We start from the raw sequence: 143,018 nt of genomic DNA, 5'->3' as shown, positions 1-143,018 counted from the left end.
CCCAGACCCTCCTATCCTCCGTCCTGTTACCTGGACTGACCCTGCTTTTCCTGTTTATTTGAATGATACTTCTCTTTTTGGCTTCCCTTCCTCCACTCATATTACCCCTCAAACTGCCAATTACTCTTATTTTGCCCAAGCTGCTTCTCCCCCTATGTGTTTTTATGCGTCGAAAGTATGGGACCAACTTGCTCTCAGTATTCGCATTCCCTTCTTACCTATTCTCCCCTCTACCAATGGTCCCTTTTGCTTCGAATTAGGAATGAAGCATCTCACCACATTTGAAGGCCCTTCTGCCCTCCTTAAGGGCGAAACCTCTTTCTATGCTAGGGACTGGCTTCTCACCTATCTTGGTATCAAACAGTCATGGAATTCTTCCTCTCCTGATTTCCCGTCTATTCCCCGCTCTCGCTGTCATGTTGTTAACTCCTCTTTTGACCCCTCTCCCCCCTGGAAACTCTGCTACCCTAAACAACGCACTGCCCTTACCTATACCCTTTCTAGTGGTTTCACTCTTTATGATTGGTCTCTCCCCGCACCGCTCTCTACCTCCTTTGATCGGTACCAGTCCCCTGGTGGCTGGGCCACTCCTATTTTTTCTACCTCCTCTGGCCGCACCTATACGTCTCTCTGGCGTCTTTTTACTGCTCTTACCCCTAGTTATTGGAAGGCCGGTACCCGCAGTGCTTCTTACCCCTCTCGTTCCCAACATTATGTTCAAGCCTGTGTTGCTTCTCCTTACGCCTTGCTTTATGGTCATATTAACATTTCCGTCTCTTCTGGTCACTACCATATTTCTTGCCCTTCTTGCACTCTTACCAACTGCATTGATTCCTCTATTTTTCCTACCCATACTATTCTCGTTGTTCATCAACCCCCTTATGTTATGCTTCCTGTTAATGTTTCTGGCCCCTGGTATGATGAATATAGCCTGCAAATTTTACATGACATCCGCGATTTAATTGTCCGCCCCAAACGTTTTCTGGGTATTCTTATTGCTAGTATTTTGACTATTGTTAGTGTTGTGGCCACGGCTGCCACAGCAGCTGTAAGTTTAGCTCACAGTATTCAAGCTGCCACATTTGTTAACCATCTAGCCCATAATGTTTCTGTTTCTTTGGGTACTCAAATTGACATTGATTCTAAATTGGAGGCTAAGCTTAATGCTTTAGAACAAACTGTTACTGTTTTGGGTGACAAGGTTCATAATCTTCAGTCTCGTCTCCGTTTCCGTTGTCATGCTGATTATAATTCCATTTGTGTTACTAGTGCTCCTTATAATGACTCAGAATGGGACTGGCCTCTGGTCCGTGCCCATCTACAAGGCATTTGGAGTCACAACAATCTGTCTTTAGACATTTTTCGCTTACAGCGTCAAATTCATGCTATTGACTTTTCTCGCAGACAGCTGCCGCAGGATGCCACTATTGCCCGCGACATTGTGGACACGTTGTCCTCTTGGACTCGTGGTTTTCATTTACCTTCCCTTTCTACCTTAATTGGCATTGGAGGTTTTCTCCTTGTACTCATCATTCTCTTGCCGTTCCTCTTCCGCCTTGTGTTCTCCTCCCTCCAGCACCTTCAGCTCAAACTTTTTGAGCTGCATTTAAAAACAAAAAAAGAGGGAATTGTGGGGAACACTCCCGTGTGAGACCCCTAAAAGGCGTGAGTCTCACTAGACGGTGAGTTTGATCCCAAACACAGTTTCCTACTGGAGGCAGTCGAGCTATCTGGAATATAGGAACTGAAAGATGAATGATCAGTTTCTAATATCAACCACAATATCCTTTGGGCCTAAAACTATGCATTGCTGCTAGACCGAGTTACCCCCTGCCGGCAACCGGTTCCTGCTTTTAACCTTTTTATGACTTTAAGTATAATCCTTAAACCTTACTTACCAGACTGCCTTGCACCTTAGATAATGGTTTAACTGTCAATATTTGCAAAGCAAAATGCCACCATAAGGGATGGCTTTGATTCCTGACTCAGAGATTCCTGAATGGGGAAATTGAGTTGAGTTAGGAGTAGATAAAGGACAATCCGGATAAAAGATATTCTGATAAGCAAAACCAGAGACACCTGCAGCCAGGAGGAATAATGTCTGGATGTAAACAAGCTTTGTGATCACAGGAAATTCTGTTACTTTTTACAACCACTGATTGTGTATCTGACTTTTCAATTGTATAGGCCATGTAAGGTATACATTTACATTTCGTCTTGCAACCATTGTGTATTTGACTTCTCTATTGTATAGGCCATGTGAGGCATACATTTACATTCCTCTTACTATGACGTAAACCAGAGCCAAGAAAGTGTATTTATTCCTGGCCTTTGAAAAATAAAATTTGCTGTTTAGGCACAGCCTATCAGCCCTCCAGACGCCTCGCTTTCTCTCTCTCTGTCTTTATTATTTTCTCAGGCGCACTCCCTCTTCCAGGTATTGGGACCCTCTTGCAGGTCAAGAGACCCCCGGGCAGACGTGCCTACCCGTCCGGACGGTCCACGACACACCAGGGTTGAAATGAAGGAGAAAATGCTAAGGGCAGCCAGAGAGAAAGGTCGGGTTACCCACAAAGGGAAGCCCATCAGACTCACAGCAGATCTCTCAGCAGAAACCCTACAAGCCAGAAGACAGTGGGGGCCAATATTCAGCATCCTTAAAGAAAAGAACTTTCAACCTAGAATTTTATATCCAGCTAAACTAAGCTTCATAAGTGAAGAAAAAATAAAATCCTTTGAGAACAGGCAAGTACTCAGAGATTTCATCACCACCAGGCCTGCCTTACAAGAGCTCCTGAAGGAGGCACTGAACATAGAAAGGAGCAACCAGTACCAGCCACTCCAAAAACATACCAAAGGGTAAAGAGCATCAACACAATGAAGAATCTGCATCAACTAACAGGCAAAACAGCCAGCTAGCATCAAAATGGCAGGATCAAATTCACACATAACAATATTAACCCTAAATGTAAATGGGCTAAATGCTCCAATCAAAAGACACAGACTGGTAAATTGGATAAAAAGCCAAAACCCATTGGTTTGCTGTATCCAGGAAACCAATCTCACATGCAAGGATACACAAAGTCTCAAAATAAAGAGACGGTAGAATATTTACCAAGCAAATGGAGAGAAAAAAAAAAAAAAAAAAAGCAGGAGTTGCAATTCTCATCTCTGATAAAATAGACTTTAAACCAACAAAGATCAAAAGAGATAAAGAAGAACATTACATAATGGTAAAAGGATCAATGCAACAAGAAGAGCTAATGATCCTAAATATATATGCACCCAATACAGGAGCACCCAGATACATAAGGCAAGTTGTTAATGACTTACAAAGAGACTTAGACTTCCACGCTATAATAGTGCGAGACTTTAAGACCCCATTGTCAATATTAGACAGATCAACGAGACAGAAAATTAATAAGGATATCCAGGACTTGAACTCAGACCTGGACCAAGCAAACCTAATAGACATTTACAGAATGCTCCAACCCAAATCCAAAAACATACATTCTTCTCAGTACCACATTGCACCTACTCTAAAAGTGACCACATAATTGGAAGTAAATCACCCTCAGCAAATGCAAAAGAATGGAAATCATAACAAACAGCTTCTCAGATCACAGTACAATCAAGTTAGAACCCAGAATGCAGAAACTAACAGAACCGCACAGCTTCATGGAAACTGAACAACTGGCTCTTGAATGTTGACTGGATAAACAACGAAATGAAGGCAGAAATAAAGATGTTCTTTGAAACCAATGAGAACAAAGACACAACATACCAGAATCTCTGGGACACATTTAAAGCAGTCTCTAGAGGAAAATATATAGCAATAAGTGCCCCCATGAGAAGCCAGGAGAGATCTAAAATCGACACCCTATAGTCAAAATTGAAAAAGCTAGAGGAGCAAGCTAAAAAAAACCTCAAAACCTAGCAGAAGACAAGAAATAACTAAGATCAGAGCAGAACCAAAGGAGATAGAGACACAAAAAACCCTTCATAAAATCAACAAATCTAGGAGTTGGTTTTCAAAAACATCAACAAAATAGACTACTAGCCAGATTAATAAAAAAGAAAAGAGAGAATAATCAAATAAATTCAATAAAAAACGATAAAGGGGATATTAACACAGATTCCACAGAAATACAAACCATCATCAGAGATTATTACAAACAACTCTATGCACAAAAACTAGTAAACCTGGAAGAAATGGATAAATTCCTGGACACTTGCATCCTCTCAAGCCTAAAGCAAGAAGAAGTCAAAACCCTGAAGAGATCAATAACAAGATCTGAAGTTGAAGCAGCAATTAAGAGCCTACAACCCAAAAAAAGTCCAGGTCCAGATGGATTCACAGCCGAATTCTATCAGACATACAAAGAGGAGCTGGTATCATTCCTTCTGAAACTATTCCAAGCTACTCAAAAAGAGAGAATCCTTCCCAAATCATTTTATGAGACCAACATCATCCTGATACCAAAACCCGGCAGAGACTCAGCAAGAAAAGAAAACTTCATGTAATCCCAGCACTTTGGGAGTCCAAGGCGGGTGGATCACGAGGTCAAGAGATCAAGACCATCCTGGTCAACATGGTGAAATCCCGTCTCTACTAAAAATACAAAAAAATTAGCTGGGCATGGTGGCACATGCCTGTAATCCCAGCCACTCAGGAGGCTGAGGCAGGAGAATTGCCTGAACCCAGTAGGCAGAGGTTGCGGTGAGCTGAGATCGCACCATTGCACTCCAGCCTGGGTAACAAGAGCAAAACTCCGTCTCAAAAAAAAGAAAGAAAGAAAGAAAGAAAGAAAACTTCAGGCCAATATCCATGATGAACATAGATGCAAAAATCTTCAATAAAATACTGGCAAACCGATTGCAACAGCACATCAAAAAGCTTAACTACTGCGATCAAGTAGTATTCATCCCGGGGATGCAAGGATGGTTCAACATATGCAAGTCTATAAACATAATTTACCACATAAACAGAACCAAAGACAAAAACCACATGATTATCTCAATTGATGCAGAAAAGGCCTTTAACAAAATTCAACAGGCCTTTATGTTAAAAACTCTGAATAAACTAGGTATTGATGGAATGTATCTCAAAATAATAAAAGCTATTTATGACAAACCAACAGCCAATATTATACTGAATGGGCAAAAACTGGAATCATTCCCTTTGAAATCTGGCACTAGACAAGGATGCCCTCTCTCACTACTCCTAGTCAATATAGTATTGGAAGTTCTAGCCAGAGCAATCAGGCAAGAAGAAATAAAGGGTATTCAAATAGAAAAAGAGGAAGTCAAATTGTCTCTATTTGCAGATGACATGATTGTATATCTAGAAGACCCCATCGTCTCAGCCCAAAATCTCCGGAAACTGATAAGCAACTTCAGCAAAATCTCAGGATACAAAATCAATGTGCATAAATCACAAGCATTCCTATACACCAATAACAGACTGAAAGAGAGCCACATCAAGAATGAACTGCCATTCACAATTGCTACAAAGAAAATAAAATACCTAGGAATACAACTAACAAGGAAAGTAAAGGACCTCTTCAAGGAGAACTACAAGCCATTGCTCAACGAAATAAGAGAGGACACACACAGATGGAGAAACATTCCATGCTCATGGTTAGGAAGAATCAATATCATGGAAATGGCCATACTGCCCAAAGTAATCTACATATTCAATGTTATTCCCATCAAGCTACCAATGACCTTCTTCACAGAACTGGAAAAAGGCACCTTAAACTTCATATGGAACCAAAAGAGAGCTCGATAGCCAAGTCAATTCTAAGCAAAAAGAACAAAGCAGGAGGCATCACAGTACCGGACTTCAAACTATATTACAAGGCTACAGTAATCAAAACAGCATGGTACTGGTACCAAAACAGAGATATAGAACAATGGGACAGAACAGAGGCCTCGGAGGCAACACAACCTATCTACAACCATCTGATCTTTGACAAACCTGACAAAAACAAGCAATGGGGAAAAGATTCCCTGTTTAATAAATGGTGTTGGGAAAAATGGCTAGCCATGTTCAGAAAGCAGAAACTGGACCCCTTCCTGACACCTTACAATAAAATTAACTCCAGATGGATTAAAGACTTAAACAGAAGACCTAATACCATAAAAACCCTAGAAGAAAATCTAGGCAAAACCATTCAGGACATAGGCATAGGCAAGGACTTCATGACTAAAATACCAAAAGCATTGGCAACAAAAGCCAAAACAGATAAATGGGACCTAATCAAACTCCACAGCTTCTGCATGGCAAAAGAAACAGCCATTAGAGTGAATCAGCAACCAATAGAATGGGAAAAATTTTTGCAGTCTACCCATCTGACAAAGGGCTAATATCCAGAATCTACAAAGAACTAAAACAGATTTACAAGAAGAAAACAAACAAGCCCATTCAAAAGTGGGCAAAGGATATGAACAGATACTTTACAAAAGAAGACATACCTAAGGTCAACAAACATATGAAAAAATGCTCATCATCACTGGTCATCAGAGAAATGCAAATCAAAACTACATTGAGATACCATCTCACGCCAGTTAGAACAGTGATCATTAAAAAATCTGGAGACAACAGGTGCTGGAGAGGATGTGGAGAAATAGGAACACTTTTACACTGTTGGTGGGAGTGTAAATTAGTTCAACCATTGTGGAAGACAGTGTGGCGATTCCTCAAGGACCTAGACATAGAAATTCCATTTGACCCAGTAATCCCATTACTGGGTATATATCCAAAGGATTATAAATCGTTCTACTATAAGGACACATGCACACGAATGTTCATAGCAGCACTGTTTACAATAGCAAAGACCTGGAACCAACCCAAATGCCCATCGATGATAGACTGGACAGGGAAAATGCGGCACATATACACCATGGAATATTATGCAGCCATCGAAAACAATGAGTTCGTGTCCTTTGTAGGGACATGGATGAACCTGGAAACCATCATTCTCTGCAAACTGACACAAGAGCAGAAAATCAAACACCGCAAGTTCTCACTCATAGGCAGGTGTTGAACAGTGAGAACACATGGACACAGGGAGGGGAGCACTACACACTGGGGTCTGTTGGGGGGAAAGGGGGAGGACAGCATGGGGTGGGGAATTGGGGAGAGATAGCATGGGGAGAAATGCCAGATATAGGTGATAGGGAGGAAGGCAGCAAATCACACTGCCACATGTGTACCTATGCAACAATCTTGCATGTTCTTCACATGTACCCCAAAACCTAAAATGCAATAAAATTTTTTTTTTAATCTGGAGACAACAGATGCTGGAGAGGATGTGGAGAAATAGAAACACTTTTACACTATTGGTGGGAGTGTCAATTAGTTCAACCATTGTGGAAGACAGTGTGGCAATTCCTCAAGGACCTAGAAATAGAAATTTCATTTGATCCAGCAATCCCGTTACCGGGTATATATCCAAAGGATTATAAATCGTTCTACTGTAAGAACACATGCACATGGATGTTCATTGCTGTTTACAATAGCAAAGACCTGGAACCAACCCAAATACCCATCGATGATAGACTGAACAAAGAAAATGTGTCACACATACACCATGGAATACTATGCAGCCATCAAAAAATGATGAGTTCGTGTCCTTTGCAGGGACATGGATGAACCTGGAAAACATAATTCTCAGCAAAGTGACACAAGAACAAAAAATTAAACACCACCTGTTCTCATTCATAGGCAGGTGTTGAACAATGAGAACACATGGACACAGGGAGGGAAGCATCACATACTGGGGTCTGTCAGGGCAAATAGAGGAGGGACAGTGGGGATTGGGGAGTTGGGGGGGATAGCACTGGGAGAAATGCCAGATATAGGTGATGAGGAGGAAGGCAGCAAATCACACTGCCATGTGTGTACCTATGCAACAATCTTGCATGTTCTTCACATGTACCCCAAAACCTACACTGCAATTAAAAAAAGGAAAAAAAATTTCTCTAAAAGTCCTACTAATAATAATGTCTAGTTTGTGGAGTTTATCAAAAAGGGAGACTAAAACATTGGATTCTCATCCACCTTAGAAGAGAAGAGAACTTCTTCAACGTAATACAGAGCATTTTAAAAAACCCTACATCAAACATCATATTTAATGATAAAAAAAATCGTGCCGGGCGCAGTGGCTCAAGCCTGTAATCCCAGCACTTTGGGGGGCCGAGGCGGGTGGATCACGAGGTCGAGAGATCAAGACCATCCTGGTCAACATGGTGAAACCCCATCTCTACTAAAAGTGCAAAAAAATTAGCTGGGCATGGTGGCACGTGCCTGTAATCCCAGCTACTCGGGAGGCTGAGGCAGGAGAATTGCCTGAGCCCAGGAGGCAGAGGTTGCGGTGAGCTGAGATCGCGCCATTGCACTCCAGCCTGGGTAACAAGGGCGAAACTCCGTCTCAAAAAAAAAAAATCGAATGCTTTTCTCTTAATGTCAGAAACAAGACAGGCATTTCCACTGTCACCAGAATTTATAATTATACTGAAGAACTGAAGGTTCCACCTTGTATAATGAGGTCAATCATTCAATAAATAATCTTGGAAATGAAGAAATAAAACATTCTCTTCATAGATGACATGATTTGTACTTGGAAAATACCAAAGACTCTGCAAAAAATTAATGAAACTAGCTGGTGAGTTTAGCAAAGTTTTAGGATGCAAGGTCAATATACAAAAATTAGTTATAGTTCTATATACTATACTACAAAAGTCTGTTCTATAAAATTAATTGTAGCTTTATATACTATAAAATCTGATTTCCAATTGTTCATAATTATTACATTCATAATTAGTATGAGCAATTGGAAATCAAATTTTAACATGAAGCACTATTTACAATAGCACCAAAATATGAAATGCTTAAGTATAAATCAATCAAAACATGTACAAAATCTGTATGCTGAAAACTGCAAAACATTATCAGAAAATATCACAGATAACTAAATAAACAGAAAGATATACTGTGTTCATGAATTGGTGAACTCAATATTCTTAAGATGTCGGTTCTCTCCAATCAATATCTGAGCAAAATTTTTGTAGAAATTTTATCAGCTGATTCCAAAATTAGATGGAAAGACAATAGATTAAGACTAGCCAAAAGAATTTCGAGAAAGAATAATAATAGCAATGTTGAAGAATTCACAATACCCAATTTCAATAGTACTGTATTTAAGATGGTGTACTGCTGATAAAAAAATGCAGACAGATAAATCAGAGACAGTCCAGATGTAGACCCCAAAATTTTAATATAATGAAATGGAGAAAGAATAGGTTTTTTTTTTACAAATACTGCTGGGGTAATTGTAAATCGATATTTTTAAAAAGCTAATCTTGATCCATATATCACACCATATAGAAAGTAATTTGACACTTTCTCATAGACATATACTTACAGTACAACACAGCAATCCAGGTAATTACCCAAACAAATGGAAGATTGTGACAAACACAAAAGACTATATACTGTATTATTTCATTAATACTAAATTCTGGAAAAGGTAAAACCATAGTGACTGAAACTAGTAGATGGTTGCCTAGAACTGGGAATTGGAGGAAGGCACTCACTGCAAAGGGCCATGAGGAACTTCTGGCAATGATCTATATCTTGATTATGGTCATGGATACATGACTGTGTGTAAACTCCAAAGCTTACTAAATGTTACACTTAAAATAGGTAAATTTTATTGCATGTAAATTATTCCTCAATCAAACTAGGGAAAAGTGAATTGGCTAAACTATTCCTCAACCTTCCTTGAATTCAGTTTGACTTACTTGAGTCATTTTTTGACTGAGTCATCCATGTCCACCCTTCTTCATACAGTACTGTTTCCTGTATCATCTACTGTTGTTCAGCCTTTATTAAGAGGGCATCACTATTTTCTCCAGAATTTTCTTCCATGCCTCTAACACCCATTCTACAAGTTTTGATGTAAATGTTCAAGCAATGATGATCATATTACTTCTGCTGCTTACCTGACTATAAGATGCTTTCTGACTTCAGATATATTAAAATGTGAAAAAAATGTACATCTAAGAACGAAAATGTGATAGAAGGAAAGAAGGTTTAAATGCTGGTGAAATGAACTTTTTAATTATTATGTAATAATCTCTTTATCTTTAGTAATGCTTTTTGGTTGTCAGTGTTACCTGATATAAATATAACTAACACGACATTCTTTTAATTTTGTTGGTATATCTTTTCCCCACTTTTTACTTTGAGAGATCAACCTTGCCTTTACAATTAAGGGGCTATAGAGAGCTAGTGCTGGTGTTGAGCAGTGTCTGTGATGTCTGGTGGAGGTAGATATTTGACAGAGCAGTAACAGTACCTTTAAGATAAGACTTATTCATAAGTAAACAAGATACACCTCCAGGGATCCCCAGAAATACTTGAGAAACATTGTAGAAGTAGCTAATGTCATCTGCAAGCACGTGGAGCAAAAGCCACTGACATCTGAGTATTAATGTAATAATGATTCTTGTCTCTGTTCTCAATTGACTTTATTTAGAATACATATACAACATATAAAAATGTACTTAAAAGCCAGGAAAGGCCGGGCACGGTGGCTCAAGCCTGTAATCCCAGCACTTTGGGAGGCCGAGGCGGGTGGATCACAAAGTCAAGAGATCAAGACCATCCTGGTCAACAAGGTGAAACCCCGTCTCTACTAAAAATACAAAAAGTTAGCTGGGCATGGGTACATGCCTGTAATCCCAGCTACTCAGGAGGCTGAGACAGGAGAATTGCCTGAACCCAGGAGGCAGAGGTTGCGGTGAGCCGAGATCGCGCCATTGCACTCCAGCCTGGGTAACAAGAGTGAAACTCCGTCTCAAAAAAAAAAAAAAAAAAAAAAAAAAAAGCCAGGAAAAATGCTACTAACACCTTAGCCTGGATTATCACAAATCATCAACTCTGTATGTTCTATTTCACTGCAAATAACACATATTACCTTTGGAATATTTATAACACCAAAAGTAAAATGAGAGAAATGTAAGATAACCCTTCTAAAATTAATTAAATGATTGGGCAATAGGAAGACTGAAAAAAAAGAGTCTCTAAATTTGGCAAGAGAGAAGTCACTGATAAGCTCAGGAAAGACATTTACATTAAAGTACAAGGACTAGGAGCCATATTAAAGGGAAATGAGTGAAAATCAATTACTCTCAATATGTTTGAGGAATTTGGAGTCAAAGGGTAGTTGCATATTTCTTTTGAATCAGTCCATATCCAAAAATCTAAGGCTTGGGCCTTCCCAACTAAATTGCCTCATGCTGATTTCTTTCTGTATATCACTTTAAATTTTTACCTTGTCATCTCTTTTTATCAGATTGTTTTCACAATCTGATAAAAGGTCAAGAGAGTCCTGTCACACAACATGGTTCAGATACTCACTTTGACACCCACTGACCATGTGGCCTTAACTGCTCTGACCATCCATTTTCCCTGTCCTGCCTCCTGCCACCTCTCCAGCAACCTCAACGCCCAACTCTGAGTTCTTCCAGGAAGAACTATTCAGGCTATTCACTCACTCATTCATTTTTTCAATCAGTGAATATAATTGAGCACCTGCTGTGAACTTGAGGTTGGAAAAACAGCAGTGAACGCTGTATAACATTATCTCTGTTTCTCCTGACAGCATTGCTCAAGCAGTTCCTTGTGTCTGGAATGCTCTTTTCTGGCTAACTCCCACCAACCCTCAGCTACCATCTCTGCCAGGAAGGGCACCTGCCCACCACTATCCCCCAGATATGGCCAATAACTGAAGGCAGAGCTATAGAAGTTTAACTACAGGCCTGTAAGCAAGAAATAACTGCTAGTGTAAGCTGCTGAGAGTTGGAGGGCTATTTGTTACACAGCATCATTGCAGCAAAAGCTGACCAATACAAACAGGCAAATTCTAGCTTCAAGTTTCAGGACTGGGACACTGTGAATCAACACTTAGTGTCTTTAGACAGGGTGGGCCAATGCTAAGCAGATGTTATCAGAAGAGACAACATCTGAGATTGAGAGAAACCTGGGTGTGAGTCTTTGCTTTGTCATGCAGGGGTAGTAAAAAGCCTGTTGATTAAAAAACACATTCTCTGGAATCCAGTTGCTTGAGTGCAAATCCCAGTGCTGCCACTTATAAGCCATGTAACCTGGTACTAGTTTCTTAACTTTTGGGCCTCAGTTTCCTCATCTGTGAAGTGGAAATGATTCAAGTACCAGCCTCGTGGGGGCATTACGTTGATTCAGTGAGCTAATATATGTGATATGCTATGAGTTGCTACTTTTCAGTCATTGTGGGTGAGCTTGGCTTGGCAACTTTACTTCTAGAACCTTGTCATGTATCCAGTGCATTTTATGTTCTTTGGATTATTAGAAACTCTAGCTGGCATGTTGTAGCTTTCTAGGCACCAAAACCTTCTTGTGCTGTCTCCATAGTAACTGCAAGCATAGACTCTGGAGTCGGACACACTCAAGTTCTAATCTGGTGACCTTCAGCAACTGATTTACCTCTCTTTGCTCATAAAATGATAGTAGTAATTTCACACGCCTCTGAGGGTATGGTGAGAATCAAATGCCACTAGTGTATTTTTTACAGAAGTACTTAGCACAGCCCCTGGCTCACAGATGGTGTTATTGGCTCTTCTTGGAGAGGTGACCTATTGGAGAGCCATCTGCTTCTGGGCATCAGCTTGCAGGGAGGGTGTGACCAGAGTAATCCACTCTTGCCAGTAGGACCCTTTGAGTCTTTTTCCTGAGGTTGGCAAGAGCCAGTCACAGAGAATCAGCAGAGCACACCTAGTACCTCCTTCTCCTCTATCTCCTAGCTGTCTGGCTTGATCCAGAAGACTTATGAGGGCCCCCTTCTTGTGAAGAAACTCCTAGTTGGAACCCATCTCTACAATGGCCCCACCCACCAGCACCACAATTCAATCAGCCTGGGGCAGGATGGGAGGCCAAGGCAGGTGGATCTCTTGAGGCCAGGAGTTCAAGACCAGCCAGGTCACTGTGGCTAAGCCCTGTATCTACTAAAAATACTAAAATGAGCTTCGTATGGTGGCACACATCTGTGACTTGGTTTCCCAATTCACAGCTACTTGGGAAACAGAGGCATGAGAATTACTTGAAACTAGGAGGTGGAGGTTGCAGTGAGCTGAAATTGCACCACCGCATTCCATCCTAGGTGATGGAGCAAGACTCCATCAAAAAGAAAGGAAGGAAGGGAGGGAGAGAGGAAGAGAGAGAAAGAGGGAGAGAGAGGAAGGGAAAGAGGAATGAAGGGAAAGGGAAAGAAAGTAAGAAGAGAAAAGTCATAAACATGTACTTGGCCAACCTCTGGAGCAGGGGGTAGGGGTGGGAGTATTGTCCCTGGACTCCGAGTGGGGAGAGCTCCCCTTCTTGTGCTCCTGCTATCTTTCTTGAAAATAGCATTTCCAAATAGAGAAACAGAGGGGACTCCTTCAGCCTACCTCAAGAAAACAAGGAGTCCATCTGACCCAGGACAATCATCCAAGGCAGAGCTGTAGTAGTTAAACCACAGATGTATAAGCAAGAAACAGATGTTGTTGTAAGCTGATGGAATCTGAGGGTTGTTTGTTATGTAGCATCATCACAGCAAAAGCTGACCAATAAAGAGGAAAATTGGACTCAAGTGTAAGGGGGCAGTGAGAGAAACTTGGGTTAGGACAGGATGCTGAGGGCATCCTCTGCCTTTGCCCTGTGCCCTTTGACACATGTTCCCAAACTTACTGTTCCCTGGAGTAGCCCACCAGGCCTGATGACCTGGTTAAAGATGTGCTGAGTGATGTGGGCATCCAAACCCACCAGGGGGTCATCCAGCAGGTACACAGCTGCCTTTCTGTACACAGCCTGGGCGAGGCTCAGCTGCTGCTTCGGGCCCCTGAGAGATTCATGCCCTGTGGCCACAAAAGGGACATCTACAGGGTGAAACTGGGTAGCCCAGGCAGAAGCAGGTTGGGGTGCAACTGCCCATCAGGGTGAGATGTAGCTCCCCATGTCTGTCCCCTGGGGACATGCTCAGCTTCAAAGGTACTCACTCCCAAGCCAGCATTCCCTGCATCCTTACCGGCCTCGCCTCTCCCCTTCCCAGCACACTTCCTGGAGGGGTTACCTGTGCTTCCCAAGCTACTCTGTCTCCTACTCACTCTCTGTATCCATTTGAGTCCAACTTCTGTTCCATTTCTCCACTGAGACTACCTTTAATGAGAACACCATTCATTTCCCTATTCGATGATCCAGTGGTAACTTTTCAGTCCTACTTATTTTTATTTTAAATTTTAATTGATTTCTTTTGGTTTTTATTGATATGTAATAGTTGTACCTATTTGAGGGGCACAGGTGATATTTTGAGACCTGTAGAGCAGTGGTCCCCAACCTTTTTGACACCAGGGATCGGTTTTGTAGAAGACAACTTTTCTATGGGCCTGGGGGCAGGGGGGTGCTCTCAGGATGATTCATTACATTTATTGTGCACTTTACTTCTATTACAAGCACACTACATTTATTGTGCACTTTACTTCTATTATAATAATAATAATAATTATTATTATTATTATTAATTGAGAGGATTTTTGCTCTCATCACCCAGGCTAGAGTGGAATGGCATGATCTGGGCTCACTGCAACCTCTGCCTGCTGAGTTCAAGCAATTCTCCTGCCTCAGCCTCTAAAGTAGCTGGGATTACCGGTGCCTGCCACCACATCTGGCTGATTTTTTGTATTTTCAGTAGAGATGGCATTTTGCATGTTGGCCAGGCTGGTCTGGAACCCCTGACCTCAGATTATCTGCCTGCCTCATCCCCCACAAAGTGCTGGGATGATAGGCATAAGCCATTGTGCCTGGCCTGCTCCTATTACTATTACATTGTAAAATATGACAAAATACTTACACAACTCACCACAATGTAGACTCATCGAGAGCCTCAGCTAGTCTTGCTGAAACTAGATGGTCCCTCTGGGGGCAATGGGAGACTGTGATAGATTATCAGGCATTAGATTTTTATAAGAAGCATGCAGCTGCAGGGCATGGTGGCTCATGCCTGTAATCCCAGCACTTTGGGAGGCCAAAGTGGGTGGATCACGAGGTCAGTAGTTTGATACCAGCCTGGCCAACATGGTGAGACCCTGTCTCTACTAAAAAAATACAAAAATTAGCCATGCGTGGTGGTATGTATCTGTAATCCCAGCTACTCAGGAGACTGATGCAGGAGAATGGCTTGAACCCAAAAAGCAGAGGTTGCAGTGAGCCAAGCATGTGCCACTGTACTCTAGCCTGGCAAAGAGTGAGACCGCATCTCAAAAAAAAAAAAAAGAAGAAGAAGAAGAAGAAGCACGCAGCCGAGATTCCTCACATGTGCTCTTTACACTAGGGTTTGTCCTCTTATGAGAATCTAACACTGCCACTGATCTAGAGGTGGAGCTTAAGTGGTGATGCAAACAATAAGGAGTGGCTGTAAACACAGATGAAGCCTCACACACCTGCCCCCTACTCAACTGCTGTGCTGCCTGACCAGTTCCTAACCGGCCTCAGACTGGTACTGATTCGTGGCCAGAGGGTGTGGGGACCCCTGATGTAAAGAGTATGTAATGATTATATCAGGGTAACTGAGATAGTCTTCACCTCAAATATTTATCTTCTGAATTGAGTACACCACAATCCTTGTCTTCTAGCTATCTTGAAATTTACAAATAAATTCTCATTCACTATGATTTCCCTTGTGTACTATTGATTATTATCACTTATTGCTTCTATCTAGGCCTTCTTGTCTTTCATGCATTACTTTTTAAAATTATTTTTATTTATTTTTGAGACAGAGTCTCGCTCTTCCATGCATGCTGGAGTGCAGTGGCATGATCTCAACTCACTCCAACCTCCACCTCCTGGGTTCAATCGATTCTCCTGCCTTAGCCTCCTGTGTAGCTGGGATTACAGGTGTGCCACCATGCCTGGCCAATTTTTGTATTTTTAGTAGAGATGGCCAGGCTGGTCTTGAACTCCTGACTTCAAGCAATCTGCCCGCCTCAGCCTGCCCAAGTGCTGGGACTACAGGCATGAGCCACTGCACCCAGTCATTCATTCATTCTTTTTTTCTCTCTGTAATCTAGACCCAGATGACACATTCATTCATTCTTACATTAATTTATTCCATTAACTACTGCCTGGTTATCATATCCCTGTCAGGGTTCTAGTCTTTGGGGAAACAGCAGTGAATGAAACAAAGTTTCTGCTATCTGAATGGATCCATCACTCTAATGAGAGGGAGAGAGACAGGCAATCCACAAACAAACCAGTAACACAGACAGCACATTAGGTGGAAAGCGCTATGAAGAATAAATTCTAAAGTAGGTGCAGCCATGTGCGGTGGCTCATGCCTGTAATCTCAGCACCTTGGGAGGCCAAGGTGAGTGGATTGCTTGAGATTAGGAGTTCCAGATCAGCCTGACCAACATGGTGAAACCCCATTTTTACTAAAAGTACAAAAATGGTGGCACCTGCCTTTAATCCTAGCTACTCAGGTGGGAGTATTGCTTGAACTTGAGAGGTGGAGGTTGCAGTGAGCTGAGATTGCACAACTGAACTCCAGCCTGGGGAACACAGCAAGACTCTGTCTCGGAAAGGGAAGGGAAGAAGGGAAGGGAAGGGAAGGAAAGGAAAGGGAAGGGAAGGGAGGAGAAGGGAGGGGAGGGGAGGGGAGGGGAGGGGAAGCAGGTGTGGGTGTAAGGTGTACTAGCATGAGCAGGGTTGCAGTGGTGGTGGTGGATAAGGTAATCTGGGAAGCCTTCTCTCGGAATGTGATAGAAGTGAGGGATGAGTCCTGGGGACTCCTGGGGAGAGATTTCCCACAGTGGGAACAGCAGTTATAAAGGCCCTGGGGACAGAGTGTGCTGCAGGGGACCATGGAACATCACAGATTCTGGAGGCTGGAGTGAAGCCAGGAGATGATGAAGGAAGATGGGGACGACAGATACCAGAGCAAGGTGACAGTGACCTTGCCAGGGATCATCACGACTTGGGTTTTGACTCTGAGGAAAATGGGAAGATGACCTGAGGTCAGGAGTTCGAGATGAGCCTGGCGAACATGGTGAAACACTGTCTCTACTAAAAATGTAAAAATTAGCCAAGCGTGGTGGCATGCGCCTATAATCCCAGCTACTCAGGAAGCTGAGGCAGGAGAATTTCATGTGGGAGGGGGAGGTTGCAGTGAGCCAAGATTGCACCACCCCAGCCTGTGCAACGGAGTGAGACTCCATCACACACACACACACACACACACACACACACACACACAAAAGTGGAGGACTGGATTTGGCCTGGGGGTCACAGTTTGCCAGCTCCTGCCCAAGCCATAGCTCCAGATGCATATATTCTGTGTCTTGGACATCTCTGTCCAGACCCTTTGGTGAGGCCCAGAGAGGGAAAGCAATTAGATCAACGACGTCACCCAGCAAGGCAGGGCAGAGTAAGTCAGGACTCTAGTCATCTCACTCTCAGTTGCCGAACAGACCCTCACAGCCAATCCCTACCACAACTCCTTGAGTCTCTCTTTGTGTCCATTTCTATTTACTGATTAGTGATTATTCATTGAGCACCTAGTATGTGCTTGACCATGAGCTCAGCCCTTCTTCTTCCCCACTTCCCTGACCACTCCCTGCATTTCTCCATCATAGTGCCCATGATGAGTCAGAGACCCAAATGACCCCCAACTGCAATGCCTCCCTGACCCAAAAGACCCTGAGACTCTCACCTTCTCCCTAATTGAAGTGTGGACTCCCCCAGGAAAGCTATCTACATCTGGCCCACAGGGCACAGGCCTCTAGGACTCTCCCCAGCCAGGCTGGGTCCAGCTACTGCCTGAGGCACACTTTCTCCACCACAGAGGTGTTCTGCCCCCAGGCCTCCTGGAGCATGTAGGCCACTGAACACTAAAACACAACTTACTTTGGTCACAGAAGGATGATGGGGAAAGACGTATGACAGGTTTTGAGGAGCAGTGGGAGCTGGGCTCTCGGTGGGTGGGTGGTTGAGAGAATGAAAGTGAGCTTGGCTGAGATGCGGAGGGGTGGAAAGGCAGTGAGGAAGGGGGACTTTCAGGATGATGGGGACATCCTAGCACACAGGCAGGGGGTGACCTTACTTTGATGCTCACAAACCCCTCCACCTTTGACAGCTCCCCAAAGAGGATGGACAGCAGGGAGGACTTCCCTGTCCCCACTGGACTGACTAAAGCCAGGAAACAGCCCTGGGGCATGGTGAGGTTTATTCTTTGAGTGCAAGAAAGGAGACATGACATTGGTTAGGGCCCAGCCCTCATCTTTGAGGAAGGGTGAGCCCCAGATGGAGACGAGCTTTCCTGCTCCAGGACTCTAAGAGCACCTGTGGGGCTGTTCCTTTCCCAGTCCTTGTCTGGCTATTTGAGCAACCATCCTGTGCACATCTGTGCATGTGCACACGCATACACACAAAGTGTGTACACATGCATGCACATTTGCACACTCATACAAGCATGTTAGCATGCACAGCAACACACACAATGTAGGCACACATCCATGCACACACGCACATGCGCATACCCAAGCAATCCATGCTCACATGCATACATGTGTGCACACACTCACACCATGCACACACATGCATGCACATCCACCCACGTGCACACAGAGTTGGCAGTAGCCTGAGGATTTCACCAGCCTTGCCTCCTGCCTTGGCTCCTGCAATAAATAGGCTCTTTCCTCCCCTCCCTGCCCCTGCTCTTGGTCCCGCCCCACTCCTGTCCATTATCCCACAGCCCATCCTCCGCCCCGTGACCGGAGGGATCTGTTAAAACCCAAGTCGGCAGTGGCTCATGCCTGTAATCCCAGCACTTTGGGAGGCTGTGGTGAGTGGATCACTTGAGGTTGGGAGCCTGAGATCAACCTGACCAATATGGAGGAATTTCATCTCTACTAAAAATACAAAAATTAGTTGGGTGTGGTGGTAGATGCCTGCAGTCCCAGCTACTTGGGAGGCTGAGGCAGGAGAATTGCTTGAACCGGGAGGTGGAGGTTGCAGTGAGCTGAGATCACACCACTTCACTCCAGCCTGGCAACAGAGTGAGACTCCATCTCAAAAAACAAACAAATAAACAAGAAACCCAAGTCAGCTCTTAACACTTCCCAGCTAAACCCGTCAGCACTCCCATTTCACTCAGGGTCAAAGCTAAAGTCCTGATGATCATGAACGACATCCCGTCTCCGTCCACTCTGTGCCTCAGCTGCTCTTTCTTGGCCATGCTGACCTCCTTGCTGTTTCTTGAACACAATCAGTCAGTGGTTCTCAACTGCAGATGACGGCATCCCCCAAGAGTCATTTGGCAAGATCTAGATATTTTTGGATGTCAAAACTGGTAGGGGGTGCTGCTGGCATCTAGTGGGTAGAGACTGGGAGTCCACTAAACATCCCGTAATGCACAGGACAGAACCCAACAATGAAGTTTCAGCCCAAAATATCAACCATGCTGAGGTTGGAAAACCCAAGTCCAGGCATAGTCCTGACCCAGGACCTTTGCATATGCCATTCCCACTGCCTAGAAGGCTCTTCTCCCATGCCAGCCATGGCGGCTTATGCCTGTAATCCCAGCACTATGGGAGATGAGGCAGGTGGATCACTTGAAGTTGGGAGTTGGAGACCAGCACAGCCAACATAGTGAAACCCGATCTCTACTAAAAATACAAAAATGAGCTGGGTGTGGTGGGGCACACCTGTAATCCCAGCTACTCGGGAGGCTGAAGCAAGAGAATTGCTTAAACCCCAAAGGTGGAAGTTGCAATGAGCCAAGATCATGCCATTGCACCCCAGCCTGGGTGACAGAGCAAGACTGTTTCCAAAAAAAACCCAAAACTGTTCTCCCAGACAACGGCACAGCTCACTGTCTTTCCTTATGGTCTCAGCTTGAATGCCAAGCCTTCCCTCACTAGGCATGCCATCGTGCTCTATCCCCTTGCCCTGGATTCCTGTTTGGGCCTCACCTCTACCAGCACATCACCCAAGAGAGCAGGGCCCTTGTCTGTTTCTTTCACCCAATCCCCAGTACCTAGAACAGAGCATGGCCCAGAGCTAGTGCTCCATCAATGAAGTGAGTGAGTGACAGCCAATGCAAACACTGCCCAGGACATATTCTCTCCCTTCTTATGGAGTTTCAGACCTGGCTGAGATTTTTTTGGCCACAAAGACCAAGCCATGGAATTGGGGGCAGTAGATGATAATGATCTGGGACTGATATATGTGGCACAGAATTGAGCAAAGCTGATTAAGCAAATGCCATTGTCCTCATCTGCAGGAAGTGCAGGTCTATGCTGTCCAGGTCCCCACTTGCAGGAGGTACAGGAGCATCCTGGGAACCTTCCTGGCAGAGGCCCAGCCCAACCTAACCTACCCTCCCATCCCAGGCTGGAAACCTGCACCACCCCTCAGGTGGAAGTCAGCTGGAGCCCTACACAGCTTCTCCCTAAAAACATGAGGCTGGTTTCCATAAGTATTCTACTGTGCAAAATTGTATTCAGAGAACAAAAAGACAAGAGAGATGTGAGAAGATATTTACAAAACACATAAGTGATTTTAAAACTGGGTAAATATCTGAACAGATACCTAACCAAAGCAAATATACTGATAGTAGGCTGGGCATGGTGGCTCATGCCTGTCATCCCACAACTTTCGAAGCCTTAGATGGGTAAATAATCTGAGGTCAGGAGTTCCAGACCAGCCTGGCCAACATGGTGAAACCCCAACTCTACTAAAAATAAAAAAAATTAGCCAAGCGTGCTGGTGGGCACCTGTAATCCCAGCTACTTGGGAGGCTGAAGCAGGAGAATCACTTAAACATGGGAGGTAGAGGGTGCAATGAGCCAGTATCGTGCCATTGCACTCCAACCTAGGTTACAGAGCAAGAAAGACTCCATCTCAAAAAAAAAAAAAAATTGTTAATAACGTATCTGATACATGTTGATATGCTAATTCGAGGGGAAACTAGTTTGGGTCTACACAGGAAATCTGCATTTTCCTCCCAATTTCAGTGTGAATCTAAAACCAGTTTAAAATAGAACCTTTATTTAAAAATTATAAATTTTTTGAAATATCTGCTTACTTATTTGTACTAATAATAAGTAGTAATTGACACTAACTACTACTTTTCAAAACAAGGGCATTCATGATGCTGCAAAGTAATTTATGCAAACATATATGATTTCAATGAAATGCCTATTTTACAAGATTTATGTTAAAATAACACATCCATGTAAACATATTTATCATATCTTTTTTCTTGTGGTGTGATTCACTCTCTAGGAAATCTGGTCACCTTAGAACCAAGGAAAGAATTCAGATTTTGGAGACTATTTCAATTTACAGCAGGACGTTTTCAAAAGTATAACTTAAAAAAAAAAAATTAAAATAGCAATTGATTGTGACTGAATCACTTATTATAATGAATGCTTGTCTTTGTTTTGTTTCCCAGCATTTCTTTTAGCTACAATACAACAAAAGCAAATATTTGCCACTGGAAAAAATATTCAAAGAAAGACTGTAAAGGGAATTTGTGACCACAATTATTCAATGTTTCATGACGATGCTTTCTATTACTGAAAAGTTTAAAGGGATAGACAAAGTTATTCCCCCAAAGATGCTTTGAAGAAATCGATGAAACTAGAGAAACAAAAGTGGCAGGACAATCAATGTGACTTTAGATGTCACTGTGTCTTGTGAGAAAAAGCAATTTACCTTTAGAGGATCGCTAAGAATTACTGGAAGCCCAGACTCTGGAATGTATCTAAATTGAGTTGTCAATATCACTAGCAATGAATGTGATAAAAAGGGATCTCTGTTTTATTTGTGTAATACAATACCAAGGCAGTATTTAACGCTCCAAGGAAAACAAGTTATACCTGAAATACAGTTGACAATATCAGAATCAAAATAAGCTTCCTGACCAGGCATGGTGGCTCACGCCTGTAATCCCAACACTTTGAGAGGCCAAAGCAGGCGGATCACCAGAGGTCGGGATCTCAAGACCCGCCTGACAAACACGGAGAAACCCCATCTCTACTAAAAATACAAAAATTACCCAGGCTTGGTGGTGCATGCCTGTAATCCCAGCTACTGGGGAGGATGCGGCAAGACAATCGCTTAAACCAGGGAGGAGGTGGATGTGCTGGGCCAAGATCACACCATTCCTCTGCCCTACTCTCTGTGTAAAAATGCAACTTCACTGAACCAAACTAAATTGTATTCAGTGGAAGGCTGATCAAAAAATTCAAAAGAATGCAACTTTTGTTTTATCTACTTCTGACCTAGAACCACCCCCTACCCCGCCTTCCTAGTTCTAGTTGTTCCACCTCACTGAACCAAATGACTTTACATCTTACACATATTGATTGGTGTATCCTGTCGCTCTAAAATATCTAAAAGCATGCTCTACCGTGACCACCTTGGGCCCATGTTGTCAGGACCTCCTGAGGCTGTGTCATGGGCATGTCCTTAACCTTGGCAAAATAAGCTTTCTACTTGACTGAGACCTGACTCAGATATTTTGGGATCACAATCCACAATCACCATGGTGTGACATTTGACTACAGCATTCAGTACAGAGATGAGCTATACAGGTATGGTATGTAGCCTGAAAGCAAGAAGCTATACCATATCACTTATGTGTGAAGGGGGCTACACCATCCAGGTTTTATAAGAACACTCGATGGTGTTTGCACAAAGATGAAATCACTAAGGACACATTTCTCAGACAGTATCCACATTGTTAGGAGATGCTTGAGTGTATTTTAATTGGTTAAAGCCTAACAGGAAAAAAAAGCAACTGAACTCCTGTTATGGTTTAATAACAAAGCTTAATAGAGTTAACATATTTCATCTAATCTAAGATGCTAATTATTAACAAACATTATTTTATGCAACATCACAAATAGGCTGCCAATTAAACCGACTTTCTGAATGACAACAAAAATGTGAACTTACTTTTATTAACGCCAGGAAAATAAAATGAAAATGAATTATGGTTTTGATATGTTAAAGCAAAAAAAGGAGGAAGCCGTTAGCCTGAGGTCTTGCCTAAGCAAACGGAAACCGAACTTCGAGGCGTGCAAACTGACTTAAAAACATGAATAAACCAATTAGTCAATGACAGAAAGCCCAGCTGCCAGCTGGCTGTATGACTATTGACGCTGAGGGAACCATTCCCACAACCGGTGGTCGCCCAGCTGGAGCCCATGAGAAACCTCACTCAGCTGCCACCGCTAAGAGCTCGAAGCCCCAAGCCCTGTTTTCCGTTCTGGTGCTTCAGGTGTGATTCATGCATCATTCCTTCCTTCAAATTTGCCTAAAATTTTTCAAACCCCTGTATCCTAACCCCTAACTGGTAACCCCGAACTCTAACCCTATCCGCTAGCCCTAATCCTCACCCTAAACCCTAACCAGACGTTAGTTTCTACGTTTGCACTGATATGTCCGTGCTGAGTATTGAAACTGCGGTACTGGCAGGGCCGCATGACTAGTGCGGATTTTATAGTAACATGTTTGGACTGAGGCCTTGCATCAGCATTAGGTGTTTCCTACCTGAGCACTGGGCTTATTGTATCCGTATTTCAGAGGCCATCTCTGCCTCAGGAACGTTCCATTTGTCTTCTGAGGCTGCTGGGTGCACCTCACACCGCAGCCGCCTGGCCTTGGGCGGGAGAACCCAGGTGCGCAGGGTTCAGAGGGGCTTTTCGTGTCCAGTTTCCCACACAGAGCTCTTCGTACTAGTCTCTGATCCTCAGCAGTCAGGAATGCAAACAGGAAGGATTTTACTCACTGTGGACACGGCCCAGAGTTGTCCCAAACGGAGGCTGTGCCCACTATGTCTGTGCCGTGGAGAACGCAGCTCCGCAGATTGCCGTGACGCGACGCGCAACGCACGCCGGCGCCGTGAAGCCAACCGAAAAGGCAGGCTAGGGCGCCCCCTGCTGGTGGCCAGGCGGTGCGGCACCCTCTTGCTCATGGTCCTGTGTCTGCACCCCCCTGATGGCAGCTGGGGCCACCGCAAGCCGCTCTTGCAGTAAGAACCCCGCCCCAAGGTCTGTGCTGAGGAGGACGCAGTTCCACCCTCACAATGCCCCCCAGTTCTATACGGAGGAGAACGCAACTCTGCAGACCGCTGTGACACAATGCACCATGGTGGTGTGACACGATGCACCCCGGTGGCAGAGCCTCAGGATTCTGAAAGGCAGGCATGGGCACCCCCTGCTGGGGGCCAGGCAGTGCAGGGCCCTCTTGATCACGATGCTGTGCCCGTGCCCCCTTCTTGTGGCTAGGGCCACTGCAGGGCCCTCTGACAGTGTGGTGACAGGCATCGCCTGCTGGCAGCTGGAGCACTGCAGGGCCCTCTTACAGTGTGGTGACAGGCATCGCCTGCTGGCAGCTGGAGCAGTGCCCTCTTGCAGGGCCCTCTTGCTCACAGTGTAGTGGCAATGTGCCCGCTGCTGGTAACCAGGGCAGTGCTACGTCCTCTTGCTCACAGTGTGGTGCCTGTGCTGCTGGGCACTCTTACTCTCGGTGTCGTGGGGGCATGCCCTCTGCTGGCACCTGGGACACTGTGTGGCCATCTTGCCCATAGTGTCCTGGCAGCACTCCCGTGATGGGAACTAGAGCACTGCCGGGTCCTCTTGCTCATGGTGTGGTATTCGTGTGCCCCCTGTTGGCTGCTCGGCACACTGCAGGACCCTCTGGCTCACAGTGTAGTGGCCCTGCTGGCAGCTGGGATGCTGCAGGGCCATCTTGCTCACAGTGTACTGGCGGCACGCCCCCTGCTGGCTGCCTGGGACACTGCAGGACCCTCTTGCTCACAGTGTACTGGCGGCACGCCCCCTGCTGGCTGCCTGGGACACTGCAGGACCCTCTTGCTCGCAGTGTACTGGCGGCACGCCCCCTGCTGGCTGCCTGGGACACTGCGGGGACCTCCTGCTCACAGTGAACTGGCGGCACGCCCCCTGCTGGCTGCCTGGGACACTGTAGGGACCTCCTGCTCACAGTGTACTGGCGGCACGCCCCCTGCTGGCTGCCTGGGACACTGCAGGACCCTCTTGCTCACAGTGAACTGGCGACACGCCCCCTGCTGGCAGCAGGGGACACTGCAGGGCCATCTTGCGCACAGTGTACTGGCGGCACGCCCCCTGCTTGCTGCCTGGGACACTGCAGGACCCTCTTGCTCACAGTGAACTGGCGACACGCCCCCTGCTGGCTGCCTGGGACACTGCAGGACCCTCTTGCTCACAGTGTACTGGCGGCACGCCCCCTGCTGGCTGCCTGGGACACTGCAGGACCCTCTTGCTCACAGTGTACTGGCGGCACGCCCCCTGCTGGCTGCCTGGGACACTGCAGGACCCTCTTGCTCGCAGTGTACTGGCGGCACGCCCCCTGCTGGCTGCCTGGGACACTGCGGGGACCTCCTGCTCACAGTGAACTGGCGGCACGCCCCCTGCTGGCTGCCTGGGACACTGTAGGGACCTCCTGCTCACAGTGTACTGGCGGCACGCCCCCTGCTGGCTGCCTGGGACACTGCAGGACCCTCTTGCTCACAGTGAACTGGCGGCACGCCCCCTGCTGGCTGCCTGGGACACTGCGGGGACCTCCTGCTCACAGTGAACTGGCGGCACGCCCCCTGCTGGCTGCCTGGGACACTGCAGGGCCCTCTTGCTCACAGTGAACTGGCGGCACGCCCCCTTGCTGGCTGCCTGGGACACTGTAGGGACCCTCTTGCTCACAGTGAACTGGCGGCACGCCCCCTGCTGGCTGCCTGGGACACTGCAGGACCCTCTTGCTCACAGTGTACTGGCGGCACGCCCCCTGCTGGCTGCCTGGGACACTGCAGGACCCCCTTGCTCACAGTGAACTGGCGACACGCCCCCTGCTGGCAGCAGGGGACACTGCAGGGCCATCTTGCGCACAGTGAACTGGCGGCACGCCCCCTGCTGGCTGCCTGGGACACTGCAGGGCCCTCTTGCTCACAGTGAACTGGCGGCACGCCCCCTGCTGGCTGCCTGGGACACTGCAGGACCCTCTTGCTCACAGTGAACTGGCGGCACGCCCCCTGCTGGCTGCCTGGGACACTGCAGGACCCTCTTGCTCACAGTGAACTGGCGGCACGCCCCCTGCTGGCTGCCTGGGACACTGCAGGACCCTCTTGCTCACAGTGTACTGGCGGCACGCCCCCTGCTGGCTGCCTGGGACACTGCAGGGCCCTCTTGCTCACAGTGAACTGGCGGCACGCCCCCTGCTGGCTGCCTGGGACACTGTAGGGACCTCCTGCTCACAGTGTACTGGCGGCACGCCCCCTGCTGGCTGCCTGGGACACTGCAGGGCCCTCTTGCTCACAGTGAACTGGCGACACGCCCCCTGCTGGCAGCAGGGGACACTGCAGGGCCATCTTGCGCACAGTGTACTGGCGGCACGCCCCCTGCTGGCTGCCTGGGACACTGTAGGGCCCTCCTGCGCACAGGGTAGTGGTGGCATGCCCCCTGCTGGCAGCAGGGGACACTGCAGGACCCTCTTGCTTGCTCAGTGTTGTGGCAGCATGTCCCCTGCAGGCAGCGGGGACACCACGGGGCCCTCTTGCTCCCAGTGTGATGGCTGGCGCCCCGTACGGGACTCCTTCTGCAGCACTTGAAGTCAGAAAGCCAGTTTATTCAACACCCACAGTTCTAGAGATTCAAACTGAAACGGAGCTATTACAGGAAAGAGCCGACGTCCCAGTTCTTGTCTAACTGGGAAGAAAGATTTTAATCAAGAGGCCGTACAAAGATGGCAGATAACTTTATTGAAAATAAATACAGTGTAAAGAGCTTCTTATAGAAAATATAAGTCGGCCCCAAGGGAGGAGCGTGCTGACTGTGCAGGAAAACAGCCCAAGAGTCCTGTGCAGGGAATTTTATTATGTACTTCTTCACATTCCTGCCTCCGTCTCAACTCTCCACCTGTTTTGTCTGGTTTTTCTGCTCCTACCTTAGGTCCCCGATGTGCCTCTCTTTGGCTTGTGGGGCCTCCTAACTGTTGGTTAAGGCACATGTGTGGTGATCAATCCAAATCCACTGTTGTGGCTGGCTCCTTCCCGCCTCCCAGGAAGGCCCTACAGCAGTCACGTCTGTACCTCCTGTGCCTGCCTCTTTTGGATGCCCTTCCCTGCCCTAATCTGGGGAGAGAAATCTTCCCCAGGTTTCTCTTAAAATGTCCCCTTTGTCCTTCTTATCAGCACATAGCTAGCAATTTTCTGACATTTTAACTGTAAAGTGAATGAGGATTGGGGCATCCTAAGAGGAGTTCTAGGGTGTTTCTTTCTGCATAGGTATCCTTCTTCCTCCTACCCACAACTGACAAGTGACCATCCACTCCAGCATTAGAGATGCTACAAATATATAAATTGTTGAAGGTCCCTCCAGGTGACCCTTCCCATCATGTTCATGTCTAGCTATCTACCAACTCTAACAGAGCCCACTATCCTGTGTCTTTCCCAAAAGTAGTGAAGGAACGATGCATTGGAAACCATAGAAAATAGAATGTAGATGAAAACTTTACAATTCATACAAATAATCACTCAAAATCATCCTTACACTAAAAATGCAAAACTATACAATTTCTAGAAGAAAACATAAAATAAAAGCTATGTGCCCTTGGGTTCAGCAATGAAATTTAACAACACAAAGTGTCTATACACACAGAACAAATAATTAAGCAGATTTTTAAAATATTAAAAGTGTATACTCCAGAAAAGACCTTGCTAAGAGAATAAAAAGACAAGCCACATATTGAAAGAAAATATTTGCAAAATACAGCTGAGACAGAATTTCTATTCAATATACGAAAAAATCTTAAAACTAAGTAAAACAGCCCAATTAAAGATGCACACATCTCTAAACAGACACCTCACCAAAGGCTTTAAGAGAAACCGGCCATTTCAAAAGACTCCACCACTGATACCAACCAACTGCCTGAAGCTGCCTCTCCTTCTCGCCTGATAAGAGACCACCCATGACAAAGAGGTTCTGGCCAGTATACAGAGGATGCACAGAGCAAGTTTTCATGTCCTCTGCTTCATCTTTTAATGCCAGAGGGCTGAAAACTCCACCCTGGGATTATGCTAACACTGCCATTTTTGGTACATGGGACCCATGAAAGAGTAAGAAACTCAGTTGCATGTGCATGCATTTCTCCTTTCATAAATATTCATGACTCCTCCTAGAGCTTATTACATATGTGTATTTGGCCATGCCACTCACCATAAATTACTATTTATTTTACCTCTCCATTGAAATGTCTGCTTCTGCCTTCTCGCTGGAGGCTATGCTTCCCAGGCTGTCAGGACTAGCATGCAGATTGCAACCCTTCAGAGGAAATAAATTTCTGACTGGGTGCAGTGGCTCATGCCTGTAATCCCAGTAATTTGGGAGGCCAAGGCAAGTGAATCACCTGAGTTCAGGAGTTTGAGACCAGTCTGGCCAACATGGTGAAACCATTTCTACTAAAAATACAAAAAATTAGCTGGCTGTGGTGGTGGGTGTCCATAATCCCAGCTAATTGGGAGTCTGAGGCAGGAGAATCACTTGAACGCAGGAGGTGGAGGTTGCAGTGAGCCAACTTCATGCCATTGCACTCCAGCCTGGGCAACAAGAGTTAAACACCGTCTCAAAAAAATAATTAAATAAAGAAATTGGCCGGGCACGGTGGCTCAAGCCTGTAATCCCAGCACTTTGGGAGGCCGAGGCGGGTGGATCACGAGGTCGAGAGATCGAGACCATCCTGATCAACATGGTGAAACCCCGTCTCTACTAAAAATACAAAAAATTAGCTGGGCATGGTGGCACGTGCCTGTAATCCCAGCTACTCAGGAGGCTGAGGCAGGAGAATTGCCTGAACCCAGGAGGCGGAGGTTGCGGTGAGCTGAGATCGTGCCATTGCACTCCAGCCTGGATAACAAGAGTGAAACTCTGCCTAAAAAAAAAAATAAAAATAAAAATAAAGAAATCTCTCCTTTCCAAATTTATGAACCACATCATTCTTTTTAGTTGATAGTGTTAAAAAGTTCAAAAAGACCTTCCATACTCTCCCACAGAAGCCCTAGAAATTGTCATTTTGCTTATTTTGGATGCCTGAGAACTTGTAATCAAATGGGTAGAAATGTTGAAACTGTGCTTTACCAGCTATGTATCTCTTAATCCAATCAAGCAAATGTCAAAAATTAACCATCAGAACATTCATGCCTGATTCATGAATATGATTGTGTCCTTATCTGAAGGGAAACTTGGACACAGAAACACGCACAGGGAAGGTTTGTGAAGCCTGGTGCTTTGCTGTCATAAGCAAAGAACTACCAGAAGCTGGAGAAAGGCCTCGAGCACATGCCTCCCTTAGGGCCTTCAGAGGGAGCACAGTCCCACCAACACCTTCATTCCAGACTCCGCACTTCAGAATTTGGGAGACAACAAATCTGTGTGGACAAGGAGGGATGGGGCAGGGACAGCCTCCCTGAAGCTGTCCCTGACTCTCCACCCCATTGTACCCAGAGCTGACCCTGAGCCTCCATCCTGCTGTCACTGGAGGCCAGAAAACTCAGGGCTAACCTAAAGCCCACCTCTCACACCTCCCCTGGCTCCTTCTCCAGCTATCCACACTTTGGAACACCCATCATGTCCCTTTAATCTCTAGTGAAGGTGCCTCAAGAAGGCAGAGAGAGGCACAAGATGGTACCTCACCTGTGTCCACTGGACCCAGGCTGGCCCTTTAAGGAGGTGAGGGCATATCCCTCTTCTCAGAGAGGCCAGGGATAAGGCCAGAAAGGGGAGAGGGGGAAGTGTTTGGGGGGGGTGCTGTGGGCAAAGGATGCTGAGGACAGCGGCCCCTCCCCACAGGTGGAAGTGGAGCAGCTGAGGAGGCTTCAGCCTCCCGCTAGACTGGACCTCTAACCATGGCATAGCTGCTACTTCTTGGGAGGTCCAGTCCCAGTCAAAGGTCAGCTCCAGAGATTTTATTTTTCCCAAAATGGACATGATGCAGCTGGCTGAGTCATGTTTCTAGAATTTTCAGGACTGAGCCTGCTCCCTGATGAAAGTGGGCAACATGCCCTGGCAGTTCCTGTAGCCAATACCTAGAAGCACATACAATAAAAAAAGAAAATATAAGCTCTTTGGGAGACTGATCCCAGAATTCCAACATCTAAATAACATTTGTGCTCTGGATAACTGAAAACAAAATATTTCTGCTCCTTAAGACAGCTGAATGTGAGAAAATTACACCAAAACCATCCCTCGCCATCTTCAAAGCCCTATTCTCTTATGTACTTGGAGCTAGCCATTTCTCCATTTGTCCATTCCAATTCCACATTTATTAATGAAAAATAAGGCCTTCTCTACATCTACTGTGAATGTTACATAATCAAGCAATAATACAAATATCTGCTGAAAGTAAATACATGTTAGTAAAGAAAAAACGTTCTTAAGGTTTTGAAAAGAACATATTCAAGAGTTTGAATCCCACACAGGGTGCAGAAGCAATGCTAAGGATAAAATATCCTGACTACCTTATTAACGTAATCTGTGTTTATCAGCTCATTAAAATCTATGTTTCAGATTCCTTGGATTTTTCCCAAGTTCCAGACTGATAAAAGTATTTTTACATACATATATGATTCTTACATTACATACTTAATATCTCTAAACTTGACATTTGTTTTGTACAAGTCTATGGCTTTATTACTTTTCAAAACAAAAGTCACATATTAAAATACAAACTACTCAAAAGTAAATAGTTGTCAAGATTGTGGTTTACGATATAGATCTTACAGATAATACAGACTATATTATGATTTCTCTGTTTGAAAACAGAAAGTAGTATATGATACTGAATTTCTGGTTTAAGGTGCACAGGAAACCTTGCTTACAATCCTTTATTTTCATAAGGTTAACACCAAACTATTTCTCACATATATTACAACCATATTTTTTAAACCAAATTCTGGTTTTAAAATCACAAACTGACAACACATAAATACGAAATGCTAGGAAATGTCTAATATACGAGGGAATTTATAATCTAGCATAAAGGCAAATGCGGTTTTTAAAAAATGCAGTCCATATACAAAATTAGTCAAGCCACCTAACAAATTTTACAGATAACACTCATTTAATATTATGTCCAAAAATTTCCATCTAAGTGTCTACATATTAGTTAAAATAATGCCCACAAGGATCTCAAAACTACAAAGTATTAGCAAGTAAATGTAAATCACACATCTCTCTCTGAAAGAATGAAGCTTGACTATGAGTTAAAAGGCAACAACTATGAACTAACTTTCTTTAAAATGGCTAAAGTTGGCCTGTCTAGAGCAATACACGTTTTCCCAGCTATACATGCAAACTGTATTGTGTAGTAAAAATGACTCAGTTACTTACAAATGCAAAAAAGACCCAAAATAACCAGAGCTCAGCTAAGCTGACAAAACCACAGAGACTCCCAAGAAGCTGAGGATTCAGAGTAAAAATAAAATCTGGATATTTAATCCTACATCAACACTCTGATTTTATGTTTACTGTTAATAATTTATACTACTCTTTTCTTTGGGTAAAAAAAAAAAAAATGTTTTAAAAAGAACCAATGTTTTGGAATAAGCGATGTAACTCTGATCATCCTGCCACATGCCTACCAAAAGGGCCGCTGTACTTTGAGCCCTACCACTTAGTAAGACAGAGCTCTCCACACACAAGGCCCAGAGACAGCCGACCTCACAAGTTAGTGTGAGTTACACCGTTCCCATGCAACACAGCTGCTAAAATACATACATTTGTTCTTATGAAAAATTACAAAACTAACAAATCTTTCTCTCCAGATTTATAAAAGATAGAATCTATGAATCAGTACTCTAATGTGATCACAGAAAAATAGCAAACTGAAGTCAAAAAGCATAGGCTGTCCATAATACAGTCCCGAATCTACTTCCTGCACTCCTAATGCTTTCTACTTGTTCAGAGGATGGGGGGTGTCAACACCTGAAGCTGGGTAAAGAATCATCCCTGCGGTCAGGGCAGATGTCACTTTGCTTACTGCTCACACGAATCATCCCTGCGGTCAGGGCAGACGTCACTTTGCTTACTGCTCACACGAATCATCCCTGCGGTCAGGGCAGATGTCACTTTGCTTACTGCTCACACGCAGGAAAAAACTTCCTTCATTTTCCAGGATATTCTTTTAAGGATTACTTGACAGTGGTTCTTTTAAAGATATCAAAAGAAGGTGTCAAAAAAAAAAAAGATACAAAAAACCTCTTTGGAATTCTCCTGGAATTCCAGAAAGATTACCTGGCTGTTCATTCCTCCACCCCATCAAAATTTTTCCTTTGAAAAATTACACCTGACAACTCGCATAAGATTTAATTAACTTACTTAAAATAAGGGAGGGCTTCTCAATAATGTGTCCCCACTAGCAAACTAACAAGTTCAGTGATACTCTGTGCCAGTAATTAAGTGGCACGTATCATAAAAATTCAAACTTGGACACAGGTGTGTCACACCCGCAAAAGATTGTATACATTTATAAGCTTGTGCTTTCATACTTTATAAGCAACACAAGTTAAGTTTCCACTTCGGTTTTCATTTATCGTGAGTAACATGCATGTTGTATCAGAAATGGTCATCAGTCTCTCTTACGCACACTTTAGGGTTTCATCACAGCTGAAAACAAAACACCCTTCTCTTTTTCTCTATGAAGGTCCTCTCCAATTTGGGAAAGCAGTCTTCTATGCAATGTAGGTCTTGCTGAATTATGCAAAGAAATCATATAAATAAAATTTTAGAGGTCAGTCAGGAACTAGAAAAAAACCATGACATGGATAAGTCCAGCAGTTCCCTTCCCCACAACATTTGCTTCCAGGTACTTCAAACTCAGCAATCTGCTCTTCCTCATTTCCCCCTTTCAAACAGGAGACTTATTTTTCTCTGTAATAAAGCAGGTAGTATTTCAGGGGATCTGGCAGAGGGAGGCTCAGGACCTTCTGGCGTAGAAAGTTCACTGGGGGGTCTGGCTTTGTTTCAGGCAGGGTCTTCTCTTCTTCTTCCCTCCGTTCCTCTTCCAAGTCTTCACAGCTGTTGTCATCTGAGGGGTTGGAGATACGACTGGCAAAGACTTCTTTGTCCAAAAAGACAATCGTTTCCATTCGACGGCGGCGAACTCTCCTTCGCTTAAACCTGGGGGTGTTCTTTAGTCCGTTTCCATTTTTGCTGACACTTTCCTGATGAATAATCTTCTTAATGGTGCCCCGGATGGCGATGCGAGCCAAGTCCTGGAGGCTGCGAACTGCCACTGGTGCTGCAGCACAAAAGAATGACACACAGACTCATCTGAGTGACACCACCACACATAAACATCTAAAAACTGTAACATCATTTGAATTAACTGGCAAATTTACAAATATGTTATAAGAATATGAGAGAATGCTAAGCACATGTCAATTAGTGCTCCAGTTTACTGATACTTTTCAGAAGATATTTTCTTTTTTTCTTTTTTTTTTTTTTTTTTTTTTTTTTTTTTTTGAGACGGAGTTTCGCTCTTGTTACCCAGGCTGGAGTGCAATGGCGCGATCTCGGCTCACCGCAACCTCTGCCTCCCAGGTTCAGGCAATTCTCCTGCCTCAGCCTCCTGAATAGCTGAGATTACAGGCACGCGCCACCATGCCCAGCTAATTTTTTTTGTATTTTTAGTAGAGACGGGGTTTCACCATGTTGATCAGGATGGTCTCGATCTCTTGACCTCGTGATCCACCCGCCTCAGCCTCCCAAAGTGCTGGGATTACAGGCTTGAGCCACCGCGCCTGGCCCAAAAGATATTTTCAAATGACTTAATCCTTAACTTTGAAAGGAAAAGGAAGCAATATTGCTTGGCTATATTCATCAGTGCTGGAATTAAAACCTGGGTTACAGTTGGTTCTTATGACAGCCTAGTTTCATTACTATTAGTTGCTGTGTTCATGTGTATATTAATACTCATCTACTAGTAATAGAGTGAATATGTCTCCAACATTCTTTTTTTTGAGACACATTCTTACTCTGTCCCCCAAGCTGGGGTGCAGTGGTACAATCTCGACTAACTGCAACCTCCATCTCCTGGGTTCAAGAGATCCTCCAGCATCAGCCTCCCCAGTAGCTGGGACTACAGGGACATGCTACCATGCAGGCCAGGCTGTTCTCAAACTCCTGATGTCAAGTGATCCATCCACCTGGGCCTCCCAAAGTGCTGGGATTATAGGGGTAAGCCATGCCCCGCCTAACATTCTTTTATCTATTAATATTTTCATAGTTATTTACAAATTGAATATTTGTTCCTTTTTTAGTGTCCTGGGCTCTTGGCACTGAATAAGTTGCACCTTCTCCCTTCAACCTTTCCTGCTTTTCTGACTCCATGGGCAAGGGGTCCCTTATCCTTTCTCCAGGACATGCTCCAGCACTTCCCTTGTCTCTTCATTGAACCACACAATCATGCCTCTTGCCCCACCTGTGACCTAGCTCCTTCCTCAAGTATTGTCATCCTTCCTTCATCACCTCACATCAAGAAAGATTATTTCCAGAGCCACTGGGATCTGGCTGCTGCCCCACAGGCTGAAACAACTCCTTCCGAAGCCCTCAGAGTCCCAGTCTTCAGCTTTGGCCTCCCTAGATCTCAAGGTGTCGGCTTGGGATAAGGAACGTGGTGCTCACTGCTCCCCTGGCCCAAGTCACAGCCCCTCTCTCTGATCTCCACAGCTCTTTTCTCTTGCAGGCTCTTCCTCTTCCAGTCAGCCCAGTCGTGCCCTAAGGTTCCAATTTCTATCATTTCCCCCTCTAGGTATGACTGCTAGTCCTTGGATTTACATCCATTCTGTGGTTTTAAATGACGAATGCCAGCCAACAGCTCCCAAGCTTCTGATCCAGTCCTGACCAGGATCCGGAGCCTCCCACAGACCCAAGTTTACAACAGACAATGAACACCTCAGGCTCACATGTCTTTCCTCAGGCGGACTGTATCACTCACTGTATGTATCATTCAATCTTCTCCACTGTAGAAACCAGTGTCTTAGTTTTCATCTTTATCTCTCGCCTGGAAAATTCCAACAGCTTTCCACTGGTTCCTGCTTCCAATGTGTCCTGTGTCCATTCAATCAGAGAGCTAACCTATCCCCCTCACACCACACACATCTACACTCACATGACCCCACACTGCATTTCCGCACTCACACGACCCCACACCACATGACCCTGTATCATGCAGGTCTAAACGTACACAACGTACCCCATGCATCTACACTCACGTGATCCCGTATCGTGTGTGTCTACACTCACAAAGTTTTCTACTCTGCTGTCTTCACAAACATGACTTTACTAGTCTAGGAAACTCTGGCCCAGGAAAAGGAAAGTTGCCAATAACTTGATGAGTCACTTAAGAAACTAAAAGCATCGCATTCATGTTGATCGTCTAACACTCTCTTCAAAGCTATCTCCTCAAAACAAGCATCCCAAGTGCCCACCACGTTGTCATGATTCTTAATCAGGCCACATGAAACCCTCACAGGCAAAGACTCATTTTCAACCAGACCCTAAAAAATTCTCCTAAGTACCCCAAAGATGTCTTTGCCTTCCCACACTCTGCTGAGGCTCTGGAAGCTGATGTCCTCCCCACCAAGAACAGCACGTACTTAAAAAGGTTATTCTGGTGAGATTTTCAGAGCATGCATTTGACAGATTCACCCTCCACCCAACCACCAGGCTTACCCAGAATACAGAGGCACTGCATCTTTTATTTAAAGTATCTGATAGCTTTCTCCAGCCTACGTGAAAAGCCCAATTCTAACCAACATACCAGCGGTTTCTCCCACCTGTCCCAACTCTTGACTACACGGGGGAACACTCGCTCTGACTTCTGTCCTGCCGTTGCTGACACTTTTCTCCCCTTTTTTCTGTTTAGGGAATTCCTCTTTGCCCTCAAAGGCCAAACACATATGTCGTCCTCTGTCAAACCTTCCCTAATTACTCTAGCCCTTTTGCGTATCCTATTGTTGCTCATTATTGGATTTCAAGAGTCGTGTCTATTTCTTAGGACCTGTACTTAGCAGAGACCAAAACAAAGTATAATCATTTAATAAATGATTCCTAATAAATTAAAAAACATTTCTGGAAGAGATTTGCCAAAATGTTATTGTCTCTGGGTGGGACTATGCACAACTTTTTTCCTTCCCATTATTTTTTGCATTTTCCAAATTTTCTAAATGATCAGAGCATCTTCCATGTGAGTTGTTTAAATTTTAAAAGATTAGGACGTTTTGCTGTTGTGCTGCCCCGGCATCAATTCCTTGCTCAGTCTGCACCCTGAACTAGTGAAACACAAAGGCTTGGCTGTGGAAGCTTCCACAGAAAGTCTCCTATCCACATCCTAGCAGATTAGCTGCAATGTGTTCTCTACCCTTCATCTACCCACGAGGCAGCAGGCGCTAAGCAGCCCTGGGGAGGAGAAGCCCCATGACTCTGTAGGAGCTCTCTGGCTGATGGCTCTCTCTGTAAGGCCTCTCCTAGTGGAGGTGGCCAATAGCCTAAGTCCCTATGTGGCAAAATGAGCTCCCTTGTATGCGTGCCCTTTGCTTCCAATGGCACGACCAACAGCTCTTTGTAGATTTAAAAGACAGCTAAAATAACCTGAAATAGGCTAAAAATAGATTATAATTTTTCAAATGCCTGAAATTGCTTGTAGAATTTTAAAGTTTCAGTATGGGGGTGGTGCTGTTTATTATCATAAGGTTCTTTGTAAATTTTGTTTCCTTTTAAAATCTAATGAGACGAAAAAGATCTAAAAGATAAAATAAGTAAAGATTGGTCGACTGGTAGACTGGTAGACGACTGATATACTCACGCAACTGGACAAATCTTGCTTTTCCTGACTCTGAATGGCAGGGCTGGATCAGAGGAGCAAAAGAAACCGCGAGAATCTTCTTGGTTTCCCAAGCTGAAGGACCGGTGCGTGTTATCTTAGTCAACTATCCAAGAGACAAAATGAGAATATTCAAAATATTTGGCTGCTATATAGCTCACATTTAAATATAATCATCCCTATACATACTATACAAATACATAGATATGCTTACAATAAAATGAAGCATTTTAACATACAGACCCCTAATGAGATGTGCCAGGAAATACATCTATCTTATGAATATGCCTGCTAAAATGCTTAACCTGAATATATTCAGGCCCTAGGCCTAAGTTCTGTTTATAGGAAATAGATATTAAAGACAAACTAGTTATAGCATAGCAAGAGGAAACCACCACACAGAGAATGTGGGGATGAGCCTTGCCCTGACATCACCCCCATGAAAGCACTGGAATCTGGTGGCTTAACATACTGCAGTGTGGGTCATCAAAACATTTCTTTTGAATTAAAGTATTAGGAGCACCAGAGAACCCACTTAGACATGACCCTCTGTGCGCTCCACGTGGCTGGGTCAGTCTCCAAGTGGCCTACGCAGGTCATGGAACTATATTTGGTCAGTTCTTTCATGCTGGTCTTTTCTAAAAATATCAAAGTCAGTAAATCCACTAAAAACTAAGATTCTATGTCATGAATCTTATAACTTAAAAGGACTAAGTAGCCATGTACTAGGTAAACATCAACTAACATTCTTGTATATCAGCAAAACTTGTGTTTATTTAAACATTTTTAAAAGTAGACTTTCTAGACTGGGCACGGTGGCTCAAGCCTGTAATCCCAGCACTTTGGGAGGCCAAGGCGGGTGGCTCACGAGGTCAAGAGATCAAGACCATCCTGGTCAACATGGCGAAACCCCGTCTCTACTAAAAATACAAAAAAAAAATTAGCTGGGCATGGTGGCACGTGCCTGTAATCCCTGCTACTCAGGAGGCTGAGGCAGGAGAATTGCCTGAACCCAGGAGGCGGAGGTTGCGGTGAGCCGAGATCGCGCCATTGCACTCCAGCCTGGGTAACAAGAGCGAAACCCCGTCTCAAAAAAAAAAAAAAAAAGTAGACTTTCTAGTTATAATGAAAAACAAGTATTTCAATATAATCAATAAATGATGTATGAAACCTTAAATGAAACTATAAACCCCTATTTCATATTCTAGATAGGCAGAGGAAACATTGTAAAGATGTCCACAATCCTCAAATTAATCGAGATGATACAATTCGAATAAAAAATTCAATGCATTTTTATATAGCAACAAAGACTTCCAGTATCACTTGTATTAGTAAAGACATCTAAAACAATATTCTGCCAGGTGTGATGGCTCATGCCAACAACTCTGGAGGCTGAGGTGAGAGGACTGCTTGAAGTCAGGAGTTTGCAATCAGCCTGGGCAACACAGTGAGAACCTGTTACTAAAAAAATAAAATTAGCGAGACATGGCAGCATGTGCCTGTAGTGCCAGCTACTTGGGACGCTGAGGCGGAAGGACCATTTGAGCCCAGGAGTTTGAGGTTACAGTGAGCTATTATCATGCCACTGTACTCCAGCCTAGATGACAGAGAAAGATCCCATCTCCAAATTTTTATTAAAACAACTAAAAACTCCTAATTTTTATTTATTTTTTTTTCCTAGTTCTCTGTGACTGAGAGGCATTCTTCTTGGTGACCAATTCGTGTCTGTTAATCTGTTCATTTACTATGAACTGTTTTACCCAGTGAAATACAGTAACGCAGACCAGCATGCATGACCAAACAGCAAACGTGGACAAGACTCTCACTAAGCAAAGGGTTCCTGTACAATGCATAACAACAAGGCACTTATCAATTAGACTAACAATGAGAATACAACTTATTCTAATAATTTTATATATAATTCTAATAACAGAACAATTATAATAGATTAACAATTGGAATTAAAACTCAGAGCAGCTGGGGAGAAGAGGGGAAGGAGAAGGGAAACAGAGGGAGGTGAGGGGGAAGGGATAGAAGAAGGAAAAGAGAGAGAGAAGGAAGATGGAGAAAAGAGTTTCATGTGTAGTCTCTGAAGTACCTACCTGACTCAGGTTCTGGCCCCACCTAGGATATGTGTATGACCTCACAAGCCCCCTCACCTGTCCCTGCCTCTGGTTCCTAATTTGTGAAATGCAGGAATTTCTTAGAAGGGTAAGTATACATAAACTGCCCAGAACAGACCTTGGCAAACAGTGTGCAAAAATGTCAGTTATGAAGGGAATCTGACCTTCTCTTCCAGCGGCATGACAAGGATCCCTCCCACTTTGAGAAGATTCTTCATGTACTCTTCATGCTCTTTCTGCACACCAGCCCCACAGTATACACGATCATACTGAGAACAATCCGGAGAAATCTCCAGGCAATTCCCAATAACAAAGGAGGGTTCACAGAAGTCAAACCTGGAAGTACAAAATGTTTCCTGCAACTAAAGGTAACACATTGCAACAAGTATACACAGTATATCTATGCTAACCACAGGTTAAAATCCCAAAGCAATGTAACACAGTTTACAGAGCCAGGGAGCTGGAAAAAAAGAATTACAAATGTCCAAGAATTACTTCCAAAAAGAATTTCACTTTATATCTGGAACTCTAGAAATGCCAAACAAAATAGTATGAAAGTAAATATCAAAAGTATTACCCAAATTTAACACAATCCCCAATCACTGTTGTCTTTGTCACCTTCTTAGCATCTTGTATAAAATCTATTAACACCACACAATGAGTGAGATGTGGGGGTGGTGAAACTGCATTTGGGGTTTCTAAAAATTTTAATCCCTAAAACAAAACCTGTAATGCCTTATTTTAAAATGGCAAACGCTAGTCACATATACTGTTTGGAGACAAATGCAACAATTTTATTTCAGAAACGATGAGGTGGTAAAAAGTTATCTTAAATAGGAAACATGAAAATTGAGCAAAATGAACATTTTGTGTTTTCTTCTATTCTTATATTGGTGAGAAATTACCTTTATGTAGGTATAACATTTAGAAAAACCTAAAACCCTCAAAAACAGAATTTTTTAAAAAAATTAGAAGAGGCACATGGCATCATCTCCTAGCACAGTGGTTTTCTGTTGTTGTTGTTCTTTTCTTTGTTTTTTTTGAGACAGAGTTTCGCTCTTGTCGCCCACGCTGAAGTGCAATGGTGCGATCTCGGCTCACCACAACCTCTGCCTCCTAGGTTCAAGCGATTCTCCTGCCTCAGCCTCCCGAGTAGCTGGGATTACAGGCATGTGCCACGATGTCCGGCTAATTTTTTTTTTTAATAGAAATGGTGTTTCTCCATGTTGGTCAGGCTGGTCTCGAACTCCAGACCTCAGGTGATCCACCCGCCTCAGCCTCCCAAAGTGCTGGGATTACAGGCGTGAGCCACTGTACCCCACCCATCCATGATTAAACATAGTTTAATCATGTTTGCTGGCACATGAACACTAATAAGCTGATTTCTATCTGATCAAAAGTTTGTAAAATTATAATTCACGTTCTCTGACCCAATAGATAGTATTTCATCTTACTTGTCAAAACTATCACTTGTTCTGATGAAGAAGTCCAGTTTCTGCTTTGCATACTCTATCACATCTGAATGAAGTTCCACCCCATGGTTCACACCAAAAGGACCTAGAAAGTTTAAGAAGAAAACATGTAAAAACAGAAAAAGAACACTTGCTCATTCGTTTGCTTCTCTTTTATCAACTGTTAACACATCTGACTTAACATGTACAATTACAGAAATTCACAAAGTTTGGAGGTCTCATCACATTACCACGGCTCACCACATCATAAATACTTGTTCTGACGCCTGGGCTTCTCTACCCTCAAACTTTTAAAGAATCATTTGAAAATGGAAAAAAAACAACTGCTCAAATCTAACTAATGAATTAAAGAAGAAACATGTATGTGCAAGTGAAACAGACATAGGCCTCACCTGTTTGTCCAGAGGTAACATTTAAGATGACTGTTTTCCCTGAAACATTCCCCAAAATACTCAGATGTGTGCATTTTAATATTCACAAAACAGGGTTCAATCATCATCTTTAAAATAAAACTATGCTTCCAGTAAAGTCACAGTAAAACATGTTTTACATAAAAGGATATTTGCCAGTAATTTGAAATAAAACTGAGAAATGTTACAGGTCTACTTAATGATGAAAGTGCTCCCTCCCTCCACATAAAACTATCCCTATGTTAAGTAAGAACAAAGTACTGACACTCAGCATAGATGAGTCTCTCTGTGTGGGAATCCACTTACACGAAGGTAGAAATCAGGCAAAATTCATCCGTGCTGAGAAGGCAAAACAGTCATCAGCTTTCTGGAAGGGGAGTACAACAGTGGTACCCTTTCCAGAAGGAGGAGAAGGCAGTGTAGCCTCCTTGGGGAGCTGTTTCTACGCTGCATCTTGCTCTGGGTGGAGTTTATATGGAGATGGATGCATACGTAAAAGTCCACCAGAATTCACGCTTCACGCTTATTCATTTACTATAGGTAAGTGACACATCAATTTCTTAAATCTATATGTAAAAATCGACAGGGCATGTAGGACTTTATGTAGTAGACAGATGTATCACAGTGATCTACAATCTAGCAGAAACGCTGATAAGCGAGCAACCTTCTGTGCATCCCACACCTCTGCATCTGGCCGCGTGGGTCTTCCTGGCACAACAGCCGTCAGCCCAGGACAAGGCTTCTCCAGCCCCCGTTTGGACAGCTGTACCTGCTGCTCTTTTCTCTCACCGTATTCATACACAGAGCTGCTGCTAAAACATTACCTCATCAAAATACACGCTACCTGAGAGTCCATCTTTTCACTATTCACAACAGGCGTCCCCAAACTATGGCCCGTGGGCCGCATGCGGCCCCCTGAGGCCATTTATCCGGCCCCCCGCTGCACTTCAGGAAGGGGCACCTCTTTCACTGGTGGTCAGTGAGAGGAGCACAGTATGTGGCGGCCCTCCAACGGTCTGAGGGACAGTGAACTGGCCCCCCGTGTAAAAAGTTTGGGAACGCCTGATATACAACATCAAATCCTGAATTACTCTGAACTTCAAGACCTTCTGCCAACTCTCTGACTTCAATTCCCATGACTCTGTCACTATGCCAGAGACCAAAAAAAGCTGCTTGATTTTTCACACTCATCTTATTTTCACTGACCCCTCACCATCACTATCAAATACTTAATAAGCAGTTAATTCTAATAACAGATATGAGATACGGTTCCTATTCCCAAGAAGCTTAACACCAAATAGTAACAGAAACCCCTCCAGCCACCTGCTTAATAAAAAGATGACTAGCAGCGGAAGGAGGACACAGGGTGGCCGGGAGGTGTTAGCAACACGGCACCTGGGACACAGCCCTGGGACACGGCACTGAAGCCAGATCTGCAAGGCCCCCCCGGGAAAGCCACTCCCAGGTATGCCCTGCTTCCTGATCACACAGCAGTTTTCAGGTAGGTTACTTATAAGTCATCATCTTTTTTTTTTTTTTTTTTTTTTTGAGACAGACTATCTCACTCTGTTGCCCAGGCTGGAGTGCAATGGCACGATCTTGGCTCACTGCAACCTCCACCTCCTGGGTTCAAGCAGTTCTCCTGCCTCAGCCTCCCAAGCAGTTGGCCACCGCATCCAGCTAATTTTTCTATTTCAAGTAGAGACAGGGCTTTGTCATGTCTGCCACGCTGGTCTCGAACTCGTGACCTCAGATGATCCACCCACCTCAGCTTCCCAAAGTGCTGGGATTACAGGCGTGAGCCACCATGCCCAGCCTGAGTCGCCATCTCTTAAGTAGCTACTGTATTCTCCCCTGGTTGGTGATAAAGGCAGGGACAGCCTTCAGCAAAGCGGAGAGGAGCCCACAGAGCAGGCACAGGAACATGGCTGACCCAGGATGCGGCTCAGAACTTGTGAAAGGCAGTGGGGTCACAGTAAGAAACTCTGTCGGATGAGAAACTCACATTCACAGGCACCGGGAAGCCAATGGGGATTAACTCTGGAGTGCTTTGCACAAAATGCTGTTAAGGTTGAATAAGCTGCAGCATCTGGAGACACAGCCAAGATATGCATCCATGACAGCAAAACCCTAAAGTCACTTCCTTCAACTGCATCAAAGCAGCATGTCACGTCCATTACAGCAGAAAACAGGCCTTTCCTTCCTTCAGACCTCTCTCCTCCCGAAATCCAGTAAACAGGGGATTCAGAAAAGAGAAGCAACAATATCAAGAAGGCCTCTCTTTATAACTTCTAGGGGATGCCAAGTACAGCAAGGCCCTTTCAGGCTTCCTTTTTTTTTTTTTTTTTTTTTGAGATGGAGTCTTGTTCTGTCACCCAGGCTGGAGTGCAGTGGCACGATCTCTGCTCACTGCAGCCTCCATCTCCCGGGTTCAAGTGATTCACCTGCCTCAGCCTCCCAAGTAGCTGGGATTAATAGGCGTGCACCACCACACCCGGCTAATTTTTTATCTTTTTGATAGAGACAGGGTTTCACCATGTTGGCCAGGTTGGTCTCGAACTCCTGACCTCAAGCGATCTGCCAGCCTTGGCATCACAAAGTGCTGAGATTATGGGCGTGTGAGCCTCTGTGCCTGGCCACTTCAGGATTACTGTAAGTCATCTTTTCCTAATAAGCATTTTGGCTTTTTTCAATAGCATTTCTAATTGAGTCAGCTTGATCACCTATTTCTCCCCAAGATTCTACCTTAGCTCCAATTTTTCAGCTACAATGGAGGAAATCACAGCTCCCAAATTAAAAAATGACAAATAATCTGAGCACTGTGTTCTCTTCTCAAAGCACAGGGACCACAACAGTCTCAATCAAAGAGAAATTAAGGTCAAAAAGCATTATAGAAATCTACACACTGTTATATCTGAAGGTAGCAATCTACAGCCAAAAGCCAAATAATCAGTCCCAAAACTTCACCAAATTCCAATTGATACAAACTTATAAAGAAATCCAAATTCTCGTTCCATATCCACAAAAATCAATGAGAAACAGGGTCTCACTCTGTCACCTAGGCTGGAGTGCATTGGTGCAATCATAGCTCACTGCAGTCTTGAAGTCCTGGGTTTAAGCAACCCTCCAGCCTCGGTCTCCCAAAGGGCTGGGATTACAGGCATAAACCACCAAGCCCAGCCACATTCTTGATGTTTCCTTCACAACCATATATAGTCCATCCATAAATCCTGTCAGTTCTAACAGGATTTGGAAACAATATAGACTCCAGCTTCTCTGTATTGGTTTCATCCAGTATCTCTCACCCAGCTCGCCACAGCAGCTTAGCCCCTGCTTTCTCTTTAGAGCAAGGTTTTACAGAATAAACCAGCTCCTATCACTCCTCTGGCAAAACCATTCCACCTTACTGAGTTAAAAATGGATGCCTTTCCCCACCTGTTCCATTTTGCACCAAGTGACATTCTTCCTCAGTTGTTTGGTACTGTAATTGTTAAAAATAGCCATATTCCCATGTGCAGAATTCCCTCACAACTCATTTGTTTGGGAAAATAGGCTAAATAGCTTCAAATAATATAACCTGTGAAATCCCTTCTGTCTCTGAAATTAATTTTAAAATCTACAGGTATTACTCTTACTATGAAAACAATAAAGCAGGCCAGGCATGATGGTTCATGCCTGTAATCCCAGCACTTTGGGAGGCTGAGGCAGGTGGACAGCTTGCACCCTGGAGTTTGAGACCAGCCTGGGAAACGTGGTGAGACCCCCATCTCTGCAAACAATTTAAAAATTAGCCAAGCATGGTGGTGTGTGCCTGTGGCCCTAGGTACTCAGGAGGATTGCTAGAGCCCAGGTCAAGGCTGCAGTGAGCCTTGTTCACGTCACAGCATTCCAGCCTAGGCCATGGAGCAAGACTCAGTCAAAACAAAACCCAACAACACAAAAACTGCTTAGAAGTACTTTAACTCCACCAACCCACCCGGGAGGGGCTGCCAGGATGCTGGAGCGGGTGTCAGGGTTTGAGACTGCCTAGTCGGGCGAGGCCTCCTGCCACTGGCGATGGGGTCCACCCTCGGACCAACACCCCCGTCCCGCTTCAGAGCGTCGGCCCCACAGACCTAGATGGGCAAGATACTAAATACTTTTCTTGGAATACATCATCTTGATTGAAAACTACCAGGATATTTTTGAAAAAATAGCTCACTAGCTGGCTGGGCCGGAGTACAGTGGCGCGATCTCGGCTCACTGCAACCTGCACCTCTGGTTCAAGCAGTTTTCCTGCCTCAGTCTCCCTGGCTGGGATCACAGTTTCAGGTTCTTTTCCTGCCAAATAAAGAAATGAAGTAGAAGCTGAATCTACTGAAGGGCTTTTACGAATATTTATAGAGATTAAACATGTGAAGGATTTACTATGTTGCCTTGTGAATTCTTTTTTTTTTTTTTTTTTTTTTTTTTTGAGACGGAGTTTCGCTCTTGTTACCCAGGCTGGAGTGCAATGGCGCGATCTCGGCTCACCGCAACCTCCGCCTCCTGGGTTTAGGCAATTCCCCTGCCTCAGCCTCCTGAGTAGCTGGGATTACAGGCACACGTCACCATGCCCAGCTGATTTTTTGTATTTTTAGTAGAGACGGGGTTTCACCATGTCGACCAGGATGGTCTCGAACTCTCGACCTTGTGATCCACCCGCCTCGGCCTCCCAAAGTGCTGGGATTACAGGCTTGAGCCACCGCGCCCGGCGCCTTGTGAATTCTTAATGATCATTGGCTGCTATTAATTAGATGATGTTAACATTGTAGACACTCAGCCCCATCGTGACAGACGTGACCTACGGTAAGTCATATGACACATCTTAATAAAGGTCTAGGCTAAGAACCTGGAAAATCTCATTCAGTAGACTTCCCATGGAATTCTGCAGAAATGTGGATAGCAATCAGTTTCTGTCTTCCCGGGAAAATGCCAAATACATTAAATGTATAAAGACAACAATTACTATTTTGACATTGCCCTTGAGAGGCTAGATGAGAGTAAGTATCTGTTCTTGAAAACCTGTATTTCTATATTCTTTCAGTTATGTAAGTGGCCTTTATTGGTTTACATCACTGTGCAGGGGTTTGGCTTGCATAGCAAGATGCTGAAGTGTTTTCAATGCATGAGGCTGGTATTCCTGGGTGACTACATGCATTGTTTACTAATGACATTAAGTGTAGGGTAGCTCATTTAAAAATTGGTGTATTGTATAAAATGAACCCGATTTAAAATAGGACCATGTATTTTATTTAATCCAAAAATTAATGTTCCTGAAGAAAATGCAAATCCATTTTAATGGTTACTATGTACTTCTAATAAAAATATCTGGCAAGCCGGGCGCAGTGGCTCACGCCTGTAATCCCAGCACTTTGGGAGGCCGAAGCGGGCGGATCACGAGGTCGAGAGATCGAGACCATCCTGGTCAACATGGTGAAACCCCGTCTCTACTAAAAATACAAAACATTAGCTGGGCACGGTGCCTCACACCTGTAATCCCAGCACTTTGGGAGGCCGAGGCAAGTGGATCACGAGATCGAGACCGTCCTGGTCAACATGGTGAAACCCCATCTCTACTAAAAATACAAAAAATGAGCTGGGCATGGTGGCACGTGCCTGTAATCCCAGCTACTCAGGAGGCTGAGGCAGGAGAGTTGCCTGAACCCAGGAGGCGGAGGTTGCGGTGAGCCGAGATCGCGCCATTGCACTCCAGCCTGGGTAACAAGAGCGAAACTCCGTCTAAAAAAAAAAGAAAAAGAGAACTTTAACTGCAGGAGGACTTGAAAGGTAGTTACCATTGCTTCAGAGAACGAGTGACAAGGAAGACTGAGTGATTAAATTAAATCAAGAGATCGTAGTGGGGTCGAGATGTACACGACTGTCTTTGTTCTGCACTGTCCAGAGGGTAGGTGCACAGTTCAGACCGTGGCAGGTTCAGGCAGAGGGGACAGAGAACAAGAGGGGTCCCTCTGGAGAACCTGGTGCCCGAGAGAGCCATGCAGGCCTTCCTCCCTCATTGCTCTGTCCACCACCCGGTGATGTGTCAACTCAGGTAACTACTAAGAAGGCTGTGGTCTCGGTCCAGGCGGGCCGTCGGCAGACTATGTTTTCTGTCAAAGGAGATGCCTCCTTCCCTGACACAGATGAGTTTTCAGACTCTCCTTCCACACTTACCCAGAATGAGGCCCACCATGGAGCTGAGGTACCCAGTACCACTGCCCAGGTTCAGAAATGAGAGTCCAGGCTGCAGATCCAGGGCTTCCATCACCTCCGAGTAGATGCACGGGGCTGAGAGGTGAATGTTTCCATGCTTCCATGCCAAGTCTTTATAAGCATTTTCTTTAAATTCTTCAAGATAATAGTCGGCACGATCGATAGCTCGGAAAGCCTGCTCTACCAGTTCAGTCCGGATATACTGCGCTTCTTTCAAATTATCTATCAGCTCATCATTGTCTTCACCGGCACTCACAGCACCGCCCATGTTCAAGATGACACTTAGGCAATACTATAATTAAAAATTTTTAAAAAGAGCTATTTATGTTAAAGGTAAGAGCAGAACAATAACAGTTCTAAACAGATACCGATTTCAAATGCTGAATTCTGAAAATAATAATCTTTTGTCAACACCCACCTCACAACCACCCAGAGTTGCCAGATTTAGAAGGAAAAAAAAAATCTCAGTTCAACTGAAAATTCAAGCAAACAATACTAAAAATTGTTTGATGTTTATTTGAAATTCTAATTTAGGCCAGGAGCAAGGGCTCATGCCTGTAATCCCAGCACTTTGGGAGGCCAAGCCAGGCGGATCACCTGAGGTCAGGAGTTCAAGACCAGCCTGGCCAACAGAGTGAAACCCCATCTCTACTAAAAACACAAAAATTAGCCAGGCGTGGTGGCGCATGCCTGTAATCCCAGCTACTTGTGAGGCTGAGGCAGGAGAACTGCTTGAACCCGGGAGGCAGAGGTTACAGCGAGCAGAGATTGTGCCACTGCACTCTAGCCTGGGCAACAGAGCAAGACTCTGTCTCAAAAAAAAAAAGAAAAGAAAAAGAAAATTTAGTGGTGTCCTATATTGTATCTGGGAACTCTACACCCCCAACATACACAAAAGTACCCACCCAAGTCAAGCAATGCATTCGACCTGTTGGATATTTTGATGTTCAAATTTTAGACAAAAACATCAAGAAAACACCCTTCCCAAATACAACATTCTATGACAAATACCTTCTTCTAACAAATGCAAAATCAGCTTCCTGGCTCAGGTTTAAGTATGTGTGTGTGGAAAACTGCATGATATGCAGTCTTCCCAACTCTTTAAAAATAACAGCTACTTGTCTAACCTTCTCCCAAGCTGCCTTCAAGAAGAAAAAGTGCAGCAGGTGTCACCTCTGAGCCTAAGTATTAGAATATACAGTGTAGCTTCATTTAATTCACAGGAAAACATTCTTTCATGTGGAGAAGTCTTACTCTTCTAAAAGCTACAAAAATATCCTTTCCAATTTTATACTTACCCCATGTAACTTTTTCAAAGCTTTAACTTCACATAAAATGGTAATGCTTTACAAACACCAGATACAGATTGTTGGGGAAAAAGACCACCAGATCTCATGAAGACATTTTCATGAACACAACCTTTTTAAAAACCTGTTATGATTATGATGGACTTCATTCTTGCTTTCCTCCTCACATTCCTCTGGATTTCTAACAGCAAGCTGAGGATAATAAAGAAATACTGGGGGATCCCAAGGGGGCAGTGGGCAGATTTCATACACACCCATGTACACAACTGCTGACAGTGGTGGGAGAGGTTTTCCCAGGAGTGAAAATAATCACATAGTTTCTTGTAGGTGAACAAAAAGTGTGAAAGGTATGGCTTAACACAAATTATCTTCTGTTTTTATGGTGGAATACTCAGTCTTCATAATCAAGATTTTAGAGCTAAATGTTAGGTTTTGCAAATCAATAGGATGGTCCAGTCATTAAATTTTCACACCCTTTTTGAATTTTTTTGAATTGTTTTGGAGCCCTTGTTAGATTATGGTCCATAGCCAGTTGACTTAGACTTAGAGGAATTAAGTCCTAATGAGGTCGAGTTTAATCCTGGATAAGCCACTTAGTTCTGAGGCTACACCCATAGCCTAGCACAGTCACCTTAAAATTTAGGCCAGTGGTTAAAAGCGGAATCAGGCGTTCGGCTACTTAAGGATCTATTTAGGAAAAGAGCTGGAAATCACATACCGTACTCAGTGAAAGCCACCTCTTCAGCCAGAAGCCTGTATATAATGTTCTATCATTCTATCTCAATACATCTTTAGAAGGTATCCGCAAACTGTATGTTGGATAGGTTTCATTTCCATTTTCTACCAAGTAACTATCATTTATTTTGAACTCTTCCTTAATTTGAAAGTTCAGATGGCTTCTTAGTAAAAACAGCTAGCATGTGTTTTCCAGGTACCACCTGTCAGTCATGGCCTCATTCACAGGTCGCAACACTAAGAGGCAAACTGGAGCTAGTTGGTTAATTTGTTCACGATTACACAGTTTGTGAGGAGGGCACTGGATTCAAACCCAGGACTGTACAGCAAAAGGCCTGTGTTTTTAATACCACACCAATGCAGCTTTTAAAAATATTTAAGGCAGCGATGTTCTTTACCACACAACGCTTTGGTAATCTTTTGACTATGGGGTAATCCTATCTGTATCTATTGCCATCGGTAGGGTGCATGTGCATATCTGTGGGTCTGACATTTATTACCATCTTTGCCTGGTAATCTAACACTCCCTCACACTGGAAACCATGGCTGTTAACAACAGACTGTAGATGTGATCAGTCATCATGTCACCAAAAACACTGACAACAAACTAAGCTCTTTTGCAAAACCAAATCCTATCATTTTCACCTAGGTTCTACAATCCAGTCAAATCCAGTTTTTCAAAGTAAAAGTGTATAATCATTTTTAGAATGCTGGACTCGATTACACCAGTGCACATTATCTGCTGAAATCCTTAATGTCATTCACTGCTCTGCAGTGACTAGCAGCAGTCCGTAACAACCTTGCTGCTCCTTACAATATCAACTACCAGGGCACATGAGGAACACTTGCTGAGTGGCAGCAGGCATGAAGGTCTCAGAATTGATACTTGAGGAGGTCGTGATTGTGGCTGTGTCAACTCAAGCACAAAGCTGTGGTAACGGCAATTTGGGAGCCTACACACAATCCAACCTGGATGTCAATTCTTAAGGGGAATATGGACAAAGTAATTCACTGTGGAAGATAGGTGGGGAGAAGAACCCACAGCCACATCTCCTTTGGGCAGAATGATCAAACACACACACACATACAAATAGATTTCTCACCTAGAAAACCAGAACTCTTACAAGGAAGGCAAAGGGACATTTTTCAAATACAGATGGTCTCCGACTCAGGACGGTTGGACTGAAGGTTTAAAGATGCGCTGACTGGGATGCAACCCCATCCGAAGTCAAGCAGCACCTGTACCTGAAAGGCTGTCACACGCACACTATCAACGGGCCTCACAAAAGCCAGACCAGCGGTCCAGGCTGCAGACAACGCCACCTAAATACACAGCGGAGCTTTCTAACAACTGAAGCTGCAAAGAACGAAAGGAGCCCCCAGCCAAGTTCCACGGCAGGGAGGAAGGCACTGGCCTCCAGAGCTGAGCCCGCCACCTCTGCGGTCTCCTCCCATCACCCGAGCGCACGGCTCCGTCTCCCCCACGCACGACCACCACCGTTTCTCAGTCGCTGCTGCACCTCAACTTCGCTAACGCGCGAAGGACGGTCCACCGGACGCCCAGCTCGGAGCTGTCTGGCCACTCCCTTGAGAGAAGCAGCCAGCAAGCTCTGCCCACGAGTCAGGGGGTGGGCATTCGGCGCCCTCCTGGAGGCGCGGCGCGGCGCGCACACCCGTCGGACCCGTCCCTCTCCCACAGCAAAAACAAAGGCGCGAGGCTCGGCCGGCTCTCCCTGCTCCGACCAACCCAGCTCCGTCTGGGCGCGCGAGCCGCGGTCCCAGAGCCCCGCCCGGGTTCCGACCACCTCCGCGGCGCGCGGGGCCGGGGGCCGCGGCTGGGGACAGGGCTCCGCCGTCTTCGGGGGTCCCACGCCGACGCTCGGCGCCTCCGCGCCCGGCTCGCCCGGACCCGCAAACGTTTCCCACTTAAGAACTCAAGGGCAAGCCGCAGGTCGGGACGGAGCGCGCCCGGGGGGACCAACCGGCGCCGGGAAAGAGCGCGGGGACAGCGCGAGCGCGGGGCGACAGAGACGCGGGGCGCCCCGGGGTCCGCGGAGGGGAGGAGCGAGGCCCCCAGAGGACCGCTCCGGGGACGGCGCTGCCAGGGGAGGGGCAGGGAAGGGGACACACCGCCCGCTCGCCGCAGGCCGGGCCGAGGGGCGGCGGCGGCGGCGGCGGCGGCTCTACCTCCAGGCTCGGCCGGCCGGCGGGCTCGGACCGCCCGGGCTGCGACCTGCAGCTCCTCGGGCGCGTCCCTGCTGCGTCCGCGCCCCGGGTGCGCCGCTCCGACCTCGGCCGCCGTCAACATCCGCCGCCGCCTCTGCGCCTGCGCACGGCGGGACTGCGCGCGACGGCCGGACTGCGCGTGCGCCGCGGGCCCGCCGCTTAAAGGGGCCATGGCGGCGCAGGCGGGGCCCGCTCCTCTGGGCGCCGGAGTCCGCGCCGTGCTCAGTCGGGAGGACGGGCCCGCCCCGGCCGCCTGAGCCGCCGCCCTGGGGGTCACCGGAGCCGCCCGCGGACGCCGCCGGCCCTGGGGCCTCCTCCTGCCCAGCCGGCCCCGGAGATCACGCGGACCCCCCGGAGGGAAACTGCGCGGGGAAACCTGCCTTCCTCCGCTCCCCGCGCTGACGGGTGTCGGGTCCGCCCCCTTCGGAAACGCGCATCAGAGGCGCGGAAGAGCCGGGCCGGTGGCGTGTCCCCTCCGGCCCCCTCCGGCCCCCTCCGGCCCCCTCCGTCCCCTCCGTCCCCCTCCGCCCCCCTCCGTCCCCTCCGCCCCCCTCCGCCCCCCTCCGCCCCCTCCGTCCCCCTCCGCCCCCCTCCGTCCCCCCCGTCCCCCTCCGTCCCCCTCCGTCCCCCTCCGTCCCCCTCCGTCCCCCCCGTCCCCCTCCGGCCCCCTCCGCCCCCCTCCGTCCCCCCCGTCCCCCTCCGTCCCCCTCCGTCCCCCTCCGTCCCCCCTCCGTCCCCCTCCGTCCCCCTCCGTCCCCCCCCGGCCCCCCCGGCCCCCTCCGGCCCCCTCCGGCCCCCTCCGGCCCCCTCCGTCCCCCTCCGTCCCCTCCGTCCCCCTCCGTCCCCCTCCGTCCCCCTCCGTCCCCCTCCGTCCCCCTCCGTCCCCCCCGTCCCCCTCCGTCCCCCTCCGCCCCCCTCCGTCCCCCCCGTCCCCCTCCGTCCCCCTCCGTCCCCCCGTCCCCCTCCGTCCCCCTCCGCCCCCCTCCGTCCCCCCCGTCCCCCTCCGTCCCCCTCCGTCCCCCTCCGTCCCCCCCGTCCCCCTCCGCCCCCCTCCGTCCCCCTCCGTCCCCCTCCGTCCCCCCCGTCCCCCTCCGTCCCCCTCCGCCCCCCTCCGTCCCCCTCCGTCCCCCTCCGCCCCCCTCCGTCCCCCCCGTCCCCCTCCGTCCCCCTCCGCCCCCCTCCGTCCCCCTCCGTCCCCCTCCGTCCCCCCCGTCCCCCTCCGCCCCCCTCCGCCCCCCTCCGCCCCCCTCCGTCCCCCTCCGTCCCCCCCGTCCCCCTCCGCCCCCCTCCGCCCCCCTCCGGCCCCCTCCGGCCCCCTCCGGCCCCCCCGTCCCCCTCCGCCCCCCTCCGTCCCCCTCCGCCCCCCTCCGCCCCCCTCCGTCCCCCTCCGCCCCCCTCCGTCCCCCCCGTCCCCCTCCGTCCCCCTCCGCCCCCCTCCGTCCCCCTCCGTCCCCCTCCGTCCCCCCCGTCCCCCTCCGCCCCCCTCCGCCCCCCTCCGGCCCCCTCCGTCCCCCTCCGTCCCCCTCCGTCCCCCTCCGTCCCCCCCCGTCCCCCTCCGTCCCCCTCCGCCCCCTCCGTCCCCCTCCGTCCCCCTCCGTCCCCCCTCCGTCCCCCTCCGTCCCCCTCCGTCCCCCCGTCCCCCTCCGTCCCCCTCCGCCCCCTCCGTCCCCCTCCGTCCCCCTCCGTCCCCCGCCGTCCCCCGCCGTCCCCCTCCGTCCCCCCTCCGTCCCCCTCCGTCCCCCTCCGTCCCCCTCCGTCCCCTCCGTCCCCCGCCGTCCCCTCCCCTCCGCTCCGGGCTGTCCCGTCTTCCCGGACCGACCACCGCGCTGCCACGGCCTGTCGGCGCCCCCCGTCTCCCCCCGGACCACCTGCGCGCTGTCGTGGCGCGTCCTCAACCTCGGCAAGATTAACTTTCTAAATTAACCGAGACCTGCCTCCGCCTCTCCGGGTTCACACGACCCATTGCCCAGCCTCGCGTGGGGCTTCAGCTGCAGAACCGTTTCTTCCAGCGCAGCCGTGCGAGCCGCCCACGTGTGCTGCTGCGGAGCGGCGGGCCTGGGTCTCCGGTCCCGGCCTCGTCCTGCCCCTCCTGCCCCGCATTCCTCCTCCGACCCTGGAGCTCCACTTAGGAGCAGAGTTTGAAACCAAAGGCCGGCGCCCTCACCACGTGTGTGGTCCCGGGGTGATCTCACTTCTCCCGGTGATCCTGATCCGTGGTACTGGATCCGTGGACCTGAGGTTGCCCACCACCTCATGACCTTCACGGGGCTCTCAGCGTCTTTCCACCCGAGAGCCTGTGGTTATCTGTGACTTTTTCAGATTACAGAAGGCCCGGGGTCATCCTTGACCCTCTTCCCACTGCCAGGGGACACGTCCCCCGTAATCCCTCCTTGCACTGCCCCAGCTTCCCTCACCTCTCCCCACCCTTCCCGTCGCTCTCCTGGGCTCTGGCCAGTGGTCCCCCTAAAACACAGTGTGATCACATCACTGCTGTCTTCAGACAGTTGCTTTGTTTCGGGACCAAACAGGGTCGGGCTGCTGTTTCTCGTGGCCCAATAACACAAGATGCCAATGAACTGGGGAGTGAGAGAGGTTTTATTTCTGCAACGGGTTACAGGGAGAAGGCCTGGAAATTAGCAGTCCAACTCAAAATTACGAAGTTTTCCAGAGCTTATACACCTTCTAAGCTGTATGTCTACGTGTAAGTGTGCATTCAGCTAAAGACATAAGTGATTAACTTCTTTTAATCTGTAACTAAGGTCTAAGTCCTGAAGACCCTCTTCTGGAGCCTCAGTAAGTTTACTTAATATAAATGGGTCTAGGTGCTGGGGTGATTACCCTTATCTTGTCTCCTGCTAAATCATAATGGTATGGGGAGTTCCTTTAGGCCCCAATAAACTTGTTTGTGGAGGCATGGGGAGTTTCTTCAGACCCCAATAAAATTTGTTTAATACTAAAAAGGGTCCTGTTAAGAATTTGTTCATTATCTTGTCATGCTTCAAGGCCCAGAAAAAGCCAAGGCAGAATTCTTGGGCTCTTTGTTACATTCCAACCTTTATATAAAGGCAGTGGCTCGATCAGCTTTGAATGTGTAACCTGGCTACTCAGTCCATTCTGGAATAGTTGTAGTGGAGGCCTAAGTTAGCGAGACCTGGCCTGCCACACCTTCAGACTCTTGCTTGGTTTTCCAAGGTGTGTCCTCCATTCCCTTCCATATCAGCTCCCACTACTATCAGCATTCATAGCATTAACCCTTCATAAGGTACATACTGAGCACTCTACATAGCTTATTTCCACGAAATAGGTACTAGTATGACTTCCAAGGAGAAAAGTGGACTGCGACATCAGGAACTGGCCTGGTGCTCAGATCAAGGCCACACGGTCTCCTATTGGACATAAATAATCTTGTGGAGGAGCACCATCATGATCCAAGGCCATGTCATAATTTTGTCTAAGCACAAACAAAAATAGGGTCACTGTGCCACCCACAAAATCTAAGACAGATCCTCTCCCAGTTAGTAGCAATGGCCCCGGCTCCTCTACCAGCCTCCCTCTGCCCTGGCCTCCTCACAGGTAACATCTACCTAGATGCCCAGAGAACTGCTCCCCCCCCACACACACACACAGCCACAATTCCTGAGTGCATCTAATGCACAAAAAAAATCACACAACTCAAGCCCACGTTTTTCAGTAAGTTTCCCCGACACCTCTTACTGAGATGCCTTGCAGTTCTCCATGATCCGCACCCTCCTCGCTGCGACGAGTGACAGTCCCAACACATTCAATTACAGGCATGTTCCTTGTGGCCTTCGGCTTGACGGCATTGATACCTCCATTTTACAGATGAGGGAACTGAAACTACAAGAGGTTAGCTGGCTTCCTGTACTTACCAGCCAGGAGTAAGCACAGGAAGGTGGATGAGACTCCAACTGCTACTCTCACCCTCCTCCAGGCTCTTCCCACACCCAGCCACAGGGAGCTTTCTGAACGTGTCTCCAGTATCCCCTTGCATCTGTCCACTCGTCTTTGTCGTGTCTGCAGGAAGAGCCTCATGCAAGGGCCTGAGGTACAGGTGTGGCCGGGTGTCTGAGGAGCAAGTGGCTAGAGCCACACGTGGGAGGCTGTGTTTTCAAAATGCGCTATTTTTATTATGGTAAAATATACAAAACATTTCTCATTTTAACCATTCTTAAGTGTACAGTTCAGTGGCACGAAGTACATTTACATTATTGGGCGACCTCACTACTATCCAGCTCCAGATTTTTCTCATCATCCCCAGCTGGAACTCTACCCATTCACATTAAAAATTCTCAGCCAGCTAGTAATGGAGGGGCATTTCCTCAACTTGATAAAGAACATCTACACAAAACCAACAGCTTATATCATACTTAATGGTAAGAAAGTGGGCCTTTTCTCCTTAAGAACAGGAATAAGGCAAGAATGTCCGCTCTCACTACTTCTGTTCAACATCATATAGAAGTCCTAGCTCATGCAATAAGACATGGAAATAAGGTATACAGATTGGGAAGGAAGAAATGAAGCTGTCTTTGTGCACAGATGATAAGATAAACTGTATATCATATCCTGAGGACTCTACCAAAAATAACTCCTGAAACTAATAAAAGTGACTACAGCAGAGTTGCTGGATCCAGTAACACCCCCCACCTTATCCTTAGGGGACATGTTCTAAGATCCTGTCAGGGGTATGTACCAGGCCCTGTAGTACATACACGGATGCCTGAAACCAGGGACAGAAGCAAGTCCTATATATACCGTGTTTTTTCCTCTATATGGATCATCTATGATAAAGTTTAATTTATAAATTAGGCATAGCAAAAGATTCACAATAACTAATAATAAAATTGAACAATTATAACAATGTACTGTAATAAAAGTTACATGAATGTGGCCTCTCTCTCAGCTATTAAGTGATTAGTGGGCAGGTAGTGTATATGGCATGGGTATGCAGAACAGAAACGTGACTCATGTACCGGGCAGCATGGAGCAGGAAGGCGTAAGATTTCATCACACTACTCAGAATAGCACTCAATTTAAAATGTACAAATTATTTCTGTAATTTTCCAATTAATATTTTTAAATTGTGGTTGACTGCCGCTAACTAAAAACATGGAAAGCAAAACCATAGATGGGGGACTACTATGTAACATTAATAAACAAAAGCCAAAATTGCTTTCCTATACACCAGCAATGAACAATTGGACTTTGAGATTAAAAATGCAATACTGTTGACAATAATAGCAAAAAATGTGATGCTTAGGCATAAACCTAACAAAGCAGTACAAGATCTATATGAGGAAAACTACAAAGCTCTCAGAAAATAAGTCAAATACTTAAATAGACAGATATTCCATGTTTATGGATAGGAAAACTCAGTGGTGCTAAGATATCAGTTTCTTCCAACTTAATCTAGAGATTCAATACAACACCAGTCAAAAATCTCAGCAAGTTATTTCATGGATATCAACAAACTGATTCTAAAGTTTATATGGAAAGACAAAATACCCAGAACAGCCAACACAATACCGAAGAAGAACGAAGTTGGAGGGCTGACGCAACCAGATTTCAAGACATACTGTAAAGTTAAAATAATCAAGACATTGTGATGTTGGCAAAAGAAGAGACAAACGGGTCAATGGAATGTCACAGGAAGCCCAGAAATCCAAATCAGTCAACTGTTCTTTGACAAGGGAGCAAAAGCAATTAAGTGGCGAAAGAATAGTCTTTTCAACAAATGATGCTGGGACAGCTGAATATCCACATGCAAACAAAAAACTAGACTAGTTTTTACATAAAGTTCTAGAAGATAATATAGGAGAAATTCCTGGTGGCGTTGGGGTTAATGGTGGCTTTTGTGACAAGTCAAACACACAATCCATGAAAATAACAATTGGTAAGGTGGATTTTGTCAAAATTAAAGCTTCTGCTCTATGAAAGACACAAGTCTTACCTTATGACTCAGCATTTGCACTCCTAGGTATTTACTCAAATAACCACTATGTCCGCACAAAAAGTTGCACATAAATTTTTAAAACAGCTGTATTCACAATTTCCAAAAATTGGAAGCAACCAAGATGTCCTTCAATCGGTGATTAATAAACAAACGCGTCATGCTGATCAGTGGAGTATTAATCAATGATAAAAAGAATGAGCTCGGAGCCATGAAAAGACAAGGAGGAGCCTTAAATGCTTATTGCTAAATGAAAGAAGCCAGGATGAAAAGGCTACATGTTAACACTACATGATTCCAATGATAAGACATTCAGGAAAAGCGAAAACTGTAGAAACTATAAAGAGATCAGTGGTTGCCAGGGATTGGGGTTGGAGGGAGAGGGAGAGATGAATGGGCAGAGCACAAAGGAATTTTTAGGGCACTGAAACTACTCTGTATGACACTGTAATAGTGGACGCATGTCATTATGCGTTTGTCAAACCCATATAACTAGCCAGGCACCGTGGCTCATGCACTTTGGGAGGCTGAGGCAGGAAGAGTTCAAGGCCAGCCTTGGCAACATAGCAAGACCTCATCACTACAAAAAAAAATTAGCTAGGGGTGGTGGCACAGGCCTGTAGTCCCAGTTACTCAGGAGGCTGAGGTAGGAAGGATCACTTGAGGCCAGGAAGTTGAAGCTACAGTGAGCAGTGATTGTGCCACTGCACTCCAGTCTGGGTGACAAAGCCCGAGTCTGTCTCCAGAAAAAAAAAAGAACCCACAAAACATGCAACTGCAACACAACGAGTGAACCCTAATGTGAACTACAGGCTTTAGTTAATAGCAATGCATCAATATTGGTATGTTAATTGTTACAACATACCATAGTGATTCAAGATGTTACTAATGAGGAAAACTGTGTGCAGGAGAGGGGTCTACGGGAACTCTTTGTACTATCTGCTCAAATTTTCTGTAAACCCCAAACTGCTCTTTTGTCATTTGTTTTCGTGAAAGATTTTTCTCAGACATACAAAGCTAAAAGAATTCAGTAGCAGACCCACACAATGAGAAATATTAAGGGAATTTTTCCAGCAGATAGCAGATGAAGCAGATGGAAGAGTAGATCTACACTTAAGAAAGAACACTGGAAATGAGAACTCCATGAGTAATATGTAAGGTTACTTTCTTAGTATCTCTCAGCTCGCTAAGGACACAACTTCTCACTTTACTTACCTCTGTGATATGTTTGTATGATAGGCAATGTTGCTTTTGCAATGACAGCAATTTAATTTTTTTGTTATCCTCTAAGGGTTTTACAAATAGCACCCCATTCCCTTTTTTTTTTTTTTAATGAAGTCTCACTCTGTGAGGCTGGGGTGCAGTAGTCCAACCTCATTGCAACCTCTGCCTCCCAGGTTGAAACGATTCGCCTGCCTCAGCCTCCCGAGCAGCTGGGATTACAGGTGCCCGCCAACATGCCCAGCTAATTTTTTTTGTATTTTTAGTAGAGACGGGGTTTCACCATGTTGACCGGGTTGGTCTCGAACTCCTGACCTCAGGTGATCCGCCCACCTCAGCCTCCAAAACTGCTGGATTACAGGCATGAGCCACCGTGCCTAGCGGCATGCTATTCTTGAAGAGGAGCTCGACTCCTTAGTACCGGACAGTGGCTGCCTTGCCATTTCCCTGCTCAGTACTTGGTGGCGGGCAGGAGTGGCTGAGCCAGGGCTGGCTGGACGAAGGGGAGTCAGAACAAGAAGCTCTGATGGATGATGTGCCAGGCGCTTTCCCCCCATGCTAAACAGAAAGCAACGCTTTCACAAGGGAAGTGGGTGAACACGTGAACAGTCTCCACAGAAGCCACCCTGTATCCTCAGCCCCTTCCCTGCAACTCTTCCATCATCGCCTCTGGGTGCTTTTCGCAGTCCGGTGGAGGAGCAGGGTCTCTCTCACGCCCACTCTGGGTGTCCTGGACCTCTGAGATACTTGCCCACAGATGCATCAAACACAGGTTGGCTTTGTCAGGGCCTCAGGGGCAGGAGGGCTGCATTCCTGAGGAATGGCCTTACACCTGGTTTCTCTTGCCTCTGGCCAGTCTGTGCAAGGAGCCCAGGTGGAGGCTCACATGAGGAATTTACCAGCAGGTGTCACTGCTGCACAGCTGCTCTCTTGGGAGGAGACAAACTGGGTCATCTGGAAGGGGAAGTCCTCCTTTCTCATTTTAATCCCTGTAGCCAGAGAGTGGAATGAGCCAGTCTGTTTTCAGACATCTGTCAAGGCTTCTCTGCTATTCATGCCACACAGGTGACCGCAGTTTGATGTTGATCGGAAAATACCGGTGAACTCAAATGTATTCACATGTATAAAATGGTTGGAAATGATTCTTAAAAATTATTTCTTATCTTAAAACAAACGACTTTATGTGGGCATAGGGAAGAGGTCTGTGACATCAGCTTTGCTGGGTCTATATAGGAGACACATACATCCCCTGTTGGTTCCGTTTTCTCTGGGGACCCTGGCTAATACAGGTCCTCACAGAGAAGTGGTGTCACACTCAGGGCCCAGAGCCCTGTCCACAGGACACCTGAGGTGGGAGTGCCTCGAGCTGACACCCACACTCCTAGGATGTGGAACCTAGGGCTCTTGGCGGCATCGCTGCCACTAACACGAACTCCCTTGTGCCAGCTCTTGCACCACTCCCCACTCCTCACTGCCTCTTGTGAATTGTGAAAGGAAAAACTGGAGGGTGTCGGCCTTGAAGACAGAGGGCCCCCCACCAAGAAACGTCTTTCTGCAACAGGTGATAGACCAGACTTGTCGTGAGGATGAGGTGGTAGCAGAGGACATTTTCACTCCCTGGACACCAGGTGGGTTGCAGCTGGACCTGGAGGTGCAGACAGGAGCCTTGGGTAACCTGCTGTCAGACATCAGGTAGCCAGCACCCCACCAGGAGCAGACCTCGAAGCCCAGAGGGGTGGCTAATATAGATGGGAGATGTAGGGATCTACAATCCCGGAAGTGTCATACATGGGTGAATCTGGGGCCACGGTGCACCTTTGCAGAATGGCTTTATGTGGCAGGCAGGGGTGCCAGGCACAGGGAGAGGTACCCAGTTGCCAGCTGTCTGGAGAGCGGGCTCCAAGTCAGCTTCCCCCAGGCAGCCCAGTGCTGGGATTTGGGTGAGGAAATGCCACATGGAGCCGCCTGCCCTGTCTCAGCACTCATCCAGATGTCCCAGTGACTTGAGGCCAGCCCCGGACTCCTCCTCCCTCCCTCCACACAGCACCATTTGCCTGCAAGAGCAGATCGCTCTCTTGGCCCTGGGCATGCAGGGTTAGTATGACAAGTCCCTCATCTCAGGGATCTTGAGCAGACAAATACACCAGAAAACTCACCAGCAAGGTCACTCCACTGCCCCAAGTCCCCTGTGTTTGCATCTCACTCAGAGTCAAACTCTGGCGGTGGCTGAAGACCCTCATCCCTCATGCTTCCCTTTGCCCCTCCCCCTTGCCCAGTCCCACTGGCTGGCACCCTTCCTCCCTCCCACCAGGGTCCCTGCCCCTGCCTTCGACACCCACAGGACTGGACCTCGCCTCCCTCAGGTCAAGTGCAAGCCCCTCAGAAGGGGCATCCCCTGACCACCACTGTGTCCCATTTTCCCTCCATGATTTCTCTGTAGCTCTCTTCACCAAATACAGAGGCAGATGAGGCTGGGGAATTTGCCTCCATTTCGAAGAGGTTTCATGGTCTCCAGCCAGTCCCACCTGCCCTGAGGAATGGTCAGACTGTCCCCAGAGGCAATGACATCTCCCTGGCCTCCCCTACCCTCTTCTTCAGGCATCCTGACTGGGGGCCCAGATGGTTCCCAACTCTCCTGAAACTGGAGCAACCCAGCTGTGAGCTCCCATCTTTTCCTGCCCTGTCCAGACAGATTCTTCCTGGCGCCTTCTGCCCTTCCCACTGGCCTAGGGACCAGAGCAGCCTCTTCTTCTCTGGCCCCTTAGATACCCACTGGATCCTACTGCTCTGTGAGGATCCACTCTTCTTCTGGATGTGCTACAGGTACCATCATGCGGGTCTGAAGGCACCAGCTCTGGAGTTAGGGGCCTGCAGGAAATCCTGGCTGCACAGCCAAGCTGTGTGTGACTCTATGCAGCCTTCTGGGCCTCCCTGGGCCTTGGTTTCTTCATCTGCATGATGCGGCAATCCTATTGCCTGTATCACAGGTGGTTGAGAGGAGGAAGGAGCCCATATATGTAGAAAGGAGTAAGATTCAATAATGGTCAGTCTTTATTTGTCCTTAACTGCTCATAGCTGAACCAAGTAGGGCTTCTGTGTGGGGTGGGAGCTAGGGTAGCCATAATGGAGCCCTTATACATTTGGTGCCTGATGGGGTCTGAGATTACCCACCCATCAGGGGTCCCAAGCAGCGGCCCAGGGGGATACGGGGTGGAACCTGCAGCACTTCTAGTTGATCTTTCCTAGGCAGCAGGTTGGTTCTCACATGGCTCCTCACCAACTTTAGTCATAAACCTTACCAGGTTTGTCTTCTGCTATTTTGACAACTTCTACAGAGAGAGCGGTGACAGAATAAAAGAAAAGGAAAACACTTTTGACAGTGTGTGAAATAAATAGGCAAAAGTGTGTCTAATTTGGCAAAAGGTGCCTCCTGAGCAGAGATGAACGGTTCCCATGAGGGGTACTCACTGGGTGCTGGGGTGGTGGCTGCAGTTTCCTGCTCAGCCTCCTGCTCCCATGCTGGTGGGGGGCGGTGAGACTTCACAGGCACCTCTACCCCTCCAGCAAGGTTTCTCACCCTGGAGTGGTGGGTGCTCAGGGATGGTCTGCAGTACTGAGACTACCACACCCTCCAACTTCATGGGGCTCCCAGTGTGTCCCTCAAGACCTCCACTGGCTCAAGAGACTGCCGGGCTGTGGCCAGCTCTCATACAATCAGCTCAAGTAGACAGCTCAGCAAAACTCTCAAACGAGTTGCTGGGAGGGTCTCCTTGGAGCTCAGGAAAGTCACTGCGTCCACATGGTGGGCAGGGCACAGACTGTGCTGCTGTACACACATCCCTGCATGGCTTTATTCCGATCCAAAATAACCATCCATTCTTCCCCCACTTCATACACCTGCCTTGTCAGGGCTGCTCTATGGCTGCCCATGGGGTGGCACATGGCACAAGCTGGGTGCTCCACAGAGGCATTCACATTCATGTGGCACATCAGGCATTTGTGGCCCCTCTTGGCAGCTCTTGTGTGGCCATGTGATCTTCAGCTGGGTGAGTGAAGACCAGGAGCTGATGGGGGTTTGGGCCTCGCTGGGCTCAGAGAGGGCCAGGTGGAAGTAGCGCAGCGGGCAGGCTGTTGTGGTCACCCAGCCATGTGTCATGATGCCTCTGGGGCATCCAAGTGCAGACCCAGAAGGTACTAGAGCCAGGGAAGAAACGAAGAGAAGACTCCTGGGAAAAACTTCAGTTTGCATATGACTGGTCATGTGGGAAAAGGCAAGACAGAGTGACTTAGACCTTCTAGAAATGCAACATAAGCCGGGGGGAGGGTAGTTTCAAAGGAGATATTGGCTAAGCTGACAGCAGGGGGGCCCCACGCATGGTACCAAGGAGAGACCAGAGACGGAAGAGTCCCCCTCCTACCCACGCGCTCCCAGAAGGATGCACGATGGAGCTGACCAGGAACGGAGACAATGTCCTCCCCACAGACCACAGGACCAACTCACAGTCAGAGTGGACTTTTATTAGGAAATCACCCTGCAAACACACCACGGAGTGCTGTGGGTTCAACGCGTTTCCTGAGGACGGAGGGTCACAGTATTGGAGCTGTCCGAGGGAGGGATGGTAGCGCAGCCTGTGAGCCTGACGGCCGCTCAAGGCTGCCTGCGGCCAGCACTCCCTCAGCACAGGACTCCATCGCAAGAGCCGACACACAAACGCAACACGAAACACGCCCGAGCACACACATCTGCGCTACACTGAATAATCATAAATACAGAATTCCACTTGCTGTTATCTGTGCCTGAAACAAAAGGAACCCAAAAGGGAAAAAGAAAACAGAAATGTCTTTCTCTCCATTGGACCGAGGGAAAAAAACCCCCAAATTATCAAAATTACTCAGTTACAAAATACTTTTTTAAAAAATTCCCTTATTAAAAGAATAAATAACAAAATATATAAAAAATAACTTGGTTGCATCAAAATTATAACTAGGAGTTATACCAAGATTTTTTTGTGGCCTATATTACAGTCGAATAGTTATTTTTGCTTTGAATTCACTTTTTCCCCTCTGATGGTGTCCTGGTGTGGGGTCTAGCAGAAATAGTATAAAATTAATAAATAAAAATGTTAAATAAATAGCAAACGTTAACATAAGAGGTTGTGAATATAAATACTTACATCTTGACAAAATTAAATAATTTACAGAATAATTAAACTAACTACTTTTTAATTTTTTCCAGGAAGTGCAATCTCTCTACTTTTAAATACTAACTTGGAATTGCAGTCACAATGGACTTGGATTCTATTTACACAGTAAGAACATTGTGTTTTTAACACATTAAATTAAAATTTACCCTTTTTCCACATATTGAATGGATCTAAAAGAAGTGAAACCTTGGTGGTCTCCTGTTAGCAATTTACCCTCTGACCCTGGTGATGTCATCTCCCCGCCTCCGTCACCATGGATGCAGAGGTCAAGCTTGGCCACGGCCCGGATAACATGGCAGAGATAGGTCAGGGGCCTGGGTGGACGCACAGAAGCCAGAGTGGTCCCTGGACTTGGGAGCCCAGACCCAGGGTCTAAAGGCTGCAGCCCCAAGAGGGAGCTGTGACCCAAGGCCACACACATCTGCACAGCCTCAGTGTGCCGGCTGCCCCCAGGCATCAGGCTGATTTTCAGGAGTCTCCCAGGCTAAAATTCCTTGACTTGACAGTGGCTACGATGCTTGCCAGCTGTCTGGAGTGTCCTCTGGGAGGCCTATTCCTAACTTTCCCTCAGGGACAGAGCTTTATTCCACCCTTAACACAAAACCGAATTAAACGAAAACAGAAAACACACTTGCTTCAGGGGCCTCACTGAGCACAGACACGCTGCCCCGGGCACATCCTCCAGGCCAAGATGCCACTCGAACCACCCGCCCACCACGCTCACGGCTACCCTCCCAGCCTCGACAGACAAAGGAATACTGTGGTTGCAAACTCCAAAACTTCCCTGAGAACCTTGTCCATGAGCTTCCACTGGAGACTTTGAGCTGCTCTTCAGATTGTGTTCAGAAAACAAAAATAAATCACTTTGTAATTCTTCAGTGCCCCTATGCACATGGATGGGGCTGCCGTGGCCCCAAGCCTGGAGGGAGCATCGTGGGAGAAGCCAATTTCCAGGCATCCCTTTGGATAAACCCGCCCGAGGCCACACCAGGCCACGAATGGGAAGTCACTGTGAGTTGGGGATCCCCACGGTACGGGGTGGGGCGGGGGAGGTAAACGGTGTGGAGGGCTGGGAAACTCCTGGGTACCACTTGGCCTAGACCTGGATGCCCCTCACAGCCTGCCTGATGCTCTCCAGGAGGTCCTTGTTCTCCGGGTTCTGGTAGCACTCCTGGTTGGAGTACATGTCGGTGAGGGTGCTCACGTAGGCATCGAAATTCTGTTCACAGATTGGCTCCTAGAGAACAGAACCAGGTTAGCAAGCCCCATCCATTCAGAGGGCCCCACCCCACAGAAGCTGATGTGAGAGCATCAAACCCATGTCCCCACGTGACCCGAACGAGCCCATACCAGCTAGAGACAGCGCTGGCTGCACTGTCCTCATGCTGAAACAACCACGAGTGTGGCTCTCTGCAGCCAACCCAGCAGGAGCCTCTCTGCTGATGGAATCGCCGTTTTGCTTTGGATTCATCAGCTACTCAGGAGGGCTAAAGCCACCACAGCCAACATCCTGCCCGGGCCATTCGGGGTGGAGAGAATCTCCTAGGGCAGGACCCAGAGGCAGAGGGGTGGGAGACACCCTGCCCTATTGCTTTCTGAAGAGACCCTGGGGGGCAGCCGAGGTGGCCGCAGGGCCGTGTGCTGCCTACCATATGCGGAAGGCGGATATTGGCGAGACTTTGGATGAGGGCCTGGCTCAGGCCGGACAGCTCCAGAAACAGGGCTTCATTCTGCTCCTCGATGAGCTTGTTCTCCTCCTCGATGTTCTTCAGGTTCTTCTCCATGGAGGAGATCTGTGCCAGAGACAGATTCGAAGTGCCACCCATCCTTGGCCCCCCATCCTCCTGCAGGTTCTCTCTGGGCTGCCTCTCACAACCCTCCGGGGGAATGCAGAACCCTGGGGTGGGGGAAGAGGCAGGGCCTCTGCCTTCCTGCAGGGCATCCTGCCACAGGTGAGGGACTGGCAGAGGAGAGAAAGGCAAGGGCCCTCTGGAGACACGGCCTGGCTCCAGGGAGGCCAGGAAGGGGATGCGGGGACTGTGCCAGGGACTGCCGTGGCACGTCTCTCTGCCGTGTCTGTCCTGAGGGCATGGGGCGGGAGCACGGACTTCACAGCAACTATCTCAGTCTCAGACACCGCCTGCTGTGGCCCTCGTGTCACCATGCTTCCTGCTGCTATCTGTGAAGTGGGAATCACTCCACCCACCTCGTGGGGTGTCAAATTGCCTTTGGGTCTTTCCCTCACCAGAAAGACCAACAAAGAGCTCCTCGGAGCCTCCCAAGCACACCTTCCCCAGGCCAACTACAGGCAAGTCTTCTCACTTCCCCACCATGGTGGGGAACCTGCCCTGAACCCTTTGGCATCCAGGGATAGCCCCCAGGCTGACTGTGTATCTGCAGGGAGCCATGGATGTGGAGGCTAGGCTCACAGGAAGACAGTGTGTGTGACACTCGAGGCAGGAGTGGTGGCCTCCTTCCTGGGAGGCTGTGGATGGGGCCAAGCCCGCTTCTTCTGCCACCTGGTGACGAGCATGTGGCTTTGAAAGGGTTGCATGGGGGATAGGGACCTGCCTTCACTTTGCCTTTGCCCTTCCGCAGAGGGTACCGCTCGCCAAACTCCCTCAAAGGCACAGGCACTTCTGAGTCCTTCCAAACGGATGCTAGTAAAAGGTAATCATCTGTCTTTAAAAAGACTGGTTTGGCAAATAAAGAGAAATCCGAGGTGCTATCCCGAGGGCACAGACACTGATGAGGGCCCTGAGGACTTTAAGAAGGGGCACAAGCTGGGGCACCCACACCACACTCTGCGTCTCCAGAGACACCATGAGGGGACGGGGACAGCCCCACCGGGAGAGCCACCCCTCCTTCCCTGCTGTCACTGCCTGTGAACCCCGGGGGAGGTGGCATCACCATGTGCATGACACAAAAATCCTTCCTGATCCCCATGGGGTGAGGCTATTTTTACACAGCCTCTTGAGTAACAAGCGGTCAGCGTGGGCCTGTTTGCCAGTAGAAACAAGACACGTGGGGCTGGAATGTGTCACGCATCTTCTGCAGCCTGCTGGAGGCCGCCATCTTCCCATCTGACCCTGCCCAGGGGGCTCTGCCCAAATTCCCTGGGGGGACTGGTCCACACAGTGATGTGCGCCCACGCCCCCAGCGCTGCTGCAGACCCCACTCAGCAGCCACGGGCGAGGCAGGCTCTTATTTTCAAAATAAGATCTTTACTGCTTTTTTTTTGTTTCTGAGTACAAATGCTCATTTCAGGGAAACCACGAAATATGACACAAACATTTAAAGTAATTGGTAATCCTATTCCTCAGCAACAGCAGCTCTCATTGACACCCTTACTCTGGATCGGGTGCATACGCAAAGTGTTTTCCTTATAGAAACGCGTTCCCTGTACAGTAACCGCCTGGAGTAGAATCTGATTCTTAACTCCGTCTTACAGAGGAAGTGACTGAGGAAGAGGCCAAAAGCTTTGCCAGGCCACTCAGCTAGCATGAGGCTGTGCTGGAGGAAACCTGGCTCCGGAGGCCAGGCTGAGGCACCAGCTCATGGACGGCTGGCACTCACAAGACAGGTAAGCCTAACGGGTCCCCTGGCCTTTACAGACTACTCATTCTGACGAGAGTGAGAGCAACGGTGCCGCTCATCTTAACGGGCCTACCAAAACCAACAGTATTATTACCACCACCGAGCCCACAGCCCCACCAGGACAATCAGCCCCGGCAGCAGCACAAGACACCGCAGCGCGCGCAGCCGGCAAGTCCTAAGTGTGCCTGTGTGCCAGGCCCTGCACTGCCCGTTGGCGCGGCCCTGACTCAACCTTGATAAGTGCCGACGGGTGCCTCGCTGTCCCCAGGATGAACGTTGGGGTTGGGAGGGCAAAGAGCCCAGGAGCGGGAGCAGCGCCACCCACCTGGGACTGCAGCTGCACCATGGCGGCCTCCATCTCCGAGTTGGACTCGTTCAGGTCTCGGATCTCCTGGTTCAGCTGCTTGATCTCCTCATCGTTCTCCAACACTGACCCAGAGAGAAACTCAGTTGTGGCTCTGGGCCTCAGGCCTGAGCCAGAGCGGTGTGGGGAAGCCTGATTTCCAGATGGAACTGAAGCCCCGTGTGCAGCAGAGGTGCCCTCTCCTGGCCTTCTGGCCTCATCTGTCGCCGGGGCCCAGACACCACGCTACACGCTGGAGAAGTCTGTCTCAACAATTATGAGATGAGTGTTTATGGTTTGCCTCCTGAGCTGGATGGCAGGTGGAAAGCCTTAAATCTCTTTGGGAGGTATTAATTGCTAAATTAAAGATGGAAGTTTGTTCAGGCGATGCTGAATTTTCTCCCTTAAGTGGGAATGAGTCACACCTCTCCACAAATGCACAGCCCATAGGCTCCATTGGACTCTGATCGCAGTGGTCACCAAAGCCGCATGTTAGTGCAGTCATGACCTCTCAAGGGCCAAGGGCCCCAGACACAGGTGTCAAGAGCTTCAGAGCCAAGGTCCAAAATGCTCTCAGCTCAGGTCAAGGGATCTGCCTCAGCCATGACTCATTCCAGGAGGGGCTTCATCTCTCTACCTCCTTCCCACCAGCACAAAGGAGCATAGCTCTCACTCACCCGGCACCCAGTCATGAGCAGGGAAATCCAGGAAGCCATCCTTACCATCGCTAGTCTTGAACTTTGGGGTGAGGACCTCATCCCCTGACAGTTTTCCCTTCTTTCCAGCAAATGTTGCTCTGGGACAGCCTGACAAACTGGAAGCAGAGGTCACATATCATTCACCAGTGTAGGGTCACACACCAGAGCCAGTCCAGGGTCACCTACCAGGGCCAGACGAGGGTCACACACCATCATCAATCCCGGGGTCACATACTATGGTTAATAGAAGGCATGTTCCACCTCACCTAGGTCACCTGGAGGGCGTCCCTATGGCCAAACTGTGTTCTATGGGGGAAAAGAAGCTGCATCTAGGCAGGGCAGAGGCTGGGAAGGAGACGCTACAGAGCTCACCTCATCTGGCACAGCCCTAGCTGACCCCGCCTGATACTCTGAGCACAGCTCCCTCTGGGGTCTGAGGTCCACAGGACCCTCTTGCCAGCACTTTGCAGCCCTGACCTCCCAGGGGAGCCTGTCCCAGCTGGCTCTGCCCCTGAGCTACCCTCAGGATGTGGTGGTAACGACATTCACCGATCACTCCTTGATACAGATGCTCAAGCAGAAAAGTGTGTCAAATGTGTCGGTTCTCAGGCGTGATTTCATTTATGAAGTGATTGTAACCCCACTGTGAGTAAAGGTTGGGGCGAGGTGGAAGGTCCTTAGGAAGCCCGGAGTGAGTCTCCTCTGCCCGCCCACCCCGGCTGCAGCAGCTTCCTTCAGTGGCCTTCCTGCCAGCTGCCCACAACAGACCTAGTCTCTCCTCTGCCTCCTGCCAGGGCCCATCACTCACAGTGAAAGCTGAGTCCTTGCCAGCTGGCAGCCCGATAAGCCCGGCTCAGAGCTCCCTACCTCATCTCCTTTTGCCCCCTCTCCCTGGCTGCAGCCCCCCAGCTCCTCCAGCCTTGTCACGGGGGCCAGACTGTTCCCAGCTCCAGCCACCTGACTGAGGGCTTGTGCCCCAGACACCTCAGGCCCAGCTGCTACCTCCTGTCCTCTTGCCTGCTCCAGTTTTGCCCAGAGAAGGCACCACCATTCACCACACTAAGTATTTTACTTATTTATTTGTTTGGAGAAGGGCTAGTTGTCCTTTTTGTCTCTGCTCTCTCTCCAGGGCTAGGTATGTGGTATAAACGCTTTTGCTGAATGAATGAGTTATTTAATCTTGTAGGTAGAGAAAGGAAGAGAGAAGGGAGGGGAGGGGAAGAAAAAGAAGAGAGAAAGAGGGAAGGAAAGGGGAAGGTGAGGTGGGAGGGGAGAGGGAGAGGAAGACGGGGAGGGAGGAAGGGGGGAAGGAAAGGAGGGGCGGGTGGAGGGAAGGGAGGGGAGGGGTAGGAGAAGGGAGGGAAGGGGAGGGGAGGGAAGGGGTAGGAGGCGGGTCAGAGGGGGAGGGATGGGGAGAAGAGAGAAAGGGAAGCAGGGGAGGGGAGGGGAAGGGGAAGGGAGGGAGAAGGGAGGAGGGGAGGGGAGGGACAGGGGAGGGAACGAAGAGTCAGCACTGGCCCTCGGCCCAGACACAGGGTTTCTGATGGGACCAGGCGCTTCTCACCACAGGGCACAGACAGGAAGTCAGGGTGGTGAAGCAAGGTCTCTCAGCATGGGGCAGGTGTTGGTGGGCAGGTGAGACTTGGTAGACTGCCAGAGAGTAAAGGGTCACAAGCTCCCTTGCAAAGCAGGCAGGGGTCTCTGCCCAGAGTTCAAAGAAGAGGTATGAATGGCAGGGCATAAGGTATAGGAAAACTTTTCCTGAGAAGTCGTCAGCCTGGTAAGAGAACATGTCAGACCCAGGGCTGTGCTCACGTGTGGCCTCTGTGTCCAGCCTAACACCCAGCCTGGAGGGACTCCATCAGGATGTGGAAGCGTGGCTCATGACGGGAGACACATGGAGAAGACACTGCCGACACCCTCACCTGGCACCAACGGACCCGCTGGCCTGCCCCAGGTACGACCCATGAGGCCTTGCCTTTCCCTCAAGAAACCTGGGTCACACTGAGCCCTGGTCTGGCCCTCCCTCAGGAGCTTCAGCCCCAGCCCCCAGGCAAGGGTCCCCTCTGAGAGCACCAAGGGGCAGGGGGTGCAGGCACAGTTACCTCCGGTGGGTGAGGAAACTCCCATTGGCGTGGCCAGAGCCATCACAGCCCGGGGTGGGGCAGGTTGGGCCTTCGTTCTTCAGGGACTTCCAGGAGAATGATGAGCCATTGAGGGAACCTTCCTTCTGCCTCCGGGCGGCCAGTGGGCAGCCGGACGCACTCCTGTGAGAGGCGTATTTTCCGCTGATGTGACCAAGCCCCACACAGCCTGGAACTGGGCACCTGGGCACAGAAAGGCCAGGATGAGTACAGGAGCGCCAGGGTTGGGAGGAGAAGCCTGGAGACCCTCGCAAGCCAGACACAAGGGAGCCCAACATCACACATTAAAGGACTTCCGAGTAAGGCAGGGAGGGCAGCTGAGGTCCTGGAGCCTCAGGGAAGAACCCGGCCCTTAGTACGAAGGCCACGGGGCCATGCTCCCTCTTCTGCTTTGGCCTCACAGCCCCTGCATGGCTGGAGTCTCCACGGCCGCCTTCTTTCCCTGCCCCCCAGCAGCTGTGACCTTGGGCCTGCGGGCTGCCCTCAGGCTCACTCCAAGCCTTGCTGCTGGAGTCACTTCCATGTCACTCAGCAACGTGGAGCCATGTTGTCAGCTGAGATCACCCAGAGGCCACTCCCCAGGAGCGTGCATCAAGCATAGACCTGGGGGAATATGGATCACAAGAGAACAAGGTACCCTAAGCGGGAGCTCAGGTACAGCAGGGGCCTGTCACCACACAGCCTCGCAGCCTGAGGCCAGTGCAATCGGGTGATGCCCATAGATGTTGCAGCTTTGCCACAACTGAGATCTATGTTCTAGAAGGAAGCACACAGACCTCATGTCGGGGAGACTCTGCTAGGGGATCCCACAGTCACTCCTGCCTGAGGCTGGCCTTGAACAGTGTTTTCCTTTCCCTTTTTCTGGGTGTTCCAGGAGAGGGACAGAGGCCCTTATGAAAATAACAAAAATTCAGACCGGCAAACGCCCTGGGCACAGTGTGAGCCAGAGACAGACAAAACAATGCGATGGCCCAGGGACACGACCTCTCAGTGTCTGTCCCCGCTGCCTCAGGGAGGGACCTGGACCAAGATTTGGGAATCTGAGGGGCCAGGTCATCCAGGAACCCACGCCAGACCCAGGACAAGATCTTCAATCTGCAAAGTTCACTCTTCTCTCTCCAGCAAATGAAACTCACCCAAATTACCGTTTGTCACACACTCACTGTGTGCTAAAGACCTGGCGACGCAGGACCCAGGAGAGGACACCTCTGCTCCCTTTAGCAGGAGCTCCGTGGCGATCAGGGAAGTCAGGGTCAGTGCAGGAAGCGCTCAGAAGGACGGCGGTGGGGGGTGGGGGGGGCGGGGGCGGGGGCCGCAGCAGGGCTGAGATGGGGGCATGGGCTGTGCTGCCCAGGGGGAGGTCGGCAAGGCCAGGACAGGGACGGCAGCTTCCGACTCCCTGCCTCCACACTCCGGCCTCCTCTCCAAAGCTGCCATTTCGGATCCTTCCCAGCCGCCTTGGCCAGGGCCCTGCTTTCTCTCTCTCCACCGGCCCCTCTTGGTTCTTTTCCTTTTGCGCCTCATCCCACCCACCCAGCCCTCAGAAACGTAGAAGACATTCCCTGAGCCGGTGCAAGGTCATCTCATCCCCGTCCAGAGCAGAGGCACTGCCAGGGGCCCCTGTGGGGGCTTTGGCAAGTCCACATTCAATGTCCAGTCCCCCTCAGACGGGGGTGTCCCCCTCAGACGGGGGCGCCTCCCAGCCATGGGGCCCTGGGGGCACCTGGGCCAGGCACAGCTGAGCTTGGGGTGAGGGCCTGGGCTGCGAAGAGGAACTGGCCAAATGGGAGGTGGCTCTTCAGTCACTCCACACAGTCGGATCTGAATTATTACGATCATTTTTTGAGACAGAGTCTCGCTCTTGTCCCCAGGTTGGAGGGCAATGGCACCATCTTGGCTCACTGCAACCTCTGCCTCCCGGCTTCAAGCGATTCTCCTGCCTCAGCCTCTCAAGTAGCTGGTATTACAGGCACCCACCACCACGCCCGGCTAATTTTTATATTTTCAGTAGAGATAGGGTTTCCCCATGTTGACCGGGCTGGTCTGAAACTCCTGACTTCAGGAGTCAGGAGCCTGTGGGCCTCCCACAGTGCTGGGATTACAGGCGTGAGCCACCGTGCCCGGCCTGAATCAGAATTATTTTTGCTCCTTTTCTTGCAAAACACTACTCCCCTTCATCAAGAGAAACTGTTGCTATTCCCTTGAGTCGCATACATGGAAGGTATTTCAGATTTCAGCTATGTTCTCCTTCTCACAACACGTGGTGTGAAACTTTCAAGTTGTCAGGGACATCACGTTGAGACATGCTGGGGTGGGCAGGCGGCGGGCACTGAGCTGGTGTGGCCTCTGTGCTTCTCGGTGGAGCTAGTGTTTCCTAACACGTGCTGGGCTGCAGAAGCCATGTGTGCCAGTGACATGAGAAGCATGGCCAGGACCAGGAACCAGAGCTGCATTTCATTTGTTGGGTGTCTGTGTGGCCAGGGGCAGCGTGGGCTCCCTCCAGGGACAATGGGCAGGGCGGGGGGAGCCTTCATTTCTTGACTCCCATGATGGAACCTCCGAAAGATTTACAACCAGTTATAAAGCTGTGGCAAAAGGATTTACCACAAAGTGCCTGATGTGACTTAATTTTGAATAGTGCAGGCGTGAGATGTCATAAAAGAGAACTCTTGCTCCACCAGGCTCTCCAAATCGCAGCTCACGCATGCTGACAAAATCCCATCCCTCAGCATGACCTGACACATCTATTAAAGTTTCTGCTTTGATATGCATCTGTTTAAAGACGCTAGGCAATTATAAATGCAGTTAAAGTTCACGGCTGGGGGTATGGAAACCCTGTAAAATGGACATGGCAAGTGGGCAGGTTCCCTCTGCCATGGAACCACCAGGAACTTCATCTCTCCTGCAAATGCTGAAGCGTTTCTGAAAGTCACAGTCTCCACTTGACTGCAGAACTCTTCTGGTTTTTTTTTTTTTTAAAGCTAAGTTGACAGCACATTAGAAAGGAAGACCATTTATTTTTCCTAGTTAATTTGAAAAATGCTGATCTTGATTTTAATCATTTGCAAATGCAGCACAATTCACTTATAATATCCCTGCCAGCAGGATCCTTGCCAAATCCATAAAGGTGCTGCACTTATGTAATCATAGGCAAATTCCTGGATTCTCAGGGGCAAAATGCTTTTTACGCACCTCAGCATTTAGCATGCAGCCTTCATAGTACTAACAACTACACATTTTGCATTGTTAATTTAGCATTCATTACAGTATTATTGTGAAAAATTAAATAACTAAACAAGCCACAGCCTATCATACCAAACAGCTGGTGGGGCCATCCCCTTCTGAAGGATGTGATGTTGGCCCATCAGGCTCCTCCAGTGTGGCACAGCAGGTGCTTGGGCCCAGCTGGAGCAAGCTACCAGGAGGAGTGACCCACTCTCAGGCCAAGTTGCCCCTCTCCAGGGGTGAGGTCTGGCTGCTCTTGGCCCAGCAGGTAACACAATCAGGGCAACCTGCTTCCTGTGGGCATGGTGGGGCCCCGTCCCCACCAAGCCAGCCCCAAGGCCCTGGGCAACAAGGTACCCAGAGCCATCATTTCCAATGCTCACCTGCTGGGGAACTCACTGCCCATTTTGACAGATGTCAACGCTGAAAGTACCTCTGTCCCGGGCAGACTGGCCAGGGTCACCCAGTTCAAGTCTGTGGCCAAGCATTGCCCCCACCTACAAGTGGGCAGTGCAGGGAACCAGTTCCCTACTGGGAGAATAAGCTTGCAAGGACACAAATCCCCACCGAGTAGGGTAACACGCAGAGTCAGGGCTCAGGGTTCACCTGTCAGCCCCTGCCTTGCCCCAGTAAGAAGAGCAACAGAGGAGAGTCGTTTTGCCTCAAGAACTTGGGTCACTTAAGGCCAAAGACGTCTCCTTTCCTTCACCCAACAGTGTCTGGCTCCCAGTTTAGATCCTCCCAGGCTCTCTCAATCTACCAGCTCTCTGCATGGGTGTGTGGCTGGACGGACACATGGGGTTCAAAGCTTTCACATCTTTCTAAGCACCCTCTGCTCCTTGACTCCTGCATCTTACCTTTCCTGTCAGACCAAAGTCTGCAGGCTGGAAGGCCCTGGGGCCACCCTGAGGCCCTGGGTCCCACTCCCAGGTGGTCCTAAGACACAGGTAGCAGGGTGCTCTGCTTCTCCCAGCCCCATCAAATACTTCAGACCTGAGAAGCCCGGAGGACCTGCCACCCATGCCTTCCAGACAACATCCAGTGTCAGGTCTGACTGTGCCATAAACGGCATGGTAATCTCTGTGACCTGAACGACAGCCCCGGCGAGTTCCTGGAAGAAGCAGTCGACCCCTGCGGAGCCTAACTAACCAGGGACATGCACTACTGTTTCTTCTTCTGGCCTCAACTGACGAGGCCATTGGAGTCTGTAACCGACCTCAGTCAACCTCATGACTCCACACCCTACGATGCCCTGCCAGCGCGCAAAATAACGCCAACTGTAACTCCCGCAACTTTCCACTGCCCACCCCAAACCTATAAAACCAGCTCCTATCCCGCCACCCTTCGCTGGCTCCATTTTCGTCCTCAGCCCGCCCACACCCGGGTGAACAAACAGCCATGTTGCTCGCACAAAGCCTGTTTGGGGGGGGGTCTCTTCATTCAGAGTGCGCGCGTTTTAACATCCGGGGCTCACATCTTCGTCGGTACCAATGTGCAGGGTATAAGGGCTTCCATAAGAACGAATGTTGGCATTGATCAGTTTGGCGACCCGTCGTATTAAAGAAAAGGGAATCCAGTAGGAGGATTTTTTACATTATAAAACACAGGAAAATCCCAATTCTGCAAAGCAACGAAAGAGCCAGCATGGCCCAACCTACTTCATCAGCTCGGGGTCCTCCTTGTCGTCCTTGGTGGGCGCCACCTTGACTCCACTTTTCTTTGCACGAGGACAGCCAGACAAGCTGATTTTGAAAGAGAAAAAAAGGCCGCCTTAGTGCTAGAGCAGCAGCTTCTCACACGGGTCATCTCAGCCTCTCCCCTCAAGCTCTGTGACCCCAGGTGGGGGCGAGGGGGTGAGGGCCACTGACAGATCAATTGTAAGGAGCAGAATCCACAGGCACAAAGCCTTCACACAAGGCAGAAGGATCGAGAAGGAGAAGCATTACCATGAGCTCCTTACCATGAGCTCCTTTGTCATTTTATCTTACTGCGGAGGACAATCTAATCAGGTTCTGGAAACAGCAACAATTCAGATTAAAGAGATGAAAATGGACTCTAGCTGTCAGCAACATTAATGTCTTCTTATCTTCATCTAAGGAAAAGATTCCCTACCCACCCCTGAGGCCAGGACCTGAGGGTGTGGCAGGCTTACCTCCGGTGTGAAGCGTAGTTCCCTGTGATATGGCCAGAGCCGTCACAGCCAGGCGTGGGGCACCTGCAGAAGAACGCAGAACTGGAACCAGAGCCCATGAAGCTGTTTAGCCCCGGCCCAGAGCCCTGCGACCCCCAGAGGAAAGCCTTCTGGGCTCAGCCCTTGAGTGGGCCCATCCACATTTCCTTGTCCACAGAGGAATGTCACCCCTGTTCTCCTCAGCTGCCCACTGCCAGCAACAGGGTGTCTGATGTGATCATCTCAGGGTTTTAGTACTTTGCTCCCCAGTCTCCCCAAGGGAGACCAGGAAGTCTGAGATGCGAGCAGCCAACTGCTGCTCAGGATGGGTTTACACTGAGACACCCAAGCTGGGCACTGGGACAGGCCTACAGGGCGCACTGCCCCCGAAGGACACGATGGGCTCCCAACTTGCACTTCTGTAGGGTCTAGGCTGTACTAAAGGCATTCAGAACATATCTGAGCCATAAGTTTAAGTATGAGCACTCCAGATCCTAAGACCAGTTTGTCTTCTTGGACAGGCTGGGAGCTTGCCCTCACCTAGGGTTGCCCCCACAGGCTGGTAAATGAACAGAGGCTTTCTGAGTACCGCTGCATAGCAGATGGCGCTGGCCATGCCAGGCCTGGCTATTGTGTAGCGTGACCACAGAGTTCACACAGCCAGTGGCTTACAGCAGAGAGTAAGGAGGAGAAACGCAAAACACAAAAGTCCAACTTTATATGCCCAAAAATACTTGATGAATTATCACATAAGGTGGTAAAAAAAATTCCACTTTAATATTACAAGCACGGATGTCATTTTCTTCCAAATGTCCACTGAGGAAAAAGATGTGAGTTCCTGCTGGCATTACAGAGTAGGAGAGAAGGCTTGATTCTGCAGGCAGACCCTAACCCCCATCAGGCCTGCTGTCTGTGCCGCCTCTCACGGGCATCCTGACCCTGCGAGAGCCAGACAGAAGTTCAGTCCTTGTGTCCAGATCACCTGCTACTCGTGGGCACTTTGCTGCGGTGCTCAGACCCCAGGGAGGACATCCCACTTTCTGTACTGACGGCCCTTCCTCACCAGTCTTCCACCAGAACACATGACATCTGGCCACTGGGCAGGACATCTCGCTCGGAGGAAGACAAAGCTGGGCACTGCCTGGAGCCCAAAAGGCTACGACGGCACAGCAGGGCTGGCCCCACCTCTTGCAACCTTGTCTTCGACCCCTAGGAGTTTTCTTGGGGTTCCTCCTGGGGAGACTCAAATTCCTTCATCCTCGCCCCGTGGGCCACGCATTGGATACTTTGCTGTACAGCCCAGAGAACTGAAGGTGGCCTGCCTCTCCTTCCTGAGTTTGCAGCTGTTCAAGTGGCCACTTGGGGCTCCAACTCCTTGTGTCAGTGGCAGGAAAGCAGCAGGTAGAGCTCACGGTCAGCGTGGTGGGCAAGTGGCCACTCAGGTGGCGAGGGTGACAGACCCACAGTGGCTCCAGGCCTCGAGGGGGATAATAGCAGCAGAGCAGATACTCTTGATGGCATCTGTGAGCAAGTCTCAGGTGAGGGTGTAACTCCCTGGGGCCGGCACGTGCTAACACACGGGAGGCCACACTGCATTTCTCACTGAGGCCTGATTCAATGGCTTTTCTCAAGTCGTGTCCAGGAGAGGAAAGTGCTCACATAGTCAGAGGAGCAGGCGTCCCTTCTGCAGGCCCCTGTGGCCCTGTGGACCCCCAAGGTCAGCTGCAGGAGTCTGGAGCCACCTTCACCACTCCCACCCCCTGCTTCTGAGTGCCCCACCTGAGCAGAAAGGAGCGCCATGTCTGAGGAGCACCTCTGCCTTGGCGATACACAGCAGGTATCACCTCTCTAAGCCCTACCCCTGTACTAGGGACAGGCCTCCTCACCCTGCACAGAGCCTGTCATGGCCACGGCCTGGCAGGCATGTGGCTGCAACTCAACTCCCAGAGCAAGACGAGCTGATCGGCCTGAGGGCGCCATGCCCTCTTAGCCCTGTGCCTAGAGTCTTTGACTTGGAATTCACTTAAAACACAGAAAACAGATCATCTGACTGTCTCTGCAGCCAGGTGTAGACAGGGGGGTCATGAAAGGAGCCTCGTTTGCCCCAAGGCCACCCTCACCCATGGCTGCCACGATGCTGATCAGGAGGAGCCAGTGCCCGATGCCCCCTCAAACTGGAGGGGTCAGAGAGCAAGGAGGCTGGTACGTCAGGACACGTGGGGGCACTACCACCATCGTCCCAAGCTCATGCAGTGGTCTGAGTGAGGAGAGGAAGTGGCCTCCTGTGGAAAGTCCGCTGAGGGAGAGTGGAGTTTCTGAAGGAGCCTGGGGGCCTTGGCTGGCAGCCCAATCCTTGCTGGTGCTGATGAGTGATTCATTTTCACACATGGGAGACTTTTGATCGTTATTTCTAAAGTGTGGGCTAAAGTTCTTCACAGGCTCTTCGTCTTAAAAGAGCACCAGCTCTCCCAGTTGGCCACGTGTCCAGGCCCGGATGGTGCCAAGCTCCTTCCCATCAGCCCTGAGCATCCACCTCGCAGGACAGAAAGGACACTGTGACATTTGGGGCCACTGAGTGCACGCAGCCACAATTCTCACTCTCAAATTATTCAGGCCCCCAAATGGGAACTAATGGAAACTAATCATAGAAAAGAAAACAGAACTGGAAAAGGAAGAAGGGTTGCAAGAAAGATGGCAAGAGAAGAAGGAACAGGAGAGAGGGCAGTCCCAGAGGCTGCAGGAATGAGTGTTTCATCTCTGGGTTTCCAGGGCTAGACAACGTGGGTGGGGAAAATGAATGAATAAATTAATGTGTGAATCTGCTGTGGTGATCTAAGCCTCAGAAAATGCTTATGTTGAAGCTCTTAACTTCCAGAAAGGAAATCGAGATGGTGCACCCTATCCCCATTTGTGGGAACTGAAGGGGCTGATGACACACTCCTCCTGGCTGCTGGGGCCAGACCAGCCTCCACAGAGGAACGGAGACACGGCTGCTGTTGGGAGGCTCTGGGTTACCTGCAGCTTTCTGTCCGGCTCTGAGCCAGCTAAGGTCCCTAGAAGCCTTGAGCAATTTCATTTCCTCATCTTAGAGGCACCAGTGCCTGGGCTCCTGTCCGGTCCCAGAATGGAATGAGCCAGAGTGTGTTGGCCTGGAATCAGGGCCCCTAACACAGAGGCCTGTGGGAGGGAGGGACACCCCTGGAGAGGGGTGACCTAAGGGGACAAGAATGAGACCCCCTTCCTCCAAGGCCTCAGCTCAATCCCGGTGCCCAAGACGAGCTCCCTATGGCTCAGGGTCACACAGGCTGTGGAGTCACAGCTCAACTGGAGGCATGAAAACCAAAGGCAATAACAGTCCCTGACTCCAGCCGCAAGAGGACACTCATACCTGGAAACCTCTAGGTGCTTGCACCTGGCTGTGCAGGGCTGTCAAGCAGGGCTATCGTGTGCCTGAGGGGCCTGCCCTGCCCACGCATTATGGGCAGGGAGGTGCAGAAGCAGAAACAGGTGGGCCCAGCAAAGGGAAGGTAAGGGCATGGAGGGAGGGTATCAGGGCCAAAGCAGAAGCAGCCGGAGCATCGCAGGAGGAGGGAGGGCAAGGAGCTTTCTCTTCATTATCATTTAGCAAGACACGCACAGCCTGTGGCCTGTCGAGCCACGGCAGGGCTTACATTTCTTGGACGATTCTGGGCTTTTCCCAGATCTCTAGGGCAATGGGAAAGCAGGCCCAGGCAGCCCTGTCGGGGGTCTTCAGGAGAGGCTGGAGGATGGGGAGTGGGGTAAGAGCAGCGCAGGGGCCTGCAGCAGCCCCAGCCCCCAGTGGAGAGGCAAGCGGCAGAGCTCAGAGCAGGGGGACACAGACAGAGCAGCCCCAGCCAAGCAGAATCGGCCCCTCCAAGGCCCTGCCCCTCTGCCCGTCTCAGGAGAGCTGGGGCTAGCTGAGGCTTGGCACCTTGGAGAAGGCGGATTTTGGCAGGAGCTCATGGAAGGAGAGCAAAGCGAGGGTGCCGCCCAAGAGACAGGTCAGGGAGCGCAAACATACTTGAGGTCAGCAGAGTGGGCAGCCATGAGGTTTCTGAGGCTCTTGTCAGCAAGAGGGCAACCAGAGAGGCTGAAAGAGAAGAGATGGGATATTGGGGTAAGCCAAAGAGGGGGAGCAGAGGAGGAGAGGAGGAAGACCCACCACGAAGCACCCAGGCCAGGCCAGACCCGAGCGGGAGACAAACCTGCGGTGGGAGGCATAGTTCCCCGTGATGTGGCCAGTGCCGTCACAGCCAGGGGTGGGACAGCTGGACAAAGGAAAAAGAGCGTCAGACCGGAGAGCGGTGTGCACCCGCAGGCCTGCCCCCTAGGCCGAGCCTGCTCTGGGAGGGCGACTGGGGCCCACTCCTGGCTCACCCACAGGCTCCTCCTCCCCTCCGTCCTTGAGGCACAGCCTGCGCCTCTCAGACTGGAAGTTTCTTCCACACAACTTAACTCAAGAAGAAAAGATAACCAAATTAAAGTCGAGCTGAAAGTTAGGGTGCCTCTGATGCCCACGTGCTGTGCGTGCACATGCACATGCCTAAGAACATGGTGGCAGGAAGCTTCTTCCCTCTTCCAGGCCCTGGAGCAGCAAGGCTGTCCCTGGATCCAGCCATTCCCAGGAGGACAAGCCACAAGTGTGAGGGTACAAGTGAGGTTCCAGGTGGGGAGAAGAGAGACCCCAGAAATGGACGCTGAGCACATGTGAGAGCTGGATCACCTGTGTGGCGGGTGCCGGGCACAGCCTCTGACAATCCCCTAGAGAGGTGGCTGGCAATGAAGGTTGACCAGAAGGTCACTGACATCTGACTCACATCTATCAGCAACTCTGCCTGTTCCAACCCCATGAGGACCAGCTCAGGCACGCAGCATCAGGGCCAGCCAGGCTGACAGAGATGAGTGTGGCAAGTCCTAAGGCAGTACATTCCTGGCCTCAGGCATGAAGCCCAGGACAGAACAAGCCCAGCTGTGGCCTCAGGGGGAGGGCCGGCCCCTGGTTGCCCAGAGGGCTTCCTGTGAAGCTTTCTGCTAAACTCTTCCACTCTCTCCCTGCTCTGCTCTGTCCTGCTTGGTGAGCTTGGCCAGGGGATTTCTTTGCTCTTAATCACTTTTAGAAGATTGCAGTAAAGCCCAGCACAGAGCAAAGGTGTTGGGAAGCCTCTGACTGCCCTGGCTCCTGTCGCAGGCTGCCTGGCTCAGGGTGGTCAGGACGTGTCGGGGGAAGGCTGAGCAGACCTGGCCGCCATGGGTTGGGACCAGGGCCTGTTCCTCCCCAGGCCACAGAGGGTCTCCTAGGAGTTGTGTCAGCCAAAGCAGAGACTTACGTGAGCAGCTCCTTCTTTATGTCCTTGGAGAGAAACTTCAGCTTAAAGTTGGTCAGGGTGACTTCCCCCGGATACTTCCGCTCCTCAAAATTCTCTTCCGGCACTTCCTGGTCATCTGCTTCAGAAGAAGCAAAAGAATGGGCTGCTGGCTCTGACTGCAAAAAACCAGCAGGGAGATGTTTTAACCGGCTGGCGGGGAGGCCTGGGCGCCCAAGCCGGTGGGCGAGGGAGAGGGACCCTTCAGGGCAGTGTCCACAGAAGCATTTCCCGGAGTCTCCTGTCTTGTGGACAAGGGAAGAAGGCATAACTTCCCCCAGCAAAACACAGAAGACAACAACCCTGAGGGGCTGGATTCCTCCCCGACTTCAGCCAGAGCTCCTGAGCCACCCTAGAAACGAGGAGGCCTGGGGCTGCCCAGTGTGGCAGGCTCCTGACACCCTCTTTGGCCTCAGGCATGTGGGTCCCGCCACCATGTCACTCCATAGTGTAAACATCAGCACACCATTCCCTTCAGAGCCAGGGATGGCACTCAATAGACACTAGGCACTAAATAAGTGTTCCTGAAATGTCCTGAAGATGAGATGGCACAGTGAGGGTAATCACATACAAATTACGAGGCTGGGTGCTGCGGCTCACGCCTGTAATCCCAGCACTTTGGGAGGCTAGGGCAGGCGGATCACAAGGTCAGGAGTTTGACACCAAACTGACCAATTGACCAACATGGTGAAACCCCGTCTCTATTAAAAATACAAAAGTTAGCTGGGCGTGGTGGAGCCCAACATGGTGAAACCCCGTCTCTACTAAAAATACAAAAGTTAGCTGGGCGGGGTGGGGCGCATCTGTAATCCCAGCTACTCAGGAGGCTCAAGCAGGAGAAATGCTTGAACCCAGGGGACAGAGGTTGCATTGAGCCAGGATGGTACCACTGTACTCCAGCCTGGGCAACAAGAGCAAAAACTCCATCTCAAAAAAAAAAAAAAATACAAATTACGGTAAGTACAGTGATCTTGACACCACCTGGCCTGACATTCCCACCAGGGTGATGCCTTGACCACAGCAGGTACTTGATAAAAGCTTCAAACTGAATGCTGGGTATGGAGGCTCAGGGCTCTGGACACAGGTAAGCAGGGCGCAATCCCTCCCACAGAGGGGCCTGGGGCCCATGGAGGGGCCGAAGGCCAGCATTCTGCAGGGTGCTGTGACCAGCTGCAATTCCAGTCCTGACAAGTACTCACATGTGTCCCAGGCAAGTGGCTCAGGCTCTTGGGGCCCAGATGCCACACCTTCAAACTTGAGATAACAGCAGCCCTTCATGGGTTTGGGGGGGTCCAATGAGGAAATACCCATGAAGCACATAGCCCAGCATAGTAACAGTCTTTGGATAATTGGGAGTGGACCTTGTTGTGGGCTCCCAGGCTGCTCCTCTATAAAATGGGGTGATTGTGAGGTCCACCTGAGGGTGGGATGAGGGCCAGTGAGGAATTCTGGCTCCCACTGAGCCTGGATTATGGAGGGGGCCTCACCCAGCCCCCACCCTTCACAGGGCCCTAGCTCCACCTCCCTCATTCCTCCTTGGGGGTCTGGCCCTGCTCCTTCCACAGGGACCCCTTCCACCTCCTGCGGGGCTTGCAAGGAGGGGAAGGAGAGAGAGGGGGTCCGGCCAGTCTCACAGATGCAGCTGGTACCACCTAGACCCTGGGCTGCCCTCAGAGCTGGACTTTGCCCTTCAGGACACACCTCCTCGGGAAAAAGCCCAGAATTCGCTTGGCTCTGCGGGCTCTTCTTTCACGTTTTAAGAAACAACTAAAAAGGGAAGGATCCCCTGCTTCCCAGACCACAGTTCCAACACCCACGCCAGGTTGGTCCTGGTCTCAGGGACCTGTTACTGCCCACCATGGAAGATCCTAAGCCCAGGACCCCTGAGCCAGGAGTTCTCTCACGGGCTCAGCCCAAGGAGCCAAGTGGCTGGGCCCCCATCTGGACAGCAGGTCAGCTCTGCAGGGTGCCAGGAGGCTCGAAACCCAAGAAACCCAAGCTTTTCCCCAATCAGTTCCTGGGATCTGAAAGATGCCCTTCTCCTCCCCATGCTTCCAGAATGCCCACACTGGTACTGGCCACCATGCTCCACAGGGGTGAGCAGACCACCTCCTGCTCTACAGACAAGCCGACAGCTTGGCCCTGCTGCGAAGATCCCACCCAGAGGGTGGGCCCCTGAGTCCCAGCTGCTCAGAAGATGAAGGGCTCTTCATAGAAAGTGATGGCTCCCCCAGAGCCTCTGCAGGAAGCCTGTGAGGAGGAGCTGCCTTGAGATGCCAATGTTACAACAGCCTCAGGCAGGGCAAGCTGGCTGCAGCCACCTGACTGCCGGCCCGGGCGCCCTGCACCCACCTCCTCAGGCTCCTCCTCTCTCAGGCGGCTAGGCTTGGTGTAGTCCAGGGGCCGGTCCCACTCGTCCTGGCGGGAGGCCTGGCTGGACTGGGGAGAGGTCATGGAGCTGCTGGGGGCGCTGGAGCTGCTCTGGCGCTGAGAGGCGTCGGGAGACTTCACACCAGGGCTGCTGCTGCAGCTGCTGCTGCTGGGGAAAGTGTTTTCTCGCTTGCGGTGTTTGTGCATGCTTAAGTCCAGGGTTCCGTTTTCATCCACCTCAATATCCACAGACTGTAATTGCAAAGGTGAAATCTGTTAGCCATTCCAGCCCCTTCCCGTGTGTGCCTTCCGTACATTTGAATCAAACACACAGAGTCCAGAACACTGATTCCCATGTAAGAAAACAGAACAAGAACAGACAGGCAGTGAGAGAAAACGATCCTTATTTTCCACGAAGAAGGCCCTACAATTCCTCCTGCCTCCCAACAGCACAAAAACCAGTACCCTGAGACATGTCATAAACCAGGGGAAAACTAGGTCCTCTGGTCAAGGAGAAGGAGTCAGCAACCAGAAGACTCTGCGGGAAACATGTGTGAACAGGGCACGCGCACCACCCTGGACTCGGACAGAAGCACAAGGGAATGTGTGTGCACCACCCTCAGGCTCAGAGCGAGACGCATGGGACGGCGCGTGCTCAAACTCACGCTCAGAGGGAAGCACGGGGGAGCCTGTGCTCACAGCCCCCGGTCTCCCTTCACTCCGCGCACAGGGTTCTCGTGGCGAACCCCTCCAACAACCTCTGCAGTCCTTGGGCCATGGCCAGGAGGGAGAGAAGTAAGCATGAGAATTGCCAACTAGACGCTAGCCATTCCTAGGGATATTTTGTGCAGGGAGCGGACAGGTCTGACTGCAATTCCACCAACTCACCTCTCCAAAGAAAGGCTCTGTGCGGAGGCACTAACCTTGCTGGGCAGATCCTGTGGCTTCGTGCTGAGGTTCTCGGGCATCTCCCAGCAGCGTGTGGAGAGGTTCAGGATGGCGGTGGCGGCCATGTGTGCAGCTTCGGCGTCGTGCGAATAGTCAAAGCCTGCAGAAGAGGATGAAGTGCTCCTCACATAACTACTGGAGGGGCTGTGCCTGGGGGAAGAGGCCTTTGGGAAAGGTTTAGCTGCAAAAAGGGAACAACACCAGGCTGATATACAACTTGAAAAGAGGCAGCAATACAGACAAGTCAGTGGGGAGGAGGACTTTGGGAGGGATGGGAGGGCCCAGGACACAGCTGTTGAGGTGGGCCAGGGGCTTGGCCACCATCCCACTCCCAGGCCCTCAAATACCTCACTCCCACCCACCCTCCTTTAGGGAACTGAGGAGACGATCTCGTTTCTGGCTCAATGAAAACATGGGCAGAAAGAGTAAAAGTCTCCAGGACATCCCAGAAGCCCTGATATTTCAAACAAAAATAACTTGTCTATCAGTAACTGAAGCATTCTGTGAATAGGATAAGTGTTCTGCCACATCACCCAAATGGGAATTTTGTCACATCATCTCGAAAGGGTGTACTCATATTTAGGCTGATTTGGTGTCCCCAGTAATGGACACTGCCTTAAAAAAGCAACATTATTGCTCAAATGAACATGACAATGAAGGCATGGAAGGTCATCTTTTCTAGTAATTGTACTGTAGCCACAAAATCACTCTCAAACACGATGTTCTCAGTAATCACGATGTCAGCAGTATATCCACAAAAGTCCAGATATATGGAAAATTAATGGTGGGGTTCCCTCTCCACTGGCACCGTTGCATTCCTGCATCCAAGCAGGCATGGGTGTGCCCAGAGCCAGGAAGTCCTCTATCCTAACAAGCAAGTTCTGTCAAAGCTAGGAAGAGAGGCTCGCACCCCACTGGCAGCTGCATCAATCAGTACTTTTATTATTGTCATATAGGAAACTCGTCACTGTCGGGTTTGGGGCTGACGAGATGCCATTCCCAATCTCACGTGTACATGCAGTGCTTTTCCATTTCACCAGCATTCCCAGGGCTAATGGGCTTATTCCACAAATTAGAGTGGTGAGTGACAAGAAAAGACTGAAAGGATTGTTCTCAGATTTGTAGGAATGATTCTGTCAGTACAATTACCCAGAAAATTTGTTACTAATTTCACAAGCAACACATCGTATCCAGTAAGTTGTCCCCCCCAGGAAAGCAATGGCTTCCTGCCAGGATAAGGCCCTGCCCAGAGGCAGTGTGGGAAATGGACCCCAGCTGCATTGGGGTTAAACAGGTTGCATGAGGACAGTGGGGAGAGGGGGATCTCCCAGGGTGAACCATGTTGGTGAACTTGCTCTGGTCTTTGGACATACAGGCCCATAACAGATCTGGATTTTGTTTCACAAATAATTAGGAGACACATAAATGTTAACAGTGAACATGAAGGTGGCAGCATGATTGAGATGCAGGCCCCAAGAAAGCCACCACAGTGCCCACTGAGACAGCTAAGATCTCCAGCCTGCATCGTGGTCCCCCCATGAGAGCAGAGATTCCCTCCCGACTAGCTCCTCGAGAGGGTCCCTCCTCCACTGCCCCCTGAATCCTGCCCCTCCCAGGAGCGACGCAGAAGAGAAACAAGAACGATTCTCCCCAACTTACATTGGAAGGCTTTAGGTGAGGTTTCGCTGGTCTGAATCTTTGGGGCAAGCATGCGTTTGCCAAAAACCTGAGCATCGAAACTTGCGTAGTCAAAGGTGACCTTGGAGAACTTCTCCAGCTCCTTGGCCAAGTTGGCCCTGGGCGTGGCGGGGGCCACATTGGGCCGGTAGCTCCCATATGGAGGGACCTCGAGCTGTTTCACGAAGCACATGGGCCTGGGGTGCAGTACAGGGATGCACAGCCAGTGAGATGGGACCCGGGGTTCCCATGCCGCCCTCCCCAACTCCAATCCATAGCCCAGGCAGGGGCCTCACAGCATCTAGTGAGGAAGGAGACTCGGGGAGGCACTCCCCTGCACTGTCCGCCACTGCAGCTGGGCAGAGTTCCACCTCCCAGGGTCAAGGGCTCTCAGAGCAGGCCTGTGAAGAGTTGCCTACAGCGCAGAAGCAGTAGGACTCTCGGATAATCAGTGGCCTGTTCTGCTGATGGCATCAGCTAGAGGTGGGCAGACCTAAGATATTCCCCAGAACTTAGAAGAGCAGGTTTCAAACAGCTCAGCTACAACTAGAGTGAGGACTGGGCGGGAGCCAACGTCACGAAGCCCAGGCCAGCAGCAAGCCACTCCAGCCACGTAGGCCAGCAGCAAGCCACTCCAGCCACGTAGGCCAGCAGCAAGCCACTCCAGCCACGTAGGCCAGCAGCAAGCCACTCCAGCCACGTAGGCCAGCAGCAAGCCACTCCAGCCACGTAGGCCAGCAGCCACTCCAGCCACGTAGGCCAGCAGCAAGCCACTCCAGCCACGTAGGCCAACAGCAAGCCACTCCAGCCACGTAGGCCAACAGCAAACCACTCCAGGCAGAATCACCTAGAACTCCCCAGCGAGGAGGAAGTTGAGGGATCTGGAGGAGGCAACCACTAGACCGAGGAGCCGTGTCAGGTGTCTTTCTGAGGAGTGGCCTCAGGGCCAGGCCTGACCCTTCTTCACTCAGCCAGGGACTCAGCCCTCAGTTATCCTCTTCTTAAAGTCGTGCTGACGTGGACCCTCAAGGAACTGCTGGGCTGGTTAACAACAGCCATGAAAAGGCTACTACAAGCACTCAGTTCATGGCCACTAACGCTCTTGGAAGACTTCAGGATTTTACAAGCACAAAAGATGGCATGAAGAAACTGGCCCAGAAGGCACAGGAGGTGGGAACACTGGTGGTAGATGCTGAAGACCACACAGGCACAGAGGGGCTTCTGAACCTGGCAGCTCAGGGGAGAGGAGGTCCCGGCAAGCAGCCATGGCTTTCTCGGTTCCTGTCTGGACCAAGCAGTGACTTCCATCTGGAAAGTGTGCAATCAGTAGAATTAAGAAGGAGCTAACAGTGTCAGCCTGCAAGGTTCTGGGTGCTACAAGAACTTAAGTGTGGACTAAGAACACAGCCCAGCACAGAGGACCTCCAGGCCAGCCCTGCAACCATGACCAGCTGTGATGGGCCTGGGAAAACCAAACACTACCAGGAATGGTGTGTTCTCCTTCTCCAGGAAGGGTGGGGGCCCCAGGATGGACCCTGGCCCTGGTAGCAGATAGAAAAGTTGCTAAGAGTGAGGCCAGCAGGGAAAAAACTAACTTTAAACTTAACACTGGGTCAGGTGCGGTGGCTTATGTCTATAATCCAAGCACTTTGTGAGGCCAAGACAGGTCTCTTAAAGCCAGAAGTAAGAGACCAGCTTGGGCAACATAGTGAGACCCTCTCCACACAAAACGGTAACATAATAGCCAGGCATGGTGGCACACCTGTATTCCCAGCTGCTCGGGAGGCTAAGGTGAGGATGACTTGAGACCAGGAGTTTGAGGTTACACTGAGTTATGATTGGCACCACTGACTCCAGCCTGGGCAACAGAGTAAGACCCTATCACTAAAAATAATAATAATAAATTTAATGCTGGTACTACTTTTGATGGCTTCCTTGTCCAAGGCTTCCATCAGAATCTGCAGACTTATTGTCTGCCGTGCCAACAAAGCTTTGCAAAGCCTGTCCTCACACCCAAAGTTCGACAACCAGAAATGTGGGCCAGGTAGAATCAACAGAGCCTCATGGGAGGCCTCCCCCACCCAGCCACAATCTCTAGCGTTCAGTGAGTACTCACCACAGGCTGAGGGCGGCAGGGTGTCACCTGAGCCTCATGAGTGACTTAGTTTGTTGTCCTACTTTTATAAGTGAACAAACTGAGGTCCTAGTCTCAGGGAATACAGTCTCCAAGGCTGGAGCCTTTTTGACACCCCTCCCTGGCCTCACCTGGCCTCACACGGGGGCCAGATCTGTGGTTTGACATTTTATCGGTGATTTAGATCAAAGAGGGAAAGGATCGAATTAGCAACTGACAAGAAGCTGGAGGGAACAGCAGACAAGAGAGAAAAAGCAGCTTCGAACCATAGTGAGAGCCAGCTGGCGGAAAGCAGCTTGCTGGGACCCGCAGGGCTGAAGGTGCCCCATGGGTGGGATGGCAAGGATGCCCATACAGCAGGAAGGCAGTCTCTGTCCTCCACCCAGAGATCCCATGTGTGGGAACTGCACCTTCAGAGGAACCCTCTGGAGCAGGACAGGGAAGGGCCTGGGGATGATACAGCCAGGTCAGCGGCCAAGGTCATCTGGCTGGGGCTTTGCCAATTATGTGCCAGGGAGGGGCCAGGTCAGGTGGGCTCTAAAAGGAGGCGGACAGTGGAAGGGGCTACGCAGTCATTCACACTCACCCCAGCCAGGGTCTCCCATACTCTTGTTTGGTGAAACAGACATGGAACAGGGGTCTGAGAACTGGGGAGGTGGAGCTGTGTATGAGTTCTAGTTCCTCAGGGACGTGGGGAGCTGGATGAGGACAGCAGGTGGAAGTGTCCTCTTCGACACTGAGTGCCTCAGGTCCAAGGACTCAGAGGGGACACTTTGAAGCCAGGAAGGCTGGGCAGGGTGGCCTTGAGCAAGTCTCTGAGCCTCTGCCACTTACTTCTTAGAGCCACATGGAAGGAGGGGACACTAATCGGACATATTCTGAATGATCCTTTGTGCACAATATATACACAAATATACAGGTGCACACACACACGGACTTGCACGCACATGTAAACATACTTGCACATATGCAAACACAAACAGTAATGTGAACATGGACACACGTGCTCACACACACACACGTTCACACATGCTCACGCACACTCCCACATGCTCATACATGCTCACACGCGCTCACACACGCTCACACGCGCTCACACACGCCTACTGCTATCTCAGAACCTCCGGGGCCACAAAGCACTCTGGGGAGCAAGGGCTGCACCCGCCCCTCTTCCTTGCCTTGGGGTCTGTCTTGGGTCTGGGAGGGAGAGGCAGGACAACCATGGAGCTTCTTGGACAGCTATGGTCCTTGGCTGGTGCAGTCTGCTCTCTCCAAACAGGACTAGCATCTCCACAAATGAATCCTCAAGTAGCCTTAAGTGGGCATCTCAGACGACTCTGAGGAGGCAGAGCACTGTGCCCAAGGCAGAGGCAGCCATGCAGGAGTTTGTGCTTTGGCTGAGGCACTGGTGAACATGGCAGACATGAGACCCTGTCCTGTGTGCCCCCAAAACTGCCCCACAGTTCTGTTCCTGGGGGGCCTGGGGCATGTACACACTCACATGCACACACACTCACATGCACATACATCCTGGGGAGACTGAGGAGCTCCCTGCAGGCATTTGGGAGGCAGCTCTTCAGTTCCGTGGCTCATCTCACCCACCTGAGGATCCGATCAGAATTGGAGCTATTCTTGGAAGGATCTCCTGTCTGCGGCTGCTGCTTCTCATGGGATTTGGCTAATTTTTCAGCGGCAGCAATGGGACACCCAGACAAACTACAGGAAGGAAAAGGAGGGGTATCTGAGCCTTGCCCTCCACACCTGTCCTGTCCTGGGTGTCTCTGTGTGTGCTGGTGTCTCACAGCAAGGTTATTCAGATGTGAGAACTCCAGGTGTGCAAGAAGCCCAGAGCCGGGAATAATCCTGTCTCTCTACAGGACAGGGCTTTTCTCTCTGGCTCTGCCCTTGAGCCCTCAAAGTACAAGCTGCCCAGTCAGTTTCTGTTTTGGAACATTCTACGCCAATGACACACAAAGATGAAATATATCCTAAAGGCCTTGAAAACTCTGGGCAAAGATGCCTCCTCTGCATGGGTCTGGGTGACAGGCTTGCCCCTCACCCACTTCCTCTCCCTTCCCAACTTCCAGGGCGGGATTCTGCAACCATCTCTGGCTCTTGTTCCATTAGCTGCCCCAGGGAAGCCCAGGGCCCCACTTGGACCACAGCGTGGGCATTGACCCTGGAAGACTCACACCCAGGAAAGTACTCAGTCTAAGACATGGAGGCAGCAGCTTCATCTGTCAGAATTAAGCCAACTGTGAGCTCCAGTGCCAGTCCCTCAGCCAGCCCGGGGAGGTGACGTAATGGGGAATTGGCCTCTTTTAAAATGAAGTGACCTCAAAAGCTCTGGCAGTCCTTTCAGCTGAGCATATGCCTGCTGGGGCAAAGGCACATCCCACTAAGACCATGGCCACCCGTGGCACTCTGGGTAAGCCTGGGGGAGTAATCCCCCTCGGCACAGAAGACCAGCCAACAACTATACCTTGAGGGTGGTCTGGAAGCTGCACGTCCACCTGGGCCTCAGAACTTCCACAAAGCAGCCCAGAGCACAGCCCCGGCCTGCCAAGGTTACTGCTTGTATCTGTCCTTTCCACTCGTGAGCAAGAGCCAGTGGACAGGGTTTCCTGAATGTGGCCAGGACACAAAGCATTCACCAGGCTCTCCACGTGGTCACTGCACCTCTCTTCACAGAGGGTGCAGGCTCACTCCTGGGCAGGTCGCCCCCTGGTCTCTTGGGACCCCAGCTCACAGGGGTGTGGGCAGCAGGACCCCTGGGTGACGGTGCCTCCAGCTGCTGCTCTGCCACGGCAAGGCCCCTCACATCCCAGGTGTGCCCCAACCTTATACCCACTCCTCAGGGCAGCAACACACAGGGAGCTACCTGGCAGGCCAGATCCCCATCCCACATCATGGCTCAATGCCCAGGCAGAGACACACAGGCCCAACCCAGGCGCCCTACCACACATGGGCCCCCACCTCAGCCCCACACGGCCCACTGTGGCCCGGCTCCGTCCAAGTACCTTCTGTGCGTGTTGCGGTTGCTGTTCACGTGACCCTGGCCCGTGCAGCCGGGAGTGGGGCACTTCAGCACGTTCTCATGCATGGCTAGGACTGAAAGAGAACCGGGGTGGAGGGAGCCAAGGCTGTCAGAGAATCTGGGGAGCACCCGCTGTGTGTGGGGAGCTTGGGCCGAGAAGGACGCAGGAGCCCTGTCCAAAGGTTGCTGCTTGGTAGGCAGTTGGGGAACACGGCAGTTTAGGGCAGCAACGCAGGGCAGCTCCAGCCCCCAAGAGCCTGCAGACATGCGCACCCCCCACCACTGTGTTCCCTCCCTCCTGTGGCAGAAGCCAGATTCCGCTTTTAAACCTCTCATTCTGTGGTTTGCTCCTTTAAATTTAATTTTCACAATTACTGCTTCTAGCCTAAAACTAAGAACAAGTATTTGCTTCCAAGCTTTCAGAGCACAGAGGTTGCTGCAAGAACTCTGCCTTCCCCACTTAGTGGAACGAGCCGTCCCCTCCCATCAATCTGGGACTGTGACCCAGGTTGTAGGGCCCCAGCCTCGGAGGGCTCAAGTTTGGGCTGGGGCCGTTTGTGGGTGAGCATCTGGACAAACCAAAGGGACAGGTTACGGCCTGGGGCAGGCCACGCCTCCCACAGACACCACCCACACACCACAGAGGCAGCCTTAGCTCCACAGTTACGGCTAACGCTGCACAGGGCTACTCACTCTCTGGGGGGATCCTGTCCTTGTGGGGACAGCCGGAAAGGCTGCGGTGGTGAGGGTACAGGCCAGTAACATGGCCAGTGCCATCACAGCCTGGCGTTGGGCACTTGATCTCACGCTTCTCAGCTCTCGATGGATCTAAAACATAAGTTGCATCAGTTAGAGCCGGGAAGCTGGGTGGTGAACAGGGAGGGGCAGGGGAAGCTCGTGAACCTTCTCTCTGGCTGTCCAAGACTGCCGGTGAGCTTGAACAAGGCCTGGGGCTGCGCATGAGGGGACCCTGAAGAGACCGCCCTGACTATCCCAAATAACAGCATGTGCAGTGTTCTAGGGAGGGCAACCCCGAGGGCAGCTGCAGGCCTCTTTCCTCTCTCCTCTGACAGCGCAGGGGCCTCAAGGGTCAGCCTTCTGCCTAGAGAGGTCAAGGCGTTTGACAATATTCCTGCCAGGAGATGTCCTGGGATTTGCAAAAAGAGGACAAAGGGGTTCAGTAACTCACCCAAGGCTGCATGACTAATGTCTGCCTGGGCAGAAACTTAAGCCCAAATCTCAGTTACTGACTTCGTCTAGCCCTGCAAACCCAGGCCGGTCACTGCAGTGTGTAGGGACCAGCAGGAACACAGAGGACCCTCGTAGCAGAGCTGACGTCTCAGCGAAACACCTTCTAGACGCGCTGTCCCCTTTGGGAGGGTACAGAGGTCACAGAGCCACACTCAGAGCCCCCACCCCAGAGGGCAGGGCCGCAGCAGTGGGCTCCAAAGGGAAGGAACCCTTGCTCTGCTGCCCTAAGTTCGAGGGAGCAGGAAGCCAGACTTCCACCCATGTGGACAGGCAGGGGTGTCCTGAGGGGCTTCAAATCCGTGCCCAAGCCCTGTCTCCTGGGCTTGCCACCCTGTCCCCAGCCTCTGTCCCGAATTCTCGCTGCAGCTGCGTGATCGGTCCTCAGAGCCATTCCCACTCTCCACCCACCACACGTTTACGTTGCGCAAACACAGCCCAACTCAGCTCTGCCCAGTGTTCTCAGCCTGGCTGCCTTTGGACCCAAGCACTGAAAATCTATTCCTGAAAACAGGAAACCTGCTGGGTCCCCCTATATCTGTCCCACAGGTCTGAGACCCTCGAACACCTGGGCCTAGAGCTGTCACTGGTGTTTGTGTTCCTTATACGTATCCCACAGAATTCTGCCCTGAGCTGTGCGGCCCAAGCTAGTAACCACACCAGGCCTGTGCCACCTGTCCCTAAGTCTCACCTGCAGCCTGTGTCTCCTTGTGCCCATGGCCACACAAGGCCTCAGTGTGACAGTGCTGACCTAAATCTGGGTCCCCAAAGAGCGGTCCTGCAGTCTGTGTTGCCCTAAAGAGTCTCCCCTCAAGGCCATCCTTGGGTCCATCTCACCCTGAAACTACCTGTGACCCCTTAGTGTCTTTCCCCTGAGCTTGTCTCTTACACATGGGGGTTCCCAGAAAATACACCCCTCGTATCTCCACTGGCCTGGCTGTCATGCCCCTTGAGTTCCATCTCACTCAAGTCTGTCTCTCCCATGACCCAAGTGCACCTTCCCAGGGTTGGCCCCGAATCTGTGTCTCCTCCATTTTTGGTTTCTGGCTCCAGCACCTGAGTCCTCTCCCAGCCCAGTTCTCTCTCCTTATCTGCTCCCAACCTGGTCTCAGCTAACCCTTACAGGGGTAGGGGACTCTTGGAAGACCACTGAGAACCCCCACTGCCCCTGTCCGCCTGGAGAAGAGATGAAGGACTGGAAGCAGGAAAAAGAGACCGAGGTCAGGGCAGCTCCAGTCTCAGGAGAGCAGAGGCCAGGTGCCCACGTGCAGGAGGCCCCCGCACCAGGCCCAGTGGGCCAAAGCTGACCTGGCCAAGGCCTGGCCTCCCTGGCATGGCTGACCAAGGGAGCAGCCCCTGGCCAGCCCTGAATCCTGCACCCCAGGCCCCTGTACCAAGGAGGAATCTGACATGGGCAGTCTGCAGCCAGCCTGTTGCCCAGACCCTGACACCCCATGAACAAAGAAGGCCACAACCATTTACTCAGAATCCATCCTCAGACCTCGGCACTCTGAGCTCCCAGCTGCTCCCCAACCATGTCACCCGGCCAGGCCACTCCCAGCAGCCCTCCTTGTCTATCCTTACCTCCACATCAGGCACTCAGTACGGCTGGGGATGCCTCCCCTAGGCCCTGCATGCTTTAGGGCCAAATCTAGAGGCAGACACAGAGCCAGCGGCTCCTGCTGAGGAGCCCAGGGCAGCCCTCACATCTGCCTGCAGGTCTCCACCCAACAAGAGGGTCAGGATGACCCTGTCACAGCACAATCCCTGCCACAAGTGTGCATCAGGGTGGAAGGAACGGGACAGTCCCCACCCTCTCCGGACAGCAGATGCTGCTGTGACCGGTCACCAGGTTGGGTCACTGTCTCTCCCACCTGGTTCTCAGCTCTGTGTCTCTCTCCGGACGGCTTTATGTACGGCAATGTAGGAGCCCATTTGCTCAGTATCTGACCACAGTCTGTGGTATGCATTTGTCCCTTTGTCTGCTTTTCTGCCTTCCCCCAGTCCCCTGTCCTGTGAGGCCTCTCAGCCTGCATCTGCACAGCTGGGGTGGGGTGAAAGGATGAGTGTGTGGGACCAGGCCACCCCGGACCCCTACCTTTACTGTAGTAGCTCTTCCGCACAGTGTCCAGGGGCTTTGCTGCTTTCCCTGGCTCTCCCAAGCCCAGCTGGCTCTGCTCGGCAGGTGGGCAGCCCGGCTCACAGACTGTGAGCACCTGCTCAGCCTTCAGAGCAATAGCCTGCTCCAGGAGGCCCAGGTTTCCCCGGGTCATCATGTCGTGCATTTCCGACTCGTCAGTGACTGCTGACTTCTGGGAGCGGGTGTCCTCGTCCTTGTCATCATCCGAGCGGACCTCCACAATAACGGAGTACTCAGGCTTGGGGCTGGGTGATTCTGAGCCCCGGAGCTCGGGGGCCTTCTGAGCAGAGACGCGGGAGGCGTCCTCCTGAAAGATCACATCAGGGGCTGCCTCCTCCTCCTCCTCCTCCTCTTCCTCCTCCTCTTCTTCTTCCTCCTCCTCCTCTTCCTCCTCCTCCTCCTCATCTTCCTCCTCCTCCTCTTCATCCTCCTCCTCCTCCTCCTCATCCTCCTCCTCCTCCTCCTCCTCCTCCTCATGACTCAGGATGCCTTTCTGCTTGCTGGACTCCGCACTGGCTACACCCTCCAGGGACTGGGGACACAGGTCCTGGGAACGCTCACTGGTGACTTCCACAACCTCCTCGGCATCCTCTGGCTGGATGAAGAGGCCCTTTTCACCCTCCATGCTGGCAGCTCCCTCTGTGGCCTCCTGAAGCAGGTGCGCAATGCCAGGACCTGGCTTCGCCGCCTGGCCCAAGTCTTCTTCCACCAGGGTCTCTTGAGCAACTTGGCCCAAGTTCAGGAGAGAAGTTGCGATGATTCCCTGGTAGCTGCTATAGCTGCCCTTGGAGGAGCCAGTGGGGCTGCTGATGGGGTTGGATCCAAAATGGGACTTGACGGGGCTCCTTCCTGCACAAAAGCAGAATCAACATGGGGGCCAGAGGGCACGCAGAAAGCCTCATGTCTCCAGCCCTCAACATGCCCTGACCTACCTCTCACTCTTTATACGGGAGCACAGGAGAAACAGGTCAGTCTCCCTCCACCTGACCTACCGCTCACTCTTTATATGGGAGCCCGGGGAAACAAGAAACTCCAGAAGTGGGGGTTTGGTATGGGGGTTTCTGTCAACCCTTCTGCCTGAATCCAGAAATCATGGTGAATATATTTTTGGAGGCAGGTCATGAGCCACTGATGTACTTTTTAAACCGAGAATAACTTTGATACTTTTTACTATTCCTCTCCCATCACGTTTACCTTCCCAAACCAGATAAACCTGCATTTCATACAATGGGGCTTAAACAGCAAATCCGATTTAAAATATATATATATATACTTCACAATATAAAAGCAGTAAATAAGACCAGGCACGGTGGCTCATGCCTGTAATCCCAGCGCTTTGGGAGGCTGAAGGGGGTGGATTACCTGAGGACAGGAGTTCATGAACAGCCTGGCCAACATGGCAAAACCCCGTCTCTACTAAAAATACAAAAATTAGCTGGGCATGGTGGCACACACCTGTAATCCCAGTCACTCAGAAGACTGATGCAGGAGAATCACTTAAACCTGGGAGGTGGAGGTTACAGTGAACTGAGATTGTACCACTGCATTCCAGCCTGGGCCACAGAACAAGACTGTCCCAAAAAAAGAAAGAAAGAAAAAGAAAGAAAGAAAGAAAACAAAAGCAGTAAATAAACTTATATTTTTTAAGAACTTAGATTTAATTCTTTTAACCAAAATAACTAAGATGTGGCCGAATGCAGTGGCTCACACCTGTAGTCCCAGCACTTCAGGGGGCCAAGGCGGGCGGGTCACCTGAGGTCAGGAGTTAGAGATCAGCCTGGCCAACATGGAGAAACCCTGTCTCTACTGAAAATACAAAAATTAGCCAGGTGTGGTGGTGCATGCCTGTAGTCCCAGCTATTCCTTGAACCTGGGAGGAGGAAATTGCAGTAAGTCAAGATCGTGCCACTGCACTCCGGCCTGGGCAACAAAGTGAGACTCTCTCAAAACAAACAAAAAACAAAACAAAACTAAGATGTAGTAGGTGCTCACTACACGCAGGCCCTGCAGGGTTGTCAGCGGGACTCTCGGGCCAGCACACCCCACAGTGGTGGGAGCCATCCCTGCCGTCCACCCACCGCGGAGGGCAAAGTCCAAGCCCAGGCTGATGCCTGAACTCCAGATGCCCTTCCTTATAAGAAAGTAGGAACGTTTGTGTCTCTTCTACCTGGGGTCTAGGGATAGCTTGATCCCATGGGGCAGCACGCTCACTCCAGAGCCCCACAAGAGAGCTGAGGCTGGGGACCCTCTCTGGCTTTGCTTCTAAAATCCATCTCAGACCCTTCCCCATTGCAGAAGCCTGGGGAGTGTTGGGTAGTAGCAGGGGTGGGAGTGGACCTTGGGCCTCGTCTGACCCCAGGTCTACAAATGTGCCAGGGCTCTCAGGGCTACAGACCCCTCCTTCTGGAACCCAGGGCCCAAGCACTTACTTCACCCACTTTTGCCAAGAGCTGGGTGCCCCAACATGGCAGTCCTGGTCAACCCCACAGGAAGTGGGGACTCATCTGCTTTCCTTCTTCCCCTCTTGGCCTCCCCGGGCACCCCATTTTCAGAGGCCCTACCTGGTCCCCAGTCCCCTGAAACTCAAGCTCAGGTATTTCCTCAGCATCTGCCTGTGAGCGCCTCGGGGGGAAGCAGACCCCTCACCCCTGCCCCCAGGCACGTCTCCCAGAGGGCCAGGCTGAACAGAGAGCCAGTCTAAGACCCTCCCTTCCTTCCCTGCTTACAGACACAGACACACAGCCCTGAGTCTGTCTGTCCTGCCTCCCTCCTACGTACACAGTGTTCGCACACAGACACACCATAGGCCCCACAAACACCATGGCAGACCTCTCTCCCAGGAAGCCCAGCACATGTTGGGACAAGACATGCCTTGTTCTCAGGAAGGGCTTTCTCTTGCCCAGAGTAAGCCCCTCCCTGCTCACAGGCTGCAATTCTCCAGGGCCACACTAAGCGCCCTTTATTCAGAGAAGAAAGAGCGACAAAGCACCTTCAGCTGGCTCGGGGCGATGAATCTCCTCCTGTCCTGACGCCTCAGCCTCGGCCCCCTCCAGAGTTCCTTCCGATTCATCTGAAACAGAGGCGTCCTTCACCTCAGCGTCCTCACTGCCGTCGCTGTCCACACCATAGCCCTCGTCCAGAGCCAGCTTCAGGGGGTGCGACTTCCTCTTGGACACCAGGTGCTCAGCCTCAGCGCCCTCCAGCTTCCTCTTCTTGGCCAGGGGGCAGCTCTGTAAACTGGGAGGAGGAGGAGGCAGTGGAGAGGGCCAGGCTAGGGCCACGAGAGGCCTCAGCCACCCCATGAGCCCCTCCCGAGGGTCCTTTCTCCCTCCTCCACAGACTCATCCAGTCCTCGCAGGGGACCCGGACAGGAAAGCCAAAGTGCGGCGTGGGAGGACCAATAATCTGTCTGCTCCCACGTGGCATGCCCACGGCCACCCTGGCCTCCACGCTGGAGTGGGAGGATGCTGCCTCGCAGGAGGGGCAGCAGCCTGTCCTCATCAGCTGTGGACAAAGACGGAAGGTTCTCTATCTGCAAAAGGGCCTAGAGCAGGGGAAGGCTCCAAATCTACTCCAGGAACCTCTGTGAGACCCCAGGGTCCCCTTACCTTCGGTGCCTGGAGTACTTGCCCCGGACGTGTCCTGAGCCAGTGCATCCTGGGGTGGGGCAGCTGAGGGGAGATAATAAGGCAATGGGGTTCAGATCTCAGGGCCCATCCCAGACCTTCACCCCAGAGAGCAAATTACCCCCAAACAATTCAGCTCAAAATGCTGCTTGCGGTTTGCTGAAATTTAATAACTTGCCTCATTCAAATAAATTCATGGCTCATTACAGTTTTACAAATATTCAGTTAAAGATCTGTATATATAAGCGCAAGACTTCCAAGGCCAGAGTCTCTGGGACAGCTGCTCTGCAGGCATCTCACCGGCTGCCACCCGGGTTCCAGGACTAGACACAAGACATTCTGAGGGGCCTTGAACACAGCACCCCTCTCTACAGAGGGCCCACACCCAAGGCACAAACGTTGGCCTTGGCCTTCTCTGCGGCCACCTAATGTTATAAGGCCCACGGCCCCCACTAATGCCGTAAGGCCTGCAGCCACCACTAACGCCGTAAGGCCCGCGGCCACCACTAATGCCGTAAGGCCCATGGCCATCGAGGGCAACAGTCTCTGCCTTCCCTGGCAGCTGCGACCTTCATGCCCCAGCAAACTGAGCTGGGACTGCCAGGCAGGAAGGACTCTGTGGCCCAAGCCAAAGACGGGGGTGAAGATTTCACCCCAGTGCCTGCAGCTGGTGTGGGTCGCAGCTTCCATGGAGGAAAATGAGCCCAGGAGGACTAATGAACCAGGAGCTGACAGCATCTGCCTTGGTGGAGGACTCGAGCTGTGCTAAGAAGAGCAGTTTGGGGAGGGGTGAGGCTGACCCTCTTGCATCTCTCCCCCCAGGGTTGGGAAGTCCAAGGCAGGACACCCAGGAGTTCCCCTTCCTTAAGCATCATCCGCCTCCCCACATCACCAAAACAGCAGGAAGCTCTGGAAGCTTCTGAGCATGAGTACTGATTATGCCAACCAACCGTAGCAGCAGGACCATGGCTCCCACGGCAGCCTCCGGCAAAGTGGCCAGACACCGGCCGGTGTGGAGTATGAGGCCAGAGCTGACCACACATCAGGCTCTGGCAGGCTGCTGGATGCAGCCACCACTGAAGGACTGTAAGCCCTTGCTTACAAAGGGAGATGCCCGTGCAAGGTCACCTAAGGCAGGCGGGAGGGGCAGGCCTGCGCTCCCTGTGGGAAGACAGAGGCTTTCCTGGCCAAGATGGGAGTACGTTATTTTTAACAGGATCAACACTGTTGAGTCTGAGCTCTTTCCAGAACACCAGCACATCTTCCAGAGCCTGTAAGGGAGGAAGGGAAGGACTGGCACCCCCACACCTGAGACCCAGGGAAAAGAACACCATCCCAACCTCTATTCAGACACCTCTGATCGTTTCCGATTTGATTGACCACAGGCCTGACTGCAGACAACTGTGGGGCCCACCTGGCCTTGAAGGCCGCACTCCCTGACCACCCCAGGGAGAACTGTCAGGAGATTCCGGCCCCGCCACAACCCCAGGCTCAACAGCAGCCTTCCAGGGCGGGGCTGATCTTAGTGCTGGCTTAGAGTGTTAAAAAGAAGACAGAAAGGAAGGGAAGGAAGGAGGGAGGAGGTAGGAAGGAACCCAAGCAGAAAAGGAGGGGAGAAGGAGGAAGAGGGAGAGGGAGGGCAGGCCACTCTCCGCTGCAGGTCCCCTTTCCAAACTGAGGGAGCTGCTGCTGCCGCCGCCCCCTCCCCGCCTCCAGTCTCTTCTAAAATCCAGGCCCACACTTGCTTTCCCTCTTTCGAGAACTAGCTTTGAGGCTTTTCACAAAAAGCTCCTTGTTACTGGGGATTTGAAGCTAAGGTCCCAATTAGTCGATTAAACCACTGAGTTAATCAGGAAATTAGGTGGCAGCTGCCATTGAGGCCTGGGGAGACTGGCACTGCCCTGAACACATCACCCTCAGCTCAGAAGAGTCCGGTTCCCAGAAAGGTGGTCCTGCACCTTCCAGCCCCAGACTCAGAGAGCATGAGACAGGGCTGTGAGCCCAAGTGCGTGGAGCTCACAAGGCCACTCTGGGACAGGAAGCTGGAAATGCAAGACACCCTGCAGATGCCTGCTCCCTACCCCACAGCCGAGTGGACCAGAGACCCAGCCAGGGCCTCCAGGGGTGTTACCCCAGCAGATGCCAGCCCTGCCGCTTCAACTGCAAGCACTCCGGCTCTTATTCACCGATTTCCTCTGGGTGCTCAGGGCCGGGGCTGTAAGGAGAGGAACATGACTCGGGCTCCAGGACTCCAGAGCTTCTTTCTCTGAGAGGAGGGAATTCCCCAGCCTTGACTCCCCACCTGTGATGGGGGCTGATGTCAGGGATGCAAGGAAAGGATGCCCCTGAGGGTGGGAAGAGGGTGCAGCTCACAGGCACCCCTCCGCTGGCAACCTGCAGGGTGACTCTGAGGAACCCACACTGGAAAAGTTGGCGTTGAAGATGGCAAGTAGGGAGAGGGGTTGAAGCCTGGCTGGGGGCCCCATGCTTCAACTACTATCCTTTGAAGGCACAGCCTTCTCCCCCTCCCCTGGGGCAGATGGAAGACCCCCCCCACTCCCTCCTGTCACCTGGCTTGGAATTGGCCAACAACTCAAGGAGCAAGGCTCCGGAAGGGAAGGGTGAGCTACAGGGAGTCAGGACGCAGATGTGTTCCCTCTCTGAACTCAGGGCTGTCGGCGCCTTGCTGTCTCAAAGATGCTGACCCCAACCCTAACCCTAACCGCAACCCTAACCCTAACCCCAACCCTAACCCTAACCCTCCAGCAGAGCCTGTCTGAGGCCATGTGACGACAGACTGACCCAGACAAAAACACAAGCTGAAATGTCATCAGCTCTTCCACTGGAGTGAAAGGAAAACCCATCAAACCACTTCTCTCAGGCACTTTGGAGTGCTCAATTTAGCGCACACGGAACTCCCAGTGGGCGCCAAGGTCAGAAATGGCAGCTCAGGGTCTGACCTCTCCTCAGCTCACCTGGTAAACAACCAACAGAGTATCTTCCTGGGAGGTCTCTCTGAGCTGGTGGGGAGATAAGCTGGGGTTGGGGGCACTGCGGGCTGGAAGTTCTGAGTGTAAGTCCCTCATCCACAGCGAAAGTCCTGCATTCAGGGGTTCCTGGATCTGACTGTGTCTGTGAGCTCATCCCATGCCACAGGCTGCTCCTCTTATAGGCCACAGCAGTGGGTTTTCTCTGGGGGTCATGCTCCCTGTTCCAGGACCCACAGTGTGTGCCCCATGAGGACAGAGGCCTCATCTGCTTGTCAGCACCCACGGCAGGCGGGTACGCAGGTCTTTGGGAGGGAGTCATCATCAGCCCATTTCTGTGGTGTAAATGCTGCCACCGTGGCTGGGCACACAGTTGGCCAGACAAGCCACAGGCATGCTCACGTGAAGCGTGTGGCCAACAGATGTTTGGGAACACAGGAATGAACGGCACCTTCCACGCAGAATGCATTTGATTCCTTGGAACATAATCTTTGTTCTATTTTCCTCTAAGCGTCACTTTTCAGCCATGAAAAATTGCTGAATAAGTTGTTGTTGGAACACTAGATGTCAACATATTTCCCCCTAGTTTCTCCATTAAAAAGTTTCAGAGTCTCACTATTACCAAGTAAATAGGTTGGGAGCACAGACTAATGAGGGCGTCCAAATCTAAATGCTCACAGAACCCCGTCAGTTAGGCTGGACAGGTCCTCTCAGAATGTTTCAAAACAAACAATTCTATTTGAGAGTCATTTTTCCTTCTGCTGTTTCAGAGCTACAAGGGAGCACCCAGCCATTTGTATTTGCCGTTTCAGCTTCCTCCACACTCCATCTGTCACCCAAAAAGCCTGGAGTTCCCTCAGCTCCTGTGCCTCACTCGCTGCGCGCTCACCCAGGATCTTCTCCGTCTGTGTCTCCACCATGTCACCAGGCAAATGCCACCTGGCACCCCCTCTGCCCTTTTCTCGGGGCCCTTCTGAGTATCTCTCGGCATCGCAATGACTGCTTCCTCAGCAGGCTGGCCAAGCAGACAGTGTCCCCCTTCCAGGGAGCTGACCCCTGTGTTTTGGAGGACTGTGTTCTGGGGAGCACCCAGACCACAAGTGCTGCCACGTGACCTGGTTCGGCTGAGATTCCACCCCGCCTCTCCCACCTGCTACCCTGGGTGGGGCTTCCAGCAAGTAGCCCATGCGATTCAGCTCTTCTGGTTAGGTGAAGGTGAATCCCTGAGTCTCGGTCTCCCCACTTCACAAACAGGGTGATAACACACCAGGCAATACTTCCATGACATTCCCAGAGATCAAGACTGTAATGCTTGTGGCTGTAATGTAAGTGGCTGGTCCTTCAGTCACGGCTGCAAAGAGGTACAGGGCTCTGACGGGGCAGGCGCCACATCTGTGACCAACACAGGGCCTGGGGCTTGGAGCACCCCAGCTCCCTCCCCTAGCCCTCCACGTCATCTCCAAGTTACAGCCTCCCTCTGTCCCACCTCTGCGAAAGGTTTACAAAGTAAACTACAGGCCTCTCATTTTCTGGATGGGCAGAAGCCATCTACTCTTCAATTGTATGGTGAACAGAGATGGTCCCTGCCCTGAGAATCTGTATCCCTAAGAAGTAGGGAGAAAACAGTCACAGAGCTCAGCCAGCCAGATCATCAGCACACAGAACGGCTGTTTGCATCCTGAGCCAATGGAAGACTCAGGATGAGGAGACCCTCTTCTCTTATCTCACCCCCAAACTGGGCCTCCAACCATTTGACACAGGAGCATTTGTAAGAGTCTGCAAAGAGGGTAGCTTGTTCCTGGTTTGGGGGACTCTGGTGATAGTCCAGGTCCCCATGGTGACCAGGAGCAAGCACATCTGTGTCCCTGCCATGGTGTGGGGGCCAGGACAGAGGTGAGAAAGGGTAGAGATGGGGCCAAGATAGCTGGATGCATGGCCAGGAGAAAGGCAGCCTCTTTAAGGAAAGCAGGGGCTCACCAGGCACATTCGGTCAATCCAAGAAGACCCCGATTGGGACATTTAAGATATCTCCAGGGTCACAGGTGCATAGACAATGCTTGGTGCTAACAGGAAGACTTCCTTACCTGAGGTCTGCAGCTGTGGTCTCTGGGGCTCCTGGGAAAAAGAGATAAACAGGGAAAACATGGGAATTGTGATTTTAAAGGCTCATTGCCCTAACAGCAGAAACCAAGTTAAACAGCCAAAGACAAGTGGAGGCAATCTCAGAGACCTGCGCAGTTTTTCTGGGGTCCTCACCCTGTCCTGACCTCCCAGAGAGTCCTCCAAGGTCAGCAGAGGGAGCTGCTCCCTCCAGCCTGATGCTCGCCCCAGAAGACCCCCTGAGCAGCCTGGCTGTTTTGCCGAATGAGACATACGCTCTGCCTCAGACAGGCTCTCTGGGACCTCAGGGCCAGGGATGGGATCTCTTTCTCTAATTGAGGATAGAAATCAGCTTTTGGCAGGAAACACAAACCACCAGATCAAGCTGGACAGAGAAGAGAACAACTGGACCAGGCTGCTGGTCCTTCAGTGATGGCTGCAAAGATGTACAGGGCGCTGACCGGGCAGGCACACCTGGCATGCTGGGAGCTCCTGGCCACTGCGTGGGACACAACAGGAAGACAGCCCCCCAACCATGTATCAGGGAGGTAAGTCTAGCCAAGGGTTAGGACTTAGATCCTAGCAGAGTGAGCGAGGCCTCAGCCCCTCTCCCCGCACTGCACTGCTGGCTCAACCCAACACCCTCCTATTCCCCATCAGCACCAAGACTGATCTCTTGGGAAGGATGGGGGCTGCTGGTGAAAGGTTGGCAGCCTCCCATTTCCAAACAGAATGGTCTTGTAACTGAGCCTTGCCATTCCCACTCCGTGAAGCTGGGTCTGCCTCTACATTTCTGCCCTCAAGGCAGGTTCATCTGGGGCAAAGGCCCCTCAGCAGCCCTCTCAGATGCCAGCTTCAAAGCTCAGCAGGCCTGAGGATGAAAGGGGCTGCAGAGGCCCGAGGTCCCCAGGGCATCTCTGCACATGTGTGGTAGGGGTTTGCACGCCCGAGGAAGACTTCAGAGGAAAGTGGCATTTACAGCCCCGGAGGCGGGGAGGGCAGCACTTACCTCGCAGGGCCTTGGATCGGGTGCGAGCTCGCTTATCTTCATTTTCTAAGCTCATCTGCAAGCAAAAACACCGTGATGTTAACAAAAACACCCAGCCAGTGCCTCTGGAATACAGAACCATCAGTCTGGCCATTTTCTGTCTCAAGCTTTGACAGCGAAGGTGATTTTGGGCACAGAATGACAAGGATGGGCTCAAAGGACAGGAGAGGCCTGGGGCCAGGAGCAGCAGGTGGGAAACTGTGGAGGAAGGACCCTCTACTAGGCTCGGAAGTGTCCCATCGGCATGTCCCAGCCCTTGGCAAGGAGGCTGCAGTGCACCGTGCCCTCCGGCCGCCCCTGGGCGCACCTGCCAACGAGTGCCGAGGCATGGGCTCTGCCCCACTGAAGCCTTAGGAAAGTTCATGTTTTATCCATGAGGGTCTCCTGGCCCGACACAGAGCAGCACTCACCGCTCACCTCTCACCACACTCAGCCACCATGGCAGGGCGGGTCATCCAGCAGCTTCTGACCCCCAGGGCACAGCTTTCCATGGGCACTTTCTTCCCGCTACAGCAAAGGCTTCACTGCCCCTTCTCCACTAGGGTCATCCCATGAGAAACAGGCAGCCTGGAGCAGCCCCAGCCCATATGTTCTCTGGCCTCAAGGGCCTGGCTGCCTTGCCTGAGCCCATCAGTGTCTCTCCCCACCTGTGATCCCCAAGTCTGACCAGCCTCCATGGGGATGCTGCCCACAGCATCTGTCCTGCAAGGGAGTCAAGGAGGATCCCCCAGGAGGGTGACAATCACAGAAAGGATATGCCTGGGGGTGAGGGTCACACACAGAATCCCAGTCCTGTGTCACCATGGCAAATCTGGGCAGACAGGTAAATCCCACACACTCCATGCTGTGCAAAACATCCTTCTCAGGGAGCTATGCCAGGTGGGGGAGGGCATCTGTAGCTGGACAGGGGATGCTCCATACACCCCGGGAGGCCCAAGAGGACAGCGCTAGACTCCACCACCATCACCTGTGGTCAGGAAGGGGAGGCAGCAAATCCACACCTGTCCCAGGCCACAGACACCAGAGCAGCCAGAGCTCCATGTGTGAGGTTGTCAAAGGGAAAGCAGGGGTGTGGAAAGAAGTAGCAGAAGAAAGGAAGGGAGGCAGCAGGAGATGGGCTCAGAAGCCCCCACGTCTTAAATGGGGCTTTAGTTCCTGAAAGCCAGCAAGAGACAAATGTCTACAGTACCACCTGGGAAGACAGAAAAAGGAATTCCCCCAATTAGTAAGACGAAATTTGCAAATTGAACCTCCCCAAGCAGCAGCACTAACATACAGTGATATATGTGATTTGTTAAGGAAGAAAAATCAAAACCTGGGTAATTTATGCAACCTGTCGACTCCGGGCTGCAGAGCACAGCGCTATGAGCCGTGCGTTTATTACAGCCTTCCAATAGAACAGAAGACAATTACTACAATTTCTATTTTTAAAGCAGAGGTTCCCCATGGACCAATGGCTCACATTTAAAGTGAAGAGAGGAGCAGGTGTCACAGGGACTTCATTACATTTATGAGCCTTCAAATGTCGTCTGCTCTGAGCCCGTGCGCAATGCCTTCCACTGCAGAATGCACAATGGGGCTGATGTGTCTGATTGCACGGTGCCCACACGCAGCTGAAATGCAATCTACGGCTTTATTTTTTTTTTTTTTTGTCAGTTTTCCCAAGGATATTGGCAAGCATTCTGCTAGGTTAAAGCGTGCCTGGGCAATTTGGATTTCCTGCAGATAAATTATTCAAAGAGCAGAGAATAGAGAGGGTTGCAGGGATGTGTAATGGGCGCTGCTTGCAAACTGTGAGCTCCCATTGATGAAGCTGACAGCTCTGCCGCTTCCTCTGCAGAGCACCTTACATTTGCAATTTATCTGCATTGACTGGTCAATAAGCGAGAATTTCTCTTAGGTGCACGTAGCTTTGATTTTTAAAGGGAAAAAACTGAACTACTGAAGAAAAAAACCAGGCTCTTTAATATGGGAGTGAATCCATAAGAGCTGAGTGACTTGGGACACTGGTTTCTGAACTGTTTGAAATCAGCAGTACTGGCTTGACACTGCTTGATTTACGTCACTTTTCGAATGAACTCAAAGCACTTCAGAGGTGGGTTCTCTGCTCTCCTCCTGCCACAAGATCAGGACCCCGATGTAGATGGAGAGTGGATGTGGGGGCAGCCGTGTGCCCCGCACCACCCAGGCTTATCCTGGTGATTACTGGGCGGCAGCCCCCCAGACCTTCCGCACCCCTCACATGGTGGCAGCTGTGCCCTAAAGGGCAGCTCAATGATACGAAGAAGATTAAACACTTCTCAATTTTTCATTGATGTTTAAAACACACTTTACTTGCTCCAAACAGAAGCCAACCAGGTCCCTGTTTTTATACAACCCACAAATAACCCAGTGCCCTCTCCCCTTGAGGGTGAAAAGTTTCCTTTGTTGAGACAGGATGACCCCATTACCCACTCTCACTGCTGGGCCAGAATCTCTCTCAAGAACCTCAGCTCTGTTGCTCCAATGCCAACTTCATTCTGCCAGCGTGAACATGTCTTAAGGCTCTAATTAATATTTCAATAGTGCTGCCTTCATTAGGAAAACCAGGAAAACTATGGGGAGGAGAATAATTCACAAATGCAAATACATTGTATATTGCCAAATTAACCCAAGAGAATTGTCTCTTTGTCCATCCATTTAATTTGCTTCCCTTGTACCATGTAAAAGCAGTCTCCTCAAAAGTGTGTTTTTGCTTTGTTCTGTTTTATATTACTTTTTAGAAAAGTCAGGATTAATCATGTAAGCTCTTTTGAAAATACACGTAGTTCTGGCTGGGTGCGGTGGCTCCGCCTATGATCGCAGCACTTTGGGAGGCCGAAGCGGGTGGATCACTTGAGGTTAGGAGTTTATGATCAGCCTGGCCAACATGGTGAAACCCCGTCTCTACTAAAAATACAAAAATTAGTAGGATGTGGTGGCATGTGCCTGTAATCTCAGCTACTCAGGAGACTGAGGCAGGAGGATCATTTGAACCCAGGAGGTGGAGGGTGCAGTGAGCCAAGATTGCAGCACTGCACTCCAGCCTGGGTGACAGAGTGAGACTCCATCTCAAAAAAGAGAAAAAAGGAAATACAGATATATATACACACAGTTGTCACCATGACATGCTACGAAGACCAGCCCCTTTTCCAGACTCATCTGCATGCTGCCCTTGGCAAATCAGAGTTCCCTGAGTTGGGTGTTTACAAACTCAGGAACCAAAAAAAAAAAAAAAAAAAAAAAAAAAGCAAATGCAGTAAGCAGTCCGGAAACCTGCAGAGCAATCTGGACTCTGAGGCTGAAATTGTGAGAAATGCACTCAGAACCCTGAAACAGGCCTGGGTGTGGTGGCTCACGCCTGTAATCCCAACAGTTGGGGAGGCCGAGGCAGGCATGGTGAAACCTGACTACTAAAAATACAACAACTAGCTGGGTGTGGTGGCAGCCACCTGTAGTCCCAGCTACTCGAGAGGCTGAGGCAGGAGAATCACTTGAACCCAGGAGGCCAAGATTGCGGTGAGCCGAGATTGCACCACTGCACTCCAGCCTGGGCTGAAGCAAGATTCTGTCTCAAAAAATAATTAGAAAAAGAACCAGAAACATAGCCAGAAGCAAACCACTCAGGTCTAATCTCTAAGGGAAAAGAGTGGACTCAACTGCCAAAGACATCAGGGCTAGGGATTTTCCATGAAGCCCAACAGGCCTTGTGCCAACTTCCACCCTTGCCCCCAGAGGCTGTGACTGCCCACCCCTTCCCTGGCCCCAGCTCAGGGACGCCCGTTTTTCCTTGCTCAGTCACTCACTCCCTCTCTGTCTCTCTCTGCCCCTTTCCTTTCTCTCTCATGCTTCCTCCCAGGGTCCTCAAAGCTGAACAGCCCCCTCCCTCAGCACCCATCACAACCCTTCTGTACCACTGACCCGGGGCTGGTCAAAGGACAGAATCCTGGCTGAAGCCTGGTCCTGGCAGGATGGTGTCCTGGCCCTGAGGGGCATCAGCCTGGCACCCCAAGGTTTGCATGTCACTCCAAGGAGGCAGGGAGTGTTGAGGGGAGAGCCCAAGGCAGAGGGAGCTGCTAAGGCTTGAGAGCCAGGTAGGGATAGGGAGGGTGAATGGAGCAGTGACCTGAAGACATCTGGGGTGGGAGACACTCCAGAGGTGGAGTTGGGAACATTCGTGGGTGGCCAGCACCCTGCCTCTTCCACCTCTCGAAGTCCCCACCCTGTGCCTGCTTGTTTCCCTCGCAGTCCTATTCTCAGTCTGAAATGAGCTCCTGCATTCACGGTGTTAAGGTCACTGTCTCTCCTCCAGAGAGCTGCTCAGTGCATATCATGTAAGGATGGGTGGATGGACAGGTGGATGAATGAATACATGGGGATAGGCAGAAACATCTCTGGGAGAGCACCTGCCGGGCCCCAGGGAGCACAGGCAGCCCCTTCCCAGAAGGATCTGAGGAAGAGGAGGGTGCCAGAAGCTGGCCGTTGCCCACCCTGCCTGGCTCCAGCGGTGCCTCACACCACATTCAGTTTCACTTCTCGGCAGTGAGGGGAGGGGAGATGCACAGAGCCATCTTCTGACCTGTTTTCTTCTGTCACTCATGTACTGAGGGCAGCGCCAACTTCCCTGTCACCACTGGGAAGCCCTTGCAGCAGACAGTACTGTGGAAGGTGCACATTCTCACTCAGCAATCTCAGAGCAGCTTTCAAACATTTGCCTCACTCCCCTCCCAAGTATCCCGGGAGGATCACCTGCCTGCCAGCTCAGCCCACAGAACAGATACAGGAAGTCGGTGACCTTGGCACACACCCTGCTTTCCACACTCTTGATCTCTGAGGCTAAACCATGAGCCCTCACCCCTGCACCCCACTGGGAGCACCCCCTGGTTCCTGGTAGTGACAGTTCTGTCTCCACATTGGGTGATGTCCTGATTCATGTCTGAAATTCTGAAATCCTCCTGACGAATTCAGCAGATTACACCAGCCTCCTCCTTAGGGCATTGAAAGGACACCTCCATGGGGCATTATTTAACACATGTCTGAGAAGGGGTTCTCTTGACAGCTCTAAACATGGGATACTGGCTCACTTCACTCCCAAATTAAGAATTATGTTTACGTAATGGGTACCCTGCTGAAGCAGCCATATCTGCATCCATCTGTTAAAAACCCCAGCATAAGTGGAATTCACACCCACCCAGGGCGGACTCCAGTAACATCAAGTGAGGCAAGGGCCACACCCAGCGGCAGCGTCTTCCCTCGCAGGAGCCTCTATCCAGTCACCCTTGCCAGAGGCATCCCCTGCCTTGGGCAAGGGGAAGAAGGGTTGGCTGAATGGTCGTGCGTGCAATTGACCTTTTTCATGATTCCATATCTCTACAGCCATCCACTGAATATTTTGCAAGACGGGGTTAGGGAGCTACCGCCAGCGCCTGCGCTCCCCGCGGACGCACCACCACCTGACTTCTCTGGCAGCCGCTTCCAACCGGTCCTGAGCTGTCCACACGCCTGGTGCTGAACTCACAGCAAGCGGCAGGCTGTCACGGTCCCCTGCACAGGGCGTGTCTGTTCGCCGCCCTCCCGTGCTGGCCCCTCACCTCACCTGTCTCCTGTCCGAAGCCAGCCTCTGGAAGGCTGATCCGGTGCTGCTGTGGCTGTGTGACATTCTCGCACTGTGGCCACGGCTCATCACCTGTGCTGCCACCCTCCTCAGCCCCTAAGGCAGGAGACGCCACCTGCACCAGCCCCACTGTCCTCTGGGCAGTCGACCCTTTCTCATCCTCTCGCCTTCTCTGGCACACTCTTCATCTTAGCTTCTCTATTCAGAGCAGTAACTCAGGCCCTATCTGCAAAAAATAAAGGAAAATGACTCAAACAGAGCAGTGATGAAAGAGCTGGTCATGCCGCAAGAATGTGGGCATGGGCCCCTGGCTTTGTTCACAGAAGCTGCACTTTGAAAAGCCATGGGTCATCCATGGCAGGTCCCAAACTCTGTGAGTTTGTCATACTTGGGGCCGGGGGTAGACAAAAATCTTCCTACCCACCCCTGACATGGCGTCAGACGTTTGTAGATAACACTTTATGCAAAGTCCCTGTCCTCAAATCAAGTTACTTCTCACATGACCTCATGTCAGGACAGCTCTCTGTGAATCCTCAGGGCCTGTGGTGCTGTGAGGGGAATGAGGCCAAAAACTCAATGATCAAGATAAATAAAATTTTAATTCAATATTTAGAAACATCAACATGATGCAAAAAAAAATGATAAACAAAATGTCAAAACTTTAAATAAAGACAGGATCAATATGACTGACACTTCCTTGTGCCTCAGGCTCCAATGTGGATCAGCAGAGCATGGATAATCCTATGGGAGCCAAAATATGAGCGGAGATGCTGAACAAGGTATCTATAACAGACCCATTAAAATGTACATTCTCGTCACCAGATTCAAAATAAAAAGGTTGGGTCTTGAGAGTAAAATACAAGCACCCTCAAATGAAGGTCCCACTGTAACTGCACAGCCCTCCCTGCCTGCACCCTCGGTCCTCACTGTCCCTGAGCCCTGAGTCCCTGTGTCACAGCTGGGTCCTTGCTGGAGAACATCCACATGCAAGGAAACAAGAGGGCAGAATCTGATGTCTGGGAAGGGCTGCACCCTAAGCCACTGAGAGCCTCTACTTCCAGCTCTGAGTGGACCTGGCCTCACCAGAGAGTATTGGTGGGAAGTTCTAGAACCAGAGGGTTGGTGAAGAACAGTGGCTGTAAGCACGTGTGACATCACAGTTTGGGACTGTCCCGAGGGGAGGTCCCCTCCATCACACGTTCTGGGAAGGTATAGGAAGGGCATCATCTGCACCATCTGCCTCCCCTTAGGAAAATCAAAATAAGGCCAACAGACCTCATAAGTTCCTGCTGGCAAACTCTGCTGTCAGATCCTGTAGGGACTCAGCCTGCCCAGGTAAAAGCCAAGTGAATAGAGAACAGCTGCTCAGACACATCACGGAGCCCAGATGTGCTCACACCTCAAAGCGGGAACTGAGACTCTGGGCTCACATTTTAGCTTCGTGGGGTTTTTTTGTTTGCTTGCTTGCTCGTTTTTTGAAATGGAGTCTTGTTCTGTTGCCCAGCCTGGAATGCAGTGGCACAATCTCAGCTCACTGCAACCTCCGCCTCCCAGGTTCAAGTGATTCTCCTGCCTCAGTCTCCTGAGTAGCTGGGACTACAGGCGTGCGCCACTGAGCACAGCTAATTTTTGTATTTTTAGTAAAGATGGGTTTTACCATGTTGGCCAGGCTGGTCCCAAACTCCTGACCTCAAGTGATCCACCTGCCTTGGCCTCTCAAAGTGCTGGGATTACAGGCGTGAGTCACGCACCCAGCCTGGGGTCACATGTTAGTTTTGATCTGCTCAGAGTAATTTTTCTTCCCTTAATTTTTTTTTTTTTAGACTGAGTCTTGCTCTGTTTTCCAGGCTGGAGGGCAGTGGTGTGATCTCAGCTCATTGCAACCTCCGCCTCCTGGGTTCAACTGATTCTCCTGCCTCAGCCTTCCGAGTAGCTGGGATTACAGGCACCTATCACCACGCCCGGCTAATTTTTGTATTTTTAGTAGAGATAGGGTTTCACTATGTTGGTCAGGCTGGTCCTGAACTCCTGACCTTGTGATCCACCCGCCTCAGCCTCCCAAAGTGCTGGGATTACAGGCGTGAGCAACTGCGCCTGGCCTCTTTCCTTAATTTTAAAGTTACCAGATCATTGCTGATCCTGGTCCCCATTTACCCTTCACCTGACCTGGACTCTGGTGAGGATCACACCAAAAGTCGCCTCCACGCTTCACACCTGCGGCCGAGGAGAGGCTTTGTGCAGGCAACCATGGGGTGGAGCCCAGGACAGGGCCGCTCTCTAGCACCTCACCTTGCAGGGTCTGCCCAGGAGGGGTCTTGAGGTTTGGCAGCTGCTGGCCTGGCCTCCGTGTGTCCACCTCTGATTTAGCAGCTCACCCCGGAACTCATTTTCTGAGGGTTTAAAAAGATACAGGTTCAGAAAAGGAAAGCTTGGTGGGTGGCAGCCACACTGGCTCAAGAGGAAGAAGTGAGAGGCTTGGGGCACTTGTCATACATCATACATTCAATCCCTATTTTCAGAAACCTAATAGAACAACGGACAAGGTCACGGCTCCACGGCTGCTCCAGGGACAAGAAACAATTTCTCTCCGACTCAAGAGCCTCCTCAGAGCCTTCCGGCACCTGCAGTTCTCCACCATTGTCCCCGCTCTGGTGCTGTTCATGCAACATGCCTTGGGTAGGCGGTTGGTTCCCACTGTCAGCCATGCCCACCAGAGTGCTGGGACAAGGCAGCTAAGATCCACCTGAGAAAATGTGGCATTTAATCTCTCCAACTTTGAAAATCAGCTAACGAGTAATTATTCAGTTACAACCAGATCCTTCTGCCCCTCAAAAGAATGCACAGCACATATTCATTTGAAAAAGCAGATTGTTTTGCACAACTTCTCTGGAGCCCATTGATGGGAGAAAGTGAGACCCACCCATGGCGTCAAGTCAGCTTTCCTTCCCACAGGATCCCGGGGGCCCCACCAGGCTCTTTGCCCTGGTTTTCATCGTCTTTTCTCACCCTGTGTTTCTGCCTCTCTCCAGGGCAATGCCTCCAGTTAATATTTAATTCCTCACATAAATTCCCGTGTCTAAGCAGAGGCTGAATGCATCAGCTGGACATGACAAAGAAATGCATTGTGTACCTATTCCCTGCACGTCACTCCCCGTTTCCATGACAACCTGCTTTCCACATAACTGCAGCATTTCAAAGGAAGGTCATTAAGTAACCAACAATAAAAACAGGAAATGAATATTCTTGCATTCTGCTCTGGCTTCGCCTCGGAAGTGAGTCTGGGTTCTGCCGAAGGCACACTGCTCCCACCCGTCTTCCTCCTTTTCCTCACGTTTCGATGTGCATCCCCAAATGCAATTTTTCTCTAGGACTCTGGCCACTCCTGGCCCCAGGCAGCCCTGTGGCTCTGGTCACAGCATCCCCTTCTTATCTGGAAATGCTTCCATCCCATTAAAGGGCTTCGGATTACCTTCCGGAGCATAAACACGGAGGAAAGCAAAGTTGGTCGTCAAGGAGACAGCGTAATACAAGGTCTTCAGAGGAACAAATAAAACCACTCAGATTTGGCACCTACTGTGTGCACCTACTATGTGCCTCCCCTCATTGAGCTGTAACAAAATCACAGGGCATCGCTGAGATGACAGGGCTCCCACCGCATGCAGCGGTGCCTGGACTAGTGAGGAGTGAGCTGTGGGGCTCTTCCCATAACCCCAGATCTCAAGGCCCCTTGGGTTCCCATCTGCACCGAGCCAGCGTGAGGTGCCTCTGAGAGGGCCCAGCCTGCCCACCAGGTAACCAGATTCTCAACTCTATGACAGGGATGCAGGGCAGAGGGAGGCAGAACAAACTGGAAGATTCCGTACGTGAACAAACAATAATTCTGCCAGCCAGGGAGGAGGCCTCACACTTTGAAGATGAGGCATGGGGTTCTCTGGGTGGCTCTTTCATGGTCACAACAGACGGTGAGAGGCAAGGCCCCAGAGTGCACAGGGCTCGCTTTCTGAGCATCTGTCCCAGGAGATGAGATGCTGCGGGAATCTGCTCACTGGGCTGACTGGCAAGGCTCAAGCAGAATTTCCTGTTAGGGTCACATACGTAAATATGCAGCATGTCCGACTGACAGCTGGAGGGAAGGGCATAGGTCTGGGTGCTCCAGAGACGCTGCCTCTCCCGATGGTGACTCCCCTGAGTTCTGCTTTGAGTCTCTCCTGCTTCTCAGAGAAGCTAGGTGGGATGAACTGCAAACATCTCTGCAAAGGGACCCCCAGAAGCCCCGCTCCCTGGGGCTTCTCCACCCACACCCACCCATGAGAGTCTGGAAATAAAAAAAGCCCTGTGGAATTCTTCATTGCTCACATCCCTGACACTCCATCCCTAGGTCAGTCAGACGTGGACTCTGAAGTCCTGAGGCCCCACGCCTGCTCTGGCAAAGCTCTAGGATCACGGGGGTCCTGTGCTCCTCCGAAGAGCCACTCCTGCCTCCCTGCAGCGGAAAAGCCACTGAGCTTATCTGGGCAAAAGGGCGGAATGGCACCTGGTAAAAGCCTTTGCACCCCACCCCTGGATGCAGAGTACAGCAGTAATTGAAGTACATACCCCCAAGCTCAGAACCTCATCTACGAGGACCCGAGGACTCAGCTCGACCTTGACGTGATTCAGCCTCCCTGTTCCAGGAGATGTTTTGGCAGCAAACAAAAAGCACTATGAGAAGCCCAGTAAGGTATACCAGCTCCTCTCCTGTGGCTCCCTCGGTCCCCGAGTGGGACCTGCATGTGGCCACGCCCTGCCCCGTGGGCTCAGTAGTCTCCACATCCATAGGCTCTGCGCAATCAGCATCCCCAGCAGCACATTAAGACCCCACATACCAGGGCCACATGCTAAAGGAAAACTCTCCACCAAAATGTAAGGGGTTCCATAAAGATGCCCCTTCCAGAAGTCATGCTGCTCCATGGACACTCTGTGGTGAGAACAAGGCCCCCAAAGCTCACACAGAGCACCACCAGCAACTCAGACCTGACCGGTAGGTCATGACCCTCTGTGAGACTTAAGTTCTTCACCCATAACGTGGGAGCAAAGACATATTTGGAGATGGAGAGACATGCCTGGGAAGGGCCTGGAACTGAAACCATGAGGACATCAGCGCTGCTGTCACCACCATGGCCTTTCTCGTTGGGAATCTGAAGTGAAGAGGAGGTTTTCATCAAGACGAGCCCTTTCTCTTGGCTTCGCTGGGACCCCTCTCTATAGACCTGGCATCTGTGCACCTGGAGTCCTGCCTGCTCAAGGTTGCTCCCACATCTGTCCCCACAGTGGCCCCAGACTCACTTTTGTGGGGCTCCAGTGGGCAGAAAAAGTAAACAAACAGCCTGCTCAGCTGAGATTGCTGCACGAGGGTCCAGAGAGGGAACCACCCCTCACTGGCTGGAGACTCTAGCAGAGGCCAGGGAGATGTGCGGAGCTGAGCTGCACCCCCTCTGCCCCTCTCCTAACGAAGCCCTCTTTTTCCAACTCAGCAGAACGGCGAACTGGAGACTAGCCTGACCCAGGCCCCAGACACGACATTTCACCGAGAGCCAGTACTCCGCTGGGCTCTTCCCAGGGAGTGCTGCTGGCCTACCCCAAGGTTTCCTTCTGTCATCATGGCAAGGAGAGCCACCCGCTGACACTTTGCCAGCACACACTTCCTCCTTGCACTGGCACTGGGGCCACTCCACTCACAACCCCGTGGGGGTCCCCACCCCAGTGACCATGGCTGCTTTCATGCTGGCTGGGTGGCTTAGAATCTGGCCTGCGCCAACCTGCCCCCACGGTGCCTCCCCTGGGCCCTGTGGTGTTTAGCTCTGACCCACTCTAGCACTGGCAACTCGACCCCCTTCCACGGCGCACAACCTCCGCAGTCTGAAAACAAGAACAAAATAACAGGAAAGCTGAGTGAGAGGCCAGGTGGTGAGCACAGAAAGCCAAACGTTTTCAGTCTTCACTGGGTTTTGTATCGCTGGTGACTACTGCTGCCTTTGGGGCCAGGAGCTGTTACCACCTGCCCCTCAGCATGCAAAGAGGGGAAGTGGAGTCTCTCGAGAGGAGCCCACATCTCCATTCTCCCATGCACCCCCTCAGCCCTCCTCTGTCTCCAGCATAGGAGGTGGGGTCTTGCCTCCCTGCTGAGCAGGCCTCTCCATCTGGATTCATACCCACCTCCTTCCCACTGTCAGTTAAAGTTCCCAGGAGTATCAGCTCTTCCCTCCATTCTTCTGGAATATTTAACTGCTCTTTCCAACTCTTCAGCAGGCTTGAGGCATTCATATTTAAAAACAGTCTCTCTGGACCCCACGTTCCTGCCGGACCCCTCTCCCTCACCTCCCGCTTCGTAACTATACTTCCTGCTGACTCTTCCTCCAGCCCCAGCACAACTGGCCTCCACCCACATCCCACTACTGAAACAGCAGCCGGTGTCACATTCACAGGGCACGTGAGGGCCCACTACGCGTTGCTGAAATGCGTGTCTGTTCCCCACTTCTGTGGCAAACACCGGCCCCGACCTTGTCAGCCCCTGCATTGGTTCCTCCTGGCCACTGGCCACCCCACGTCCCACACCCTCTCCTCTCTGCGTCCTCTCTGCCCACAATCTCTGCTTCGTATGTGACTTGGGCATTCCTCTTCCCATCTTCAGTCATCAGCTCCTCAAGCCAGAACCCTGAGGGTCAGCCTTGGCCCCAAATCCTGCCAATGTTGCTTCCTAAATCTCACCAGAATCTGGCCATTTCTGACCTCTCCAGCTGTGTGGTTTTGTTCTGTTTGCAAAAATTGACAAACGCATTCTAAAACTCACATGGCAATTCAAGTAATATAGACTAGCCAAAACAATTTTGAAAAAGAGCAAAGTTGGAAGACACACTTCTCAATTTCAAAACTTACTACAGAGCTGCAGTAATCAGGGCAATGTGGTACTAGCATAAGGATGGCATGCAGGGAAGTGGGACAGAACTGGGAGTCCAGGAATAACCCCTGTATTGATGGTCAGTTGATTTTCACAAAGGCACTAAAAAATTTAATGGGAAAAAAACTGTCTTTTCAACAAATGTGCTAGGACAACTAGATATCCTGAAAAAATGAACTTGGACCCCTGTCAAAAATTAACTCACACTGGATCACATATTTAAATGTAAGAACCAAAACTCTTAAAAAACTTAGGAGCAAATCTTTCTGACTCTGGGTTAAGCAATGGTTTCTTGGCTATGACAACAAAAGTACAAGCCATTAAAAAAATAATAATACATCGGACTTCAACAAGGTTTAAAACTTTTGTAGCTAAAATAACACTGTCAGTCGGGCAAGGTGGCTCACGCCTGTAATCCCAACACTTTGGAAGGCCAAGGCGGGCAGATCATTTGAGGTCAGAAGTTCAAGACTAGCCTGACCAACATGGTAAAGCCCCATCTCTACTGAAAATACAAAAAATTAGGCGGGTGTGATGGTGTGTGCCTGTAGTGCCAGCTACTCAGGAGGCTGAGGCAGGAGAATCACTTGAACCTGGGAGGCAGAGGGTGCAGTGACCCAAGATAGTGTCACTGCACTCTAGCCTGGGTGACAGAGTGAAACTCAACCTCAAAAATAAATAAATAACACTGTCAGTAAGGTGAAAAGACAACCCAAAGCCTGGGAGAAAATATTTGCAAATCATATATCTGAAAAAGAACTTGTATTTGGAATAAAGAACTCTTACAACTCCATAATAAGACAAATGACCCAATTTAAAAATGAGCAAAGGATTTGAATAGACATTTCTCCAAAGATAACACGGAAAGGGCCCATAAGCTCATGAAAAGATGCCCAACATCTAGTGACTCAGGAAATGCAAATCAAACCACACTTGGACACCACTGCACCATGTAGTTTTAAAAATAAACAGACAGTAACAAGTGTTGGTGAGAATATGGAAGCACCGGAACCCTCATATAATGCAGATGGGAGTGTAAAATAGTACAATCACTTGGAAACGGCATGGAAGTCACTCAAATGTTAAACATGGGGTTATCATATGATGCAGGAATTTCACTCCTAGATATTTGCCCAAGAGAAATAAAAACATATGTCCACATAAAGGCTTGTACACAACTATGCATAGAAGCTTTATTCATACTAGCCAAAAAGTGGAAAAACCCAATGTCCATCAGCTGCTGAGCGAGTGACACAAGATACAGTTGCATCGTCCTTGGCAGTAAAAAGGAAGGGGGTGCTTATACATGCAACAATGTGGGTGCATCTCAAAACGTCACGCTCGGTGGAGAAAGCCAGGCAGAAAAGGCCACGTGTTGACAGATTCCATACTGACGAAAGGTGCAGAACAGGCAGATCCACAGAGACAGAAAGTAGATTCATGTCACCGAGGACGCGTGGAGGAGCAGACGGAGAATGACTGTTTGTGGGCATGGGGTTTCTTTCTGGGGTGATCAAAATCACCTAAAATTGGGTTGTGATGATAGATGCACAGCTCTATAAATACACTAAAACCACTGAATTGTATACTTTTAATAGGTGAATTCTGTGATGTGTAAATTACATTCCAATAAAGCTGTTTTTAAACAGTGGCCCATGGATGGTCAGTGGGACGCCTCTGGGGACTCCTGCACAGGGCGGGAGGTCCCAGCAAGTCCCCTTTGGTTCTCCAGACTGGGTTCTGCAAGCCTGCGTCCTGGGCGAGCCTCGGGACACTGCCTCAGCCCCAGCTGGACCACCTTGGGTGCTTATCACTCCTTGCTCCTGGAGGCCAGGGAGGGCCGGGCCAGGGATACGGCAGGAGAATGGATAATGCTCGTGACAGGAGACAGGCCATGGAGGTCAGAGCGAGAGCCCCTGGTCCACTTCACCCTCCCGCTCCCCAGAGCAGTTAGGGCTGTACTCCTCCAACAGGGCCAAAGGAAGACGACCGCCTCTGTGCAGCCAGGAGAGTCGTGACCCAGAACAGCAGCAGCGCACCTCCCACCTGCACCAGGCCTCTGTCAGGATGTGCACCTCCCACCTGCACCAGGGCTCTGTCAGGATGTGCCCACAGCTCTCCGGGCAGCTGAGCCGAGGCTGGGGCCAATCCCACCTAGTAACCAACCAGCAGCATGGCCCCAGGTTCACGTGCATTGGCTGGGCCTGCCACACCCTGGGACACTGTGGCCGCTCCGGCTGCCACTTCCCCAGAGAGAGCAGGCCTTCTTAGCTTTCATCATCCCTCATGCAGAGTGAAACTGAACAGCTGGGCCCTGGATTTAGTATAAACCTACATCTTGCCATTCTAAAGGAAAAAAGAAAAACCTTTTTCCTACTTCTCCTCTAAATCCCTCATTTATCCCCTTCTTGCTGCTACTTGGGTTTAAAGCAAAGCCTAGCAAGGCACCAAGAAAAGGGTTACAATAAAAATTTAGAAACCATTTAAGGCCTGTACAAAACCAACCACAGGTCACAGTAGACTCTTGGGAGGACCACAGCCCAGGCTTCTCTCTAGACCCAAAGAGCCTCTGACGCCCACCACGTGGCCCCCAGACATGGGAAGGTGTGCCCTCAGAGGCAAACGGACTCATCCATGCCACACGGCTCCTGGAAGAGGCCACATCTGTCTCTCAAGGTTCAAAGTGGGAGGTCCGCACCCCAGTCTGAGAACTGCCAGGGTGCTCAGTAGCAGCTGTGCCTGGGACTGTCCCTGGCCTTCAGGAGGAACCTGCACTGGATGAGCAAATTAATGTTTCAGGAGCTCCTTCAGGCTCCCTCGACTAACAGTGTGGACAGCAGTTAGAGCAGGAACAAGGACAGACTGTCCAGCGGGTGTGTGGACAGGGCAGACACAGCCCCACCCAGATGGCGACAGGAGAGTTACCTGGGAAGGCGCAATACCATCATGTCGGTCCTCCCCAGCTTGGAAATAAATGGTAAAACCAAAATTAAAAATTCGATAGAGACTTGGGAGATAGAGTCAAAGAAATATACTAAAGAAGTGAACCAAAGGACAAAGAGATAGGAGAGTTGGAAGAAACACTGGGTGAGGCCTGACATCCAATCTGGGAGTCCCAGAAACAGAGAATCAAGAACATGGGAAGGAAAAGCATAAGTTAAATAATAAAAACAATTCCTCAGAACTAAAGGAAATTATATTCTTAGATTAAAAGGCCCATTAAGTGCCCATCACAGTGAATTAAAAAAGACCCACATCCAACCAAGCCCAGCACTGTAAAATTTTAAACACCAGGAATAGAAAAAAGTCCCTAAAAGCTTTTAAAGGGGAAAAAAGTCACAAACGAAACCTGTAACTAGAATAGGATCACACTACTCAGGAGCAGCGGGGTGTTCACAGACAGGAGAGAAAGGCTTCCCAATTTTAAGGGAGTTGATTTTTGACTTCAGGGCATACCCTCTATGTCCAGACAAAATATTGATCAAGGGATGTAATAGAATAAAAATACATCAGATACGCACAGTCGCAAATGCTGCACATTGAACACTAAGCAAGGGGAATGAGGCCAGGGCGGTGCGTGGGGCAGGGGTGGTGATAATTTTCTGCAAGAAAAACAAAACACAAAATCTTGTATGAGAAATAACGCTGGTAAATACTGCTTGGTCTCGCACGGAAACATTGAAGATAAAGATAATGCTCAATGCCACAAAGGAAGCTAACTGTTCGCTGTGAGCACAAGTGGAAGAAAGGTCCAGTTCTGGGGCCACAGGGAAGCCCCATGACACTTGGGGCTGCCCTGTCCCACACCCCATGCGCCCCACAGCACTAGGTAACTGGCCAGTGAGGCTCCCTAGCACCAGAACCCTTGCAGGGGAGAGGGGTCCCCCAAGGCCTAGAGCAGAGGGTGGGGCGTCCTGGAGAGCCAGAGGGTTGGCCTGAGAGAGGGGCCCAGTGAGGGGTCAGCACTGTGTGGAGTAAGGAGGCTGTTGGTACAGGGAAGGGGGTGGATCAAATAAGTAAATATATTAAAGATAATGGAAATCAGCTTTCTCAGTGTTGGAAAAGCAAGTCATGCCTACGGAAAGGCAGAACTCTGGAGTGAACCCTGTGTGGGAATTGGAATCAGAGACTGTCAATGTGAACTTGTGTTTTGCAATATACATCGGTAGATGGAGAATACAGAGCTGGGCGAAAAGGAGTGTGTGTGTCACTGTGTGTGTGCAGCATGTGGACGTGTGTGTGTGTGAACACGAATCTTCCCAGCCCTGTCCACTTGAGGCCCAACACCCAGGTCTCAGGCTAACCACCATTTTCTGATCAAAGGAACCAGAGTTCCAGGCCCCAAGCAGAAAAGGCAAGAACAAGAAAAAGCAGTGGTGTTGCGCTGAGGCTCGACGAGCCTCTGCACTGAGCCTCCACTGGCCAGTCGGGGAGATCTGAGCCTCAGAACAGGGCTTTCAGCCCGTTGGAGAAAACGGGAAATAATGAGTCTGCAGAGAGATCCGCGAAAAATAAGTGATAGTTTGTTGAGGATGGAGATATTTCCACAGTTTCAAAGAAACTTCCCCCCAAATATGTATTAATTGCAAAGGGAAAATGACTGGCATTTCTCTTTGGCATAGAGGTGCCAGGATGCCCCATCTAATCCAGTGACCAAGCCAGCATTATCAGTTAAGGGACAAATCAGGGTCAGGTGAAGGGAGAAGCTCACACTTGGGTGTTCCTGCATAACCCAAGCCCAGCCACAGGCACCCCTGTGACGGGCATTCCCCCAGGTAACTGAGCAGTGATTTTCCAAAACCACAGGGTCGGGGAAGACAAGGCTGAAGACTGGTTGAGGCCGACCAGGCACCATGACCAAGCACGACACGGGATTCTGGGCCCGCCCTTGACTGGGTCTGAGGACCAGACAGCCACGGAGGAGAGGACAGCGAGCGGGAGGCGACCCTGTCATTGGAAACACCCACCCAAGTGTCCTGGGTGATACACTCTCCAATGGCTCAGGAAAAGCAGTGTGGCCCTCTACTTGAAACATTTCTGTGGGCTTGAGATTGTTTCAAAAAGTATTTTTGAAAATAATGAGGATAGTGGTGCGATTTAAGTAACCAGCAGTCAGTGGAGGCCTCTGTGAGGAGAGAAGCTGGGACCCGGGGGATCCTGCATCCCCTCCTCCAGGCAGGACACTCCACCTCCCTCTACCCCAGGACCGCTCCTGGAGAGCCTTAAAGTCTACGACGTGCTCAGCCAAGCTGGCTGCCAAAGCTGGCTGGACAGGCACAGGCCCCAGCTCCACCCAGGGTTTCTCTCAGGGAAGGTCGGCTCTGTTCCTGGCCTCCTGGAAAGCCCCGGGACCAGGCACCTGGGAAAGTCTGACAAGCTTGGAAATGTCCATGAAGAGGGTAGAAGCCATGTCCTAGAAACTGTGGGTCCCATGGGGCTGTGATGATGGTGGAACAGGACTGCCTCAGCCCACACGGAACCCCCTCATCTGATCCCTGCCCCCAGCCTCTCTCCCAGCAGCAGGTCCAGAACAGCCCCGCTAGCTCCAGAGAGGGGTGCTCCTTGGTCCCCAGCCCCCACCCCCGGAAGGCCTCCTCCGCTCCACACTCTGGAAGAGCAGCACAGTCGCAGGGGCTTCTGCTCCTGGGTTTGGGGCATCTGGAAGAAACATTGGCAGGAAACACACATGGGACTGAGGGGAAAATGAGGGCAAGTTTTGCTCTTTTTCTTTCCCGTTTTTTCTCTCTGGAATCCAGAGAGAAGTGAAATGAAGACTTGCTGAGTGGGGCAAAGGCAGACCAGCTTTTGCTGAGTTTAGGTGAAAATGAGAGAAGGGAGAGGTGGGGGCAGGGGGAGTTGGCAATTCTATAGCTTTGCACATTTCTCTCATTATTTTGCTTCTAAATCAGCCTCGCTGGTACTTTCTCTATTCAATAAAAGCCAAATGCAAGCCATGTCCTCTAATCTCTCCAACAGCAGCTCACTGCTGAGAAAATAATACAGATGTAACTTCCAGCTCATACACTTTCTTTTCCATTTATATGCAAATAGTGACCTTTCACCCAGGCTGTCTCAAAGAAGTGTTTCCTTAAAAATGCAAATAGCATGTTGCAGGCAGTTACTGTGGCTGAGTCTTTCTTATATTATTATCATTATTTCTTTTAACCTTACCAACGCTGTAAAAACAACAGCCAAACTGCTCTGCAGTAATAATGACTTTCCAAACCAAATCACAGGATGGCTCTCCAGGCAGCCTGTCGTCCCTGGCTGCCGGTGGGCAGTGTGCCAGAGGGACGCCGAAAGTGTCACACTCATCCATCCCGGGCACCTGGGAGAGAGTCCAGTTGTGGGACCAGCCTCACCCCCAGGCCAGGCACCAGAACCTGGTGGCACCAAGCAAACCACTCCACACTCTGCTCCACGAAGACAGGCGGGATTTTCCTTCTGGGACGAGAACAGCCTCAGCTCCAGGTGGGTGCAACCCTGTGACCCCAGTCCAGCACATTCACCCCACACCCAGGACAAGAAGCCTAGAAGGGAGGACTCTAGAAATAGGTGGCTCCCAAGAGCCTACCCAGGGCAACAGGAGGAGAAGCCAGGGAGGGGGAAATGGGCACAGCAGCAGGCACTGGGCTGGGGGCTCCCTGCTCCCCTGACCATCTCCACTGACCAGGCCAGTCCACAAAAGACATCTACACTGTCGGCCACACCTGCCCACCAGCCCACCTCTGTCTGTGGCTGCTGCCTCCCGGGGCTGCCTGAGGCCTGACCCACCCACAGTGCTCAGGACAGGAGGGAAGGTGACCAGGCTGACCCATGACCCTGCCTCACTGGGCCACCATCAGAGACACTTTTTCAGATCAGGCACAGCCAGACTTGCCTGCTTGAATCCTGGGGTACAGACGGGTGAGAACACAGAGAAAACAAAGGCAGTAAGAAGGGGCTGCGATGGAAACAGGCCTGGTCCAACAGGCATTCCAGAGGCAAGGTGAGAGTTAAGAGGCTGGGCACAGTGGCTCATGCCTGTGATCCCAGCACTTTGGGAGGCCAAGATGGCTGGATCACTTGAGGTCAGGAGTTCAAGACCAGCCTGGCCAACATGATGAAACCGCGTCTCTGCTAAAGGTACAAAAATTAGCCAGGTGAGCTGGCGCATGCCTGTAATCCCAGCTACTCGGAGGCCAAGGCGCAGAATTGCTAAACCCAGTAGGCGGAGGTTGCAATGAGCCAAGATGTTGCACTCCAGCCTGGGCAACAGCCCGAGACCCCATCTTTTAAAAAAGATAAAAAGAGGGTATGGTCGGAGCCAGCAGGGCTGGGTTTGGGGGTGTCCTCACCATGGATCTTTGGGAACTCCCCAGAAGACACGCCGGCCTTGCAGGGTCAAGGGGGCCTGCTCTGGAATTCTGCTCCAGCACTTGGGTTCCTCAGTCCCAGAAATTGCCCGTTCAGCTTTCCAGCCTGAGAAGAGAAGCAATGGCCATCTCCTTCTTCCTTAAAACCACATTTTACTGAGGCCTTGAAGAGAAAATTATTCAACCAGGAAAGGCATCCCACATCCCCTTTCAGGTCTGTCCATGCCCTGGCTCTTCCCCGGTTCAGACGGGAGAGGGCTCAAGGGAAGATCGCCAGGCCTCAGAGCCCTTGGGGATTATGGCTTTGACGACAGCTCCCTTTTCTTTCTCTAACCCCAGGCTCTCTCGCTGCAGGAACCCTGCCTAAATTCCTGTTTGGCTAGGGTGAGCCCAGGCAGCTCCTCTCTGGTGGGTTCAACAGAAGCCCCAGCTCCAGGGCTCAGAGCAGGCCCCTGTGCTGCTTTTCAGGCTTAGAAAAATTGTGGAGAATGGGGCAATGTGTATGCTGATTTCCCCGCCTGGATGGACCGTGGTCAGCACGCAAAAGCCAACACAGAACAGCACTGGGGAAAACACAAACACTGTGCAGACCCCAGCGGCGGCCTGGCCTCTGAGGGAGTGGGCAGGAAGGAGGGGCTGGCAGGGGAGAGCTCAGCAGGTTCAAGGCCCTCAGACGGCTCTCCAGGAAGAGGAACTGGACTCTAACTCTTATATCAAAGTAGGTTTGGGTTCCTCCACATGCCAGAGGTGTAGGGGTCAGCCAAGCATGAAGGCTCAGACCCTGCAGATGAAGGGAGCTCCATCCACATCCCGTAGCAGGTTCTGACTTAGAAGCTGCAGGTGCGATCTGCAGCCAGGCAAGCCCAGGCCACCCGTGTGGATGACGTGTGATGACCAGTGTGATGCTGCTCTGCAGGGTGGAGGGGCAGGGCCCAGAGTCCTCGAGCTGATCCCCAAGACAGGCTCTAGGCAGCATTCTAGGGGACTGCTTCCCTGACACCACTCAGTAACAAATCCATTTCATTTTTCCCATCTGGCTGGTGCACCTAGAAGCAGCCTCCCTGCCTACAGGACTTACTGCCGGATGAGGGACGGCAGCAAGCTCACAGCGCCTCTTAACTCTTAAAAATGGGGCAAATTAGGCCAGGCATGGTGGCTCACGCCTGTAATCCCAGCACTTTGGGAGGCCAAGGCGGGCAGATCATCTGAGGTCAGGAGTTCAAGACCAGCCTGACCAACATGGCAAAAACCCATCTGTACTAAAAAAATACAGAATTAGCCTGGGAATAGTGGCATGTACCTGCAATCCCAGCTACTCCGGAGGCTGAGACAGGAGAATCGCCTGAACCCAGAGGCAGAGGTTGCAGTGAGCTGAGATCACCCCACTGCACTCCAGCCTGGGTGACAGAGCAAGACTCCATCTCAAAAAATTTAAAAAAAAAATTGGACACACATGTCTGTGTGTGTCATGGGGAGGGAACGAACACCTCACAGCCAACCCACTCCGATGCATCAGTGACATGGCTGGGTCATAACTCACCAAGGCTAGGCTTGGGCATGGCCTTTGTGGAAATAAAACAAGGTAGCACAAAACTCTAAATAACCCACTCAAAACAAAATCGGACCGCTTTCTAAAAGTGACTGCAAGAGGTACCTCTTTAATGTGCATTCATAGTCCAACATTTTATATGGATGGACATTATCTCAAATAACCAGAAGGCAGGGATCAACTTCAAGGACGAGCAGATGCTGGAGGAAAATTCAGAACTCCACAGCTGAGCATTTAAGTAGCTTTTCCTCCCACCACAAGTATCCTTCCAACCTCAAAGCCAAAATGTAGATCCTTTCCTGGTCCAGACCAGCTTTGAAAACTCCACACACCGTGTTGACAAGGGGACCCCAGGCAAGCACATGCATCTGTGCCAGAGCCAGACTGGGGGGCCCCCTTGGGCCCAGCAGATCCTAGACTCGGGGTCCCCCCCAGGCCCAGCATGTCCTAGACTTCCGGTACCCCTCATGTTCAGCAGGCCTTAGAGCTGGTTGCCTGCAGGCTCTCCTGGAAGGCAAGCAGGGACACCCATCACTCTGATGCAGTGTCACAGCAGCACTGCCGAGAGAGGGATTTCAAATGTGAGACACATGAGAGTAAACGTAAGGAAAGAAGAACCCAGGCGGCATCTGTACGAAGCCTTGAAAGAGAAGCAAAACTCCAGCTGCAGGAGATGGAGGGAGAAAGGAAGGGGTGCTCAGGGATCTTGGGCAACAACCCACTCTGGGATGGAGAATAAGGATGGAGGGCAAGCTGGGGACGGGACCTAGGCGTCTCCCAGGCAGAAAGGAAGAGACAGGAGGGCAGGAGGGTCTCCCTGTGGTCAGCAGGCAGCCTCCAGGGCAGTCTGGGACTCTGGGCAGAAGGCTGGGTGGGGCTGGGTGGGGCTGAGACGGGGGCTGTCCTGGAAACAGTTCAGATTCGAGCTACACCACTCACCTGGGAAGCTAATTTGCCTCCCAGCCTCAGTGTCCAGCACGGAACGCATTAACGAGAATTAAACGCGTTACCGCAGTCCCGATGATTAAAATAACTGTCAAATGTGTGTCTTTGCCCCTTGCGACCTACGTCATCTTTCTCGTTCCACTTCTTAAAGGCCCAGTCTCAATGAAACTAATGTTAAATACAGTAAGTCATCCCAATTTCAAATCCATTTTTCCCTAAACAAAACTTTGGCAAGGGCAGAATGAACACAATTCCAGGTGCTGACGAACGACTGACAAACCACGTGTTCCGGTGGCAGCAACTGGGCGGGTTTGAACCACCTGCACCTGGATCCGTGGGGCAGATGACGGCTGGGAAACTCGGAGCTGAGAGGGAACTTGTCCCCAGCTCTGAGTACTGTAAAGAGGGGGCAGCACCTCCAGTTAGGAGCCACGTGGGCTGCCCACAGAGCATGACTGCTAAAGATTTTTGATTTTCAGAACTCAAAGAAACCCTGTAGGTGTAAAGACCCCCGTGCTTTGACAAGTTACTCAGCACGACGCACAGGGGAGTCAGGTCTGGCTCACTGTGAGACCACGCCAGGCCCTTGCTGCTGTCAGTTTGCCGTCCGAGAGTCTCAGGGATCTTCCAGAGCCTTCTAAAGCAGGCCTGGGGGCATAGAGCAGCACCTAAGCTCCCGCTCGCCTCCCACTCAGGCGAGGCAGGTCAGCCACTGGCAGCTCTGCGGTCCCTGAGTTGGGAGACCTGGAGGGGCCCCCGGGACCAGGTGAGAGGCTCCTCCCGCCCTGACCCAGGGCCCGTCTTCTCACACTCCTCCTCTGGTGTGTGGATTGCAGGCAGCAAAATGAGAAAAAAGAAGAGGACCCAGATGGCTGCTGCCCAAGCCCTTAGACCAGTGCTGAACACGACGGAGGCGTGAAGCCAGGCGTGAGAGAGAGGTGGGGCCCAGCAAGCTCGTCTGTCGCAGCTCAGGCCATCTGGTGCCTCCACTTTTCCTCCCCAGCGTCTAGATCCCAAGTGCTCGCCCCCACCTTGCCTGGTCACCCTGACTCACGCAGAGCACTGCGGCCTACTTCCTGAGGGCTGCCCCACCTGCACCTTCCTGGCACAGGCCATGCTCCCCGGCCACAGTCCCAAAGAAACCCCGAGGCACAGCAAACGTATCCTACAACTTCACGCAACTCCAGGGCAAACCACACATTCCGTTGCCTGAGCACACAGTCACCCTCTTGAAGGCAGGGCTGCCGAGTAGAGGCTTCTGCTGCTGCAGGGCGAGGGATGGGAGTAGGGCCACAGACACCCACGCCTGTGTCGACAGCCTCTCTCCTCTGCAAGGCCTGAACGCTAATCCTGGCCACGGCAGATGTGCTTGGCCTGAGCAGATTAAAGCATCCTCTGAGTTACTTTCCTTCCCAATTAAAACACTTAAAATTTGCACTTAAAAAATTTAAAGTGCAAATTGTGAAATGAAGAAAAGGATGAAGTGATGGGTGAGACCAATCTTCCCACAAGGAAAGCGCCTCATGCCATTACCCGTGGGGAGAAGAGACCACACTTGTATCGGGCTGGTTCCTCAACACCGAAGATAAAAAGGGAGACGTTTCCAAACTACACTTCCACTGGCAAGTATCTATTAGTCATTATCTCTGAAGCAGGCTCAGTGGAAGCCTGAGATCGAAAACATTTTAATTCAGGTGAAATTCCTCGTGCTCATTTTTGTTTTGAGTTTTTTAAAGTGGCATTTGGGGAAATTTTGTCTGAAAGACAGAAAAAGTGCCGGGAACCTCAAGAGGCCATGAACGCACATCCCACCCCAAGGCCCCGCAGACGTTCTGGACTGGGCAGTGGCTGCCCCTGGGGGCTGTCCTGAAGCAGGGATGGGTCCTGTGGTCTTCCAGGAGCAGAAACCCCAGCAGCCACTGCTTTCTTCCCTCCTGGGAAACACTGCATTTCTGGGTCTGACTAATCTAATGATGCTGGTTCCCAAAGACCATTTTCCGGTAAACTCACACCACAAAAATTCCTGTTAAAATTACGTCTGTAGACAACTCACTTCTGGTTTATTCATGAGTGAGTTCACAAGGTAAAAGCAGAGCGGGAGGACCTAAGATGAGGAGGCTGGGAGAGAGGAGGAAGGAAAAGCCCCCAGCTCCCCACAGGCTCCCGGCTCCTCTCTCCAGCCCAGGTTTCTGCAAGAGAACAGGCAACAAAAGAGGGGCTCTGAGATGCATCTTGCAGCATCGGGACAGGCAGATCATCCACTCTCCAAGATGCCTGAGTAACATGAAGTCTGGCTGACTGTCCAGTACCCTGCTGGCTCGCAGATCAGGTGACCGCCAGCAGCCCCCACCCATCCCACAGCTCACCCCTGACCCCGCTCCACCAGCTGGCTCCGTTCTCTACCTCCTTATCCACTCCAGGCCTGGTGCTGATTAAAGTGTTATGGTTGTTCCTGCTCTCATCCCCACCCTGAGTCCTGACAGAGGGACTGGGTGGCCCCAATCCCTGATCAGCCTTTTCCAAAGTAGACATGTCTTTTGCACCGAGTCCATCCAGGAGAAAAGCTCAGCCCCCACCAGCCTGCCCACCGCCCTGAGCAGCTGCTGGAGGCCCCGGGCGTCTCTCTGGCACTTTGTCAGTCTTCAGGAACCTCTCCTGCTCTCTCTGCTAACTGGCATTCCAAATGGCTTGGCCATAACTAGACTGAGCAGCAGCAGGAAGGAGGTTAGTCAGGCTCTGACCCCCGTCTCCTCAGTGCAGAGTGGTGGGTCTGCTCTGCCCCCCACAACACCACAAATGTCATTGTCTGCACACTCAGTGACCCTAGGCCCAGGCGGAGGCAGGGCGGTGGGGGCTGGGTCTCTGGGCAGCACCAGGGAGAGCGCTCACCACCTCCACGCCAGGGGACAGGCCAAGCTCCAGCCAATCCAGGCTGACTGCAGAGCCAGCACTGCCGCTGGTCAGCTGCCAGAGCTGCCCAGCATGCACCCCCGTGCCCGCATAACCTCTGCCAGCCTCTCCCTGACATCTCTGGGCACTAACAGAGCTACCAAGCAGAGGCTGCAACCCCCAGAGCAGAGCAACTTCGCATCCCACATGGCTACAAAGGGTCATCTCAGAGTTTTTCCCCACTCATGCACCAGGAGCATTCAAGGCAGTGGGTGACCACTGCCTTTGCCAGAATCTTCCAAGAGGGATCAGAGCATTGGCTCTGAACAATTGAGGCTACCTCCAGATCTGTGAGCAATGACTGAGGGTCACACAGCCCCCTGAGTGGCACTTTAGACAGAATCAGCCCCCTGCCTTGGGTAAGCTCCCAAGCCCTCTTCAGGGATCCATAGCCCAAAGGGGTCAGAGCTCAGGCTGTTCCTGAGTGGAAAGGCCTCTTTGTCTAACTCTATGTGGCTCCTGCTCAGGCTCCTGGATCAGCAAGCACCCTGTGAAGTTCAGCACTGTCCAGGTGCCCAGAGGGCAGGAGAACCCTGTGGGAGTCTCAGTCTCTACAGGACAGAAGAGTTCATAAAGCTGACTCCTTCTCTTTGAAAACAAACTGCCCTCTAAGCCCTGACCCAGCCTCCTCTGCACAAGGAACAGCTACCCAGGGAGACAGGGCAGGGTTGCAGCGCCCTGGCTGGTACCGCTGGACCCCAATCCCTGCTCTCTTACTCTTTTGTTTACTGTTAATTAACAGGGCCATATGGAAGGAGGTGATAATCACAGTCAAGGACCAATGGGAGGGGAGCCCTAGGTGGCAGGCAGGGCCGAGGGGAGCCACCCTTAGTCAGGCCTGGGTGAGGACACAGCACCTCACTCCCCAGGCCAGAGTGAGGCCAGGGCAGTCTCTGTCAGCACCTCGGAGGAGACAGAGCCTCAGCACCAAGTGGGTCCCCCAACTCTGCCCCAACACCCCTCCCACCTTTTCTGCACTAAGCCACTGGTGTTAGAAGTGTCCTCGGGTTTCTGTGATTTAAAAAAAAAAAAAAAAAAAAAAAACTACAAGGGCAAAATTCTCCTCCTCCCTCTCCCAAAAGGATAATTACAATCATTGCTGTCATTATCATCATTATAGTGACAGTGTCGATGCCCACGACCAAACCCGCATGCAGCCACGGAACCCCCCCACCACCACCACCACAGATGTTTTGTTTCCAAAATTAAAAACCAACTTTACCAGCCAATGGTGTCCACTGATTCAAAGGTGCTGCTGAGACAAGAAAAGCCCTGGGTGGCTCAGAAGCAGCAGTGAGAACCCACCCCACCAACACAAAGCCACCAGCACTTTTTATTTTCCTGGTTGATGAAGAAGAAAGTGAATTCAATGGACAGAGCCAAAGTCCATGGCCCCAGAACTGCAGACAATGGTATGAAGGTGTTCATCGCTTACACCGACTTCTTAGCTAACCCTGATTTCTAGTTTTAAATATAAAATTCCAGTTACACTACCACCACACACAACCACACTCCACAACCCCACGGACAAGTAACGAGAAAAGGGGCTGAGAGGAGCGGCCAGTATTTACTTCTGTACATCTGTCCACAGACACATGCACCCTCAATATTGACCCTCAAGTTTAGAAATGCATGACATGCAGACAAAACGCTCATGTGAGCACCTCTACTCAGTACCTTGGGTGGGGGGGGTCACACATGACACACCCCAGACTCTGAGACCCTACTTCAGAGAGATCTTCTGTCTATGGGGCCGTGCTCTCCCCAGGTACGGAGCTGCTGGGTCCCAGGGCCACAGACATATCCGTTGTTCATCTTCCAGAAATGCGCATAAAGTTTCTCATCTCGATCTGCACTCCCCTCCCCGAATGTCTCCTCTGTCAGACGCACAACATGTCCCCTGGAATCTCAGAGGAGCAGGAACAACAGAGAGACCAGAGGAAAACAGCACACGGCAGGCCAGGGAGGAGAAGAAAGCCTCAGTCCTCCAGGGCAGTTTCAAAAAGCCACCCTCAGACCTGCCTTTCCTGCAAAGACAGCCTTCATCTTAGAAATTAACTCTGCCCTCGCGCCCTCTCCCTGTCTCTGTCCAAGAGGAAAAGCCAGGCATTGGGTATCTGCCTTTGTCAGAAAGAACATAACATTGACTTACCTTTCCCCACAGCTATTGTCTGTCCTCTTTCAAAATGACATCACGGAAAGCAATCATGAAATTTACATGGGGGGTGCAGGGGGGACTGGGGGAGGAGAGGGAAGGCAGCTGCCTCCCTTACACGGTCACATGTGGGGAAGCCTGCGTGCGGGTTTCAATTAAATATCTTCTCCCCTTAGTGTGCGAACTCCTAAGCCAGCTAAAGGCGACGTCTCATTTACTTAATGACTGCTCTCATTAGCAGCGGTGGCACGGGCTGGCGGAGGAGGCTCCTTTGTAAATACGCTACCCATGAACCCTTGGGGCTCCAATATATCTGTTTACTCTCTGAGGTGAAATAAATTTACAGTATAGCATCAGAAAGATGGATCCGCTGAATTGGGGGTGAGAGGTGTCCCAGGCCGGCAGAGCCCTGTGCCCTGCTTGGAGCCTCGGCCAACAGAAGGTGCGTAGGTTTGTCCACAGTGATTCATAATCAATGTGCAGCACGACTGAGTTTTTTTTTTTAATGCAAAACACGCAAAAGGGCAGAGAGTATTACAACCACCACATTCACCCCCCTCTGCTTTCTCTGCCAGTGGTTCAGTCCAATAATTCCTAATAGCGGCAACGGGAATGACAGATGCCCTGGGTTAGCATGGCTACAGCGAAAGTACTTTACAATATTTATTGGTGGTTAGGAATATGACCTTCTATCATAAAGAACGGGCTGCAGAATTTATTACTCAAACGAACCAGGAACATTACATATTGGCTCATCTGCATATTCAAGTACCTGTGACATAAATGGATAGGTATTTTTTTAACTGCATGAAAGGTTAACTATAGCCACAGACCAACAAATAAAGTCATGCACACAAAGAACAGATCAGCAGAAGACATTTTTCTGTTATTACATGGTCCCTTTTCACTTTAATTTTTACAATTATAAAACCCTCCCAAAGAGAACTCAGGGATCCCTGGGGCATGAGTATCCCACCCCTAAAAACACTAAGTTTACTCTGACTAGAGGGAAGAACATTGCCCAAGTTTTCTGCTCTTTTTCTGATTCTTTTACAAACTGCCTGAAGGAGCTATCCAATGAAAATGAAGAAGAGAAAAATCCATAACACACACAATGGACGTGCCCACCCACTCTTTATGCAACCTGACTGTCTGCCTTCTCATCTGCCAGTTTGTGATTTTTCCCCCACATTCAGGGATAAATGTAGGAATTTCCTCAGTAAGAGTAATCAAGAGCCAGAGTATTATTCTTGTTTGCAGCCCAAATCTCCTTCTTGTACTAATAAATCAAGCAAACGGTTTTCCATTATCATATCAGGATGTCAGAAGCTAAACTGGAACCCAAGGCTGAAAACTGAACGTGAGACACTGTGAGACACCTGCAGAGATGCTACCATCAGGGGCCAGCTGGAGAACCAGCAAAACTCTCTTCTCAGGAGTTCAGTGCAGAGATTGCAACAGACAGTAAACATTTCTTGGTAAATTATGCAAGAACACAATACCCCAACTTAATTAGCACTAAAGGGCTCAGGCCACCAAAAGTGTGAATGAGACAGAACTGAAATATTTTGCTTTCTCCAAGAGAGCATGTTTTGAAAATCTTAGTGGCTTATTTTTAACATGCAGTTAGTGCTTTACACACAAACCAATGAGCTTCACCCCAAAGGCAAGTATCTTAGATTCTTGTACACACACATCATCCTCAACAAATAAAACACAAAATGCACACAGAGATATTGTTTAGATTGAGCACAAGGAAATTAGTGCAGGCCTGCACTGGTCAAACTGAGAATGAAATATTAATTAGTCAAATGAGAACAGCTTGAGGTTTCCACAATGACTGCCTACCATTTTTTAATTCTTTAATAAACTTATATCCGTTAGCATAAAAGGACACGTTCAGCTAAGCGATCTCCTGAAAACCCATTTCTATCTCCTCTGGACATGCTGTGAGTGCCAGGATGTTTTACATCCCAAACCTTCGGCATTCAGAAATTCTATTAAACTCTTATCGGTAGGCTGCAGGCGCCAGGCAGGCTTGCAGGCCATTGTTCCATGATGGAGATAGAATCAAAGGGAGGGCCATTGCTGAATCAGCCTTATTTCCCAACAACACCCAAGGTTTCCTGAAAGTGACTTAATTCAGATATGCAGTAGTCAGGCCTAAGAAGCCACCGCGCAGCAGAGGTGGCATCAGGGAGACACAAACTTGTGCAGCATGGCTTCGTGGGCGCAAGGGGTTTTTCAGGGAATAGAGACGGTATTTGTGAAAACGTGAGTTCCGCGGCACTTCCCACTTCCCCCTCGGAACAGTCAGTAGCAGGCCCTGCTCGGGAAGAGCCTTCAGAATGTGCCTGGAAACTTAAAATTAGGACCCAGAGAGCCTGGGAGGTTCGAGTGGGATGAGCAGTTTCCGAAGATGAGTTTCGAGGAGCAAAGGTTCGAACTCGTTCGCCGGCACGGCCAAGAGAACAAAGGAGTCCAGGGGAAGGCGCAGGGCGGAGAGGGGCCTGCGCGTTTCCCGGTCCGGCCGCCGCCCGGCAGCCCCGGGAAGGCGCCCGAGCGGTGGGTGGACCCGCGGTCTGATCAGCACTTCGGACAGCGCTCTCCCCCCGGAGGCCTCTTTGTTCTCGGCGCAGGGAAGCCTGCGAGCTGGCACCGAATTCAGACCGCTCCACTACGGGCTGCCAGGCTGAGACGGAGACCTGCAACCCCGAGGCTCCCGAGCCTGCTAGGGGGTTCGCAGCCCAAACCAACAGGGAGGGTGGCCTGTGAGAACAGCAAGGTATCATCGATCGCACACTGCTTTCTTAGAGAGGGTGGAAACGTGTCAGGCATTTTTGAATTATAAAGTATTTTCTCTTCCATAACTAGGCACGGCGCACATTGTTTCTTTGGGTTTTATTTCATAAAGATCTGTGGGAAAGTCACATGTGACTTTTTAATAAATGTTTGGAAAGATACACCAGGAAATAACTCCTGTCTGACTGGCGGGTCCTCAGACTCCACGCGGGAGGGAAAGGCGAGATTTGCAAAAGCAAACTTGCTGAGCCGCCCTCACTGAGAAAGTGCTTTGTGTGAGTGGGGAGCCGGCTTAATGATCGCTTAGCTGGTAAGATCATTTCAAATAAAGTGTAATTACTTGTGCAAATCTGCACACAGACATTCCAAGTGTCAGTTCATTTGCTTCATAAAAACTCTTTCAAGTAATTTTGGTCTAAACTTTCTGCATCTGTAATTGGCACCACCTTCTCCGGTGACCAGCTGGGGGTGAGGGTTTTCTTGTTTCCTTCTGAAAGCTTCCCCGCAGATGGGCGCCTGCCTTAATGCCGCAGACGACAATTAGGGCCGTTGTGTGAGGCCGAGATGGTGAGCATTAATATTGTATAGAACAGCTGAGGGCGGGGGTGCTGCCCCAGGCCAGCCCTGGCAGATGGAGCAAACAAAACCGGGACCCACTCTCCGCCACACTCGGGGCTGACTTGTGTTTCTGTCTCACACTCATGCAGACACTCACAAACATTTGGCATCCAGTTTGTGAGACCCTCACATCACGTGCGCGCACGCACACACACGTGCACTTTCACACACAGCAACTCTGAGTGTGATGAGGATGCAAGCTGAGCGGCCCCAGCCAAAGCCCCTGAGTTACAGTAAGTCGCAGGGGACATCTGTCACACACAGATTCTCTCTGCCCACCTTCTCACAGAGCCTTGCTCCCAAGCCAAGGGCTCCCAACACCCACCAGTTGACTGGCCCGAGGGGCAGGTCTGGGCAGGTAAATCAACAGAAAGGAGACCTGGCTGGCATCTGCACACACCCTGCCCACCACCCTCCCACCTCCAACCTTCCGTGGGGCAGCGTTCAGAGGGCTCTGCAAGCCACAGGGTCCTCGAGAAGGGGAGGTAGCTGTTTTCCCGAGGCCCGGGCTGTTGTTTGTTCTGGGGGGAGCGTGTCTGTCACCTCCTTGGCTGCCCAGAAAAGAGCACTGAGCACTGATTGGGGGACACACACAGCTAATTAGTCCCTTTGGCATCTCAGCAGAAACTTGTGAACAGACCAGGGAGGGATGCGAGGGGCTGGGGGCGGTACGCACCCAGGAAGGTCCCGCAGAGCGTCATCCTGGCCAGGGAGTGCACCTTCTCTCTGGGAACACACGTCACCTCATGCTGGAAAAAGTTGCTGCTCAAACTTGTGTTCCAGGGCCCTGGGGAGACCCCACTGCCTCCAGCCAATCAAGACCAGGGAGCAGATCATCACAAATCGATGCCCCGGCTGCCTGCCAATGAGGCTCTCTCCTCCACACAATGGGCTCAGGCTCCAGACAACCTCTCCCCCACCCCACAGGGCCAGGGAAGGGGAGTGAGGGGAGGCAAAGACACAGCCCTTTCCACACAGTAATGGACTCGCGGTGAGTGGGGAGGGCCCTTCCTGAAGCTGCAACCCTTCCCTGCTTCCTCTCAAGCGTCACTGTCAGACCAGGTCCAGCCTGAAACCGGGTGGGGAACCAGCCAGGATGGTGTGAGAGATCTTCACATCACATGCACATCCACACATGTGCACGCACACATAGCAACTCTGAGCGTGATGAGGGCACAAGCTCCTAAGTGGGGTCAAGCCTGGCTCCCCACAACCCACTCACTGGCTGTCGAGAGGGCAGGCCCCTGAGGGTCCTGGGCCGGTGTGGTTGACTGCCCCCAATTCAGTCTAGTCCCAGGCAGAAGCTATGGTGGGAGGTGCTGGGGGTGGTGAAGTGCAGGAGTCAAGACTCCTTTGACAACCTCAGACCCTGCAGGCAGAGGGTGGGGTGTGCAGGAAGGAGAGAGCTGCCCAGAGGGATCTGGACCTCCCAGCAGTGAGAGCCACACCAGGGGTAGGGAGGGACAGGGTGTGAGGGGAGCAGGGGTGGGCGCTGGAGAGGCCTCTTCTGGAATGATCCCCAGTGCCTCTAACTGGGTCCATGAGCTTTCCCTGCCCGCAGGGGCCCTTTGAAATAATGAATGTGGCCGGAGCGTCGAGCCCGGCCGTCCTCTGGGCCAGCTTCCCCCGATGCCCATGGAAGCTCCCATCACCAGCCAGCAGGCAGCTCAGGGTCACCTTCTGGTCCTCACTGCTGCAGACGTCTGTGGGGACTGGTGGAGGCCCAGGTGACACTGGCTTCTGTTTCCCGTCACGTGGCCAAATCCAGCAGTCGCCCCCATCCAGGGCAGCAGTGAGACGGGGGCCAGGAGTGGAGGGTTCAAGCCTTTGGAGGAGGCAGGTCTGGCCTGACCTCTGACCGGCCCCTCCCAGCTGCATGACCAAGAGCAAAATGTTTAGCGCTTATGTCTGCAGTGAGGCCTCTGGTGAGTGCTACTGGGTGGCAATAGACGGTCAGGGGCGTCCCAGGGCAGAATTGCGCTCAAGGTGGGACACGCTCAGGATGAATCTGGCTGCTGAGGGTCTGGATGTGCTAAGAACACCGAGGCCACGTGAGACTCTAGGGCTGGGCAGAGCCATCAGGTGGGCAGCAGCAACCCCGAGAGGGTGAGGTGGAAGGAGGGCAGATCTTCGGGAGTTGCCGGCTCTGCTGGGATGTCCGAGCGCGCCTGTTTGTCACCAGAGACGCTGTCAACAAGGGTGTCGGTACAGAGGCTGAGGCTCAGGGCAGAGACTGGGCTGGAAATAAAAGGTGTTTAGAAGAGAGAATAGCCAGGGGGTGAATGTGCTCAGAGGCTGGTGAACATGCAGGGGGAGCAGGTGGGGAGCAAAAGAGGGGCAGGTGGGGGGCAGGGGAGACATGGGACAGGTGTGGCCAGGAGGGGCAAATAGGGGTGGGGAGACAGGTGGAGCACATGGAGGTTGGGGAGGGAGGTGGGGGTAGGAAGGTAGATGAGGGACAGGGGCAGGTGGGGATGAGGACAGGTGGAGAGAGGGGCAGGTGGGGATGAGGACAGGTGGGGACAGGGGCAGGTGGGGACAGGGGCAGGTGGGGAGGGGAATAGGTGGGGACAGGGAGAGGTGGGGACAGGGGCAGGTGGGGAGGGGAGCAGGTGGGGACAGGGAGAGGTTGGGAGAGGGACAGGTGGGGACAGGGGCAGGTGGAGACAGGGACAGGTGGGGAGGGGAGCAGGTGGGGACAGGGAGAGGTGGGGACAGGGGCAGGTGGGGACAGGGGCAGGTGGGGACAGGGGCAGGTGGGGATGAGGACAGGTGGAGAGAGGGACAGGTGGGGACGGGCAGGTGGGGACGGACAGGTGGAGAGAGGGGCAGGTGGAGAGAGGGACAGGTGGGGACAGGGGCAGGTGGGGAGGGGAACGGGGGGGACAGGGAGAGGTGGGGACAGGGGCAGGTGGGGAGGGGAACAGGTGGGGACAGGGAGAGGTTGGGAGAGGGACAGGTGGGGACAGGGGCAGGTGGGGACAGGAACAGGTGGGGAGGGGAGCAGGTGGGGACAGGGAGAGGTGGGGACAGGGGCAGGTGGTGACAGGGACAGGTGGGGAGGGGAGCAGGTGGGGACAGGGAGAGGTGGGGACAGGGACAGGTGGGCACAGGGACAGGTGGGGAGGGGGGCAGGTGGGGACAGGAGCAGGTGGGGACAGGGACAAGTTGGGAGGGGGGCAGGTGGGGACAGGGAGAGGTGGGGACAGGAGCAGGTGCGGACAGGGAGAGGTGGGGAGGGGGGCAGGTGGGGACAGGGACAGGTGGGGACAGGAGCAGGTGGGACAGGGACAGGTGGGGAGAGAGACAGGTGGGGACAGGGACAGGTGAGGTGAAGGGCAGGTGGGACGGGGACAGGTGGGGAGAGGGACAGGTGGGGACAGGGGCAGGTGGGGACAGGGGCAGGTGGGGACAGGGACAGGTGGGGAGGGGAGCAGGTGGCGACACGGAGAGGTGGGGACAGGGACAGGTGGGGTGAAGGGCAGGTGGGACAGGGACAGGTGGGGAGAGGGGCAGGTGCAGACAGGGGTAGGTGGAGACAGGGCAGGTGGATACAGGGACAGATGGAGAGAGGGACAGGTGGGGACAGGGACAGGTGGGGTGAAAGGCAGGTGGGACAGGTGGGGACAGGGCAGGTGGGGACAGGGCAGGTGGAGACAAGGGCAGATGGGCAAGTGGGAAGAAGGACAGGTGGGGACAGGGCAGGTGGGTCAGGTGGAGACAGGTGGCTGCAGCTGCTGCTGTGTGGAAGAGTGGCTTTCCCCACTGAGTTCTGCCATTTTCTCATCCACAGTGACGTCTGTGCTTAGACAGGGGAGTGACCTGGGGGAGGCTGCCAAACCTCTCTGACTCAGTTCCCTGACCTATCAAATGAGGGCAACAGAAATGTCAGAAAGTGCCTGCAGAGGTTGAGGCTGATTCATCTGCCCACCCATCATGGAGACACCCCCACCCCCAGCAGCCATGAGGGCCCCTCCCAACACCACCGCTACCAAATGCGGTTTGTAGTTCCAACTGGCTCCACCTGACTGGGACTCCCTGCACTTGGGGAAAACGTGTTCTTCTGATGGAGTTAATTAACATTGATTATTTAAAGGAACAATGGTGGGAAGTCCAGGAAAAGCTTGTGCTGCTTCCTTTCGGTAGAACTAACCTGCCTGGTAATCCTTCATGTGATGAAACGGCTCAGACATGTTCAGAATCAGGAAGGACAGAGCCAGCCAGTGCTCCCCTCAGAAGGACCGAAGGACAGAGCCAGCGCTCCCCTGGGAATGACGGAGCCAGCACTCCTCTCAGAAGGTTTGCTGAGAAAGGCCCTCCAGCCCCAGCCCAGCTCAACACGTGCTCAGGAGGCCAGCGCCAGTGGGATCTGGCCAGACTGTCAGAACTCACCAGGTTGCTCATGGGCATGTTAGGGTTTGACAGGCATTTGACAAGTGGATGGACAGAGGTGAGCAACAGAGAAAGAGCGGAGACAGACTGGCTGACCACCAGGGCACCCAGGACCCAGCTCAGGGACAGCAGGAAAAGGGAGCAGCTGGTGGGGCACCCTGACTGCCCCATCATCACCTTCCACCCTGCAGGGGTCACCCTACAACTGCGTGTGCATATGCATGTGTGTGCATGAGCGTGTGTGCATGTATGTGTGTTCTTGTGCATGTGTGCATGCACGTACACGTGCATGAGCACGTGTGTGCATATGTGTGAGCATGTGCGTGTATGCATGTGTGAGCGTGTATGCATGTGCGTGTGTGCATATGTGTGAGCAGGCATGTTTGTGTGCATGTGCAAGTGAGCGTGTGTGTTCTTGTGCATGTGTGAGTGCATGTAAGTGTGCATGAGCGTTGTATGTGTGCGCATGTGTGTGTGTGAGCATGTGTGAGCGTGTGTGCGTGTGCGTGTGTGCATGTGTGCATGTGCGTGAGCATGCATGTTTGTGTGCATGTGCAAGTGAGCATGTGTACATGTGTTCTTGTGCATGTGTGAGCGTGTGCATGTGTGTACGTGTGCATATGTGTGAGCATGTGTGAGCATGTGTGCATGAGCATGCACATCTACATGTTTGTGTGTTCTTGTGTGTGAGCATGTGCATGTATGTGTGCATGTGTGCATGTGTGTGAGCATGTGTGCGTAAGCATGCAGGCACAAGCTTGTTTGTGTGCGTGTGTGTGCATGTGCACGAGTGTGTGCATGTGCATGTGTGAGCGCGTGTGAGCATTAGCATGCATGTGCATGAGCATGTGTGTGAGTGTGCATGTGCCTGAGTGTGTGCATGGTCATGTGTGTGTGCATGAGCGTGTATGTGCATGAGCATGCACACACACATGTGCGGACAGAGGCACCGGCGCCTTGCCCTGCTCCAGGCTCTGTTTAAATGGCTTTGGAATTGTGCTCCCAGAACAGATGGCCTGGAGATAAAGCTACCGGGTGCCTGGACAGAGAGCAAGGCTGTAGGCGGTTGCCATGGCAGGCTGGACTGGCAGAGATCGCTCATTAGCAGACAGACAGCAAGGCCCACAAATTTCAAGATGGGCTCATGGGGAGGGGCACCCCCAGCAGAGCCCCAGGACAGAAAGACCCTGGACTGAATGTCCAGGCCCTGCATTCCCAAGAATGGAGTTTGGTGGAACGGGTAGGCACGGTCCAGAGCTGACTGATGCCTGAGGACAGCCACGCTGGCCTAGCCACGCCAGGATAAACACCCACCAAGTCTCTGTCCCAAGATGCCCAAGCTGGAACCTGAGACACACTGACTCTGGGGTGGTTCCATCCATGCCCCCATTGGGGATCAAGAGCCAGTGTGAGGCCAGCACCACACTCTGGGATGACAGGACGGCTTCCTGAGTGAAGGAGCCCCCATCCTCACACACAGCACTCTCGGGGAGGGGTGGGAGCCGACCACAGGGGCTCCAGAGCCTCATCCCAGCTGGGGACCCAGGGCCCAGAGAGGGAAGGGTCAGCTGGAGCCCCGGACAGGGTCTGGGAGACAGATGCTAAAGCCAGCTCCCCTACCATCCCACCAGCACAACCTGAGCACCTCCATGGCCAAACCCCACTGAGGGTGCGGCAATGGATGTCCCTACAGCCACTCAAGCCATGGGTCCAGCCCCTCAGGAGGAGAAACGCGGACACTCCCATCAATGCCAGCACTGGGCAGCTTCATCCATGGAGTCCCCTGAGGGCCGACAGTGTTGTTCCTGACTTGTAGGTGGGCTCAGAAGGGTCAGGGGCCCGCAGCTCCCAGACAAAGCTGAGACTGATGCCCTGGACCGTCTGGCACCAAAGGCTGGATCTCAGCCAAAGAAGGGCCTCACTGGTGCCTTTCTCAAATGAGAGCTCAGGCGGGGACAGGCCCAGGGCTGGAGGGGTTCCCTGCTAGGGTTCCAAGGGAGGCAGAGCCAGGACAGGAGGTTCCTGCCCTGGAGCGAGCAGGAAGCATGTGAAGGAAGGCACAGGAGCAAAGCCGGGGCACCCAGCGTGGGGGCAGCTAGGATGGCAGAGGGGGCCCTGGCAGGTGCCTGAAAGACACATCCACCAGGACAACAGAGAACACTGGCCACGGAGCCTTGAAGGTCTTGGCCCTGGTCAGCCTGGGATGGCCCAACTAGCCCATGGGCCAACACCCAACCAGACCAGCAACTCTGCCTTGAGCCAGAACCTTCCCTGGGACCCCGGCCTGACACGCCTCCACAAACCCAGCCTTCCCAGGTCAGAGCAGCGGGTCCTCCAAACCCAAGAACCCCGGGAGGCCCTTCCACCCCCACCACACATGACAGACCCCCCTACACACAACACACAACACAGACACACAGACATACACACCAGGTACACACCACACACACAAACATACCACATACACATACACACAACAGACCCTGCACACCCCCCACACACACACAACACACACACAGACACAACACACACACACAACACACAGACGTACACACCATATACACACCACACAGACACACAGACCACATAAACCTACACACAACAGACCCCACACACATGCCACACATGCAGACACACAACACACAGACACACGTACACACCATGTACATACCACACACACACAGATAACCACATACACCTACACACAACAGACCCCACACACACCCCACACATGCACACACACAACACACACAGACACACCACACACACACATATACACACACCACATACAACAGACCCCATACACCCTACACACGCACATGCACAAACACATACACAACACACACAATGTATACACCACACACAGATATACACACCGCATACACATACAACATACTCCACACACAACACACATGCA

The 143,018-nt window shown here is 50.9% G+C and overlaps 2 protein-coding genes across 8 annotated transcripts; both read right to left on the bottom strand.

Annotated features, from left to right (window-relative positions):
* Positions 1–26,853: 26,853 nt before the first annotated feature.
* Positions 26,854–51,600, bottom strand: PCMTD2 (protein-L-isoaspartate (D-aspartate) O-methyltransferase domain containing 2). Of its 2 annotated transcripts, XM_039479556.2 has the most exons (6): positions 51,460–51,600; positions 47,192–47,522; positions 40,569–40,671; positions 39,279–39,450; positions 36,974–37,097; positions 26,854–33,406 (listed from the first exon to the last, which is right to left on the bottom strand). In XM_039479556.2, exons 2-6 carry the CDS (start codon positions 47,496–47,498, stop codon positions 33,027–33,029), a joined length of 1,086 nt encoding a protein of 361 aa, XP_039335490.1. In that variant the 5' UTR covers positions 47,499–47,522; positions 51,460–51,600; the 3' UTR covers positions 26,854–33,026. The 2 variants fall into 2 exon arrangements, with proteins under 2 accessions (XP_039335490.1, XP_039335491.1); XM_039479557.2 differs by lacking the exon at positions 51,460–51,600 and having other exon boundaries at positions 33,259–33,406; positions 36,979–37,097; positions 47,192–51,434.
* An 11,589-nt stretch (positions 51,601–63,189) lies between these two features.
* MYT1 (myelin transcription factor 1) lies at positions 63,190–132,590 on the bottom strand. 6 transcript variants are annotated; one of them, XM_074406814.1, is made up of 24 exons: positions 132,287–132,590; positions 112,689–112,789; positions 110,382–110,625; positions 104,729–104,783; positions 103,704–103,734; positions 98,615–98,677; positions 97,996–98,243; positions 94,965–95,855; positions 92,312–92,446; positions 91,602–91,692; positions 90,184–90,297; positions 86,430–86,644; positions 84,746–84,951; positions 83,805–84,074; positions 81,417–81,571; positions 80,295–80,357; positions 80,111–80,179; positions 76,051–76,113; positions 75,557–75,640; positions 70,635–70,856; positions 68,554–68,645; positions 67,814–67,917; positions 65,541–65,684; positions 63,190–65,128 (listed from the first exon to the last, which is right to left on the bottom strand). In XM_074406814.1, the coding sequence occupies exons 3-24, from the start codon at positions 110,466–110,468 to the stop codon at positions 64,988–64,990; spliced, it is 3,543 nt and encodes a 1,180-aa protein (XP_074262915.1). In that variant the 5' UTR covers positions 110,469–110,625; positions 112,689–112,789; positions 132,287–132,590; the 3' UTR covers positions 63,190–64,987. The 6 variants fall into 6 exon arrangements, with proteins under 6 accessions (XP_074262915.1, XP_074262917.1, XP_074262916.1 ...); XM_074406816.1 differs by having other exon boundaries at positions 84,746–84,870; XM_074406815.1 differs by lacking the exon at positions 80,111–80,179.
* Positions 132,591–143,018: the final 10,428 nt, after the last annotated feature.

This window comes from Saimiri boliviensis, chromosome 9 (assembly GCF_048565385.1).
Source record: "Saimiri boliviensis isolate mSaiBol1 chromosome 9, mSaiBol1.pri, whole genome shotgun sequence".
NCBI classification, from domain to species: Eukaryota; Metazoa; Chordata; class Mammalia; order Primates; family Cebidae; genus Saimiri; species Saimiri boliviensis.
This window is presented reverse-complemented; position numbering and strand designations above follow the sequence as displayed.

Bases quoted from the DNA above. Each gene is read 5' to 3' on its own strand.
- PCMTD2 (XM_039479556.2), bottom strand. From the start codon at position 47,498: ATGGGCGGTGCTGTGAGTGCCGGTGAAGACAATGATGAGCTGATAGAT. The intron at 37,098-39,278 runs GTCAGATTCCCT...TCTCTTGGATAG, and splicing joins TCATGCCGCTGGAAGAGAAG to TTGACTAAGATAACACGCAC. The intron at 33,407-36,973 runs GTGAGTATATCA...TTTGTGCTGCAG, and splicing joins AGCAAGATTTGTCCAGTTGC to CACCAGTGGCAGTTCGCAGC.
- MYT1 (XM_074406814.1), bottom strand. From the start codon at position 110,468: ATGAGCCGTGGCCACAGTGCGAGAATGTCACACAGCCACAGCAGCACC. The intron at 98,244-98,614 runs GTAAGGGGACCC...TCCTCCTCCCAG, and splicing joins AAGTACTCCAGGCACCGAAG to TTTACAGAGCTGCCCCCTGG. The intron at 81,572-83,804 runs GTGGGTGCAGGG...GGTTTTTTGCAG, and splicing joins GAGAGGAGGAGCCTGAGGAG to TCAGAGCCAGCAGCCCATTC.